This window comes from Heterodontus francisci, chromosome 4 (assembly GCF_036365525.1).
Source record: "Heterodontus francisci isolate sHetFra1 chromosome 4, sHetFra1.hap1, whole genome shotgun sequence".
In the NCBI taxonomy this organism is placed as follows: Eukaryota; Metazoa; Chordata; class Chondrichthyes; order Heterodontiformes; family Heterodontidae; genus Heterodontus; species Heterodontus francisci.
The window spans coordinates 129,053,313-129,197,491 of NC_090374.1; the positions used below are offsets into that span (position 1 = coordinate 129,053,313).

The 144,179-nt window shown below is 42.9% G+C and overlaps 1 protein-coding gene and 1 non-coding gene across 2 annotated transcripts; one reads left to right on the plus strand and one right to left on the minus strand.

The window, feature by feature from the left end:
• Positions 1-48,216: 48,216 nt before the first annotated feature.
• sptlc1 (serine palmitoyltransferase, long chain base subunit 1) lies at positions 48,217-109,634 on the minus strand. The gene is made up of 15 exons (XM_068030162.1): positions 109,533-109,634; positions 87,520-87,627; positions 87,335-87,429; positions 86,402-86,495; positions 85,955-86,027; positions 80,244-80,376; positions 76,106-76,235; positions 74,774-74,863; positions 74,513-74,620; positions 72,366-72,461; positions 71,680-71,776; positions 68,158-68,212; positions 59,206-59,323; positions 58,530-58,603; positions 48,217-50,152 (listed from the first exon to the last, which is right to left on the minus strand). The coding sequence occupies exons 1-15, from the start codon at positions 109,584-109,586 to the stop codon at positions 50,059-50,061; spliced, it is 1,419 nt and encodes a 472-aa protein (XP_067886263.1). The 5' UTR covers positions 109,587-109,634; the 3' UTR covers positions 48,217-50,058.
• A 625-nt stretch (positions 109,635-110,259) lies between these two features.
• Positions 110,260-110,366, plus strand: LOC137369498 (U6 spliceosomal RNA). Its single transcript, XR_010974954.1, has one exon. It is a non-coding gene; the product is annotated as a U6 spliceosomal RNA (small nuclear RNA).
• Positions 110,367-144,179: the final 33,813 nt, after the last annotated feature.

Below are 144,179 nucleotides of genomic sequence, written 5' to 3' on the forward strand. Positions count from 1 at the left end.
TCAAAGCGCTACTTATCTTGCCTCATTATGCATCCTGCTGCCTCTTACTCAACAGTTCCGCATTTTCTCGTGAACGGGTGTCTATCACTTGCCATCCTATTCACAACTTAGAAAAACCAGCGGGACAGCAGTTGCAGTCCTTGGAGCCTGTGAAAGTAAGTCTTGTGAGACAGGTCTCAGGGGAGGGGGGATGGTATTACTGGGAGCACAACTCTGCATAGGTGAAGGGAGGTGGGAAGGAGATGGTATTACTGGGGGCACAACTCTGCAGGCATGAAGGGAGGTAGGTGAGGGGAGTGCATTAAAAGGGGCACAACTCTGCACACATGAGGGAAGTGGGCGGGAGGATAACATTACTGGGACACAACTCTGCATACGTGAAGGGAGGTGGGTGGGGGAAGTGCATTAAAGGGGGCACAACTCTGCATATGTGTAGGGAGTTACTGCGTACCCTCCCTCCGTAAAGAGGGGCGCTCTGCACCGTTGAATGTTTGTGTGAGTGAAGGAGCAATGGCACTCCAGGAACCTGTGTGTGGACAGAGTGCCAGAAAAGTTAGGCGTGTAGAGGCAATCTGGCTGGTGGGCCAATCAATTCAGCTGCTACAATCTTAATGTGGTTATGTTGGGCCACTCTTAGTGGAAGCCAAGACAGGCAATGCCATGCCAAGCCACATAGTTGATGCATGAAAACACCTGAATTACCAGTCAATATCAATCTTTGCCCTGTTAAGTACCTTTGAAGAAGTGAAGGAACCGAGTTTAATTGAAACTTGGAGGTGGGGATGGTACACCCTATATTCATTGATCCGTTGGTCAGGAGGAGCCATATGCACCGCAGGCAGAACCAACAGGCAGGTGCAGCCCACGTAGAGGCCCCCAGACTTGAGCAGCAGCAGCCACCAAGGAGAGCTCACCACTATAGATCGCCACATATCTACAGGTCCGGCATGACATAGCTGCAGACGTCAGAGCGCCAGTGTCAGAGGCGACTGCGGATGTCGAGAGAGGAGGTGACACATCTCTGTGCCCTGCTCAATGATGAACTGCAACCCAAGGGCTTCGGTGGACATCCTGTGATTGTGGCCTTCAAAGTGACAGTGGTTCTTAACTTTTATGCCTCTGCATCATTTCAGGGGCCTACCGGAGACCTTTGTGGGGTCACACAGTCAGCAGTACACCGTTTCATCAGGGAGGTTACCGATGCCCTGTACCGGAGGGCCGGTGACTGTGTCCGTTTCAGGATGGACCCTGAGAGCCAGGCCCAGAGGGCCATCGGTTTCGGCTCCATTGTGGAATTCCCATAGGTGCAAGGGGTCATAGACTGCACCCATATGGCCATGAAGGCTCTCACCAGGCGATCAACTGCATACATAAACTGGAAGGGTTTCCACTCACAGGAATCCCCCAGCCAGCCTTAAAGCCCCGTGCGCACAGAGGACGACCGCCAAAGTCATCCATAGCCAAAGGGCAATCAGATCAGCAGCCTTCTTCCAGTCGTGGTGCTAGCGCAGAAGTGGCTCTGTGAAGGAGCACTCATAAACGTTTCAGAAAACACCATGACACAAATGGGTCAGCACAGGTGACACTACACTGTAAAATGTTATTTCACTAAATGTTGTTCACTAACATATGTGTCATTTTTACTGTCTGAATGAAATGTGCCAGCATGTACCAATTGTGTCTCCTGCCATTACATCATTTGCCTTTCAGAACTGCCAAGATATGGAATAACACCATTGCCATGTCAGCATTACTCAAGTGCCTCTTCACGGATGCAGTGACATGGACATTGGCTCAGTCTGCTACTGCCAGGGATCCCGCCTCCAGAAGCTGCTGGCCAATCAGAGGGCTGACAGCTCAGCGGTATCAGCAGTGCCATTGAGAGTACTGCAGAGGCCTTGGACCCAGACCCAGCGCTGGAACCCCAAATCCGGCAAAGGGGGCAAGGGGGTGGTCATGCAGTTCAAGGGGAGGCTATCCTGGGGGTGGGGGTTGAGGTGGTTCCCCATGAGAGTCCTCTGTGGGCCACAGATTGCCCACGGAAGAGGGACACGCCCCCCCCCAAACGAGGCTCCACCCCGCCCCTGGTAAGATCCCAGCAGCCGGGCGGGGGGGGGGTGGGCGCAGAGACCCTTAATTGTCCATTAATAGGCCAATTAAAGGCCTCAATTGGCCTCTGGGCAGGAATGCCGTCGTCAGCCTATCCCACCTTTGGTAAGATCGCTTGTCGATGAGCCCTTCCCCACCACCCCCCGCCCCGCCATCGTGATTCGCCATGCCCTTCTACCTCCCTCAGGGGGTCCCTATAAAATCTAGCCCCATGATTTTGGGAATACACAATAAAACCCTTGTTGAACTTTTGTTATGGCTCCAGCACACGGCTTAGTTTGCTTTACTCAAAAGTTCCCCACCATGCCCATCCTGTCACTCCTTTGATGATTGTGGGGGAAACATGTGAACTGAATGATGTAGCCCTCCTGTAAAACTTTCCTTATACATCCAGCTGATGAGACCTGACACAATTTATTTGAAAACTATTGCTGGAGTTTGTCAATTTAGCTAATTTGGATACTATTGGATACTGTTACCTCTGTTATCCCTCAAGGATCTACCCTCGGCTGCCTCCTATTTCTCATCTACATGCTGCCCCTCGGCGACATCATCGGAAAGCGTTAGTTTTCACATGTATGCCGATGACACTCAGCACTACCTGACCAGCACTTCTCTCGACTCCTCCACTGTTGCTAAGTTATGAGACAGCATTTCTGACATCTGCTACTGGATGTCCAGAAATTTTCTCCAATTTTATATTAGAAAGACTGAAGTCATTGTTTTCAGTCCCCACTTCAAACTCCATTCTCTTGCTACCAACTCCATTCCAGTCCCTGGCAACAGTCTGAGATTAAGCCAGTCTGTTCCCAACCTTGATGTCACATTCAGCCCCGAGATGAGCTTCAGACCTCATTCGTGCCGTCACTAAAACTGCCTACTTCCACCTCCAGATCATTGCCTGACTTTGCCCCGTCTCAGCTCATGTGCTGCTGAAACCTTCATTTATGCCTTTGTTACCTCTGGACTTGACTTTTCCAATGCACTCCTAGCAGGTCTCCCACATTCTACTCTCCGTAAATTGAGGTCATCCAAAACTCTGCTGCCCATGTTTTATCTCGCACTAAATCCCGTCCCCCTATCACCCGTCAAGCAAGGGCTTGATTTTAAAATTCTCATCCTTGTTTTCAAATCCCTCCATGGCCTAACCCCTTCCTATCACTGTAATCTCCGGCAGCCCCACAACCGTCCAAGATATCTGCGCTCCTCTAATTCTGGCCTCTTGTGCATCCCTAATTTTAATCGCTCCACCATGGTGGCTGCACTTTCAGTTGCCTAGGCTCTCAGCTCTGGAATACCCTCAGGGAATACCTTGCTTTCTTCCTTTAAGACACTCCTTAAAACCTACCTTTGTCATCTGACCTAGTATCTCCTTTTGTGGCTCGGTGTCACACTTTGTTTAATAATGCTCCTATAAAGTGCCTTGGGAAGTTTTATTGCGTTAAAGGCTTTATATAAATATAAGTTGTTGTTGTTCTTGCTGTTGAAGGCATAATCTTCCTGGATTTCTTTTCATCTTAGGTCAGTGAAATTTTGTCCCAACTTTGATGCAAACAAATGAGACATTTCTTGCCAATTCTGTCATGTCAGGGCCTAACGTCCAGCAGAATTGGGGAGTCGGTTTTGGAGTACTGGGGGCGTAATCTGGCAATAGTAGCGATTTATGACATGTAGCAGCATTTGGGGTGTGAGTAAAGAGTCTCATAAGAAATAGGAGCAGGAGTAGGCCATTCAGCCCCTCGAGCCTGTTCTGTTATTCAATGAGATCATTGCTGATCTGATTGTGGCCTTAACTCCACTTTCCTCTTGCCCCCTATAACCCTTGACTCGCTTGTAAATTAAAAATCTGTCTAACTCAGCCTTGAATATATTCAATGACCCAGCCTCCACTGCTCTCTGGGGTAGAGAATTCCAAAGATTAACGACCCTCTGAGAGAAGAAATTCCTCATCTCTGTCTTAAAAGGGAGAGCCCTTATTTTGAAACTGTGCCCCCTAGTTCTAGATTCCCCCACGAGGGGAAACATCCTCTCAGCATCTACCCTGTCAAGCCCCCTCAGAATCTTATATGTTTCAATAAGGACGCCTCTCATTCTTCTAAACTCCAATTAGTATAGGCCCAACCTGCTCAACCGTTCCTCATAACCCCTTCATCACAGGAATCAGCCTAGTGAATCTTCTCTGAACAGTTTACAAGTATATCCCTCCTTAAGTACTGAGACCAAAACTGCACACAGTACTCTAGGTGCAGTCTCACCAATGTCCTGTACAGTTATAGCAAGACTTCCCTACTTTTATTCTCCACTCCCCCCATGCAATAAAAGCCAACATTCCATTTACCTTCCTAATTACTTGCTGCACCTGCATGCTAACTTTTTGTAATTCATGTACAAGGACACCCAGATCCCTCTATACCTCAGTGCTTTATGGGAGACAGGGCCTCAGGAGAATGGCATCTAAACTGCAACTGCCCCCCTTTCAAACCATCAGGCACTAACTCCTGTGTTCCCACCATCATCCTGCTGTCTATACCTGTCTGTAGCCCCTGATGCACCCTCTGGTACCCATCTATCATCATTTTCCCATCTTTAGTGAGTTTGTACCTTTACACCTGCCTTACATCACTTAAGTGTAAATTTTCTGCTGCTTAAAATTAATGGACAGAAAGAAAAGGTGCACATTTTCCTGATGTGTTCCTAGAGTGTGCCAGTACTACTGATTCTTTAGTGCATTGTTAGGAGAGTTTACCAATTTAAGCAGTCTTTAATTAACCAAATTCTGCAAATAAGAAGACCTCACACTCAGAAGTTTATAATTTATGCAGTTTCAAAACTTTATTTTAAAAAAGATCCTTCAGTTTCAATATTATTTATGAAGAGTTTTTTTAAAGTTGAATATACAACTAAAATTAACAGTGACTAGAAAAGTACTCATTTGGACAAAATAGTCTACTGATCAATAAAGAAACCAAAATCGCAGGTGCTGTTGATCACATAATAGTTTTTATGAGCAGTTCATAACAGCGAACAGTGCTTGTTAATTAGTTTAAATAATTGCTAGAATTGACTGAAATAAAGCTTTGAGAATTTATTCTACATTTGTTTTTCAAAAGACTTTTGGAAAAAGCAAATCAATTTTCAGCTCCTCACTGGATGACTAGACATATCTATCCACCTTTCAAGTTATGTTCTTGCATCAACTATATGCTGAAAAAATCTGTAAATTGCATGTGCTCAGAATGCACAGATGTGATTGAAATTACTTCCAATTGCCTATTATAAGCGCTTGAAATAAAAACTTCAATAAACTTTTAAAAAACACAAGAAAATTAATTGAATAAATTTAGTCATGCTATTGCAAAATATGTAAGATGCTGAGAAACTATTTCAAAACAGAAGTGGGGACGTTGGCTGATGATTGCAGTGTTCAGTTCCATTTGCAACTCCTCAGATACTGAAGCTGTTTGTGCCCACATGCAGCAAGACCTAAATAACATTCAGATTTGGGCTGACTAAGTGGCAAGTAACATTCATGCCACACAAGTTCCAGGCAATGACCATCTCCAACACAAGACAGTCTAACCATCTCCCCTTTACCTCCAACGTCATTGCTACCATTGAATCCCCCACCAACATCCTGGGGGTCACCAATGATCAGAAACTTAACTGGACTAGCATGTCAATATTGTGGCTATAAGAGCAGGTCAGAAGCTGGGTATTCTGCAGCAAGGGACTCACCTCCTGATTCCGCAAAGCCTGTCCAACATCTAAAAGGCACAAGTCAGGAGTGTGATGGAATACTCTCCACTTGTCTGGATGAGTGCAGTTCCAACAACACTCAAGAAGCTCGACACCACCCAAGACAAAGCATTTCGCTTCATTTGAATTCCATCCATCATCATAAACATTCACTCCCTCCATGACGGCACATAGTGTCAGCAGTGTGTACCATCTACAAGATGCATTGAAGCACTCATCAAGGCTTCTTCGACAGCACCTCCAAAACCCACAACCTCTACTGCCTAAAAGGACAAAGGCAGCAAGTGCATGGGAACACTACCACTTGCAAGTTCCCCTCCAAATCACACATCATTTTTCATTGTCCCTGGGTCAAAATCCTCGAACTCCTTACCTAATTGCATGGTGGGAGTAGCTTCCACACCGACTGTAGTAGTTCAAGATGTTGGCTCACCACCAACTTCTCAAGGACAATTTGAGGCTCAATAAATGGTGATCTTGCCAGCAATGTCCACATCCCATGAATGAATATATAAACATTTTAGAAATTTCAGTTACCAAACCAAAAGACAGTTGGTCTTTTTTTCAAAAATCATTTTGAATGATTGAATTGCTTTTATAACAAACTGTGAGGTGGTACTTAAAAGCTGACTGGGAGAAAAATTGTTTGCTTAAAGCAATGCTGCGCTGAATTACATCAATTTCCCAAGGGTAGGCAACGACGCAAGCCACTACCTGTGTGACTCATGTGGCTTTCATCATTACCAACACTGCACAGGTTCCAGCCTGTTGTGCAACCCACCCTGGGAAAATCGACGCAGTCGTCATAGCACTGCTACACAAACAAATATTTCCCCCCAAACATATTCATCTGTTTTGGTGGCGTTAGCCAAGGAATTAATATGGGCCAATACACCAAGGGAACATTGTCTTTAGCCCCTGCAACAAATTTGGCTCCCTGGCCACCAAAACAATCCACCTCTTTGCCTATTGTTTCAGCCTCAGTGAGAATGTTTGCAACCTTGGCGTCCTATGTGACCCATAGATGAACTTCCAACCCCATATCTTCTTCATCACAAAAGACCACCTACTTCATCCTCTGTAACATAGCCTGACTCAAACCCTGCCTCAGCTCATTTGCTGCTGATCCATGTTTTAGTTACCTCTAGACTCAAATATTCCAATGCTCTCCTGGCCAGCCTCTCATCGTCCACCCTCCATAAACTTGAACTCATCTGAAATTCTGCTGCTTATAGACTAATCAACACCAGGTCCTACTCCCCCATCCATCCTGTGCTTACTGACCTATATTGACACACGGTCCACCAACACCTCAATTCTAAAATTCTCATCCTACTATTCAAATGCCCCCATAGCCTTGCTCCTCCCTATCTCTGAAATTGCCACCAGCCCTATAATTCTCCAAGAATTCTGTATTCCTCCAATTCAGGCCTGATATGCACCCCCACTTCATTTGTCCCACCATTGACAGCTGTGCCGTCAAGGCTCTGATCCCTGGAACCTCCTCCCTGACTTAATCTGTCTGTTGGACCAGCTGGAAAGTTAAGAGTTAACAAACCAATTTATATAACTAGCACTGGTCTTAAAGCAACTGGCTTCAACAGCAGAACAAGGAATGCCTGTGAGAAAGGGAGAATGAGTTTTATTCTTCTCCAGATATCTAATTATCATCTACAAGAAATGCTTGTGCAAGGAGATACCATGAGTAATTAATGTACAGCTGTAGTGATTAGTCTGATAAACATAAACAGAGGGATCAATTAGCCATAGTATAAAGTGGATGACTGTTACAATTTAGTTAAATAAACTGGCCATAAACTATCCTTGAGAACAGATAAATCAGAAGTCTTGTTTGTGGAAAGTAGCTTTGAAGTAAAGAACTAAGACTATTTATGTAAATAAGCTATTCTTGGGAGGATCCAAGAACAGATAAATTATGAATTGTTATCTATTAAATGTACCTTTGAAGTAGACAAACAACAATGCATAAGATAGATACTTTTTTAGGGCTAATTTGGAGAGCCGGAGAGACTGACCTAAAGTTACTCTTTATATTGTATAGATTGATCCACTATGCTTTATGAATCAAGTCTGTTTCGTATACTGAATTGTCAAGTGTCTCATGCTTCTCAAAGCATGTTATTGTGGACCATGAAAGGAAGAAGGTTGATTAAAGACCCTCCTTAAAACTCACCTTTTTGACCCACCTTTTAGTCACCCTCAGGCACAAGCACAAGCAATTTGAAAGACAGGACAAAGAGTAGAGGAGGATGAGAAATGGAGGCTCAGGCTACATGTAAACTCCAACATGGTGATAGAACCCAACAGACTGACTAGGACTGTACAATTACATTACATATGTCAAGCAATGGAGAAAGTACTATATTACATTTCTCTATTGAAGTGGCTAGTGTTAATTTTTTTTTATATTACAGGTATGCTACCATTGACAGCTTCCGAGTATGGAAGGGTCAACCCCAATCAATTACACGTATTCTCTAGTGACTGGCTCAAAGCAGCAATAGGATATTTTGAAAACAAGATGGCTACAGGATGTGTATGAAGAGATTACAATGAAAATACAAACACCTTTGCTTTTCAAGTACTTTCCTCTGCTAACTTAATAATCAGCTACAGTGCAATTTAAGAATTGTACATACACCATATCTTAATCCACCCCACACCAATTACATTGTCCCATAACTTGAAATTTTCTAGTAGAATGTATCAAGGCTGAATCCATGCCCACAAAACTGTCCCTTTAATGAAGCAGTCGCGACAATATTTTTTATATTCGTTCATGGGATGTGGGCGTCGCTGGCTAGGCCAGCATTCATTGCCTATCTCTATTTGCCCTTGAGAAACTGAGTGGCTTGCTTGGCCATTTCAGAGGGCATTTAAGAGTGAACCACATTGCTGTGGGTTTGGAGTCACATGTAGGCCAGACCAGGTAAGGACAGCAGATTTCCTTCCCTAAAGGACATTAGTGAACTGGATGGATTTTTACAACAATTGACAATCGTTTCATGGTCACCATTAGACGAGCATTTTTTAAAATTTCATATTTATTAATTGAAAAATGGAATTCCATTCATTATAAAGCTTGCTAACCAAGCATTTAACTCAATAGTGATATTAAAAGGAAGATAAAATGTCAGGAACACAAAGTCACCCATATCTTTCGGCAGTTTTTTTTTGCTCATTCTTTAGATTACATGGTTGACTAAATAAATGTGAAAATATAGCATGAAACAGGTTTTTAGTATCAACAGAATATGGCAATGAGCTACTGCAGCTTAATACTACAGTGCACAACGGTTCTTATTGGCAAAATGTAAACAAAAATGGGAATTGGATATGAAAACCAAACAATTTACAATTTCACTGATGGGTGCTCAAGACACATGCAAGCAGTATCAATAGATCATGATGTAATTCCAATTCTGAGAATTATTCATCAAGACTAAATATTGCTGAATGCATTTTTGAAAACAACAGTATTTGAGGCCAAGAGTTTCCACTTTGGTGCTATCACCGATCGGAGGACAAATCACGCCAGTTTTGAGAAGTGTGGGTTTTCCTCAACTTTCTGCTCAAACTCATTTGCATATCTCCAAATGTAAAATCTGTCATGAACCACTGCAATCAGGCAGCATTTTAGAACATTTTTTAAAAATTTGCATTAAAATACTATGGTATATTTAAGAATAGCAACTTGGTGCAGTTTTATTATTACAGCTAAAAATAAGTAAAAAAGCATTTTTAATCAGTTACTAGTTCACCATCTGTGAGTAACCTGATTTTAAATAACTGAAAATGATTTTTTTAAAACTACACAGAAAACAGAACCATTTAATTACTTACATTGTTGTAGTCAGTTACTCAGTAAAATAGAAAAAAAGCTTTTAAGACGTGTCAGTTAGTGTCCTTCTGCCTAAAAGAAAGCTTAAAGTCCATCTTCTAGCATAATGTTTTTAAAGTAGCACAAAAAATTACAGAAACTCAATTTTTGCTGAATGTAATTTGCACTTAAAATTCCACAATCTGCTGTGCTGGTTTGGCTTATTTCAGGCAAATTGCATGGAAAAAAGCAGTGTAAACCCCTGCCCTGAATGTTTAGACATTATAGTGGTGGGTAATGTATATGCACTCTCTTAGACCACGTACTATTGCATTCAGTAGTGGGACTATAGTAGGAATAATATCCAAATCTGCAATCATGTTGACGACCGAGTGGTAATTTAACAGGCCTTCTGGTATTGTCATTCCAAACAGGAAAACCCTGTGGGCCACAAGCCTTATTTGCTTTGAAGAATTTTGTCCATCTATTTTCAGATCTTTGATGCATGATCTGTGACAATAGCTTTTATTTAAGTGACAGAAATATCTACGCAGCCAACATTTCAGACTTTAGATCATGTTTTTAGTGAGCTTGCTATCTTCGAGAAACAAAGACTATTCTGTTGAATTAATTCAAGAAAGAAAACACCAGGTAGTACTACTCAAAATGTTGCTATGCCACTTTAGTTTGTAAGCCAGCTCCAGGAACTGTGACACTGGTTACCAGCAAAAATTTGTGCACCACACAATCTATCTGCTGCAGCATGAAACAGTCATAATATGATTTGAGATACAGGCTTTCAGCACTTTTTTGGGGGCGTTGTGGGGGTGGGGGGGTGGGGGTGTGGTGCTGGAATGCTAAATGTAAAATAGGTTCCCACAAGAAAGAGGATCTACTTTGAAACAAAAACAGACAATGCTGAAAACACTCAGCAGATCTGCAGATCTGTCAGGACTTGTGCAGAAAAGACAAGTTAACAATTCACTGGAACCAAAGAAAGGACTTTACCTGAAACATGAACTAATCTGATCTCTTCTCAGATGCTGGCTGACCTGCTGAGTGTTTCTGGCATTTTCTGTTCTTATTCCACATTTCCAGGATCTGCAATTGGTTTCTGTTTTAAACTCTGTCCATTAACAAAGATAGAAAAGACAAAAGGGTTAGCAAAACTGTTCTTAAAACTGAAAGCACATGGAATTGAAGGCAACCTATTGCCATGTGTAGAGCCAGAGAGTAGAGATAATGCATATGTACTCCAACAGGCAGAATGCTACTCGATGTGTCCGTCAGAGATCTGTATTGCGGTCTCAGCTTTTCAATATATTTATCACAGGACTTAGAGGAAGGAATAGAGAGCTGTGTATCCATGTTTGCTGATGACACCATGTAGTGTAGATAGGAACAGAAAGCAGCAAAGGGACATTGACAGATTAACAGAGTGGGAAAAACTATAGCAGATGGAATTCAATGTGGGGAAGTGTGTAATCATCCACCTTGAATGCAAAATAAGGATCAGAGTATTTTCTAAATGGTAAGAATCTAGGAACTGTGAAGTTGTAGAGAAATATAGGAGCCCATGTACAGAAATTACAAAAGAAGTAGTGGGCAGGTGCAACAAATAATTCAGAAAGATAATGGAATGCTAGCCTTAGACTCAAGAGAGCAGGAATACAAATGTACAGAAGTTATGCTAAAGTTGCAGAAAGCTCTGGTTACCCCACATCTGAAGTACTGCATTAGTTCTGGGCATCGAACCTCAGGAAGGATATATTGGCCTCAGAGGTGTTGCAGTGCAGATTCACCAGAATACTGTACCTAAAAGGGTTAAATTATGAGGACAGGTTGCTTAAACTAAGGTTATATTCCCTTGAGTATAGACAATTAAGGGGCAATCTAATTGAGATGTTCAAGATGATTAAATGATTTGATAGGATAGAGAGAATCTATTTCTTCTGGTGGGGAAATCCAAAACAAGGGGGTATAACCTTAAAATTAGACCTAGGCCATTCGGGGATGATATCAGGAGCCACTTCACTCAAAAACTAGTGTAAATTTGGAACTCACTTCCTCAAAAAACTGTTGAGACAGCATCAATTGGAAAATTCAAAACAGAGACAGATTTTTGTTAGGTAACGGTACTAAGGGATATTTAGTAAAGGTGGGTAAACAGAGTTGAGGTACAAATCGGCCTAATCTAATTGAATAGTGGAATAAGCTTGAGTGGCTAAATGGCCTACTCCTGCTCCTATGTTTGATTGTGATAGATTTCAGTCAGGGTAGCAGTGTTAACAAAGCTAATGATTTAGTGAGATGCAGCACTATCAGACCCAATTATAAGTCAAAACAAACTATTCTACATTTTGCAGTTAGCCTCCAGTGGGACTTGGCAGCCCCAAAATCTACAATGTTCTCATACCAGTCCAGTGAAGAAGTGCAGAGTTCTGAACAGGTTTGTTTAAATATCTGTGCCAAGTTGTCCCCACAAGCCTCTCTCTACTTGCTAGTTAAACGTCAATGCTAGAAAAGAGGCAAATGAGAAAGTGGTCTCGTTTCTAATATGAGTAACTTAAAAAACAGCCTATTATATTGCAATGAATGCAAACAGGAAGTGGCATAAAGGCACCTCTTCAACTGGTCTTATTCCTGACACCAAATGCCAAACTGATGCTGGCTGGCTTGGCTGCACTTATACTGTGATTATTTCACTGCAAGGTAGAAACATCTTTGCAGCAATACAAAATATATAACTGCACATTAATCTTGCACAGTATACTGTAGAAGCCACACTTGGAAAATCATATACTATTGGTACGTTTTATGGTCATTTTAAATACCTATTGCCAAAGTGCCCTCTAAGCGGCAGGGCCATGCAAAAATATTTAAAGGTTCCATGCACTTACATGAATAGGCCATGCACAACAACAAAAAAAGAGGGGATGTTGCCTAATCTCCCTACATTACTATAGCTCTTGCATTTTGGAACACTCATGAGAAAGTACCAACTTCCAATACCTTTGAGAATATCAAAATTGAGATCCAGGTAAACTTTTAATAATGTGCCTGGGTAAGCAAATAACTAATTCCATTTGGTAATTGCTTTGAGGTACATGACTATCCTATACATCTACTTCAGTCAATAAAAGGTGGTAGAGCATCACAGTTTGTTTAAAGCAAATTTTGAAGCAGATTTAATGAACTAATAATGACTGTAAGTATTGTCGGAGATTAATAAGATCATTAAAAAAGTTTAAAAAAAAGTTTAGGCTGGATTTTAACAGCCCGCTGCCGATCCCAGTGGCGAGCTCATAAAACGGCAGCACGCCCGCGTGGGCTGCACCCCAAACAGCAGCTGTAATCTCCCGCACGGCAGCTCATTTATATAGCCGGGGAATCCCGCGTTCCCCCCCCCCCCCCACCCCATCCCCCAATCACATGGAGGGGGCAGGCTGTCCATCCCCGGCAATGGCGTCAGCTGCCTGTGCACAGGCGCTGCTGCCATCTTAAAAGGCAGCCATGCCCTGCTGGCACATTTAAATTTTTAAAGAGGAAACGCCCCCCAAAATTAAATAAATAAATTCACAACACCCCTTTCCCACGATCCCCCCAATAACAATTACATTATATATATGCCCTTCCCTCCCCACAACACTGACCTTTCACATCTGACATTCCCCCACCCCAAACTGCACAAAGTTTCCTACCATCCCCTACACCTATTACCTTTATTTGACCCCGTCTCCCCTTCTGGAACTCTAAGTACAGTACATCCCTTTATCCACAGCACATGTTACTTCTTCAAAGAACTCCAATAAATTGGTTAAACATGATTTCCCGTTCACAAAACCATGTTGACTCTGCCTGATTATCTTGAATTTTTCCAAGTGCCCTGCTATAACATCTTTAATAATAGCTTTAACAATTTCCCTATGACAGATGTTAAGCTAACTGGCCTGTAGTTTCCTGCTTTCTGTCTCACTCCCTTTTTGAATAAGATCACAACCTCAGCCGGAAGACAACAGAATTACCAGACCCCACAGACTGCATATTATTGTTATTTGCTCTGAACTCTAATCCAACCCAACTATCTCTCATCACTCAGTAACCTGTTTGTGTGTGTGATTCTCATGAGTGTGTGTGAGTGAAAGCGTAGCATAGTTTATTATTTTATTTAGATCTGGTTTAGATTTTAAGTACAATAAACTCACCTCTTGTTAAAATCAAGAAAACCTGTCCAATTGGTTCTTCCACATTCATAACAAAGGTAAAAGATAATACACTCACTGAGGTGGTAAGCACATCCACTGTTTAACAAAGAAATAAATTCTGTAGCGGTCAAACTAGGAGAAGGACAAGAGGGGAGCCTTGTGACCCCTCTTCACCTGATCGTAACAAAAGGAATTCATGGTTTCAAGTATGTGACCTCTCAAATTCAAAACTGAATTTTCCATCTAACAGAATAAATCAGAGTCTGCATTTATTGGAAAATCAGTTGTCAGATTCTTTCTCCAGCTTAAGGAGACTAACCAACTTTGCAATAATTGATACAAGACATACGTGGCTTTGAAACTCCCTAAGCCCAATGATTGAGCTTTAAAGAGACAGCCACTGAATTAAAATTTACCAAATGTCAGACTGGTTCAGTGGTCACACTATTACCTTGAGTCAGAAGGATGTGGGTTCAGAAACTTGAGTACAAAATCTGGACTGACACTCCAGTACAGTACTGAGGAAGTGCTGAACAGTCAGAGAAGCTACCTTTCAGATGAGATATTAAACCATCCACCCTCTTAAGTGGACATAAAAGATCCCATGGCATTATTTTGAAGAGTAGAAGAGTACTCCCCAATGTCCCTCAAATAACATCACTAAAACAGATTATCTCATTACTATTTGTGGGACATTGATGTGTGCAATTCGGCTGCTGAATTTCTAAATTACAAGTGACAACACCTCCTGAAAATAGAGACATGTTTTTGAAGTTTTTCGTCTTGTAAGGGAAAACAACAACTTTATACTGCAGTTGCGCATACTGGAAGCTACATATATCAATATACAGGGCTGTTATGCAGGCCCCCACCTGTCAAGAATGAGACATATTAATTTTGTCATATGATCATTGATTTTAAACTTGCTGGGAAGAAGAGAAGGCCTGTTACAAAGGCTGCCAGACACTTAGCTGAAAAACATTTGCATACTAACAGACAGTGCTTGTGGAGACAAAAGGACCATTCCCTGACACAATCAACCCACAATGGATTTTGATCACCAAACATTGAAGGTGTAAGGAAGAGCATTCCAGAGACTGCTAAGGTGATACAATCCACAAAAGCCAGGACTGGTTAAACCAACTGGTCACATGACTAAATGGTTGGTCCAGGGTTTTTCGAACTAGCCACAGAGTTTTTGAACAGAGAAAAGACTGTTTGCTCCTGGAGTGAGACGACCTCTATCTGCTCCCATCTCTTTCTCAAGCCTCTGGACCCACTGAAGAGACATGAATCTCAGAGAAAAGTCTCCTACACTGAACAAGGTTGAAGAAGAATACTGGACCCCAACGGAAAGCAAGACCTACCTACAATCAAGGACTCTACAGCAAGCTCGAACAGTAACCAAAATCATCTTCAGATATTGCCTCAAACTCTTCCACTGTATTTCTTCTGCTCTTTTCTGTCTCTATCTGCATGTGTGCATCGCGTATGCATGCTAGCGTGGACGCGTCGTGTATCCGTAGGCGTTAACCGAATTAGAGTTTAAGTTTAATAAAGTTCAACCTTTCTTCGCTAAACCTAAGAAAACCTGTTTGGCTGGTTTGTTTGCCTTACAATTGGAAAGCACTGAACAAGGATTCACTAAGTGGGAGCTAAAAACATGGTTTTAAAAACTAAACCTTGTTACGGTAAGACCAGGTAAAGGCTGAGAGGGAACCCTAGACCCCTTTCTCACATGGTTGTAACAAGGGCCCTGTTCTTTGCAGACAGAAAGAACATGTGCACACATTGCGCCTGTTTCAGCAAAACAAAATAAGTGACAGCCATTCGCTGGTTCATTCCTCAGGGGAATGCCTTGACCAATCAGAGTCAAGCTGCCTGGTTTAAATTTCAAACAAAGCTTGGCAGTTAACTGTCAGTCACCACAAACTGGTGCATTCTCCAATGGCAATGCCTCTACCAATCAGAGTTCACTTGTCAACCAATCAGCCTCTCTTCTCATACTGTATAAAGTTGTTGTTTTCTCTTACATTGGTATTCTTGCGGATTGTCCTAATGAGTGCAAGATGAAAAGCTTCGAAAACATGTCTCTATTTTCAGCAATACTCAAGTTCTGTACTACCAAACAACTATTTGACAACACTTCATTGTTTAGAAAAAAGCAAGAAGGAGAATTCCAAGATGCAAGTCAGACTCCAAGGTATAAAGACTTATATAAATACCAAACTTATCTGGGTTGAAGAAAAAGACTGATATTGGACTGTAAACCATGTCTTTAAATTACCGACAGACACACGTACCAGCAGGTTACAAACTTCGACTGTAAGCAAGAAACAGAAGATAAAAGTACAAACTTGAAACTTAAAATGAAACTAGACATTAGAAATTGCCACTCTCCATGAATTTGGGAACACAGGAAACAGAAACCATGCAAAGGTCTGTTAATTACTTCAAACAACAGCTGGATAGTTATCTCGTTACTACAGAGCATAACGTTATAGAGATTTGACTAGACAGAGATCAAATACTCCATAGAACACAATGATTACCACATGGCTGGTATTGCAGAAGTGCCATTTGGAGACAGCAAACAACCAGTCTTTGAGGTAAAAGGATAAACTATTCTGTAGTTTTACGCTTGGCAGTCAGGCAGAAATGTTGCCAATTACCTTAAATCTGTGCCTTCTTGTTCTCGATCCTTCCACCAATGATAACAGTTTTTCCCTATCTACTCTGACAAGAGCCCTCAGGATTTTCAATATCTCCATCAAATACTCTCAACCTTCTCTTCTCCAAAGAGTACCAACTTCTCCAATCTATCTAGGTAACTGAAGTTCCTAATCCCTGGAACCATTCTCATAAATATTTTCTGCACTCTCTTTAATGCCTTCACATCTTTCCTGAAGTGTGGTGCCCAGAACTGCACGCAATACTCCAGTAGAGGCCAAGCCAATGTTCTATACAAGTTTACCATAACTTCCTTGTTTTTGTACTTTATGCCCCTATTAAGAAAGCCTAGGGTGCTGTATATTAACCACTCTCTCAATCTGTCCTGGCAACTTCAATGATTTATGCACATATGCACCCAGGTCCCTCTGTTCCTGCACTTCCTTTAGAATTGTATACCCTTTATTTTCTATTGTCTCTCTGCGTTCTTCCCACCAAAATGAATCACTTCACACTTCTCTGCATTAAGTGTCACCTGCCACTTGTCCGCCCATTCCACCAACTTGTCTATGTCCTTCTGAAGTTCTACACTATCCTCCTCACGGTTCACAATGTTTCCAAGTTTCATATCATCTGCAAATTTTGAAATTGTACCCTGTACACCAAGGTCTAGGTCATTAATATATATCAGGAAGAACAAGAGTGCTAGCACTGACCCCTGGGGAACTCCACTACAAACCTTCCTCCAGTCCGAAAAAATCCATTAACCACTATTCTCTGTTTCCTGTCACTCAGCCAATTTCCTATCCATGTTGCTTCTCTCCCTTTTATTCCATGAGCTATAACTTTTCTCACAAGTCTGTAGTGCGGCACTTTATCCAACACCTTTTGAAAGTCCATGTACATTATATCAACAGCATAACCCTCATCAACCCTTTCTGTTACCTCATCAAAAAACTCCAGAAAGCTAGCTAAGCATATTTTGACCTTAACAAATCTGTGCTGGCTTTCCTTAATTAACCCATATTTGCCCAAGTGACTATTAATTTTGTCCCAAATTATTGTTTCTAGAAGCTTCCCCACCACCGAGGTTAAACTGATTGGCTTGTAGTGATGGACCTAGCTTTACACCCTTTTTTGAACAAGAGTGTAACATTTGTTTTCCAGTCCTCTGGCACTACCCCTAAGTCTAAGGAAGATTGGAAAATTATGGTCAGTGCCTCTGCAATTTTCACTCACTTCCTTCAGTATCCTTGGATATATCTCATCTGATCATGTGGCCTTATCAACAGACAGCTTATCTAATATCTCCTCCTTATCAATTTTAAACCCTTCAAGCATCTGAATTACCTCCTCTTTCACCATGACCTGCACAGCATTTTCTTCCTTGGTAAAGACAGATGCAAAGTATTCATTTAATATCTCAGCCATCCCCCGCCTCTACGCATAAATCCCCTTTGTGTTCCCTAATCAGCCCCACTCCTCCTTTTACCACCCTTTTTACTACTAATATGATTATAGAAATATTGGATTCTCTTTTATATTAGCTGCCAGTTGCTTTTCACACTTTTTCGTTGCTTCTCTTATCTGCTTTTTCACTTCCCCTCTGAACCTTCTATATTCAGCCTGGTTCTCAGTTGTATTATCCACTTGACATCTGTCATAAGTACACTTGTTCTTCTTCATCTTAATCTCTATCTCTTTCATCATCCAGGGAGCTCTGATTTGTTTGCCCTACCTTTCCCCTTCATGGGAATATATCTCTTCTTTAAAGGCAGCCCATTGTTCAGTTACTGTTTTGTCTGCCAATCTTTGATTCCAATCTTTCTGGGTCAGATCCCTGCTTACCCCATTGAAGTTGGCTTTCCCCAGATAATTACTCTTACTCTGGATTGTTCCTTGTCCTTTTTAATAGCCAACCTAAACCTTATGATACAATGATCACTGTCCCCTAAATGTTACCCTACTGACACTTGATCGACTTGGCACACCTCATATTTCCAGGAACCAAGTCCAGCAGTGCCTCCTTTCCCATTGGACTGGAAACACACTGCTGTAGAAAATTTTCCTGAATGCACTCTAGGAACTCTTGGCCCTCTCTGCCCTTTACACTACTATTATCCCGGTCTATATTTGGATAATTAAAGTCCCCTATTATAACTACACTATTATTCTTGTGCCTCTCTGTAATTTCCTTGCAAATTTGTTGCTCTACATCTTTCCCACTAGTTGGTGGCCTATAGACTACACCAAGCAATGTAATTGCACCTTTTTGGTTCCTCAGCTCTAGCCAAATAGATTCTGCCCTTAATCCCTCTAGGACATCCTCTCACTCCAAGACTGCAATGTTCTCCTTAATCAATACTGCCAACCCTCCCCTTTTCCTTCCTTTCCTATTTTTCCTAAACACCTTGTACCCAGGAATATTTAATACCCAGTCCGGCCCTTCTTTGAGCCAGGTCTCTGCTATAGCCACAAAATCATATTTCCACATGGCAATCTGCGCCGGTAACTCACCAATCTTATTTACCACACTCCACGTATTCACATACATCCACAGTAACCCTAATTTAGACTTTATTTCTTTCTCCCTTACTCTGAACCCACCTACTTACTATTTCCTACTCTAGAGCTATCTGTCTCTCCCAGTATTCTGTGCAGCTTAGTATTCCTCTTTGTTATTACCTCCTGGTTCTCACACCCCTGCCAAGTTAGTTTAAACCCTCCCCAATAGCACTAGCAAATCACCCTGCAAGGAAATTGGTCCCGGCGCTGTTTAGGTGCAACCCATCCGGCCTGTACTGGTCCCAATTCCCCAAAGCTGGTCCCAATTTCCCAGGAATCTACAGCCCTCCCTAACTATGCACCCAATTACACCAATTGAAAAATTTAATGTAATAAATTCCTGGACACAGCTCTAACAGTACTTAAGACATAAACAGTCTATATTATCCAGAGCATTTGGCTCATATTATCCAGAAATGCTTTGCAACAATCTAGAATGAATGGGTACGATTAAACTGGTGTTTCTCTGAAATCATATAGTCACTACAAAGTGCAGTGGTTATTAGTTTACCCTCCGCTGTGTACTAATAAGCTTACACAGGGGGTTTATACAGCTGGATCAAAAAAAAAATGCAACTAGATTAATCACTTTTTTCTTGCTGATTAATCCCAGGAGAGAAACTGACAACTCAGTCTGCCACTAGTTTGGGAAATCAGTTTTTCATTGGAAGACTGATTACTTTCTCTGCTGCACTGTGCAAATAAAACATTTTTTCAATTATCATGAAAGGCAGTAATTCAAATCAAGCAAAAATCTGTTCACAAGTGGAAATAATAAATAATTTTAACTGCATTATTCCTGTCAGTTTTCTTACTTTCAAAGATCTACAGTTAGGTATAAAGTTAAGAGCAATACATGAAGTATACAATTGCATGTTAACTTTAAACAGGCACCGACAAAACATCTTGGTAAAAAGAGCTGCATTTACAATTGGCAATAATATTCTTGATTCTTACTTAAATAGAACTGCACATAACGCACTTCTCAGAAAAGTACAATTATATTTATGGAAACCTTATTACGCCTGGTTATAGGACAATTGGTAATCTTTGCCAAGTGACACCATGAAAGGAAGGGGGAGGGGGAGAAATTTTTTTTTAAATCATTCCACCTCTTAAAAGCCTATCCATGCTTCCTTCTTGCCCCAAACTAGGAGTATATGATTGTTTGCATTTCCCTCCAGTCATCATTACAACCAAACAAGAAACGTCCTTAATTGTTTTTATTACATCATCAAAGCGTTGTGCTGGAAGAACATTATAAAAAGTATGAATGTACTTTCACCAATCTACTTTGTACAACCCACTGGAGAAGTCACAATAAAGCATAAATAAATATCCAAATATTTATAATCACAATAGCAGTGCCAACCACTTACTGGGAAGCATTGTCTATTTTCCCTTTAGAAATGTTCAGGGAAATGGAATAACTTCCATCTTGGGAATAGAAAAGGACATTGACTCACATGCATAAGTAAACTAAAATTAATTTTATGCACAAATGTTGCTGTATAACTGTCGTCCTGTGATGTACTTAACACCAAGAAATTATTTTCATCAAAATGCTAATATCGTACCTAAGGAAGTGAAAGGAAAAGTAAACATTAGAAGTTACCTGTAACAATATTTATTCCCACAGTTGCTGCCTGACCTGCTGAATGTTTCCAGCATTTTGTTACTTATTTCTTGCATTTGTAATCAATTGCTTTATGTTCATTAAAAAATAAATACATTTTAACTGAAAGCTAACTCACACCTACAATCCTCAAATTAATAGTTTTCTCTTCTGCCTATACGTTGTTCAGAATCATCGCTGATAGTCACATGAAATTCAGTATTTGATCACTCTTACATTGCCTCCCAACCCAACAAATCGCACGAACTATTGGCCATCCGTTTACGCAGCGCCCGATATTCAACAACGGACCACCGATCCGATACCGCCCGTTTTGTGCCATCACCCTAGACGAATTTCTACCCCCTTGAGTCTTTCTCGCTGCAAACATTTTACAAAGTTAGCCTGAAGTTTGATAAGTGCACCATAAACTCTGGAACTTGGTTGCAAAATTATTGCAGAGAACTCAATCACTAGAAGAAGCACGATGGATTGAATGATTTTCTATGTTCTGCTCGGTGAGTTGTAAGATACAAGCGGGAATTTCAAGTTAGACAATCTATTCTTTCCACCACTCAAATTAAATTCTGTTATCCGCCTTTTCTCTTTTAAAATCCTTACCTGTTGAAATCTCTCTGAAAAGCGGACACAAAAACAGAAGCAGCACCAAGTGTTTCCCAAAAAATGCCAACATCACTCATTAGTTAAATGCAGATCACATCAAGTAGCTATTAAAAACCGACTTGGTCGTGTTCATCCAAAGAGACCGAACGGTCCCCCCAAGGGAGGCACACAGAACCACGAGAAAGAGCAACACAATAAGAACCACTATACAAAGCCGCTCGTTTGTCCGTCAGAATTCTCTGAGATCAAAGAGTAAAATTCTAAGGTGCCACTGAGTTTATCGAATTCTGTTGGCGTCTTCTCGGGAAGGCTTTTGCAACATCTCCTGCAGTAATGAAAGCCTAAGGTTTATGGTCCTGCAGATTGTCTTCTTACACTCAAACTTTGTCTGTGTACGTGTGCGCGCGGAGCGACACCAGCTCCGCGCCCGGTGCGCGCGACAACCCCAGAGCGCGCGCATTCCTTTCGCCTGCTGCTGGAAGCCGGCGTCAGCATCAGGTTTCAGCAAAAGTTAACAGCGCATCCTGCTGGGGAAAAACATCGCACCAAAGAACTTTGAAAGGATGCTCGAAATAACTGAAATACTTTAATATACATCAACAAAAAAAAGGAAATGCAAACCAAGTTTTGGATGCACCCTTCATCAGGTAATCACTATTGTTTCAACATGCACGTACACGCAAACCCAGAAAAATAGCAAAAGCTGAGCAACAGTTTCGCAAAAGCTGACATCTGACAATGACATCCGATATGACGGTGACTGTGGTGAAGTATCCCTTCTCATCGTTCACCTGTGTGCAGTTTTTGACATGGTTGACCACACCATTCTGCTCCGATGTCCAGCTGGGGGTGAATGCCTTCATTTGGTTTCATTCCTATCCATGAGTACAAAGCTAGAAAATCTCCTGCAATGGCTTGCTTCTTTTTACACCCCATTATCTCTGGTGTCCCCAAGGATCTATCCTTGATCCCCTCCTATTTCTCATCAACTTCTTGCCCTCTATGACATCATCTGAAAATATGCCAGATTCCACATGTACGTTGACAGCACCCTCATCCAACTTCCCTCAATTCCTCTACTATCTTTGATTTGTCACACTGTTTGTCCCACAATCAATGTTGGATGAGAGAAAATTTCCTCTCGTTAAATATTGGGAAGACTGAAACCATTGTCTTTGGCCCCTGGCACAAACTTGATTCCCCAACCATCGACTCCATCCCTCTTCCTGGGCACTATTAGAAGCTAAACCAGACTCTTCACAACCCTGGCCTCCTATTTGATTCTGAGCTGTGCCTCTGGCCCCATATCTGCTCCATCACCAAGACCACCTATTTCCACCTCCGTGACATCTGGGACTCCGTCCCTGCCTCAGATTTCTAGGCCTCTGCTTCTAGACTTGACTATTCCAATGTTTTTCTGGCTGGGCTTCCACTTTGTACCCCGAAACTTGAGCTGATCCAAAACTCTGCTACCGTATCCTAACTCACACCAAGGCCCGTTCATCCATCACCCGTGGTTTCCTTGACCTACATTGGCCCCCGTTCCAGCAATGCCTCCCTATCTCTGTAACCTCCTACAGCTCTACAACCCTCCGATATCTCTGCGCTCCTCCAATTCTGGCCACTTGGGCATTCCCGATTTTCTTCTTTCCATCATTGGTACCTTCAAGTTGTTGTTGATGCTGGAAATCTGAAATAAAAGTAGGAACAGCTGGAAACACTCAACAGGCCAGGCATCATCTGTGGAGAAAGGAAAAAGCTTAATTTAACGTCTGACTCCCTGTTAGGACTGCATAATGTTACATTTGAACAGATTATAAGGAACAGCAGAACAAGAGAGAAAGTGGCAGGGAGGAAATGATCATATACACAAAAAAGGAAAGGAATGACGTACAGAAGAGAAAAGGAGATGAATGAATGACAGAAATGGTAATAGAGTAAAACATGGATAAAACAAGCAAAGGATCTAGTGGCCAGAAGTGGGGTAGAAAAAAAGCAGGTAGACACCAGAGGTGTGCACCACCCTACAGAACCATTCACATTTTCTCAAGGTGTTGTACATATATTTTATTTCTCTAATTTCACTCATAATGCTTGCTTTTTTCTTATGCGTATCACTTCTGTCATTCAATCATGTTCTGTTCACTACCTAATCATCTTACAGAACATTCTTTTTCTTTTCTTGTGTGTATGGTAATTTTTTTTCTGCACTGCCTTTACCCTTGCTCTGTTTCTCTTTATAAGCTGTTCATCTGTAGCATTTTACAGTCCTGACAAAGTGAAATTCTGATTCTACTACATAGGATTCTAATACTTTGAGGATCATATTCTTGAACTCCATCTGCTTTTCTGCAAAAACTGAAACTGAAAAGCCTTGAGTAAAAGAAGCAAACATGAACTGAAGTTACACCTAATATTCAATTATGAGCGTTACACAGAAAATTAAAAGTACACCAAGTGTATTTTTGCAACGCCATACTTAGAAATTTCTCAAAGGGGATGTGAGCACTGAACTTAACCTGTAGATGATGGGGACTCCCCTTAACCCATCAGTGAACATCCCCACTACTGACCTTATGATGGAGGGAAGGTCATTGATCAAGCAGCTGAAGATGGTTGGGCCTAGGACACTGCCCTGAGGAACTCCTGCAGTGATGTCCTGAGACTATGTTTGGCCTGCAACAACCACAACCATCTCTTCCTTTGTGCTAGGTATGACTCCAACAAGTGGAAAGTTTGCCCCCACCCCACCGACCCCCACTCCGAATCCCATTGTGGCGAAATATGTGCCTCATTCTTGGCAGGTGGGGGGCTGCATGACACCTCCACACCCAGGGAAATGAAATGCGATTTGAAAAAAAAAGGGGCATTTTATTAAAAGGTTTGAGAGAAATATAAGATATAGAAGCAAAAACCATGCATTTCTCTCATTTCCATGCATTCATCAATCTTAAAGCCTATTAAAATTGTCTTTTCTGGGTGCCAGTGCTGCTTTCATTTCCCCTTTTTGGCATCCCAGTAGCCATGTGATTCTTTGGGGAAACTTTTTTTTAGTTTGCCCTTTATCATGACTGCCTAGGGGTTTGTTCCTGTTGAGGTAATGTTTTTTCCAGGAGAGTTAGTAATGGGCGGGTCTATCCTGAACTCTCTGAGTCATGCAAAGACTTTTGACTTCAGGGGATGGATGGCTCCCTTTTTCTCTGATTGTGGGGGAGGATTCTTTGTTACTCCCCTTTGTTCTCTGGGACACTCCTACCTGCAGGTATGTGTGCAGACTTGACTGCACCGTCCTGTGGCACTTCGACTAGGTGAGACAGCACCCTCATGGTTTCTGTGCTCCCTAGAGGTCTCTCTTTGTCTCTGCAGGTTCCTGTAAATGCTGATAGCAACTCTGGTGGGGGGCTTCTAGAATCCACATTTACATAGGACGATGTGGGGTCTAACTTTTCACATTTTTCGGGGTTGTGCTGACCGGAGAGTAGGGATTTACATCCAGGATTCCTTTAACCTGCCCTCTTGGTCACTTTTTCGACCTCTCTTTCTAAACTTTTGCCAGCCGCATGCCTGCCTGTCCCCATTTGTTCTCGGTGGAGGTCCCTTGCAGTTCATCAGCCCTAGGATGGAGGGTCCTCCTAACCCAGTACGGGACTTCGGGGTGCAGGTTTCACTGTAGACATGGCACTTATAATTGGAAAGTGGTGAACAAGGATTCACCGGGGGGGAGCTCAAAACACGGTGTGTTTAAAATTGAATCCTGTTACAATGAGACTGGGTGAAGGCTGAAAGAGACCCCTACACACCTTTCTCACCTGTCATAACAGAAATTTGGGTGTTAACATCCAGAATTTTACCCACAGATGAACGAGAGAAATTGGAAGTGGGAAGCCAAATTGTTCCCAATCAAAAAAAAGGAGTAAGATTAATACAGGTTTTCTTGTGGTTGTGTGTGATTGAATACTAACATGTCTGCAACTGAAGTGAGTAGCTCTCCAAGCCAGGGTGAAGTAACTGGGGAAAAGTTAAAAGCACTGTCTATGGAGTAGCTGAGGAAAATGGCTGACAAGTGTGGGATCACTGTCCGTGGCAAGGCTAGGAAGTCTGAACTCCTAAGGCTAGTAGCCAGCCATTTTTTCCTTGAATCTGAAGAAGCAGAAACAATGTTAGAAGCAGACCCAGATAGGGTACTGTTAGCAAAGATACAGTTGGAACAAAGGAAACTTGAATTAGAAGACAGGGAAAGAGAGAGAGAGAGACAGGAGAGGGAGCAAAAGAGAGCCTTCCAGAAGGAATGTGAAGAGAATGAAAGGCAGGAGAGAGAGTGAGAAAGAATATTCCAGAAAGAATGCGGAGAGTTGAAGTGGCTTCAGGTAACTAGGGGGCAACAGAGTAACCCCAGTGAAGTATGGCCAATATGGAGGAGCAGAATTCAGGGCTGGGGACAAAATTGCGAAAACTCGCTCAACTAATTCCACAATTCAATGAGGAAGATGTGGAAGTGCTTTTTGTGTCTTTTGAGAAACTGGCAAGGCAGCTAAAATGGCCAGCTGAGACATGGTCTTTTTTAATACAAAGCAAACTAACTGGAAAAGCCTATGAGGTTTATGCCTTGTTGCCAGATGAGAGTTCATCAAATTATGAACTGACCAAAAATGCTATCCTCGGAGCATATGAATTAGTACCTGAAGCCTATCGCCAGAAGCAAGCTAATCAAACTTATCTGGAGTTTGAAAGAAGTAAGCAGCTGGCTTTTGACCAGTGGCTGAGGACTCTTAAGGTACAGATCAGCTATGAGAATCTCAGAGAAGTAATTCTATTAGAGGAATTTAAACAGTCTCTCCCAGTCTCAATAAAGACCCATGTAGAGGAGCAGCGGGTTCAGGGAACCCGGCAAGCGGCCATTCTGGCTGATGAGTTTGCTTTAATTTATAAGTTGGTTTCCAGGGGAGAAACTTTCCTAATTACCCCCACAAATCCGAAAAGGACAAAGAGTTTGAAGGTGATCTTGCCCAGACAGTCCTGGGAGAGAAAGGAAAGCAGGAGACACAGGGGGCCCTCCTACAGCCAAAAAGGAAGGCGCTGTGAGCAAGACTGAGACCCAGAGACCTGTGTGCTTTCATCGTAATAAAGCAGTGCATTTAAAAGTTGACCGCTAAAGGGAAACTAAAGGGGAAACCGGTGGGGTTAATCAGGGCACACCTGCTCAGTGAAGCCAGGGACCTGATGGAAAGCCTGGAACAACAAGCTGTGGCTTTAAAAGTGCAACCCAGGAAGCCTACTATGGCCAGTGCAGGAAAAGTTAATAGGATTCCTGAAGGTTATCAGGGTTTTGTGTCTGAAGGGAAAGTAACCCAATACCCCTCGAATGGGGCAAGCAAGTCCATAGTGATTCTCGGGGACACAGGAGCCACATGATCCCTTTTACTGGGAAAAGGCCTGACCTTTCTCCCAGGGAGTGCAGGAAACACCAAAATGGTGGTGAATGGCATTGGAGGGCAGTCTATGCCTATACCTGTACACCGGGTGCACCTGGAGTGCAATCTAGTTTTGGGACCAGGGACCGTAGGGATGATCCCTAGTTTGCCTGTGGATGGTGTTGACCTGCTCCTAGGTAATGATCTGGTAGGGATGGAGGTGGTAGCCACCCCAGTAGTGAAAGAAAGACTGCAGGAGGTCAGAGAGACAGGGCATTGGCAGGAGACGGTTCCCTACAGTTTCCCTGAATGTGTAGTGGATCAAGCCATGACCAAGCCACCTCCCTCAGAGGAGACTGAATTGGCACTACAGGCAGATGACCATGAGGTCTGTCTGTCCGAGACTTTCTTTGGAAAGTTAGGAGACCCAGGGAATGAATTAAATGGATTTTCCCTAGCTGAGGCTCAACGAGCCGACCCAGTATTGCAAGAGTTAGCACAGGCTGCCCAGTCTGAACGTGAAGCAGAGGGAGTCCCGGATTGCTACTATTTAAAGAATGAGGTACTGATGAGGAAATGGAATTCTCCTCACAGACCTGAGAGCAAGGAGTGGACAGTAATTCACCAGTTAGTGGTGCCGCAGAGGTACCAGAGAGAAATATTAAGAAGGGTCCTCGGGACTACAGTGGCTGTACATGCTGGTATACGAAAGACCAAAGCCCACATAAGCCAGCAGTTTTTAATTTTTTTTGTTGTTTTTTAGTTTTTGAGATACAGCACTGAAACAGGCCCTTCGGCCCACCGAGTCTGTGCCGACCATCAACCACCCATATTATACTAACCCTACACTAATTCCATATTCCTACCACATCCCCACCTGTCCCTATATTTCCCTACCACCTACCTATACTAGGGGCAATTTATAATGGCCAATTAACCTATCAACCAGCAAGTCTTTGGCATGTGGGAGGAAACCGGAGCACCCGGAGGAAACCCACGCAGACACAGGGAGAACTTGCACACAGGCAGTACCCAGAATTGAACCCGGGTCGCTGGAGATGTGAGGCTGCGGTGCTAACCACTGCGCCACTGTGCCGCCCTAACTGGCAAAACTCCACAAAGTTGTGGTGGAATGCTGCAAGAGTTGCCACGTGAGCACAAACAGGCCTTCTTAGATTTAAAGAAGAAAAGTGAAATTTATTAAAGCTTAATCTCTCATTCGATTAGCACGTACAGATACACGCCACACCCCACGCTAGCATGCATATGTGATATGCACATGCGAATAGAGACAGAAAAGAGCAGAAGAAAAGTAAAGTGGAGAGGTTTGAGGCAATCTCTGAAGAGAGGTTTTTACTGTGCTTTGAGCTCGCTGTAGTCCTTGATTGTAGGTTCTCTTGCTTTTCGTTGGGGCCCAGTATTCTTCTTAAACCTTGTTCACTGTAGGAGACTTTTCTCTCTTGAGGTTCATATGTCTTCAATTGTTTCCAAAGCTGGTGAGAGCGAGATGAGAGCAGACAGGAGAGAGGTCTTTTCAGTCCAGGAGCAAACAGTTTTCTGAGTTTTAAAACTCTGTGGCAAGGTCAAATTCAAAAGAACTCCAACAGCCAATTAGTCATGTGACTAAACTGGTCTGACCACGTCTTCTGTGTATTGGGGAAGCAGGGACTGGTTCCTTTGTTTCAACACTGTCTATTAGTATGCAAAAAAAGTCTTTCCAGCGAGGGGCCTGGCAATTCCTTGTGATAGGCCCTCTTTTCTTCCCAGCAACAATGTTAAGTTTTAATGTTCATGAGGTGAAATATGTGCCTCATTCTTGGCAGGTGGGGGCCTGCATGACACTAGAGACACAGTTAGTTCTGGAGTAAACACATTCAGTACTACAGCTGGGATGTTGTCAGGTCCCAAAGCCTTTTCTGCAATCAGTGCATTCAGCCGTTTCTTGATATCGCATGGAGTGAATAGAATAGGCTGAAGACTGGCGTCTGTGATGGTGGAGATCTCTGGAGGAGGCCGAGATGGATCATCCATTCAACACTCTGGCTGAATATGGTTGCAGACATTTCAGCCTTGTCTACTGCACATATGTGTTGTGCTCCGCCATTTTTGAGGATGGGGATATTCATGAGCCTTCTGTTCCCGTTACTTATTTAATTGTCTGCCATCATTTATGATTGGATGGGCAGGACTGCAGAGCTTTGATTTCATCCAGTGGTTGTGGGATCCTTAGCTCTGTCTAAAGCAAGATGCTTCTGCTGTTTAGCATGCATATATTCCTGCATTGTAGCTTCACAGGTTAGTACATCTGGTTCTTCTCCTAACATGCTCTTCGACACTATTCATTGAACCAAGATTGATTCCCTGGAAGATGGTAATGGTAGAGACAGGGATATGTTGGCCATGAGGTTGCAGATTATGGTGACAATGCTGCTGATGCTGATGACCCACAGCAGCAAGTATTGAGCTGCTAGATCTGTTCTGAATCTATCCCATTTAGCACACAGGTAGTGCCACATAACGTGGTGCAGGGGGTCCTCACTGTGAAGACAGCACTTTGCCTCTGCAAGGCCTGTGTGGTGGTCACTCTTGGCAATACTGTCATGGATGCATCTGTGACAGATTAGTGAGGTCAAGGTCATGTAGGTTTTTTCCTCGTGTTAGTTCAGGCAATAGTACTGAAGACTTGTGCTGCAGAACTTGCCGCACCCCTTGCCAAGCTGTTCTAGTACAGCTGCAACATTGGCATCTACCCGGCAATGTGGAAAATTGCCCAGGTATGTCCTGTACACAAAAGCAGGACAAGTCCAACCCAACCAAATACCGCCCCATCAGTCTACTCTCTATCATCAGTAAAGTGATGGAAGGTGTCATCAACAGTGCCATCAAGCAGCACTTGCTTAGCAATAACCTGCTCAGTGAGGCTCAGTTTGGGGTCCACCAGGGCCACTCAGCTCCTGACCTCATTACAGCCTTGGTTCAAACATGGATAAAAGAGCTGAACTCAAGAGGTGAGGTGAGAGTGACTGCCCTTGACATCAAGGCAGCATTTGACCGAGTATGGCATCAAGGAGCCCTAGCAAAACTGAGGTCAATGGGAATCAGGGGGAAAATCTTCCGCTGGCTGGAGTCATACCTAGCACAAAGGAAGATGGCTGTGGTTGTTGGAGGTCAATCATCTGAGCTCCAGGACATCACTGCAGGAGTTCCTCAGGGTAGTGTCCTGGGCCCAACCATCTTCAGCTGCTTCATCAATGACCTTCCTTCAATCATAAGGTCAGAAGTGGGGATGTTTGCTGATGATTGCACAATGTTCAGCACCATTCGTGACTCCTCAGATACTGAAGCAGTCTGTGTAGAAATGCAGCAAGACCTGGACAATATCCAGGCTTGGGCTGATAAGTGGCAAGTAACATTCGCGCCACACAAGTGCCAGACAATGACCATCTCCAACAAGAGAGAATCTAACCCTCTCCCCTTGACATTCAATGGCATTACGATTGCTGAATCTCCCACTATCAACATCCTAGGGGTTACCATTGACCAAAAAACTTAACTGGAGCAGCCATGTAAATACCGTGAGTACAAGAGCAGGTCAGAGGGGAGGAATCATGTAGCCAGTAACTCACCTCCTGACTCCCCAAAGCCTGTCCACCATCTACAAGGCACAAGTCAGGCGTGTGATGGAATACTCTCCATTTGCCTGGATGAGTGCAGCTCCAACAACACACAAGAAGTTCAACGCCATCCAGGACAAAGCAGCTCACTTGATAGGCACCTCATCCACAAACATTCACTCCCTCCACCACCGACGCATAGTGGCAGAAGTGTGTACCATCTACAAGATGCACTGCAGCAACACACCAAGGCTCCTTAGACAGCACCTTCCAAACCCATGACCTCTACCAACTAGAAGGACAAGGGCAGCAAATGCATTAGAGCATCACCACCTGCAAGTTGCCCTCCAAGTCACACACCACCCAGACTTGGAACTATATCGCCATTCCTTCACTGTCGCTGGGTCAAAATCCTTGAACTCCTTTCCTAACAGCACTGTGGGTGTACCTACCTCACATGGACTGCGGTTCAAGAAGACAGCTCACCACCACCTTCTCAAGGGCAATTAAGGATTGGCAATAAATGCTGGCCTGGCCAGCAACGCCCTCATCCCATGAATGAAAAATTTAAAAAAAATCTTTGCTAAAGGGAATTAGTGAACTAAATGGAATTATTAATGACAATCCAGTAGCTTCATGCTCACCATTACTGATGCTAACATTTTCTATTCCAGATTTATTTAGTATATTGAACCTAAATTCCCCAGCTTCTGTGGTGGACATGCCCATGCTTCCATGCCCATCTGTCATCGTGTCTGTCACTGCTTTCTATTTTCCCCTTGCTTTTGTTCTCTCTGCCTATTTTAACTACCTTTTTATTTCTTCACAGATTGTCCCTCTGCACTGAACCCTATGAATTTGCTGCTTTGCTCGCTCATCCTGCAGGAGAAGAAAGCCCATAATATGCGGGAGCTGGCGAGAATGGGAGGTGGAGTGGCCCAGCTCCACAACGGCGCTGGCGCTCACCAGGGTGGCATTGAGGCATTCAGTGGGGGATGGCAAGATGGGAGGCTATGAGCAACAGGGTCATTGGTTAACACTTTCTTGAGGTGAAGAGCATGGTAGAGACTTCTGCCCAATGAAAACCATGAATCTTAGTCTACTATCATATGAGGGGCTGGTTGTGCTGTGGCAGTTGTTGAGTAGGACCACTTCTCATTGCCATTCTGTTGTGGCTGCTAAAGGGCCAGTTGCATAGGAACATAGGACTTAAGAGCAGGAATAGGCCATTGGGCCCTTCGAGCCTGCTCTGCCATACGATAAGATCATGGCTGATCTGGTTGTGGTCTCAACTCCTGTCTGCCCATAACCCTTGATTCCCTTGTCTATCAAAAATCTATCTAATTCAACCTTGAATAAATTCAATCACCCAGACACCACTGCTTTCTGGGGAAGAGAATTCCACAGACTAACAACTCTTTCAGAAAAAAAATTCTCCCCATCTCCAGCTCATAAGGGAGATCTCTTATTCTTAAACTGTGTCCCCTAGTTCTAGTCTCCCTGACAAGAGGAAACATCCCCCTAGTATCCACTCTATCAAGTTCCCTCAGGATCTTATATGTTTCAATAAGATCACCTCTCATTCTTCTAAACTCCGATGGATGTAGGCCCAACCCGTTCAAGCTTTCTTCATAAGATAAGCCCTTCATCCCCAGGATTAGTTGAGTCAACCTTCTCTGAATTGTTTCTAATGTAATTATATCCTTTTCAAATAAGGAGACCAAAACTGTATATAGTACTCCAGATCAAGGTCCTTACAGCTGCAGTAAAACTTTCCTACTTCCAGACTCGATTCCCCTTGCAATAAATGCCAACATTTCATTTGCCTTCCTAATCACTTGCTGAACCTGCATACTAACCTTTTGTGATTCATGTACCTGGACACCCAGATCCCTCAGTACCATCGAGTTCTGCAATCTCTCTCCATTTAAATAGTATACAGCTTTTCCATTCTTCTTGCCAAAGTGGACATTTTCTCATATTATACTCCATCTGTCAAATTTTTGCCCACTCCCTTAACCTATCTATATCCTTTTGTAGACTCTTTACCTCATTTTGAAAACATCCTTTTTTCCTATCTGTGTCATCGGCAAATTTAGTTACCATACATTCAGTCCCTTCATCCAAGTCATTGATATAAATGGTAAATAGTTGAGGCCCAGCACTGATCCCTGTGGCATTCCACTAGTTAAAGCTTGCCAACCTGAAAAAGACCCATTTATGCCTACTGTCTGCTTCCTGTTTGCTAACCAGTCCTTTATCCATGCTAATATGTTATCCCCTACACCAATTATCTTGTGTAGTAACCTTTAATGTGGCACCTTATTAAATACTTTTTGGAAATCCAAGTACACCACATCTACAGGTTCCCCTTTATCCACCTTGCTTGTTATTTCCTCAAAGAACTCTAATAAATTAGTTAAACATGATTTCCCTTTCATAAAACAATGTTGACTCTTGTCTGATCCCATTATGATTTTCGAAATATCCTGCCATAACCTCCTTAATAATGGATTCTATTAATTTCCCCATAACAGATGTTAGGCCAACTAGCCTATAGTTTTCTGCTTTCTGTCTCCCCCCTTTCTTGAATAAAGGTGCTACATTTGCTATTTTCCAATCGCTGAGACCCTTCCAGAATCGAAGGAATTTTGGAAGATTATAACCAAAGCCTCTACTATCTCTGCAGCCACTTCTTTTAAAACCCTAGGACACAGGCCATCTGGTCTTGGGGACTTGTCAGCCTTTAGGTCTAATAGTTTTCCCAGCATCTTTTCTTCTTCCCCTTGCAGTTCCTCACTTTGCTGTTCTGGCCTCCTGCTGTCCAGGAGGTTGCACAAACAAAAACTTGCTGCAGCTCATCTGACTGCTCTGTCCAATGTCAGATTAGCCTGTTCCCATCTCAACTCCCTCAACTTGGCTTTGTGCGTTTGCCAGGCCTTCCCCTGCCAACCACAGCTGCCCCGGTCTCACTTCCCTCTCTGGATTCCTGCCACTCATCACTGAGGAAAGCAAGTCTTACAGCTGCAGCAATAGCTACTCTGAGGCACTAATGAAGCAGCTGAGCTTTATTTTGTTCCTCTGCATTCTGTTAATCAACCCTTCCCAGAGCTCTCATGGCCCTCCACATTGTTCACAGCTTCAGAACTCTGTCATGTTTCACATACTGCGTCTTTCCCGTTCCCAGCCTTTAAAAATGGAAAACTGCTGCTGATAAGCCTGTTAATCTCATCAATGAGCTCAAAAGACATTTAATTGGAGGCGTGCGGGGTTGCCATTCCCTCTCTTCCGACGAACATTGAAAATAGTTACGCGTTCCAGAGGCGACAGGACCCAATGCTGATCTCCGAGAATGCAACCTTCAAATCGTGCTCACACTGCACCCGTCTCCTGTAGGCTTTAAAAATCTGGCCCTTCCAATGAGAAGTGGAGCGTGCAAGTAAGGGAGTATGAGTGTTTTTGCTAGAGCAGGTGCAGGAGGATGGTTCTAGTATCAACAGTGGAGGTCAGTGATTGTGCTGGGAACAACAGGTATAGGAAGGTGGCCTGAGTGTGGACAGTGAGGCCCATGATGGGAGGAATAGAACAGGCAAGAAAGAGAAGGTTTTGAATGTCATGTCAGAGATTAGCTGTCTTCACTGAGGAATTCTTATCCACTGCATCTAGCCCTGCATCACCCATGAACTCAATAGTGGGTGTCCCATTAATCTCAGCAGAAATAATATCTAGCAAATAACCATTTATTCATCAAAAGTGGTATTTCCAATGAGGGAGCAGATTCAGTTTTATAGTAGTGCAGGAACTGAATGATGGCTCAGAAGACATACTGCAGGGATACAAGTAGTATAAGGCTGGAACTACAGTGTGACAAGCTTACATAGGCAAAATCCATTCTAAACATGGTGTTACGGCCAGGTGAGGAGGGGGTCTCAGGCGCTCCTCTTGCCGCTTTCTTTTATTTGACAGCAACAGGATTTATTCCTTTTAAACAGTGGTTGTGCTTACCACCTGCGGGAGCGATTTACCTTTTTCCTTTACTGTGATTGTGAAAGACCCAATCGGACAGGTTTTCTTGAGTTTAAACAAGGAAGAGGTAAGTTTATAATACTTAACACTCTCAGCCGATTTAAAAATAGTAAAAATATGCTACACGTTCACGCACACATTCATATGAGAATCACACACACACAAATAGATTACAGGAGGAAAAAAGATTTGGTGGTTGGATTAAAATCCAGGTTAAATGGAACTTAAATACAGTCTGTAAAGTGGGTGCTCAAGTAGTCCTCGGCTGAAGCTGTATTCTTGAAGTTCTTGGTTGGTCAAAGTATATTTTGGCTGTATTGCTTTGCTCAGGGTTTTCCTGAAGGCAGAATCTGTAGTTGGCTCTCTTCCCCTGGTTGCTGGCTTTAGCGGTCTGTAGGCTTGGAGGATCCCCCAATTGCAGAAGGTTTTCAAACTTGATGTTTTCTGGGGAGAGAGAAAGAGAGAGGGAAAGGGAGGCATGCAGCTTTCTGCTGTTGCACACTCAGTTACTGCTCGTTTTCTGTCTGTGTAACAAAACTTCTAGTTTCTTCAGAGATGAACAGGCGTTCACATGGTTCTCTCAACCCCTTTGTTTCTAATGAGGTTTTTCTGGAATCTTCTAATGAAATTCAGGGTGTTACATGCCCCAGGATGCCCATTCACATTTGGAGCGGTTTGGTTCTTTCAAAGTCAATGTGTGAGAATGGCCTTGACTGCTGTGCCAATGAAGCCATTTTAGGTAATTCAATCACTTAGAGCAAGCCATTGTCTGTGCTGGGCATCTTGTTAGACTTTTTTTCTCCAGTTCAATCTCCTGGTATTTCAGATGTAAATGGCAGTGGCCATCTTGGCTGCTAGTTTTTTAAAAAGATACTGTAGGTTTTTTTTCCATCAAAAGTCTAAAGTAAGTTTCCAATCGAGGAAATTAATATTTCTCATTTGGCATATAGGGTTTTCTTGACTATGGATATCGTCATTTATAATGGGAAGACATTGACACAAAAACATGACCACAAGAAGTCTAGTAGTGCAGACAGGAAGTATGTACAGACTTAAGATTTTTAATAAAATATAGTTAGATTACAAATGCTAAGAGCAGTTGATTTTTTTATGTATCTGTACTTGAAACAAAATTCAATTTTGTTGAATGATTCTCGACTGGAGCGAGAGTAACAGGGTAGTGGTTATGGGGGATTTTAACTTTCCAAATATTGACTGGAAATACTATAGTTCGAGTACTTTAGATGGGTCTGTTTTTGTCCAGTGTGTGCAGGAGGGTTTTCTGACACAGTATGTGGACAGGCCAACCAGGGGCGATGCCACATTGGATTTGGTACTGGGTAATGAACCCGGCCAGGTGTTAGATTTAGATGTAGGTGAGCACTTTGGCGATAGTGATCACAATTCGGTTAGGTTTACCTTAGCGATGGGCAGGGACAGGTATATACCGCAGGGCAAGAATTATAGCTGGGGGAAAGGAAATTATGACGCGATTAGGCAAGATTTAGGATGTGTAGGATGGGGAAGGAAACTGCAGGGGATGGGCACAAACGAAATGTGGAGCTTATTCAAGGAGCAGCTAATGCGTGTCCTTGATAAGTATGTACCTGTCAGGCAGGGAGGAAGTTGTCGAGCGAGGGAGCCGTGGTTTACTCAAGAAGTTGAAGCGCTTGTCAAGAGGAAGAGGGCGGCTTATGTTAGGATGAGACGTGAAGGCTCAGTTAGGGCGCTTGAGAGTTACAAGCTAGCCAGGAAGGATCTAAAGGGAGAGCTAAGAAGAGCAAGGAGAGGACACGAGAAGTCATTGGCGGATAGGATCAAAGAAAACCCTAAGGCTTTCTATAGGTATATCAGGAATAAAAGAATGATAAGAGTTAGAACAGGGCCAATCAAGGATAGTAGTGGGAAGTTGTGTGCGGAATCAGAGGAGATAGGGGAAGCGTTAAATGAATATTTTTCGTCAGTATTTACAGTAGAGAAAGAAAATGTTGCCGAGGAGATTACTGAGATACAGCCTACTAGGCTAGATGGGATTGAGATTCACAAGGAGGAGGTGTTAGCAATTTTGGAAAGAGTGAAAATAGATAAGTCCCCTGGGCCAGATGGGATTTATCCTAGGATTCTCTGGGAAGCCAGGGAGGAGATTGCAGAGCCGTTGTTGTTGATCTTTATGTCGTCATTGTCGACAGGAGTAGTGCCGGAAGACTGGAGGATAGCAAATGTTGTCCCCTTGTTCAAGAAGGGGAGTAGAGACAGCCCTGGTAATTATAGACCTGTGAGCCTTACTTCGGTTGTGGGTAAAATGTTGGAAAAGGTTATAAGAGATAGGATTTATAATCATCTTGAAAAGAATAAGTTCATTTGCGATAGTCAGCACGGTTTTGTGAAAGGTAGGTCGTGCCTCACAAACCTTATTGAGTTTTTCGAGAAGGTGACCAAACAGGTGGATGAGGGTAAAGCCGTGGATGTGGTGTATATGGATTTCAGTAAGGCTTTTGATAAGGTTCCCCACGGTAGGCTATTGCAGAAAATACGGAAGTATGGGGTTGAAGGTGATTTAGAGCTTTGGATCAGAAATTGGCTAGCTGAAAGAAGACAGAGGGTGGTGGTTGATGGCAAATGTTCATCCTGGAGTTTAGTTACTAGTGGTGTACCGCAAGGTTCTGTTTTGGGGCCACTGCTGTTTGTCATTTTTATAAATGACCTGGATGAGGGTGTAGAAGGGTGGGTTAGTAAATTTGCGGATGACACGAAGGTCGGTGGAGTTGTGGATAGTGTCGAAGGGTGTTGTAGGGTACAGAGGGACATAGATAGGCTGCAGAGCTGGGCTGAGAGATGGCAAATGGAGTTTAATGCGGAGAAGTGTGAGGTGATTCACTTTGGAAGGAGTAACAGCAATGCAGAGTACTGGGCTAATGGGAAGATTCTTGGTAGTGTAGATGAGCAGAGAGATCTTGGTGTCCAGGTACATAAGTCCCTGAAAGTTGCTACCCAGGTTAATAGGGCTGTTAAGAAGGCATATGGTGTGTTAGCTTTTATTAGTAGGGGGATCGAGTTTCGGAGCCACGAGGTCATGATGCAGCTGTACAAAACTCTGGTGAGGCCGCACCTTGAGTATTGCGTGCAGTTCTGGTCACCGCATTATAGGAAGGATGTGGAAGCTTTGGAAAGGGTGCAGAGGAGATTTACTAGAATGTTGCCTGGTATGGAGGGAAGGTCTTACGAGGAAAGGCTGAGGGACTTGGGGTTGTTTTCGTTAGAGGGAAGGAGGAGGAGAGGTGACTTAATAGAGACATACAAGATAATCAGAGGGTTAGATAGGGTGGATAGTGAGAGTCTTTTTCCTCGGATGATGATGGCAAACACGAGGGGACATAGCTTTAAGTTGAGGGGTGAAAGATATAGGACAGATGTCAGAGGTAGTTTCTTTACGCAGAGAGTAGTAGGGGCGTGGAACGCCCTGCCTGCAACAGTAGTAGACTCGCCAACTTTAAGGGCATTTAAGTGGTCATTGGATAGACATATGGATGAAAATGGAATAGTGTAGGTCAGATGGTCGGCGCAACATCGAGGGCCGAAGGGCCTGTACTGCGCTGTAATGTTCTAATTCTAATTCTAATTCTAATTGCAACCAACAAAACAAGGGCAAAAAATTGGAGCAGGAAATTCTGGAGGGACTACACCGTTAGTTAAGTTTGTAGTGAGATTTTGAAATAATTTTAAAATGTTTCTTTAAGAAGAGCCATTTAGTTACACTGAATACTATTGGAGAGATAGTCAGAAAATAAGAAAATATGAATATTGACAATTTAACTTTACATTTTCTTGGTCTCAGTCACATAAACACAGATCTTGAGCAAATGGGACCATCTGTCCATCTGATATTCTGGGTATGATGCTGCTGTAATCTGTCTCAGAAAGTTTTTGAAGGGAAATATAATTAATATTATTTTTGTTCAAAACATTATATTTTATATCCCTCAACAACAAGAAATAATAGGAGGAACTGTACAGCAAAATGTTAGTATTTCAAGCTGTGTTTGAAATGGAAGGCAAAATTGTTCGTAAAATAGGGAGCTGTAAAGAGGTTTACTTGCTTTTGTTCCTGTAATCTACAACAGTTTAATGTATATTTTATATTTGTGACTGCTAGTTTCCTGAGAAAATGTCCAGGGGTTGAAATTCAACTTTGGCAAAGGCACAAAGCAGGCAGTAGCGCATTGATTGTCCGCCTTTTGCCTTTCCTTTCCATTGTTTTATAGAATAGAATAGAATCATAGAATGATTAATTGTATATTAATTATGTTTATTTATATGGTGGGCATTAACTGGGCATTCATCTGAGCCCCTAATAAACAGATACAGGTGTTGCACGCAGCAGTTCCATGCAACAGATTATTAAGTCAATTCACAGACTTCCAGGCCACTTGTAATTTCTGCGGTCTGGAAGAGTCTGTGTTTCACCTTTATATTGAATGTGTGAGGTTGCAGTCCCTGTTTCACTATCTCGGGGGCTGCTCCTCCGGTTCTGGTTGCACTTCAGTCCCACGCTCCTGATCTTGGGTCACCCAGTGCAGAGGGGAATGGGCAAGTCAAGAGGCCTCCTCATGGGACTGCTCCTGGGCCTGGCCAGTTATATGTTACGATGAAGGTGGGAGGATTTCACTGTCTTTTCTAGTTCCACTTCTCCACAGGTCACAACATATATTTAAATGTTTACCTGGTTACTGATACAGTTACAGTGTTACTGATACTCCAATTTTTATCTCAGAATAAACCAACCAGGTTTCTTTAATAAACAACAAAATTATCAGTTCATTATGAAACAAAACTTAACCAGTACTGAAGCAAAGCATTAACACACAGATTGAAGTATGGAAGAACCCTTTTTAAAATTCCCCGATTACACTGACGCACACACTGGAAAAAAATACAGAAGTTCTCTCTGCAGAGGTCTGCTACAAAAAAAAAAGACTACTTTGGCCAAATACTTGCTAATTCTTGAGAAAAAAGGGAAGATATGGAAGGAAGTCAGTCGTCCCTTTTTTGGTCTGGTGTCTGGGTATACGGAGACGGATGACTGGGATCATTTCAGAAGCAGTCCGTTTTGGAGATATTGAGAATTATTCAAGTAGGCTTTCCAGGAGAAATGTGGCATCAGGTTTTTCCGCCAGCACACACTTGAATCGTAGGAATTTTTCAGCTTCTCAGGAGCTATGCAGCACCAGGGATTTTAGCTCTCCCACATTGGATCTTTGCAGGATTTCTTCAAAGAGGTAGAGAAGGAGGTGAGTTGGGTGGTTTCTTTTTTTCCATGGTAAGAAAACACCAACTGTCTTCAAGCCTTTCTGCACTGAAACAGTGTCCAAACCCCAACAAAGAGTCGACCTCCTGACCTCCATAAACCTTGACATGTGGCTTCTCTGTTATTATTTTTCCCCGGGTCACCAAGGGTTCAGTTGTTCACTGAGCCCAAAGCACCTGACTTCCAGCACAGGTGGCTTTCAAACAATATCTACAAGGCACAAGTCAGGAGTGTGATGGAATATTCTCCACTTGCCTGGATGGGTGCAGCTCCAAAAACACTCAAGAAGCTCGACACCATCCAGGAGAAAGCAGCCCGCTTGATTGGCACCCCATCTACAAACATTCACTCCCTCCACCACCGACGCACAGTGGCAGCAGTGTGTACCATCTACAAGATGCACTGCAGCAATGCACCAAGGCTCCTTAGACAGCACCTTCCAAACCCGCGACCTCTACCAACTAGAAGGACAAGGGCAGCAAATGCATGGGAACATCACCACCTGCAAGTTCCCCTCCAAGTCACACACCATGCTGACTTGGATCTATATTGCCGTTCCTTCACTGTCGCTGGGTCAAAATCCTGGAACTTCCTTCCTAACAGCACTGTGGGTATACCTACCCCAAATGGACTGCAGCGGTTCAAGAAGGCAGCTCACCACCTTCTCAAGGGCAATTCGGGATTGGCAATAAATGCTGGCCTGGCCAGCGTCGCCCACATCCCATGAATGAATAAAAAAAAAAGATGGGACTTATAGGGCTAAAGCAAGGCTCATTGCTAGGGGTTTTGAACAGCGACTGAGTGATACAGATATTAGAGTGGATTCACCTAATGAGTGGACCCACACCTGGAAAAGTAATCTTGAAAGTCTTTTCAGCTCTTTTGGCCACATATTTATCGGAGTGTAGATTAATCGGTTTATAAGCTGCATTTCTGCAGATCAATACTTTTCAGAGAGAAATGTTTCTGAAACTGCCCAAAAAGGCAGCAGATGCAGAAGGAAAACTATGGAAATCAAACAAATGTGTCAAGGCCTTAATAATGGTTCCATTATGTTATTTTTATGTTATGTTATGTTATTATATGGTATGTTATTTTTTGTTGAGACCTGTTCCACTGAAAATAGATTGTTTTCAACTAAAAGCAGATCCTACAATGTTTTATTGGTATCAAAAAGGAAAAACATTCAGGCATCTTCATGATGCATGTTGATGATTTCTTATTGGGTTGTACTGTGGAATTTGAGAAAAGATTAGAGTAGAATTTAATAATGGGAATTAGAGTTGTGGGGCTTTTAAACATTTTTGGTTTAGATATAAAGCAAGGTAGGTCTGGGATAACTTTAAATCAGCAATCCTATTTAGAGAGTGTTATTCCCATCCCAGTTAATTGTGCTAGGTCATCACAGAAAGATGATGTTATATCTGGAGAAGATACAGAGTGATTGTGAAGCTTTATTTGTCAGTTGAACTGGTTGGGCACTCAGACTAGACCAGATGCTAGTTTTGATTTATTGGAGTTAAGTAAATGATGAAACACCCTAAAGTTGAGAATATTTTAAGGGCAAATAAAACATTAAAAAGATCAAATCTGGAGAGATGTGTTCTTAAGTTCCCATCCTTGGTTGACACAGAGAAGGGCAGCACAGTAGCGCAGTGGTTAGTACCACAGCCTCACAGCTCCAGCAACCTGCGTTCAGTTCTGGGTCCTGCCTGTGCAGAGTTTGCAAGTTCTGCCTGTGACCGTGTGGGTTTCTGCCGGGTGCTCTGGTTTCCTCCCACAGCCAAAGACTTGCAGGTTGATAGGTAAATTGGCCATTGTAAATTGCCCCTAGTGTAGGTAGGTGGTAGGAGAATGGTGGGGATGTGGTAGGGAATATGGGATTAATGTAGGATTAGTATAAATGGGTGGTTGTAGGTCGGCACAGACTCAATGGGTCAAAGGGCCTGTTTCAGTGCTGTATCTCTAAATAAAATAAACATGAAACTAGTCATTTTAGCAATGCTTCGCATGCTAATCTTCCTGATGGGTAATCGAGTGCAGCTTGATTCATAATATTCCTGATGGGTGAAAATGGGAAATGTTGTCCTTTAGCTTGGGAAGCTAAGGAAATAAAAAAGGGTCTGTGATTCTGTAAACCAATAATTGTTTAATCAAACAGACTAGTTTAACAACATGATATTTATTGATTACTAGTCCAGCTAGAGAAATGGAATTGTAACAGATAAATCTGATGTGAACCTAGCATTAGCAGAGGCATGATGGGATGTGAAGCCTCTTTACTCTATTATGAAAATGGTACAACTTTGAAATAAGCATGAATTATGACATGATTTTAAAATAGAATAGTTTGATGGTTCTAACAACTCTGCAGAAATTAAATATATAACATTGTTTGAAAAACAGTGGCTTCACTGGAACTAATCGAAAATTCACCACTAAACCAATAAAGATTAATTACAATTAATGTTATTTAGTTCCTTCTACATTTACAATGAATATTCTTTAATTAATTCACATCCATGTCTAGTATAAACAGAATATATTTAGAATAACATGGCATAAGATTTATGTTTCACAAGGGAGTTGGTCATAGCTCATTTGTGAATTTGGCACGCATAAGTTATCAATTCAATCTATGTGTGGGATTATAAATCATGCTCCGTGTGTCCCCTTAATGTATCTTTTATGTTCATGCCAGATAAGTGAAGAAAACGTTGCTGAAAATTGATTGTATTATGTATTGTTCCAGGAGGCCAATGGCAGTTTTGGACATTAAGGATAACAGTATTCATTGTATTGCAGAGTCTCATCGACAGGTTTACGGCTGCCTGTAATGAATTTGGCCTAACCATCAGCCTCAAGAAAACGAACATCATGGGGCAGGACGTCAGAAATGCTCCATCCATCAATATTGGCGACCACACTCTGGAAGTGGTTCAAGAGTTCACCTACCTAGACTCAACTATCACCAGTAACCTGTCTCTAGATGCAGAAATCAACAAGCGCATGGGAAAGGTTTCTACTGCTATATCCAGACTGGCCAAGAGAGTGTGGGAAAATGGCACACTAACACGGAACACAAAAGTCCGAGTGTATCAAGCCTGTTTCCTCAGTACCTTGCTCTATGGCAGCGAGGCCTGGACAACGTATGTCAGCCAAGAGCGACGTCTCAATTCATTCCATCTTCGCTGCCTCCGAGAATACTTGGCGTCAGGTGGCAGGACCGTATCTCCAACACAGAAGTCCTTGAGGCGGCCAACATCCCCAGCTAATACACACTACTGACTCAGCAGCGCTTGAGATGGCTTGGCCATGTGAGCCGCATGGAAGATGGCAGGATCCCCAAAGACACGTTGTACAGCGAGCTCGCCACTGGTATCAGACCCACCGGCCTTCCATGTCTCCACTTTAAAGACATCTGCAAACGCGACATGAAGTCCTGTGACATTGATCACAAGTCGTGGGAGTCAGTTGCCAGCGTTCTCCAGAGCTGGCGGGCAGCCATAAAGGTGGGGCTAAAGTGTGGCGAGTCGAAGAGACTTAGCAGTTGGCAGGAAAAAAGACAGAGGCGCAAGGAGAGAGCCAACTGTGCAACAGCCCCAACGAACAAATTTTTCTGCAGCACCTGTGGAAGAGTCTGTCACTCTAGAATTGGCCTTTCTCGCCACTCCAGGCGCTGCTCCACACACCACTGACCACCTCCAGGCGCTTACCCATTGTCTCTTGAGACAAGGAGGCCAAAGAAGATTCATTGTATGCCAGAAGTTTGTTTTCAATCAAATTTCTTCAGCTTGGTCTTTTTAAAGCTTGAAATGACATTGGATTGTTGCTAAAATTGTTTGAGAATGTGTTTCAAAAATTTGCTCAGAAAAAAATTCACAAGTGACATTGCTACGAAAAATAAGGGCACATTTTATGAATTCAGGCTCCCAACAGACAAAGCTTGTAGAATTATCCCTCTGTTGTCTGGAAGAAAATACTTATTTTCATTTGAATGTGGCATTTCTGGCAAAAAGTCTTGTATTAAAGAATTATGAACAACAAAGAAAATTGGAGACATTACATAGAATTTACAGCACAGAAACAGGCTGTTTGGCCCAACTTTGTCTTTGTCAGTGTTTATGCTCCACACGAGCCTCCACCCACTCTACTTACTTTATTTATTACCCAATTGACATATCCTTCTATTCCTCATTAGGGTCGATGTTCCAATCGGACCCCCAATCAGGTGTTTGTTAAGTGGTGTGTTATTAGCACCTGCTTGAATGTTAGTTTACTGATCTTTCCTGTTTTTGTGGAATCAATTGCATTTACATAAGGTCGATAAGCTCTCAGCCCTGGTGTTGCGACTCACCAGGAGAGTCAATTACATGGAGTGATTGGTAAATTTAAAGGGATTCAGCCACTTAAAAATAAGTTTTAATATAAAAATATTTCAGCCTTTGCAAACATTGTCCTGGTCAAAAAGCAGCTGTCCCAGACACTTGGTACAAAGCTTCCTTGCCAGTAACAGAGTAGAAGCAGAAAAGAAGCAACAAAAAGTACAGAAAAGTTTCCAATGCTTCTATGAACCTTATAATAAAGGTCTTTAAATTTACTTCTGCAAATAGTGCTGTAAGATTTGGGCTTTGCTTTAATTTAATCGTAAGATGTAGGTCAATTACAATTACTGACTAAGTTGGGATAGCTGACCTCAAAGGGACTTTCAGTTCAGACTAGCTACAAACCACGTTGAGTATGAGTATGTTTTCACAGGTTTCACAGAATTTATTAAGTTTATTACAATGAGTACAAAAACATGATACTTAACAAAAGGCAGTGGTAAGCAGTCGCATTCACTGTGGAACAACAGTTCTCGACCTCCGGTTGACTGTTGCACGTGTCTCTCACACAGTACCAAGCAGCACTAGACATCTACCTAGACATAACCTAGAATCTTTGCTCCTTCTGGGGAAATATCAAGTGTTCCAGGAGTGAGGAATTGGAAATTGAGGCAGAATCTCTCTCCACGTTATTCCCTCTTCCTCATGCCACCAACCACCTCCGACAAATGGGGTGGGGAAGACTTTTCTTCACTCAACGCCCCCACATTCCAAACTCGCCTTTTGAGGCACATCTGACAAGGTCTGTTTCCCCCAGAAATCCTTGCAGATATATTGTGTTGCAGTTGGGATGTGTGTGCCTGCTGGAAGCTAATGTACTTGTCTTACTGGGCAGCATGCCAATTCTGGATTCAGACAGCAATTGATCCAAAAGAGATTGCCATTTGAATTGGGAGCATCAGAAATGAAGGTTGCAGGCCTCCAAATTGTTAACTAAAGCATCCTGTTTATTGCCCCTGCCTTAACAGACAGGCCTAGTGCTACTTCAACATTCTGCCAGGGTGGCAGAGTGGATGCCTTGGTAGTCTCATTACTGTCACGTGCGTACCCTTAATATACAGATGATTTGGGACAGGGCCAGCACAGAAGTCCCACCTTGCCACATGACAGTAGCATAACTGGTCCACCAGAATTTTTATGCTTCATTTTACAAGGGCTGGTCCATTTTACAAGGGCTGGTAGTTTTTAAAAAATTCGTTCATGGGATGTGGGCATCGATGGCTAGGTGAGCATTTATTGCCCATACCTAATTGCCCTGGAGAAGGTGGTGGTGAGCTGCCTTTTTGAACTGCTGCAGTCCATGTGGGGTAGGTACACCCATGGTGCTGTTAGGGAGGAAGTTCCAGGATTTTGACACCGTGATAGTGAAGGAACGGCAATATAGTTCCAAGTCAGGATGGTGTGTGGCTTGGAGGGAAACCTGCAGATGGTGGTGTTCCCATGCAACTGCTGCCCTTGTACATAGTAGAGGTGGTGGGTTTGAAAGGTGCTGTCTAAGCAGTCTTGGTGCGTTGCTGCAGTGCATCTTGTAGATGATACACACTGATGCCACTGCATGTCGCTGGTGGTAGGAGTGAATGTTTGTGGATGGGGTGCCAATCAAGCAGGCTATTTTGTCCTGGATGGTGTCGAGCTTCTTGAGTGTGGTTGGAGCTGCACCCATCCAAGCAAGTGGAGAGTATTCCATCACACTCCTGACTTGTGCCTTGTAGATAGTGGACAGGCTTTGGGAAGTCAGGAGATGAGATACTCACCACAGGATTCCTAGCCTCTGACCTGCTCTTATAGCTACGGTATTTATATTACTCCTCCAGTTCAGTTTCTGGTCAATAGTAACCCCCAGGATTTTGATCGTGGAGGATTCAGCAATGGTAATGCCATTGAATGTCAAGGGGAGAGGGTTAGATTCTCTCTTGTTTGAGATAGTCATTGTCGAGCACTTGTGGGGTACGAATGTTACTTGACACATACCAGCCCAAACCTGGATATTGTCCAGGTCTTGCTGCATTTCTACATGGTCTACTTCAGTATCTGAGGAGTCGCGAATGGTGCTGAACATTGTGCAATCATCAGCGAACATCCCCACTTCTGACCTTATGATTGAAGGAAGGTCATTGATGAAGCAGCTGAAGATGGTTGGGCCCAGGACACTACCCTGAGGAACTCCTGCAGTGATGTCCTGGAGTTGAGATGATTGACCTCCAACTACCACAACCATCTTCCTTTGCGCTAGGTACAACTCCAACCAGTGGGGAGTTTCCCTGATTCCCATTGACTCCAGTTTTGCTCAGGCTCCTTGATGCTATGCTCGGTCAAATGTTGCCTTGATGTCAAGGGCAGTCACTCTCACCTCACATCTTGAGTTCAGCTCTTTTGTCGATGTTTGAACCAAGGCTGCAATGAGGCCAGGAGCTTTGTGGCCCTGGTGGAACCCAAACTGAGCGCCACTGAACTGCGAAGCAAGTGCCGCTTGATAGCACTGTTGATGACACTTTCATCACTTTACTGATGATTGAGAGTAGACTGATGGGACATTAATTGGCCGGGTTGGATTTGTCCTGCTTTTTGTGAATAGGACATACCTGGGCAATGGTAGAGTGGGGGATATGCCAACCCATGAGGTTACAGATTGCGGTGGAGTACAATTCTGCTGCTGCTGATGGTCCACAGCACCTCATGGATGCCCAATTCTGCATTGCTAGATCTGTTTGAAATCTATCCCATTCAGCACGGTGGTTGTGCCCCACAACACGATGGAGGGTATCCTCAACGTGAAGGCAGGACTTCGTCTCCACAACGACTGTGCAGTGGTCACTCCTACCAATACTGTCACGGACAGATGCATCTGCAGCAGGCAGATTGGTGAGGATGAGCTGAAGTATGTTTTTCTCTCGTTGGTTCCCTCACTACCTGCCGCAGACCCAGTCCAGCAGCTATGTTCTTTAGGACTCGGCCAGCTTAGTCAGTAGTGGTGCTACCGAGCCACTCTTGGTGATGGACACTGAGGTCCCCCATCCAGAGTACATTCTGCGTCCTTGCCACCCTCAGTGCTCCCTCCAAGTGGGTTCAACATGGAGCAGCACTGAACTATTTTGGCATAAATGCTGGAAAGTTGCATAGATGGCTAAATGATGAAATCAGACCCTAATTATATTATTAGAAGCTGCAAACTATCAGACACATCTGGCACTAGTACAAAACCCAACAAGATTGGAAGGGGTACAATACATATTGGATGCCCTCCCTTTTTCAAAATGTATGTTTCTTGAATGTTTGAATGTTTCTTGTATCTAATAGGTTGGAAAATTTACTCGAATATCTCTATTACTGTGAAATCTTCTGTAGTCACACACGTGTTTATGCTATTTAAGTATAAGAATGCAGTTTGCACTTTGATATTACGGGAATTTTAGCTAAATGGCACCCCATCCACAAACATTCACTCCCTCCACCACTGATGCAGTGGCAGCAGTGTGTACCATCTACAAGATACACTGTAGCAACGCACCAAGACTGCTTAGACAGCATCTTCCAAACAAGGACAAGGGCAGCAGTTGCATGGGAACACCACCACCTGCAAGTTCCCCTCCAAGCCACACAACCTCCTGACTTGGAACTATATCACCGTTTTTTCACTGTTGCTGGGTCAAAATCCTGGATCTCTCTTCCTAACAGCACTGTGGTTTTACCTACCCCATATGGAATGCAGTGGTTCAAGGCAGCAGCTCACCACCACCTTCTCAAGGGCAACTAGGGATGGGCAGTAAATGCTGGCCTAGCCAGAGATGCCCACATCCCATGAATGAATGAATTACTCTTTTTCTCATTCCGAGCACTATTAATTTCACAATACTTCAATTCGTGTTCACTCAGACCCTAAATGCCCTGGAGAGGGCCTGATTGTTTTTAGGTGTCTAAAGCAATAACATCTGGACTGGTGTGTCAGTAATGTAGGGAAAGTGAGAGATGATATTCCAACATAATGTGCAAAGCTGTGACTTATGATTGAGGATATACAGCATCATTAAAGAGTCATGAAAATACAATTTAGGTTAGGATCAGGTTAAAAATGACACTGCTTCAGATAACATTCAGTATAAAATTTTATTGTGGTACACATTTTGATAAGAATAAAAATATATAAAACACACACTTTTACTCGTGATTTTTGGTTTTATTATGCAGCTGGCAAGTCAACTGTGAGATTATAATGGTGCCTACATTTTAACTCCAATGAAAATACCAGTCACAATTCCACATAGTGTTACATATCTGACGTTGTGCAATTTCCCAATGCACATTTACAGTGCAGTTATGAAGTAGAGGTATATAACAATTGCATCTGTAAACAGATAAGCCCCTTCCCTTGGAAAAAAAATCATAGGTAGGAAAGACGATGTTCTTAAATCCTGGATTAAGTAATGCACTGAATTTAACAGTAAAAAGCACACAGATTATAAAAATAACCTTCCCAATCACCAAGAATGCACAACACTTTTAAAGCACAATTTCCTTTCCTCTTTTCAATCAATTTTTAAATAAAATAACTTTTCAGCAATTACTCTTACAATTATAAACATCTGAAAAATCTTGCACAGTTCTTGCATATAGTGCTGCAAATCCTGTAAACCAGTATTAAAATGGACATGTAACCAATTTCATCTGAAAACTAACAAATCTCCTTAACAGCACAAAAATGTCACACTTTTCTGGATTTCCTAAGCTTGCAAATACAAAAGAATGCTGATGGTAACCTTCAGTAATGTCACATACAAAGCTGTAAATATACTGTGCAAATTTCTGTATGACAAGGTTATCAGCAGGTAAGCCACAGATTTTGAAAAGGAACATAGCAGAACCCTGATGGAAGCACAACTAATTTGCTGAGTAATGTTGTGCATACTATACATAAAGGACTGGACCGGTACATAGAAAGGCTGAATGGAACCCTTATCTAGATCCCACTGTATTTTACAATAATTTGGAAAGTGAAAAGGGTCAGAATCTACAGAACTAATCTATAAACCATTTGTGGCTGAGAAATCTAGCCACATCCTCCTCCTGTTAGAGCCTCACAAGTGAAGGTTGAACAGGTGCCATTAAGTGATTGACAGGATGTCTGCATGCAACCGTTAGCAGTGTTGCCCAACCCCTCACAACTTATGCTCTCTCTCTAGTTCCAACCAAAATTAAGCATGCTGCTACCACATTTAAAATGATTTGATCACATAGCCAATAAACAATTTTTTAAACCTAAAATTAAGTTGATTAGCAATAGATCTTCAGCTACCTCTATCTTAATATCAAACAGGATCAATAACTTAGAAAATAACATATGCACACCAATGTCAATAAGGGTAATTGCTGTTCTAAATGTGTGGCAAGCACAAGAACAGCCAAATTCTCATATAGCAGATATGAAAATTAGTTTTATAGTATCATTAGCCAAGTTGGTAATCTTAAATAGGCAATACATTTTAGCTCCTTATACAAGTTAAACCTTTACAACACATTGTCATTTAAATATGAATTTACTAACCAATTCCTTTCGGAACTTCCCTACAGCTCATTACTTTTAGGCACACAGTTGTTACGAATGTTGCAAAAAATATATTTATTATTACAAAATGAAGAGAACATTTTGGACAAGAAACTGTAGCATAGAAAGTTTTCTGGCCCTTAGCTGACCACAGTTTGAAACAATCATTTGTTTGCACTTATTTGTAAGACAACTGTACTCAAGTTCATTAGTACAATTTCCATAATTAACAAAATATGTAAAAAGATACGTTAAGTTCATTTACTGTAGTTCGGTCATCCTTATTTTCAGTAGATAGTGATCCGTTTCTGCACATTCTGCAAGTACAGTCCTTTACGGCATGATGTTCCTGTGCGATTTCTGATCCACAAAGATCATAAATATCAGGCGATCCTACTGAAGGATGCATTCTGATGCTTCCTTGATTAATGCTGCTGCGTTGTCCAACTCTTCCTCCGTTAGTTCTATAGTAACCACCACCCGCACACTAGGAATCCAATGAAAAAGGTCATTTCCAGAGCTGCAAATGTTACAACGGATCCACTTGTCTATGGGAGTTAATTACAATAGTATACAGTTGTGACAAATTATGCATAACATGAAGCATTCTACAGGCTACTCCTTTTAGTCACGTGTCAACTGGGATTGTAAATTCTAGTCTCTTGCTTTATAAAAATGCTTGGGAGCGCAAGTCTTTGAGAAATTTAGATCCATGAATATGATTTGAACCCAATAGCTCACCATCTCATGCTATCACTCTTTGCCCAACCCACTCAGCTTGGAGTTCCACTATTTTTACAGATAATTTTGCTTTTTGCATTGATTCACATCAAGGCATCCAGTGAGCTCCAGAAGTTATCTTGTATCAGCATAGTGTAGCAAAAGCATTTCATCCTATCTACATACCAAACGGTATGATGCATCTACTGAAGAACGGAACTCTCTAACTCAGAGCAAATCTTTATCATTTACATAAGAAAATATGCAATATTTAAGTAGGTAGGTCATTGTGTAGTCATTCAACTACAAACTAGGTGCAATAAAATAGAAAAACCTCTCTTGCTTCACATAAACTCATTCCTGGTGAATGCACAGGGTACAGAAACAAGGTTCCTGTGGTCAATGTAACGAAAGCAGAAACATAATGGATTTGACCCTCACAACCACCTTGGGAAATAAATGGGCGAATGGCACACAACAGTTCTGACTACCATCTGTCACGACCGAGGCGGGAGGAGTACATTATCTTTTCTAGTTCCACTTCTCCACATGTCAGTGGAGAACACACCACATTCCCTCCCTTCTCCATGGTCCTTGAATGTGTCATCGCCTTGGCTCTGTGCCCATTTGGGTCAAAACCCTTCAGTCTGGCTTCCATTCTTCTCAGGTAAGAATTCGCCGGAGACAAACTCTCAAATTATATCCTCTATGACTGAAGCCATGGCAAGTCCTTATTTCTTGACCCCCCTCCACAGCATTCTATATAGTCAATCATACCATCCTACTCCAATGCCTTTCCTCTGTTGTTCAGTTCATGGGACTGCCTCACGTGGCTCTCCTACTGTCTATCGGAACATATTCATCTTCAGTAAGGTCCCTCTCAAAGACCTAACATTTTCCCCTCCTCTTCCTTAGTTACATGCTGTCTTTCACTTACATCAGCCACAGGGCCAGCTGATGATACCCAATTTTTCTCTCTTCGATCATTTGCATGCAATCAGACTACTCAACTGATATCATGTGAATGAGCCAAGTTTTCTAACAGCTGAATAAAGACCAAAACCATAGTTTTTCACCTCTGCGGACTCAATTATCATCTACAGACCCTCATTCAGGCTGAAACGCATCATGCAAAATCACAGCATTTCTAATGGAATTCCAAACTGCTCTGAACCAATCACAGAATCAACTTACTTCCACCAAATGGAGTTTAATGCGGAAAAGTGTGAAGTGATTCACTTTGGAAGGAGTAACAGGAATGCAGAGTACTGGGCTAATGGGAAGATTCTTGGTAGTGTAGATGAACAGAGAGATCTTGGTGTCCAGGTGCATAAATCCCTGAAGGTTGCTACCCAGGTTAATAGGGCTGTTAAGAAGGCATATGGTGTGTTAGCTTTTATTAGTAGGGGGATCGAGTTTCGGAGCCACGAGGTCATGCTGCAGCTGTACAAAACTCTGGTGAGACCGCACCTGGAGTATTGCGTGCAGTTCTGGTCACCGCATTATAGGAAGGATGTGGAAGCTATGGAAAGGGTGCAGAGGAGATTTACTAGGATGTTGCCTGGTATGGAGGGAAGGTCTTACGAGGAAAGGCTGAGGGACTTGAGGTTGTTTTCGTTGGAGAGAAGGAGGAGGAGAGGTGACTTAATAGAGACATATAAGATAATCAGAGGGTTAGATAGGGTGGATAGTGAGCGTCTTTTTCCTCGGATGGTGATGGCAAACACGAGGGGACATAGCTTCAAGTTGAGGGGTGATAGATATAGGACAGATGTGAGAGGTAGTTTCTTTACTCAGAGAGTAGTAAGGGCGTGGAACGCCCTGCCTGCAGCAGTAGTAGATTCGCCAACTTTAAGGGCATTTAAGTGGTCACTGGATAGACATATGGATGAAAATGGAATAGTGTAGGTCAGATGGCTTCACAGGACGGCGCAACATCGAGGGCCGAAGGGCCTGTACTGCGCTGTAATGTTCTAAATTCTACCTCCAAACCGATCAACCCTACCTTGCCACATCAAAACCAGTGATCCAAAATCAAAAATCCGAAACCAAACCCTGTGATTTTATCAACCCTAGACTAGATTGCCCTCATGTCCTCCTTGCCAGCTGCCCATCAATTAACTCAGCTGGGTAGATCCCTATTCCACACTAAACATCACTTGCCCATTTTTCCTGATCTAGTAGCTCCCCATCTTGCAATGCACTGAATTTAAATACAATCTTTGTTTTTAAATTCCTCTATGGCTTTGCTCCATGCCATCTCTGAAACCTGCTTCAGCCTTATAACCCCTCCTGAAAACTTCAGTACCCAAGATTCTGACTTTTTGGGCATTCTCATCAAAGTTCACCCCACTAGTGCACAGCCTTTAAGCCACCTCAGCCCCTTTCAAATTCCTTTCCCTTAAATCGATGCACTTTTTAAAAATCATCTCAGAACCCACTTTTTGACCAAACCTAACTCTTCATCTATGGCTTGGCTTCTGGTCCTTTATTTATTTTCTTACCTTGTGAAACATCTCAGGCCATTTTTTACTTTAACTATAGCTACTATATGCTATTGTTTTAGCTGTTGGAGAAAACAGCCTAGCCATCGAAGTTATCAAGGAGGACAACCCATCTACTGCCAAAGTTCTGAGCATCAGAATATTGAACTAAGCAATTAAATCTATATAATTACAAGGCTGTCTGTGCATGTGCCCTTTGCTATTAAGACAGACAAACTAGTACACAGTTGTGAGGAAGGTTCATATTATGATTTGGGTCTCTACATCGATGCTTCAATTTCAAAGGGCAGAGCAACAGTGACTGAACTGGAAAATATTACAGATGGCACAGAATATTTAAAAATATTAAGGTACAGTATTGAACCGTGGTACTGATTGCTGAGGTCAACTGTAACACTCCACCTGCTACCTTGGCTAAGATCTATTAACTCAGCACAATTCTGTAAAAACCTAGAGCATCCTAATCTGTACTGCTTAGTACTACACTGGGATGCAACTCCATCCATGAGATCATCAGGGAACCAATATAAAACTGAAATCTGAAGAGAAATTTCTGAAACCAACAAAGCATGGTCACCAATGTGGGCCTAGGGGCTCGCCAATGGCAAAGCAAACTTATGTAGTGAGCAGTCGAGCCTAAAGAACCACTAGTGTATTGGTGGTGCTCAGCCGGAGCACTAGAATTGGCCTCAGTTAAGCGGAGATAACAAGGGAATAATCCAACAAAACCACTGCTTCCAACTCTTGCAGAAAATATGCATTGGGGTGGTAGGCAAGGACAATAATAGGTTCAGTTGTGAAACTCACTGCAGTCAGGTGGCCTGCCAACATTTACTGTCAAAGCTCACACATGAATAATGTTCTTTGGCAAGGTACTGGAGGATGATCAGTGGAACTGGTTCAATTCAAGCATTTAAAAGGAAAAAGGCAAGAACATTGCAGATGCTCTAACTTGAATCTTCCAGGCTTCCCCTGAGCTTCCGGTTGTTTGCCATTTCAACACTCTCCCCTGCTCTCATGCCAACATTTCTGTCTTTGGCCTGCTCCAGTGAACATCAATGCAAGCTCGAGGAGCAGCACCTGATCTTTCGATTAGACACTCAACAGCCTTGCGAACTGAACATTGAGCTCAATAACCTCAGAGCATGACTGGCCTTTTTAAAAATATTTTCTTTTTTAACCATGTGTCTGCTTTTCATGTAGTCAGAGCTGCTCATTATTCTGCTATTAGCACTCTCTCTGGACTAATGCTTTGTCTTTCACCACAAGCATTAACACACTCTTTGCCTTTATCCCAGGACAGTTTTGTTATTTAATCTCTCCTGCCCTATCAAACACCATGCCCCTCCCCTTGCTTAAAACCTAATTCTCTTCTAACCTTTGCCAATTCTGATGAAAGGTCACAGACCTGAAACGTTAACTTTGCTTCTCTCTCCACAGATGCTGCCAGACCTGCTGAGTATTTCCAGCACCTTCTGTTTTTGTTTAATCTTCCAAAGTTCTTTTAATTCAGGAACTGTTCCTTTCGATGGGAACATCGCACATCATTTCAGTATTTAAAAAAAAGGTGAGGGGGAAACCAGTGAATTATAGACCCGTTATCCCAACATCTATTGTCAGGAAATTACTAGAGTCTATAATTGAGAAAGTGACTGAACACCTTGAAAATTTTCAGCCATTAGAGAGAACCAGCATGGATTTGTAACGGGTAGGTCATGCCTGATGAACCTGACTACATTTTTTGAAGGGCTGACTAAAATAGTGGACAGGGGAATGTTCATGGATGTTATTTATATGCACTTCCCTCAAAAAGAGACTGTTAGCTAAAGGTGAAGATCATGGAATTGAAGGCAAATTATTAACTTGGTTAGGAAACTGGTTGAATGGTAGGAGACAAGAGAGCAGAGATAATTGGCAGAATGCGACAATTGGTATCCCATCGCGATCTGTATTGAAGCCTCAATTATTCACTGTAATTATTAATGACTCAGATGATGGGGAAGAGATACTGGCTGGCTGGAATTTTACATTGGTGGGAGGCCCCGCCCACTGGCCAAAAAGTTGGGGGCAAGCCCACCTCTGCCAGGCCTGGGGAGCCACACCGGGATTTTTTGCTCCCCAGGCCCTAAATTGACCTTGGGTGGGACTCCTTGAGGCAGACAGTCCCACTTAACGGAGCTGTTGGTCAATCAGCGGGCTGGCAGCTCTCAGTTCCGGAAGCGGTAGCCACTGCTGGGACTGCAGCCAGCCAACAGAAGTAAGAGGGACGATGGCCCCGGAACCAAGGTAAGTTTCTGGGGCCTCACCGGGGACAATCGGCCAGGCCCCAGCGAGGCAAGGGGGGTTGGGGGGTGCGGAGGCGGGCACAGGGAGTGTTGTCCAGTGGGGGCGGTTGAGCCATGGGAGGCGGACCTCCACAGGCACAAGGTGCCCGATCATAAGGGCAGCCCCCCAAACCTGAAAGAAGGCTGCCAGGTTTTAATGAGTGGCATTCTAGAGACTGTTGCTGCCGCTGGTAAAATACCAGTGAAACACCAGTGCCTTGATTGGCCTGGGGCAGGCAGGCTGTTTCTAGTCACCACTGTGTGTAAAATTGCAGCAGGGGCAGGAAGCCATCGGGATTGGCACCCAACGCCTCCCACACAATTTTATGCACCCCACCCCCACACCGCCCGCTCATGGGGGTGGGGGGGGGGGAGGCCTAAAATTCTGGCCACTGTATCAGCAAGGTTGGATACGATATTGTAAGCAGTATAGATGGAAAAATAACATTGCAAAGAGATATTAACAGATTAAGTGAATGGGCAAAAATGTGGCAAATGCATTTAACTGTAAGCAAGTGTGAGGACATCTACTTTGGACCAAAAAATGGATAGCTCAAAGTACTTTCTGAATGGTGAAAAACTAGAAACAGTGAAGGTCTAAAGAGATTTAAGGGCCCATGTACCTATATTAAATGGTCATGGACTGGTACAGAAAATAAAAAGGCTACAGAAATTCTGGGCTTTAGATCTTTAGAGGACTAGAATAAAAGGGAGTAAAGGTTATGCTACAGCTCTACAAAGCACTGGTTAGACCACACCTGAAGTACTGTGTTCAGTTCTGGGCACCACACTTTCGGAAGGATATACTGACCTTGGAGGGAGTACAGAATGATACCAGGACTCCAAGGGTTAAATTATAAAGGAGAGATTCATAAACTAGGTTTGTATTTCCTGGAATTTAGATCAAGGGGTGATTTGGTTGAAGTTTTCAAGATATTACAGGGAACAGATAGTTTTTTTTCTATATTTCTGGATTGGGGAGTCAAGGATGAGGAGTCATAGCTTAAACATTAGAGCCAAGGATTTTTCAGGAGTGCAGTTCGAAAATACTTCTACATGCAAAGGGTGGTATAAGTTTGTAACTCTCTTGATAGATTTTTTGAACTGAAGATATTAAAGGATATGGAGCAAAGGCAGGTATGGGGAGTTAGGTTAGATATGATCTCGCTGAATGGCGGAACAGGCTCGAGGGGCTAAATTGCCAACTCCTGTTCCTTTGAACTGCACCCAAGCAAGGATTCAATGCCAGGAGAGGAGAGAAGAGTGACAGGAGAAGAAAAAAAAATCCTAAGAAAGTCCACCGAGTTGGCGTTGGAAGAGGTCCTCAAATTGGCAGACAGTGAATAGTGGGGTGCCACAAGGATCAGTGCTGGGGCCTCAACTATTTACACTCTATATTAATGACTTAGATGAAGAGACTGAGAGTAATGTATCTAAGTTTGCTGACGATAAAAAGCTCAGTGGAAAGGTAAGCTGCTGGGGAGGACATAGAGAGGCCGCAAAGAGATATAGACAGGTTAAGTGAGGGAACAACAAGATGGCAAATGGATTATAATGTAGGGAAGTATGAAGTTGTTGACTTTGATTGTAATAGAAAAGCAGAATATCTTTTTAAAAGGTGTGAAACTGTTAAGTGTTGATGTTCAGAGAGACTTTGTGGTACGCACAAAGTTAACATGCAGGTGCAGCAAGCTATTTGGAAGGCAAATGGCATGTTGGCCTTTTTTGCAAGGGGATTGGAGTACAGGAATAAAAAAGTCTTACTAGAATTGTACAGGGCTTTGGTGAGACCGCAGCTGGAATACTGTATGCAGTTTTGGTCTCCGCATTTAAGGAAGGATATACTTCCTTGGTGCAGCAAAGATTTACTAAGTTGGTCCCTGGAATGAGGGGGCTGTCCTATGATGAGAGGCTGATTAAATTGGGCCCATAGTCTCTGGAGTTTAGAAGAATGAGAGGCGATCTAATTGAGACATACAAGATTCTGAAAGGGCTTGACAGGGTAGAAGCTGAGAGATTGTTTCCCTTGGTCGGGGAATCTAGAATGCAGGGACACAGTCTCAGGATAAGGGGACGATCATACAGGACTGAGATGAGGAGAAATTATTTCACTCAAAGGGTTGTGAATCTTTGGAATTCTCTACCCCAGAGGGTTGTGGATGCTCCTTTGTTGAATACATTTAAGGCTGGAATAGATAGATTTTTGGTATCACAGGGAATCAAGGGATATGGGGAGAAGGCAGGAAAGTGGAACTGAAGCCCAAGATCAGCCATTATTGTATTGAACGGTGGAGCAGGCTCAATGGGCCATATGGTCTACTTCTGCTCCTATTTCTTGTGTCCTAAATGACAGCAAACTTAACAGGATTGAACAGTGCTTTTTGTTTCTATATTGTTCATGGTTAGAGTGGGTACAATGGGCTTACCATGGATAATTTAATTTAAAAAGTTCCTTTACTGTAAATGAAACAAAACAGAAAAAGAACAAAAACGGTAGGATCCCAAGGTAATGGCAATCAATGCTGAGAAAACTAGTTGTAAAAATAGGAATCATCTTTTCAATGGTTCAGGTTTTGTGGTGGTAATGAAGCAAAACTGTCAGTGTTTGCCATCATTACTCCACTGTAACTGACAGAAACTTCTGGAATCACACATGTGCAGAGTAATAAGGAAATCCAGAAGCTACTGTCAGTGATACTATGCTTCTGCAGGGGATGTGCTGTCGAGGTCCCCGCAGAAAGTAATCAATGGGAACCTATGAGTTGACGAGAACTTCCAATTTTATGCTGTTAGTGCCACCATAAAAACCCTTGAAAAAAAGTTACCCTTTGTTGAATGGGGTCCAATTGGGTTTTTAAACAGACTACTAACTTCATAACTACTGCTAAACACCTAACTGACCCTGACAAGCTAATTTTATATTTGTAAAATGGCAAATTCCTCCAGTATGATAAAAAATTATACATTAAAAAAAAATTTTTTTTTAAATGTTTTTATTTTAGCTTCTATATTTATCCAATCAGTCATTTATTTTTCAATCTGAAATTTTATACTAAAAGTGAATGATATTAGGTGCTTTTAACCTCCTGGTCTGCTGCGAGTGACTACTTCAATGTGATTGGCTGCTTACCCGCTTGGTGACATCACTGTTGCTGCATGAAAAGAGATCCCCTTGACTTAGCACCAGATTTAAACTGCCATCAGGAAAGGGGAAAACCACACTACAGAGATCGCCAGATCTTTGTGGGCAGCTTTCTTGCTTTGCTGAACACAAATCCAGCCTATTATAATTATATAAAATACAAGCAACATTTACCTTGGAGGAGGCAAAATCTTTTCTTCCTTGTCTAAGTAGCGTGCCTGAGTTAATGCGATCCCTCGGTTCATGCACTGTTAAACAGAACGCCATGATCAAAATAATGTAGCTTAAAAAAAATTAGTCCAAAAAGATCATAGGATTTATGCTACAAGTATTATTTTATTAAAGCTTGCCACACATCCATTAATATAAATTGATCCCTATAGTTTTATGGCAATCAGCTGCAAATCTAAAAGATAATTCTTTCAATTGTTACTTCTGAATTGCGAAGACCATACATACATATATATATATATACAAATTTTCAAACAGTAATTTAATCTTCAGTGATAATTATGAACTACCCCTTCTCTGATCATATAGTTTGGGATGTCATATAAACTCAAGTGCCAACTTGCAAACCTACGACACATGTATTACAAAGATCACAAATCCCAACCATTTTATTGAGATTGACCTTCACTATTAAACTATAACAGACTGACAATTTTGGGAGGTGGGCTATTTCAAGTTTATTATAAAATTTAAATTGTACAAAAATAAATGTATATCACAGGATGCTGCACAATCTTTTTTCACAATAGTCAACTGAGATTAATACCAGAGACTTTGTGTCGGCCCAGTGCACGACCATTCAAAATATTTGCACATTATTGCTTTAAAGAAAACTCACATAATCGACAATTTCTTGCAGTAGCTTAACATCATTTTCTCGTGATCCTCTGCTCCTTGCCAGCTGCAGATGAATTGCTGGAGAAAATGATTCTCCCACAACCTTCAGACCTGAGATACTGCAATGTTAAAATATAAAAAACAAAAGAAACTTCAGCATAATTCTATTATACAATCATCTGAAATTATGCAAGATGCAGCACCATAACAATAACTGGCCAATGTAATATTATTCAGCTAAACTTTAAATAGTGCACAATATTATAGTCAGCTTGGTTCAGTTGGTAAATATGTCGTCAGAGTCAGAAAAGCGCAGGTTTAAGCCCCTTACACCAGGTTGAGTTTCGAACAGAGGATGATACTCCAGAACAGAATCAATGTTGGCCTGTTCAGGTGAATATTCAAGTCCCCATTACAGTGCTCAAAGAGCAGAGTTCTCCTGGTGTCCTGGCCAATATTCTTCCTTCAACAATATTTGTAGTTTGACTTTTACAACTTAAGTCACAAAAGGAAGTCCTTAAAATAACATTGGCTAGTTTAAAAAAATATAAATTCTTGCATGTACTTGCATGTGTGGCATGTTCAAGTACTGCTTTTATTATAGCATCTACAATTCATAAAGGGCTTAATACAACAACTTCTATTTATATAGCACCTTTAATGTAATAAAATGTACCAAGGTGCTTCACAGAAAACAAACAAAAAGAACACAGCCATATAAGGAAATATTAGGTCAGATGGCCAAAAGCTTGGTTAAAGAGGTAGATTTTAAAGAAGTACCTTAAAAGGAGGAAAGCAAGATGGAGAGATATAGGGAGGGCATTCCAGAGCTTGGGACCTAGGCAACTGAAGGCATGGCCACCAATGGTGGAGCGATTAAAATCAGGGCTGCTCAACAGGCCAGAATTAGAGGAGTACAGATATCTTGGAGGGTTGTGGGGTTGAAGCAGATTACATAGATAGAGAGGGGTGAGGTCATGGAAGGATTTGAACACAAGGATAAGAATTTTAAAATCAAGGCGTTGCTTGGGTAGGTCAGTAAGCACAGGGTTGATTGGGGAACAGAACTTGGTGCAAGTTCAGACAGACATGGGCAGCAGAGTTTTGGATGACCTCAAACTTATGGAGAGTAAAATGTGGGAAATGAGCCAGGAGTGTGCTGGAGTAGTCAAGTCTTGAGGTGGCGAAGGCATGAATGTGGGTTTCAGCAGCAGATGAACTGAGACGAGGTGAAGACGGGCGATGGGAGGTGGTAATAGGCTATCTTAGTGATGGTACGAATAAGAGATCGAAAGCTCATCACAGAGTCAAATGTGACACCAAGGTTGCAAGCAGAATGGCTTAATCTCAGACCGAGAGATGCATGTGTGTAAACGCACTAAGTGTGGTGAATAAGATTGGTGAGCTACAAGCGGAAACGTGGGTTAAAAATGGCGAGGACGGGGTGCTTAATATACAGGGATATAAAGTGTTCAGAAAAGATAGAGAAGGAAAAAAGGGAGGTGGGGTGGCAGTACTGATTAGGGAAGACAATGCAGAGTTGGAAAGAACAAAGAACAGTACAGCACAGGAACAGGCCATTCGGCCCTCCAAGCTTGCGCCGATCTTGATGCCTGCCTAAACTAACACCTTCTGCACTTCCGGGGCCCATATCGCTCTATTCCTTTCCTATTCATGTATTTGTCAAGATGTCTCTTAAACGTCGCTATCGTATCTGCTTCCACCACCTCCCCTGGCAGCAAGTTCCAGGCACTCACCACCCTCTGTGCAAAAAAACTTGCCTCGCACATCCCCTCTAAACTTTGCCCCTCGCACCTTAAACCTATATCCCCTGGTAACTGACTCTTCCACCCTGGGAAAAAGTTTCTGACTATCCACTCTGTCCATGCCGCTCATAACTTTGTAAACCTCGATCATGTCGCCCCTCCACCTCGGTCGTTCCAGTGAAAACAATCTGAGTTTTTCCAACCTCTCCTCAAAGCTAATGCCCTCCAGACCAGGCAACATCCTGGTAAACCTCCTCTGTACCCTCTCCAAAGCCTCCACGTCCTTCTGGTAGTGTGGCGACCAGAATTGCACGCAATATTCTAAGTGTGGCCTAACTAAGGCTCTGCACAGCTGCAACATGACATGCCAATTTTTATACTCTATGCCCCGACCGATGAAGGCAAGCATGCCGTATGCCTTCTTGACTACCTTATCCACCTGCGTTGCCACTTTCAGTGACTTGTGGACCTGTACGCCCAGATCTCTCTGCCTGTCAATACTCCTAAGGATTCTGCCATTTACTGTATACTTCCCACCTGCATTAGATCTTCCAAAATGCATTACCTCATATTTGTCTGGATTAAACTCCATCTGCCACTTCTCCGCCCAAGTCTCCAACCAATCTATATCCTGCTGTATCCTCTGACAATCCTCATCATTATCCGCAACTCCACCAACCTTTGAGTCGTCCGCAAACTTACTAATCAGACCAGCTACATTTTCCTCCAAATCATTTATATATACTACAAAGAGCAAAGGTCCCAGCACTGATCCCTGCCGAACACCACTAGTCACATCCCTCCATTCAGAAAAACACCCTTCCACTGATACCCCCTGTCTTCTATGACCGAGCCAGTTCTGTATCCATCTTGCCAGCTCACCTCTGATCCAGTGTGACTTCACCTTTTGTACCAGTCTGCCATGCGAGACCTTGTCAAAGGCTTTACTAAAGTCCATATAGATAACATCCACTGCCCTGCCTTCATCAATCATCTTCGTCACTTCCTCAAAAAACTCAATCAAATTAGTAAGACAAGACCTCCCCTTCACAAAACCATGCTGTCTCTCGCTAATAAGTTTGTTTGTTTCCAAATGGGAGTAAATCTTGTCCCGAATAATCCTCTCTAATAGTTTCCCTACCACTGACGTAAGGCTCACCGGCCTATAATTTCCTGGATTATCCTTGCCACCCTTCTTAAACAAAGGAACAACATTGGCTATTCTCCAGTCCTCTGGGACCTCACCTGTAGCCAATGAGGGTGCAAAGATTTCTGTCAAGGCCCCAGCAATTTCTTCCCTTGCCTCCCTCAGTATTCTAGGGTAGATCCCATCAGGCCCTGGGGACTTATCTACCTTAATGTTTTGCAAGACACCCAACACCTCCTCCTTTTTGAGAATGAGATGACTGAGACTATCTGCACTCCCTTCCCTAGGCTCATCATCCATCAAGTCCTTCTCTTTGGTGAATACTGATGCAAAGTACTCATTTAGCACCTCACCCATTTCCTCTGGCTCCACACAGATTCCCATCTCTGTCCCTGGTTACCCTCTTGTTCTTTATATATGTATAAGAAGCCTTGGGATTTTCCTTAATCCTGTTTGCCAATGACTTTTCATGACCCCTTTTAGCCCTCCTAACTCCTTGCTTAAGTTCCTTCCTACTGTCTTTATAGTCCTCAAGTGCTTCATCTGTTCCTAGCCTTCCAGCCCTTACAAATGCTTCCTTTTTCTTTTTGACTAGGCTCACAATATCCCATGTTATCCAAGCTTCCCGAAACTTGCCAAACTTGTCTTTCTTCCTCACAGGAACATGCTGGTCCTGGATTCTAATCAGCTGACCTTTGAAAGACTCCCACATGTCAGATGTTGATTTACCCTCAAACAGCCGCCCCCAATCTAAATTCTTCAGTTCCTGCCTAATATTGTTATAATTAGCCTTCCCCCAATTTAGCACCTTCACCCGAGGACTACTCTTATCCTTATCCACAGGTACCTTAAAACTTATGGAATTATGGTCACTGTTCCCGAAATGCTCCCCCACTGAAACTTCGACCACCTGGCCGGGCTCATTCCCCAATACCAGGGCCAGAATAGCCCCATCCCTAGTTGGACTATCTACATACTGTTTCAAGAAGCCCTCCTGGATGCTCCTTACAAACTCTGCCCCATCCAAGCCCCTAGCATTAAGTGAGTCCCAGTCAATATAGGGGAAGTTAAAATCACCCACCACCCCACAACCCTGTTACCTTTACATCTTTCCAAAATCTGTCTACATATCTGCTCCCCTACCTCCCACTGGCTGTTGGGAGGCCTGTAGTAAACCCCCAACATCGTGACTGCACCCTTCCTATTCCTGAGCTCCACCCATATTGCCTCGCTGCACGACCCCTCTGAGGTGTCCTCCCGCAGTACAGCTGTGATATCCTCCTTAACCAGTAATGCAACTCCCTCACCCCTTTTACATCCCCCTCTATCCTGCCTGAAGGTTCTAAAGCCTGGAACATTTAGCTGCCAATCCTGCCCTTCCCTCAACCAAGTCTCTGTAATAGCAACAACATCATATTGCCAAGTACTAATCCAAGCTCTAAGTTCATCTGCCTTACCTGTTATACTTCTCGCATTGAAACAAATGCACTTCAGACCACCAGTCCCGCTGTGCTCAGCAACATCTCCCTGCCTGCTCTTCCTCTTAGTCCTACTGGCCTTATTTACTATGTCCTCCTCATTTACTTCACTCGCTGTCCTACTGCTCTGGTTCCCACCCCCCTGACACACTAGTTTAAACCCTCCCGAGTGACGCTAGCAAACCTTGCAGCCAGGATATTAGTGCCCCTCCAGTTTAGATGCAACCCGTCCTGCTTGTACAGGTCCCATCTGTCCCTGAAGAGAGCCCAATGGTCCAGATATCTGAAACCCTCCCTTCTACACCAGCTGCTCAGCCACGTGTTTAGCTGTACTATCTTCCTATTTCTAGCCTCACTGGCATGTGGCACAGGGAGTAATCCAGAGATTACAACCCTAGAGGTCCTGTTTTTTAAACTTACTACCTAACTCCTTAAACTCCCCCTGCAGACCTCATCACTCTTCCTGCCTATGTCATTGGTACCGATGTGTACCACAACCTCTGGCTGTTCACCCTCCCCCTTCAGAATGCCCTCTGTCCGTTCAGAGACATCCTTGACCCTGGCACCAGGGAGGCAACATACCATCCTGGAGTCTCTTTCACGTCCACAGAAGCGCCTATCTGTGCCCCTGACTATCGAGTTCCCTTTAACTACTGCTCTTCTGCGCTTTGTCCCTCCCTGCTGATCAACAGTGCCAGCCATGGTGCCACTGCTCTGGCTGCTGCTGTTGCTTTCCCTTGATAGGCCATCCCCCCCAACAGTATCCAAAACGGTATACTTGTTAGAGAGGGGGATAGCCAAAGGGAGGTTGTCCTTGAAGGGGCAAGGGCAGAATCCATTTGGTTAGTGTCGAGAAACAAAACAGATATGATCAAGTTACTAGGGGTATTCTATAGGTCTCCAAACACAGAGATAGAGCAGCAAATCTGCAGGGAAATCAGAAAGGTGTAAGAACTACAGAGTGGTGATATTGGGAAACTTTAATTACCCAAATATTGACTGGGATGATTCGAGGAGTAAAGGGTAAGGAGGGGGAGTAATTTCTGAAATGCGTTCAGGAGAATTTCCTTGATCAGTGCATCCTTAGCCCAACTAGAAAGGAGACATTATTGGATCTGATGCTGGGAAATGAGGTGGGCCAAGTGTTTGCCATTGAGCACTTGGGTAAGAGTGACTATTGTATTATAAGGTTCATACTAGTCATACAGAAAAGCAAGAAACAAAATAAGGTCGAGCATCTGGATTGGAAGGAGGCTAATTTCAATGCAATGAGAAGGGATCTAGCCAGGGTAGAACAGAACCAAACACTGACGGGAAGAGCTGTATCTTAGTAATGGGTTATCTTTAAGGAAGAGATGCTTCAGGTACAGGCTAGGTACATTACATTGAGGACGAAAGGTAGGGTAATCAATAACAAGGCTCCTTGGATGACGAGGGAGATAGAGATTATGATGAAACTAAAAAAAAGGGTTTATGATGCAGGTCAGGTGAATTCTTAAGTGAGAACCAGGCCATATACAATAAGTTGAGAGGGGAGGTGAAGAGGAAAATTACACTGACAAACGGCAAATATGAGAACAGAATTGCAGTCAACATTAAAAGGGAACCCAAAAATCTTCTACCGGCATGCAAATAGTAAGCGGGTGGTAAGAGGTCGAGTGGGGCCTAGAGGTGCAGGGCAAGATTAGAATGCTTAATGAGTACTTAGTATCAGTGTTTACTAATGAAGAGAAATTGGACAAAATATCAGTCGAAGTGGAGAGTGTAGAGGCAATGGATAGGGTAAAAATTGAAAGTGGGAGGTACCTCACTGCAGCCTCACAGCTCCAGCGACCCGGGTTCAATTCTGGGTACTGCCTGTGTGGAGTTTGCAAGTTCTCCCTGTGTCTGCGTGGGTTTTCTCCGGGTGCTCCGGTTTCCTCCCACAAGCCAAAAGACTTGCAGGTTGATAGGTAAATTGGCCATTATAAATTGCCCCTAGTATAGGTAGGTGGTAGGGAAATATAGGGACAGGTGAGGATGTGGTAGGAATATGGGATTAGTGTAGGATTAGTATAAATGGGTGGTTGATGGTCGGCACAGACTCGGTGGGCCGAAGGGCCTGTTTCAGTGCTGTATCTCTAAACTAAACTAAAACTAAATTAAATTAAAAATGCTGGCTATGCTTAGGGTATGTAAGTCACTCAGGTTGCCAAAGGAAGTAGGAATGGAGATAGCGGAATGGCTTGCCATAATGTTCCAACTGTCCCTGGACATGGGTGAAGTGCCAGAGGATTGGAGTGGCAAATATGACACTTTTATTCAAAAAAGGGTGCAAGGACAGTCCTAGAAACTACAGGCCAGTTAGTTTAACATCAGTGGTGGGTAAGGATTTAGAAACAATAATTAGGGAAAAATAATCAACCCATACTTAGAAAGGTTCGAGTCGATTAAGGATAGTCAGTACAGATTTGTAAGAGGCAGATCATGCTTGACTAATCTAATTGAATTTTTTGATGAAGTAACGGAGAAAGTTGATGAAGGGAATGCAGTGGATGTTGTTTATTTGGATTTTAATAAAGCGTTTGATAAGGTATCACATAAAAGGCTGGTTAACAAAATTGAGGCTCATGGAATATGAGGGTCAGTTTCCAATCGGATAAAAAATTGTCTGAAGGACAGAAAACATCGAGTTGTAGTAAATGATTGCTTTTCAGATTGGAGGATGGTAAACAGTGATGTTCCCCAAGGGTCAGTGCTTGAACCACTGTTTTTTTTTTGCTATATATAAATGACTTGAATCTTGGAATAGAGTAGAATCTCAAAATTTGCCGATGATACCAAACTTGGAGATGTGGCAGTGAGGATGATATGAACTGCCTGCAACAGGACATAGATAAGCTCGCAGAATGGGCAGACAACTGGCAGATGGAACTTAATGCAGACAACTGTGAGGTGATGCATTTTGGCAGAAGAAATAGGGAGAGGCAACATATATTTAATGGCACAGTTCTAAACAGTGTGCAGCAACAGAGGGACCGGGGGGGGTGCATGTGCATCGATCTTCGAAGGTGGCAGGACATACTGACAGAGTGGTTAGTAAAGCAAATGGGATCTTGGGATTCATAAACAGAGGCATTGAGTACAAAAACAGGGAAGTTAGACTTAACGTTTATAAAACTTTGGTTAGGCCCCAACTGGAGTACTGCGTGCAGTTCTGATAGCCACACTTTAAGAAGGAGGTGAGGGTCCTTGAGAGGGTACAGAGGAGATTTACTAGAATAGTTCCTGGGATGGGGAATTTTAATTACAAGATTAGGTTGGAAAAACTGGGTTTGTTCTCCTTTGAACAAAGGAGATTGAGGGGAGATTTGATGGAGGTGTACAAGATAATGACAGGCTTAGAAAGTTGAACAAGGAAAAACTGTTCCGTTAACTAATGGCTCCATGACTATGGGACACAGATTGTAGGTTTTGGGCAAGAGACGCAGTGGGAATATGAGGAAGAACTTTTTTTATGCAGCGGGTGGTAATGGCCTGGAACTCGCTACCCACAAAGGTGGTGGAAGCGGAGACAATTAATCAATCAATAACTCCAAAAGGAAATTGGATAGCCACTTGAAAGATATAGACTTGCCGAGCTATGGGGATTGAGTGGGGGATTGGGAGTGACTGAATAGTTCCGTGGAGAGCCAGCATGGTCTTGATAGGCCGAATCGCCTCCTTCTGTGCCATGACTATGACTGTTGCTATGACACAGAGCAGAGTTTGGAGTGGGAATCAAAAACAATGGCTTCAGATTTCCCAATATTTAATTGGAGGAAATTTCTGCTCATCCAGTACTGGGTGTCTGAAAAGCAGTCTAATAATTTAGCAACAGTGGAGGAGTCGAAAGAAGTGGTGGTGAGGTAGAGCGGAGTGTCATCAGCATACTTGTGAAAACTAACCCTGTGCTTTTGAATCATGTCACCAAGGGGCAGCATGTAGATGAGAAATAGGTGGAAATCAAGGATAGATCCTTGGGGGACACCAGGGTAATGTGGAAGCAGGAAGAGAACCTATTGCAACTGATTCTCTGGCTACGATTAGATAGATAAGCATGGAACCAGGTCAGAGCAGTTCCACCCAGCTGGACAATGACGGAGAAGTGTTGGAGGAGGACAGTGTGGTCAACCGGGCCAAAGGCTGCAAACAGGTCGAGAAGGATGAGGAGGGAAAGTTTACATTTGTCACAGTCAATAGGACGTCATTAGTGACCTTGATAAGAGCTGTTTCAGTACTGTGGTGGGGCAGATACCTGATTGGAGGGATTCAAACATGGAGTTCCCGGAAAGATGGGAAGGGATTTAGAAGGAGACGACAGGACTTTCGAGAGAAAAGGGAGGTTGGAAATGGGACGGGTAGTTTATGTTCACATCGGTATAAAAAATGTATTTCAAATTGTGGAGGCAAAGCGATAATTTTAAAAAAAAACACATATAAGCTGAAGGCTTGAGATACATGTTAAACCAGTCGTTAAAAAGGTCACAAAGCACAATATACAGCTTGTTTATTTTACACTATTTTAACAAATGAGTACTTACCCCTGCAATGCACAATTCATTCGCTGACATTTTTGTCTCAATACCCTGAAAATATCTGAAAAAGTTTAAACATTTGTATTTTGTTATTTTATGTTGTTAACAGAGGTAATGCAGATCAGATTCATACACAACTTATTAAACATTGACATAATTCACTTCACTGAACAACTGTTAGGTCATAAATACTGCTTTTACTCCAAAACATTTAAGACAAATGTGTAGAAATCAACTCACTACCACCTTAAGGGCAATAAGGGATGGGCAATAAATGCTGGCCTGGCCAGTGACGCTCACATCCCATGAACAAATAAAAAAAATTAGCATTCTGACTTCAAGCCTGGCACTATATTGTGTGAATTTAAAAAAAAAATATTCCCAATGGATTGCCTGGCTTAATTTATTACCAAAGCTTTGTCAAGCTCAAACCAAGAACTTGGGGACACATATGTACTGCATAAGGATGACTCTCAAGTTTGACTTCACTCTTTTTGTAGAGATAAGCTCAGCTTCCGGTTGCTGTTTCCTCTTGGGATTATACATTAAAGGGGAGTAAATAGGTCAATCTATGATGATGTATTACCTTGATACTCCAACAAGCAATGCCACACAACAATAAATTGGCTCATAATTAATCAGTAATTTCAATAATAAAGACAGAAAATGCTCGAAATACTCAGCAGGTCTGGCAGCATCTGTGGAGAGAGAAACAGAGTTAACATTTCACGTCTATGACCGTTCATCAGAACTAGGAAAAGTTAGAAATGCAATAGGTTTTAAGCAAATGAAATGGGGGAGGGTGGGAAGAATGACAAAAGGGCAGGTCTATGATTGGGTGGAAGTCAGGAGAGATTAAATGACAGAAGAGTTAATTGCGCAGGGCCTAAGGGAGTGGTGATGGGGCAAGAAAAGAAACAAAAAAGATGTGCCTACAGTTGGTGTGCTGCTGTCTGAAAGGAAAACCAAGAGGAAAAATCTGAAACATGCAAAGGAAAGGAAACATTGGAGCAGAGAGGACAGTCTGAAATTCTTAAATTTAGTGTCGAGTCTGGATGGCTATAAAGTGCCCAATCAAAAGATGAGGTGCTGTTCCTTGAGCTTATGTCGAGCTTCATTAGAACACCACAGTAGGCTGAGATCAGAGAGGTCCGCGTGAGAGCAAGGTTGGGAATTAAAATGAAAGGTGACTGGTAGTCGGGGTCATGCTTGCGGACTGAACGGTGCTCCCCAAAGTGATCATCCAATCTGCGTTTGGTCTCCCCAATGTAGAGCTGACTGCATTGTAAGCAGTGAATACAGTATTCTAAATTGAAAGTAGAACACTTAAATCGTTGTTTCAGCTGCAAGTGTTTGGGCCTTGCCCGGTGAGGAGAGAGGAAATAAAACGGGTTGCATCTCCTGCACTTGCACGGAAAGGTGCCATGGGAAGGAGAGGGGGGTTGGTTGTGATTGAGGAGTGGACCAGTCCCTTGGGAATGTTGAAGGGGGAAGGGAGGGGAAGACGTGTTTGGTGGTGGCATCATGCTGGAGGTGGCGGAACTGGTGGTAGATGATCCGTTGAATACGGAGGCTCGTGAGGTGGAAGGTGAGGACAAGGGGAACCCCTAATGTCGTTCTGGGAGTGAGGGGAAAGGGCAAGAGCATAACTGTGGGAAATGGAGCAGAAACAGTTGAGGGTCCTGTTAACCATGGTGCAGGGGGAGTCCTTGGTTGAGGAACAAGGATGACATATCAGATGTGTTGGTATGGAAGGTTACATCATAACAGATGAGACAGAGGTGGAGAAACTGGGAGAATGGAATGAAATCCTTACAGGAAGCAGGGTGTGAAGAAATGTAGTGAGGTAGCTGAGTCAATGGGCTTATAATTAATATTAGTTCATAAGCTACCTCCAGAAATGGAGAAGACGAGAAAGGGAAGAGTCAGAGATAGACCATGTGAAAGTGAAAGGTGGAAATTGGAAGCAAAGTTGAAGTTTTCCCAGTTTTCCTAGCTATGTCTGCCTTTTTGTGGGTTATGTGGAACATGCCTTGTTGCAGTCCTATTCAAGCCCCCTCCTTCACCTCTTTCTCTGGTACATTGATTACTGTATCGTGCTGTTTCCTGTTCTCGCCCTGAACTAAAAAATACCATCAACTTTGCTTCCAATTTCCACTCTTCTCTCACCTTCACATGGCCCATCTCGGACTCTTCCCCTTCTCTAATTCTCCGGCCCCATTTCTGGAGATAGGCTATCAATGAATATTCACTATAAGCCCACTGACTTGCACAGCTACCTCGACTACACTTCCTCACACCGTTTCCTTTAAGGACTCCACTCCATTCTCCCAGTTACTCTGTCTCCGTCGCATCTGTTCTGATGATGCAACCTTCCAGACTGGCGCTTCTGATAGGTCTTCCTCAACCAAGGATTCCCTGCCACTGTGGTTGATGGGGCCTTCGGCTGTTTTTGCTCCATTTCCTGCACTTCTGCTCTCACCCACTCCCCCACCCCGCAGAACCATGATAGGGTTCAACTTGTCCTCACCTTCCACCTCACCAGCCTCTGTATTCAATGGATCATTGTCTGCCATTTCTGCCACCTCCAATGTGATGCCACCACCTAACACATCTTCCCCTCCCTTCCCCTTTCAGCATTCCAAAAGGGATCATTCCCTTCCCGACACCCTGCTCCACTCTTCAATCACCACCAACACCCCCTCCCCTTCCCATGGCACCTTTCCCTGCAAGTGCAGGAGATGCAACACCTGCCCTTCCCTCACCAGCCAAGGCCCCAAACACTCCTTCCAGGTGAAACACCGATTTATCCATACTACTTTCAATTTATTATGCTGTATTCCCTGCTTACAATGTAGTCAGCTTTACATTGGAGAGACCAAGCACAGATTGGATGATCACTTTGGGGAACACCTCCATTCAGTCTGCAAGCATGACCCCAACTACTGGTCGCCTTTCATTTTAATTACCCATCTTGCTCTCATGCTGATCTGTTCTTGGCCTACTGCAGTGTTCCAATGAATCTCAACATAAGCTTGAGGAACAGCACCTCATCTTTTAACAAGGCACTTTACAGCCTTCTGGATTCAACATTGAGTTTAAGAATTTCAGGCCATAATCACTGCCCCCATGTTTCCTTTTCTTTGCATATTTCAGTTTTCTTCTAGTTTTTGCCTTCGGATGGCAGCACACCTGCTCTATGCACATTTTTTTTTTCTTTTCCTGCTCCATCACCATTCCCTTAGGCCCTGCACAACTAACTCTTTAGTCATTTAATTTCTCCTGTCTTTCACCCCATCACAGATCTTCCCTTCTGTCATTCTTCCCACCCTCCACTTTAACTTGCTTAAAACTTAATACATTTCTAACTTTTGACAGTTCTGATGAAAGGTCAACCACCTGAAACATTAACTCTGTTTCTCTCGCCACAGATGCTGTCAGAACTGTTGAGTATTGCAACATTTTCTGTCTTTACTTCAAATTTCCACCTTCTGCAGCATGTTGTCCTTGTATTAGTAGTTTTCATACCTGGGTCATCCTCCATAATGTTGAGAGCCTCTATGGCAGCCGAAGCAAGCATTGGTGGTAAAGATGCTGAAAAACAATAGCCTTGTCCGGAAAGCCGCTTCAGAGAAAAATACAAAAAAAGCATTAAATGAAATGCATCTTCAGCAAAGCTCACTTCAAGAATATAATGATTAGGATTTCAGGAAAACTAGCTTACTGTTTTCAACTTAGCTGATGAAATATAATTGCATTCAAACAAGGAACTATAAATAAACAAAGGCAAGAATTTGGGGCTCCTCATATAATGCAGCAAATAGTTTGAGTAATAGTGACAAATCTAAATATCAACTGGTTTATTAGAGGTTCATACCCAGGGCAGACTCAATGGGGGGGAAAGGTAAGCGATTTAAAAAAATCTACCAAGGACATGTAGTTTCTATCTATAATGGTGAGCATTTAATAAAAAAAATTGAAAAAGCTTCCATTTGCTTCAACAGTAAGATTTATTTCCCCTGTTCCCTAATTATTCCCCCCCCCCCAACCTTTTCTTTCACAGATGCCAGTTACCTTCTACTAACTCACCAAAGTGGCCAAGTGACGGTGGTACGGTATTTGATTGCGGAATAACATCCCAGGATTTGGTGGGGGGTGGGGAGAGGGGAGGGGAAGAATAGACAATTTAATGTGTACACTTAAAGTGGACCTACCTGGTGATCAATAACAAAGGATCTTCCACAGCAAAATCCTCCAATGGAGGCCAAGGAGTTCTCCATATTTGCACTTATAAGATCAATGTCATTAATCTGTATTATTTGAATTGAGAGAGGAAGAGAATTAAGTTTCTATTAAAAGAATGTCTGGTCACATCATTCCGAGGGCATTGTTCTAGCTGATGGCATTGCCAGCAAAACTTCACACCCCTAGTGTCAGCTGTGGCGCAATTGGTAGAACTGTTGCCTCTGAGCCACAAGTTTCGGGTTCAAGTACCAGTCCAGGGCATGAGCACACAAATTAAGGCTAACAGTGCAGTACTGAGGGAGTGCTGCACTATCGGAGGTGCCTTCTTTCAGATGAGATGTTAAACCGAGGTCTCATCTGCGTACTTGGGTGGATGCAAACACTCCCAAGGCACAACTTCAAAGAAGAGCAAGGGAGGTATGCCCAGTCTAAAATTAAAACAGAAAATGCTGGAAATATTCAGCAGGTCTGGCAACATCTGTGGGGAGAGAAGCAGGGTCTCTCTCAACAGATGTTGCCAGACCTGCTGAGTATCTCCAGCATTTTCTGTTTTTATTTCAGATTTCCAGCATCTGCAGTATTTTGCTTTATTAGAGTTATCCCTGGTGTCCTGGCCAATATTTATCCCTCAATTAACATTAAAAAAACATTAAATTGTTGTTTGCGGGAGTTTGATGTGCACAAATTGGTTGCTGCATTTCCTACATTACAAAAGTGACTACACTTCATCGGCTGTAAAGCAGTCATCCGGTGGTCATGAAAAGCGCTATATAAATGCAAGTCTTTTTTTTCTTTTTCTCTATCCCTTCACCTGTAAAGCAGTGTGGTCTTGACTCCCCGTGTGCAAAACCATGGAAGATGGATTAGTTACTTAGAAAACTGTAGGTACAACATTCAAAGCAACCTGCTGCATATCTTACATTTAGATAGCACCTTGCATCTCTACATAACATCTCAGAAGCCTTAGACACAAACTTTTTTCTCAGGGTGTGGGTGGTACTAGCAACCAACATTTATTGGCCTTCCATTGAAAATATGGTGGGTCTTCTTGAACCGCTGCACTTCTCCAGTAGTTTCATACTACTGAATTGATCGGTGTTGGTGCCTCAACTATTCACTGTATTCACTAACGACTTAGGTGATGGGATGGAAAGCCACATATCCAAATTTGTCAATGACACAAATATAGGCAGCATTGGAAACAGTGAGATTGCAAGTGTAAAATTACAAAGAATTATTAAAGTGAATGGGCAAAACTGTGGCAAATGGATTTCCATGCAGGCAAATTTAAGGTCATCCACTTTGGACCTCAAAAGGATAGAACAGTGTACTTTATAAATGGTAAAAAGCTAGAAACAGTGGAGATCCAAAGAGACTTGGGATCCAGGTACATAGATCATTAAAATGTCATGAACAAGTAGAGAAAATAATCAAAAAGGCTGGCCTTTATATCTAAAGGACCAGAATACTATGCAAAGCCCTGGCTAGACCACATCTGGTGTACTGTGAACAGTTCTAGGCCACACCTTACGAAGGATATTTTGGCCTTGAAGGGAGTGCAGCATAGATTTGCAAGAATGGTACCAGGACTCCACGGGTGAAGCGACGAGGACAGATTAAACAAACTAGGGTTGAATTCCCCAGGTCACAGATCAGCCATGATCTCATTGAATGGCAGAACAGGCTCCAGAAGCGGAAAGGCCTACACATATTTTCAGGAATATTCGGACAGAGTTGGGGAGTAGGACTAATTGGACAGCTCTTTCAAAGAGTCATCACAGGCACACAATGGTCTGAATGGCATGCTTCGCTGCTGCTAGATTCTATGACATATACGACAGAGAGGGTAAGGGCAGGTTTCCTTTGCTATAAGACAAAGGGTTCTTATGACAATCTAACTGCTTCATGGTCACTTTAACTGATATTAGGTTTTTATTACCAGTTTAAAAAAAAAGTCAAATTCTTAAACTGCCATGGTTAGATTTAAACTCGTTATTAGTACACAGCTCTGGTATGCTAGTCCGGTAGCATAGACAGTATGTTGTAGTATCAAGCAGTCACTGTTATGTAGACAAATGGATCGGCAGAACACACAATGCAAGAAAAAGAAACTTACATTCACCCCAAAATGTTCAGTTACACCTCGTCCATGCTCTCCGAGAACCCCAAAGGACAAGCTTTCTTCCAAGAAGATTCGCACTTTGTATTTGTATTTTAGTCTTACCTACGTAGTAAGAGGTATGAAAGTATAATTTCAGAGGATTCAAAAATCTATGAAGGCTAAAATGCACAAATATTTTCAGTTTCATCTAAAAAGCTAACTTTTTGAAATGAAGAACATAAAAGTGATTTATTTTTCTCCTCCCTTTTCTCTTACCAGATCTGGAAGTGGACAAATGTATCCAGTATTCATGTACAGTCCTTCCACTACAAGGAATCGTCGGGTTACACGTGCTTTGCGAGGATTCTTGAAAAACAGTTTTCAATGGATATTTAAAATATGGACAGCTAAAATATGGTGAACATTTGAAACAAAGTATTTTTGTTATTCTATCTGGTTCTAAAAGGGTTAAATTTCCAGTACAGAAGGAGGCTATTTGACCCATGGGGTCCATGCTGGTTCTCCATGGAGCAATTCAGTCAGTCCCACTCCCCCGCTCGATCCCCATAGCCCTGCAAGTTTATTTTCTGCAAGTGGCCATCCTATTTCCTTTTGAAGTCATTAATTGTCTCCGCTGCCACTACCCTCATGGGCAGCGAGTTCCAGCTCATTACCACCCGCTGCGTAAAAAATGTTCTTCCTCATATTCCCCCTTCATCTCCAATCTGTGATTCTTAGTCCTGGAACCATTAGTTAATGGGAACAGTTGTACCTCATCTAACTTAACTTAGCCTGTCAATCTTGTACACCTCTATCAAATCTCTCCTCAATCTCCTTTGTTCTAAGGAGAACAACCCCAGCATTTCCAAACTAACCTTGTAACTAAAACCCCCTCCCATCCCTGAAACCATTCTGGTAAATCCCCACTGCACTCTCTCAGGGACCCTCACATCCTTCCTAGAGTGTGGTGACCAGAACTGGACACAATACTCCAGTTAGGACCTAACCAGAGTTACATACAAACATACGAATTGGGAGCAGGAAATGGCCATTTAGCCCCTTTGCGCCTGTTCTGCCATTTAATAAGATCATGGCTGATCTGATTGTGGCTCAACTCCATTTTCCTGCCTACCCTCTATACCCTTTCACTCCCTTGTTAGTCAAGAATTTATCTACCTCTGCCTCAAAAATATTCAATGACCCTGCCTCCACTGCTCTTTGGGGAAGAGAGTTCCAAAGACTCACAACCTTGAGATTAGGCTTTATAAAGGTTCAGCATAACTTCCCTGCTTTTGAACTTGATATTTCTATTTATGAAGCCCAAAATCCCATAAACTTTACTAACTATTCTCTCAACATGTCCTGCCACCTTCGAAGATCGAAGCGCATGCACCCCCAGGTCCCTCTGTTCCCACACACTCTTTACAACTGTGCCTCTCCCTATTCCTTCTCCAAAATGCATCACCACACACTAGTCAGTATTAAATTCCATCTGCCACCTGCCTGCCCATTCTGCTAGCCTATGTCCTGTTGTAGGCGGTTCATATCATCCTCATTGTTTGACACACCTCCAAGTTTGGGGTCATCGGCAAATTTCAAAATTCTTACTTTCTGGTCCTCAAGTTCCTGTTCTTTCAGCAGCCGTTCCAGGTCATCCATATCATTGTGTTTAAAATATTTTATGTTGCTTCGTGAAGCTTGCAAACCTTTTTGAATGGCAAAGCAGGCAGCTTCATCCCTGTAAAATAATTTAAACCATCTAAACACAAGTCATCTTACGATGGATTTCATGCAGAAAGTTTCACCACAAAAATTCCTTTCAAAGTAACAAATTGGGCACCCCTAAATTTTTTTCTGTCAATTTTATTTATTTCTCTAATTCCCTCCTAACAGCATATAGTTCAAGAGTGAGGCATGGCAGGCCATATGTTTCTGGGATACCACAGCTGAGCCTGATCCCTGTCCTTACCCAGTGTTCATCCACATAGTTCCCACGGGAGTATGTGGAGGGGTACTGGCAGCAGGATTTTGCCCTCTCTAAATCAAGGGCACGAAGACACTTGTAGTTCCCTTACCATCATCCTGGCTGTGATCAGTTAATTCTGCACAATTCAAAGATTAAATCTGACACCTTCATGGTCCATGTTGCTCAGCGATTCACCGCAATACCAACTATTTGAGGTATTGAAGTCCTTTCTGTCAAGCTTTAATGTTTGTTCAAACATGACTTATGACATCAAAGAGGGAGAATTGGCTTGGAGAAATTGTCACTGAGTAAAGGAGCAAAATCAACAAGGCTCCTTAAGTGCTCTGGATTAATGCTGTGCTTCCTTGTGTTGATCCCTATTGCTCATATTATTCAGACTCAAAGTTCAGGCTACTCTTTTTTCAGGATGTTATCTGACTGGCCGAAGAAACAGGTTAGTTCTTGTACCAACAAAACTGTTTAAAAATACTATTGCCAAGGTATCAACTGTATTATATCAAAGGAGTTACCAAAAAATGAAATAAAATGTAATGTATTTTGTCACTTCCCTATACATTACAGCATTACCACCTATGTCACCAATATTTATTTGCAGTTAGGAAAATTTAACAAATTAGAAGAATGTTGTCTTTACCATATCATACTCATACAGAAATTACACGGACAGGCTGTTACAGGAAGAGACCAGAAACAAACTATTGCTTAAAGAAGTCGGGTTTTTAATCTTGATATTAACCAAGGTATTTTACACTGGAGAATTATATAAAAAAAACCTAAATGAGCGGACAATGCCGCATAACTCACAAGCACACAGGCCTCAACATAAGCTTGTTATGGTCCTTAGTTCACCACTCCTCGACATGTATTCTTCATATGTGAAGCATACACTCACTTCAGATCAACAGAAATTAAGGTCAACTGTACTTCCCTCCCCTATTATTTTAGCAAGATATACCAGTACTGATTTCCTGATTGGAAAGACATATGCATAACCAAATAAAAAATTAAAGCTATCTTGTTCTGACAATGCTTTTCAAAAAATAAATTCTGGTGGCAGCTCAGTGGAGGTAAAAACTAGTTTAGCTCAAACTTGTATTATATAAAGACAGAATTGCTCCTGTGGCAGAGTCCTCCTTCCTCTATGAATTAGGTTTATTCACCTCAAACAGATCTTGTGCGTTTGGTAAAATAACATGCCAGATTTTGTGGCCAATGGCATCATTTGTTACACTAGCACTTTCACAAACATTTTATGGACACTTGAAGTTCCAGGCAACCAAACATCCAAAAAGCATAGCGCACTCTACAGAGCATCAGGGACCTACGTGAACAGGGCAAGCAACTATGAATCTCTTTAACCAATTAAACTGAAGATTTGTTGATGAGGAGTGCAGAGTCTGAACTAGGTAGTGTCAGCTGGAAGATTTAATTCAATGTCAAATCAGGTACAGAAAGTGAAAGAGGGGGGAAGTAAACTTGAAATGAGATAGAGACAGAGACAGAAAAAAAGTTTAAAAAAATCTCCAATAATTAAAATCTGAAGGAATGAGACTCCACACTTGGTGTATAAGCTTATTTTCAGTGCCAGAGAGACTTATCAGGGCGTTAAAAAGTTACTTACACTGAAATCGACAAGACTTAACTTTTTCTGGCAAGTTTAGTGTGTATCAGGCAAATACAGCGGTAATGCAGGCCCCAACCTGCCAAGAATGAGGCATATTAATTTCACCAAATGGACATTAAATTTCAAATTGTTGCTGGGAAAAAAAAAAGGGAAGGCCTATTACGAGGGCTGCCATTTTTGCATATTGTCATACAGTACTTGAAAGGACAAAGGGGCTATTCCCTGCTCCAATTTAACCCACAATGGACCTTTGATCACCAGGTACTGTGTGTAGAGAAGAGAAGACATTCCAAGGTCTGCTAGGACAAGACAATCCACAAGGCCAGGACTGATTAGGCCAGCTGGTCATATGACTAACTGGCTGATGCAGGTTTTTTTGAACTCAGAATTTGAACTCGAAGTGGTTTGCTCCTGGGCTAAGACCTCTCTTCTGCCTGCTCCCACCTCATTCTCACGGAACTCCAAAACCCACTGAAGACACATGAACCCCAAGTGAGAAAAATCTCCTACACTGAACAAGGTTTAGGAAGAATACTGGGCCCCAATGAAAAGCACGACTACCTACAATCAAAGACTCTACAGCAAGCTCGAAGCACAGTAACAAACTCCCGTCAGAGATTGCTTCAAACGTTTTCATTTTATTTTTCTTCTGCTCTTTTCTGTCCCGATTTGCATATGTGTATCGCGTGTGCATGCTAGCGTGGGCACGTGTATCCATAGGCGTAAACCAAATTAGAGTTTATGTTTAATAAAATTTCACGTTTCTTCTTTAAACCCGAGAGAGCCTGTTGGTTTCTTTGCCTTATGATTGGAAAGTGGTGAACAAGGATTCACCAAGGGGGAGCTAAAAACACGGTGTGTTTAAAATTTAAACCCTGTTACAGTAAGACCAGGTGAAGGCTGGACACCTTTCTCACCTGGTCGTAACAACAGCAAATTTACGCCATTACATGTATTTCAATGACAAGTCTCTGGATGAGATACAGGTCTAGCGAAGCTTTTGGAGGAATAGGGCATCTGGGACAGCAACTTCCTGATTACCACATTTAACCAGACATGTGCAGTTGCTGGAGGTTACTGTTTGAGTTACACGTTAATAACAGTGAATGCCATTAGCCTCCCCATTATTTCTAGTGTAACATCCAACACAATGGCTGGAATTTTATGCCACCCCAGCGAGCTGGATGGTGGCCTGGGGGAGGGGGGTGGAGAAACGGAGCAGGAGGCTCCGGGAGGCCTTCCCGAACCACTCCCGCCTCACTTTATATAGGGCGGGGGAGGCGGAAAACGGGCCGCCCATCCCCGGCCAGTCAAGGCCCCTAAGTTGCCAATTAACAGCCACTTAAGGGCCTTCGCCCTCCTCCACGGGGATTTTACCCGTGGCAAGCGGGCGTCCTGGAGCTGGGAAAGGCTGCCCAGTGAAAGCTGGCGGCCTCTCAGCGCCCCAGGGATGGGCCCTTACAAACGGGCACAGGGTGTCAGATTGAGGGCCGCCCCACTTCCCCAACCACCCCCTGGACCCAAGACACCCCCCCTTCACCCCAAATGACCACCCTTGCCTCGCCGGGGCCCGACCGATTACCCCCGGCAAGGCAAACCAAACTTACCTGCACTCCTGGCTTCATGTCCTCGGTAGGGCTGCAGTCCCAGCAGTGGCCACCACTCCCGGTGGCGCTGCTGGGACTAAGAGCTGCTGGCCCAGTGATTGGCCAGCAGCTCAATGAGGTGGGACTTCCTCCCTCAAGCGGGTGGAAGTCCTGCCTCGAAACCCATAAAATGCAGGACGGATTCCCAGGCTAAGCAGAAGCTGTACGCCACTGATTTTCACGTCAGTGGCCAACTCCCGTTCACCCGACATAAAATCCAGCCCAATGATTTTAAGGACTACTCAAAAAACTTGCCAGAAATATCAAAACATGACATTGTTGGAATGGGAAAAACTTGAGAAGGTTTATAGATCAGGATGGCATTATATAATTCCTTCAAGTTTCATCACAGAAAGTCTAAATAAAATCGCAGCAATGTTTAACTGTATCAACTATTGTTTCATATCTCTCATTAGTGCCAGTTGGGGAAAGCAGCTAGCTTATATGCATGCACACATTAAGTTTGAATTAGGCAAGAAAAAGACTTACACAAACACCAAATCTCCTCTCTTCGAGTATGCTGGAATGGCACTGGCTATTGTAGCAAATCCATATGAATAAATAATAGCCTCTTCTGTTCTCATAAACTTGGCAATTCTCTCTTCTAGTTCCAAATGAACGTCTGATCAAAAACAGAAGAAGCAAGCATAAAATGTTGGTAAACATGCACTTAAAAGGTCAAACTATGTACCATTGACAACAGAGAAACAATGTGAAGGTGATCCAAAGTCAGAGGTAAACCACAGTTGCTGGGAAGTCATAACCATGGTGTTGTACAAGCAAGCAACAACTTGGGCTTGCTGTAAGCAGCCTAAGGAGATGGAAGTTTCAAAATCTTTTTTGATTTGTACAAAAGAAATCAGTTCTGTCTTTAACCTCTCAGCAGTGGCCATAACATGTATACTGGCCTGATCTTTCTGAATAGTAGTAGCAACATGATTTTGGATTGACTGGCATAATTAATTGGGATAGAAAACAAAAACAAAACAAAACAAGTAACAAGTTATCAATTCAAGGGAAAGAGGGGCACAAAGCAAGATAGGGCCAGGAACTAGCAGTCATTTGGAGAAATGGAGGTATGTTGAGAGTGAGAATACAGTTTTGCTTGATGCTCATTTTAAAATGTTTTATACACATAATCATTTTCCATTATGGCTTTACTAGTTATTTGCTATGACACTGCCACCATTGTACATGTCACGTTTTGCCAGGTACCGAGCTAACAGTAAAAGAAAACCCTTCCCAGAGCTCTCATGGCCCTCCTAAGGAGGGATAAAACAGGCAATCCTAATGATGGAAATGTTAAACCAAAAGTCCCAAGTCTAGAAAAAATTAGTTTTGAAGGAAGTGGGAATAGAAATTAGCAAGGGTTTAACTTTTTTTTAAAAATGAATATATTCGACTGAAATTGGAGGATTGGAAAGTGGCAAAACGCAACTATTATTTAAATAAGGTTCATGAAAAGCAAACATCCTTCAGAAATTTCATTTTAGTATCCAAAGTGATATCCAGTTCTTAGGAATCCAAATTATGGGCCAGATTTGTTCTAATTGGGAAATCAACGATTTTAAGATGATGACCCACAGAAGTTTTCATAATGAGATGAAAGGAATTGACAAAATTGCTAAAATTAAGCTTTCAAAAACTATGGTTATCACTTAAAGTTTAGGAAATTAGAAGTAAATAGAAAAGTCAATCAGAACTATTTACATACAAGCTAATACAAATGAACTAAGTTTTACTGAAGCAAACAGCACCAATGTGTTCAAGGGATAATTAGATCAGCTTCTGGAGAAAGAGTAGAGAAAACTGGGCCAATAACAATTGATAAAAGGGCTTGTTGGACCAAAGAGAAAAAAAGAACTTGCATTTATATGGTACCTTTCATGACCTAGGACATCCCAAAATGGTTTACAGCCAAAGAAGTACTTTGAAGTGTAGTCACTGTTGTGATATAGGAAACGTGGTAACCAATTTGCACACATCAAGGTCCCACAAATTGCAATGAGATAATGACCAGATAATCTGTTTTAGTGATGTTAATTGAGTGAATAAATATTGGTAAGACATACAGGGAGAATTCACCTGTTCTTCAAAATAGTGTCCTGGGATCCTTTACATCCATCTGAAAGGGCGGACGCTTAACGTCTAATCCAAAAGAAAACACCTCTGACAGTACAGATCTCCCTCAGTACCGCAGTGGTGTGTCAGCCTCTCTGGAGGGGCTTTTGAACCCATAAGCTTCTGACTCCAGACAGTGTGCTATGGCTGACACTTGTGTATTCTTTACCTTAAAAACTTTGTTCTTCAGGGTTCAAATGGCCAGGTCATTTCAAGTTATAGTTTATCCTACTTTATAATAACAGGCATTAACTACTTATTTCCTGGTGAATGCAGATTAACTTTCAAACCATCGTCTCCACTCTGCGCCCACTTCTTTGCCCAGGAGTCCTGCCCCCACGCAGCGGACCCCTTTACCAGTCTCCAATATCATCCCTCTGTCATGGTCTTGTCCTTTTTTTTCGGGAATATGCGGTTTGCCTTTAAGGCTTGCAAAGGATTAGTTTTACTTTAAGAACCAGCAAACCTCAGGAGTTATAGGAAAGTGCATTTTCACTGCCTTAGAAACAGCCATTTGGACACTGCGATTCAAAGGGTGCATTCTCATTACCATAGATACAGCCACTGGGAGTGAGTATCAAGTGTTACATTTGTTATAATTCAATTCTGAACTGGCATTTTAATTGAAGACAGCTTGTTCTAACAGAACACAGACACAGACAGCTGTGGTGACAACACCTGGAAAAAGAGCTCTCAACCATTTAAATTGAAGGAATAGGATTTTAGTCTGTTTAATTATCTCTCAAAATTCTAAAAAAAAATCAAGCCAAAACAGAGATCTCTGGTAATTTAAACTGAAGGAAGGGAAGTTAGACTGTGACAATCCTTTATCCCTCAAAAACTCTAAAGTCAGATTGATTCTATTGAAAGTGTTTGCAAGTCATTAATTGCTGAAATTCGCTGGAGAAGGAAAGCACCACCTACTGCTGAAGTTAGACTACGGACTGTTCTACTGTGGAAGAACCTTTCTCCCCCACATCGGACGACTGTGAGGACTTCAAGCAACACTGGACTGTAAATTTGCAAGGACTATAATATTTTCTATTTTAAATACTATTTATATCTTCATAGTGTTTAAGAATTTAGTTCTTCTAATTAAAAAGATTTAATTTGTTAATTTAAAGACACCTGGTTTGGTTAGCCTCATTTGGGGGTTAACAGATAGTACAATTTGTCTGGGTCTTTCTTTAATTTGGAAAATTTTAAACTATATGTTAGGTGATCAGTGGAGTGACGGGATTGAATTAACAGTGCGTTTCTCCCACCACAATCAGAATGGTATATTTTGACTGGGGGCTTTGACTGGAGCGGTCGGTCGAAACACCTCCACCTGGACCCCTCCCTCTGACCCTTTACTCAATATTTTCATCATGACATCGGCCGTCTCAATTTCTCTGCTCCCCTCAGTAATAGTCTGTTTCCCTCTGAACTTGCTGCATTCGGTTCTCTCAAGCCCAACCCTAATATAGTCACCAAACCTGCTGACAAGGGTGGTGCTGTTATTGTCTGGTAAACTGTCCTCTACCCAGCAAAGCTCCTCCTACCTCCCCCAGATCATGACCTCACTGATGAACATCAAGCCATCATCTCTAGGTCTGTCACTGACCTCATCTCCTCTGGAGATCTTTCCTCAGTCCCCAGATCCGAATAGCCCACTTTTACCTTCTTACTAAGATCCACAATCAGGACTGCCCTGGTAGACCTATCATTTCAGCTTGTTCCTACCCTACTGAACTGATTTCTTCCTATCTCAATGCTGCTTTTCCATCCCCTTGTCCAGTCTCTTCCCATATACATCTGACATTTCCGATGCCTATCACTAAGTTTGCACTTTCCTGGCCTTAACCATCACCACTTCAAGAATTTCCAATCTCTCTACATCTCCATGCCCTACCAGTATGGCTTGAGGGCTCTCTGCTTCTTTGAGTGGAGGCCCAACCAGTCTCCAACCCCCACCACCCTCCTCTGCCCAGCTGAACTTGTTCTCACAATGAACAACTACTTTAACAACTTCTCATTTTCCTCCAAAAGGTGTTGCTATGGATATCACAGGGCTCCTAGTTATGCCCATCTTTTTGTGAGCTTTGTGGAACATTCTTTGTTCCAGTCCTACTTGGGCCCCCTCCTTCACCTCTTTTACTGGTACATTGACTGTATCGGTGCCGTTTTCTGCTCTCATCCTGAACTGGAAAATGTCATCAACTTTGCTTCCAATTTCCACCCATCTCTCATCTTCACATGGTCCATCTCCAACTCTTCCCTTCCGCTACTTCTCTGGACCCATTTCTGGGGATAGGCTATCAACGAATATTCACTATAAGCTCATTGATTCCCACAGCTACCTCAACTACACTTCCTCACACCCTGCTTCCTGCAAGGGCTCCAGTCCACTCTCCCAGTTTCTCGATCTCCGTCGCATCTATTCTGATGACGCAACCTACCATACCAGCGCTTTTTTCTCAACCGAGGATTTTCCCCCACCGTGGATCACAGGACCCTCGACCATGTCCATCCCATTTCCTGCACTTCTGCTCTCATCCCTTCCCCTCCCTCCCCAGAATCACGTTAGGGATCCCCTTGTATTCATCTTCCACCCCACCAGCCACCTTATTCAATAGATCCTCCAGCATGATGCAACTAAACACATCTTCCCCTCCCTACCCCTTTCAGCATTCTGAAGGAACGGATCCTCTGCGACACCCCAGTCCATTCCTCAATCACCACCAACAACCCTCACCTTCCTACTGCAACATTCCATGCAAGGGCAGGAGATACAACACCTGTCCTTTTACCTCCTCTCTCTTCACTAGCCAAAACCCAAACACTCCTGCCAGGTGAAACAGCAATTTAAGTGTAGTTCTTTCAATTTAGTATACAATATTCGCTGCTCACAATGTGGTCTGCTCTACACAGGGGAGACCAAATGCAGACTGGATGACCGCTTTGCGGAACACCTCTGTTCAATCTGCAAGCACGACCCCGTGTTTCCGGTCACCTGTCATTTTACTTCCCCCACCTTGCTTTCATGCTGACCCCTCTGTCCACAGCCTACTGCAGTGCTCCAACGAAGCTCAATGCAAGCTCAAGGAACAGCACCTCATTTTTCAATTAGGCACTCCACAGTCTTTTGAACTCAACATCAAGTTCAAAAATTTCAGACCAGAATCTCTGCCCCCATTTAGTTTCCTTTGCAGGTTACTCAGGTTCCTTTACTCTCATTTTTGCTTTCAGATGGCATCATTCTGCCATTTAAAACACTAGACACATCTTTTGTCTCTTTACATGCTCCATTTCCACTCCCTTTGGCCCTGCATCACCAACTCTTTTGTCATTTAATCTCTTCTGTCTTCCACTCTCTCACAGACCTTCTCTTTTATTATTTTTCCACCTTCCTCCCTTTCACTTGCTTAAAATCTTGTAACTTTTCCCAGTTCTGATGAAAGATCGATTTGAAACGTTAAGTCTATTTCCCTCTCCAGAGACGCTATTAGACCCGAGCATTTCCAGCATTTTCTGTTTTTATTCAAGAAGGATTTATAATCCAAGAATAAATGGACAGCCCATTTATATTACAGAGCTGTTTTCAGTAGAAAACATCCTAGCTCTACTGCTGCTGAATGTGCCTTTATACTGTGGCTAGATTTGAGAACAATGGATAATTGAACAAATTAATTTCATGCTTCAGTCAGTCTAGCCAGGACCTTTTCCAATATCAGGCAAAGATCAGTGTAGGCTGGTAAAACATAAATGCATTGCCGACACGTACAAGCTGAGAGTCAGCCTAATCTGTAATCACACCCTCAATGGCAGATGACCTTTTCCTTTGCTTGTGCTACAGACTAGGGAAAAACCCTTTATAAGAAGAGTCTGTGCTTCCGCTAGCACTGGTATTGCCATATTATTCAGGAATGCCTCCATCTGTGAAGTAAATTTGGAATAAAACTCAGCATGCAATGACTGGTGCTAAAAGTACTAGAAAGTATTTTTTCACTGGAAAACAGATTTGCAAAATGATAAAATGTGTGATTAGGATCTTTAAAAATGCAATTTGATAAGCTTATGAAGTAATTTTAACTTACCAAATGTTCCATAAAACCCTCTGGGTCCACATGTACCAACACCGTATTTTTTCAGTGAAGCCAAAGCTACATTCTGTGTATCAACAATAATGTATTTTTTAAAAACCTTGAATCAAGTTAGAATTTAATGCTTACTCATCTTAATTCAAATTATGTGATTCCATTTTTAAACTAAAACTTTCTATCAGAAAACTGCAATGAGAAATATGGCATGCAATCATCTACACATTAGGCATCTTGCTGTACACAACATTTTAGACCCCAATCTTCAGTCTTTTCTAAAATTATATGACCCCCTTAAAGTCCCATTTCTCACTTCCATTACAATGGGGGCCCATTTTGACAGGGGGATTCATTAATTAAGACTTCAAATATCCTCCCCATTCTGTAATCCACAAATTTATTCTAAAGAATATTTTCCTTAAATCAGTACAACAATAAACTCACCTTGACTTTTTCATTATCTAGCAAACCAAGGAAATTAAAGGACGCAAAGTTTATACACTTCTTGCCATTAACTACTATGTTGTGAGTTGGAGGACTGAAAATAATAAAAAAAATAAAATTAGAAACAATTCGCTGAAATTTGCAAAGTTCAAATAAATAAAAAGTTAAAAACCTTTTAAGTTATATATAAAGTTATAAAAGAAATTTAGGTTTGCTTGAAACCAAGTTCCAATCCAAACAAGAGCAGGCAATCTAAATGCAAAAGAGATAATGACAAGCATTACAGGTGATCAAGGACGTGCAAAACACAGAGCAAAAGTCACATACAACACTGTGAACCAGTTCCATTAACTGGAAAGGGATATTTTCATTAAGAAATATAAAGGGACTTTTTTTTGCAATTTGATTTTCAAGCTCTTCTGAAGCTAGCACCCGGTCGTACAGGCACAAGCAGCCCTCCAGTGCCTCACTCAACTGGTCATCCTTTGCTGGAAGTGCAGTGGCTGGCCAAATTAAGTTACAGCAGTTTATCAGAAGATCGGAGAAAATTGTGAGCCAATGAGTTTCTGTAGGTTAAATGAGTTTTGGAGGGCTCCCATGCCCAAGAGGCTAAAGCCAACTCCACTGCTTTTAATGCTAGCCAGCTAACATCAAAGACAAGGATGATTCTTGAGACTTTCCCAGTCTCTTCGGCTCAGCACAATGCCATGTCATATCTTTCGCCAGTGAGCCACGAAGAAAAAGTGCTTTAAAATCATAACATTAAAAACAAAATATAGAAAAATATATTTTCCCATTGATAATTGTGATTTAGTAGTTAAAAACAAAAGAATTAAGACAACACCATTTCAAACAGGTCACATTTGAGCATTGTATAGCATATGCACAGTTAAAAGTTAATATAGTAATATAGCCCCAAAGTGCTTTACATACCCCGAGACAACGTTATTGTTAAGGGCAGGATGGTCTTTTGATATTGGTGGGACAAGTGGTTCTGGCTGCCATTCCTCAATAAGCTCTTCTTTTTCCTGTGAGAAAAGGTGCAACACAGAATAATTATGAGAAGTTGCAATACCAAGAAGTACAACAGATCTTTTTGTTAAATTCTACTGAATTACCTTTTCTGTCAGGTCAGAACGCTCCTGAAGTTTGTAGGTTTTGGAGAAAAGTAATCTCACTATCCACAAAATGAGAATTCCTTCCAGTATTAGATGGTAAGCTGGGGCCTAAAGGACATTAAAAAAGCAACTGTATTAACCATATGCCACGTTGCTCAATGTTACATCAAAAAGAGAATATCCTTACTGCGGCAAAAGAAGAATTATGGAAGATAACAATATTCAGGGAATATTTAATGCTTTATAATCACAAAGTACTACCTTTTCTATCACTGCAATCTACACATATCAAAAGTGTCAATTTAGAATTGTGGAGGTCTGATAAATCTCACTACTGATTTGCTCAACTCACCCTCACCTCCTGCTTTGATGCCCTAATCCCCAATAAAAATATCAATCCCTCTCCCCCTGATGCGACCTTCATCTTCGCTCCCTTAAGTCCAAGGGACACAGACTTGAAAGGATATGGCGGACAACTGGTTTAGCCATCCACCGACAGATCTGGCCGGACCAATTAAAACACTGTTGAGTCCTGATCTCATCTGATAAAATTGTTCACTATTCCAGGATCATCTTGGAATGCAAAGATAACCCCTGACTTCTTTTTTCTACTGCAAAGTGCCTTCTTAAACCCCCCTCTCCTCCACCCTCACCTCCAATAAGTGCAAGGAGCTCATGGACATTTTTGATACCAAGATCGAGACCATCCGATCAGTTGCTTCTGCCGTGTCCCTCTCTTCCAGTAGCCCACCTGGCCAAATTTCCTATAATGCTCCCCCCGACCTAGCCCTGAACTCGCAGCTTTCTCTAGTTTCTCTCCCATTGCCCCTCATGCCCTCGTTCAGTTCATCTTGTCCATGAGACCCACCTCCTGTTCCCTCAATCTTATTGCCATTAAACTGATCAACCAACTTCCCCTCCTGGTCCCCATGTTAGCCGATATTGTAAACAGTTCTCTCTCTTCAGGTGTTGCCCCTCTCTCCTTTTAAATCTGCCGTCATCACTCCTTTCCTCAAAATACCGACACTTGATCCCACCGCCTTTGCAAACTACCATCCCATCTCCAACCACCCTTTCCTCTTCAGTCACTGAATGTGTTGTCACCTCCCAAATCCGTTCCCATCTTTCCTGGAACTCCATGTTTGAATCCCTCCAATTAGGTTTCCGCCCCTGCCACAGTAATGAAACAGCTCTCACCAAAGTTGCAAATGACATCTTATGTGACTATTACAAAGGTAAGCTTTCCCTCTTCGCCATTCTTGACCTGCCTGCAGCCTTTAACACAATTGACTACACCATTCTCCTCCAACACCTCTCCACTGTCGTCCAGCTGGGTGGGACTGCTCTCACCTGGTTCCATTCTTATGCATCTAATTGTAGTCAGAGAATCAGTTGCAATGGGTTCTCTTCCTGCTCCCGCACCATTACCTCCGGTATCCCCCAAGGACCTATTCTTGGCCGCCTCCTATTTCTCATCTACATGTTGCCCCTCTGCGACATCATCTGAAAACACGGCGTCACAAGTATGCCGACAACACTGAGCTCTACCTCACCACCACTTCTCTGAACTCCTCCACTGTTGCTAAATAAATGTTTATCCGACATCCAGTACTGGATGAGAAGTTTCCTCCAAGTAAATATTGCGAAGACTGGAACTATTGTTTTAGGTCCCCACTCCAAACTCTGCTCCCCAGCTATCGACTGCATCCCTGTCCCTGGCAGCAGTCTGAGCTTAAGCCAGTCTGTTCACAACCTGGTGTCACACCTGACCTCAAGAAGAGCTTACGACCTTGAATTTGTACAAATCGCTAAAATCACCTATTTCCACCTCTGTAACATCACCCAACGATGCCCCTGCCTCAGCTCATCTGCTGCTGAAACCCTCATTCATGCCTTCATTACTTCTAGACTGGACTATCCCAACGCACTCCTGACTGGTCTCCCACATTATACTCTCAGTAAACTTGAGGTCATCCAAAACTCTGCTGCCCGTGCCTCAACTCGCACCGAGTCCCATTCCCCTATCACCACGTGCTTTCAGACTTACATTGGATCCCAGTCAAGCAATGTCTTGATTTTAAAAACTCTCATCCTTGTTTTCAAATCTCTCCAAGGTCTCGCCCCTCCCTATCTAATTTCCTCCAGCCCCACAACCCTCCAAGATATCTGCATTCCTCTAATTCTGTCCTCCTGTGCTTCCCTGATTTTAATCGCGGCACTATTAAGGTCCGTGCCTTCAGTTTCCTAGGCCCCAAGCTCTGGAATACCCTTTCTATACCTTTCCAGCTTGCTCTCCTCCTTTAAGACATTCCTTAAAACCTACCTCTTTGACCAAGCTTTTGGTCATCTGACCTAATATTTCCTTATGTGGCTCGGTGTCACACTTTGTATTATAATGCTCCTGTAAAGTTCCTTGGTATGTTTTATTATATTTATATCGTGCCTTTAATGTAAGTTGCTATTCTTTTTAAGCAAATGCTTAATCATGGGTTAGAATAAACATAAGTTAATTATTATGGAACTCTACACTTTATTCAGAAATATAAGTAACAAAGAGATTGTTAACACCAGCCTGAAAAGCATTTAATTTCCGCCAATTTTGCAGTCAAAAAAACCCCACTCAATTGGTTTAGGCTTGCCGAGGAATACAATAAAATTTGATGTATAAGACATGAACAAGTCCCAAAGCCCAGATATTTAGTGCATTTCTGTGCATTTGCTTTTGAAAAGGAGACACATGACTGCCAGTGAACAGACCGTTCAGAAATCAAGCAGCCGTTTAGGCAGGAGAAACAATTTGGGAATATAGTTTAACTGTATACACAGTTGACTCCCTAGCTCACTTTTAAAATGCTTCAATAAAATTAACACTGTTGATGCATTTGAATGAATAATATCTTACAAAACATTTACTACATGTCAAGTTGCAAGAGTGAAATGTAATGAGATAATGAGATACAACGTTAACAGCATTGTAACTGATGTTCAAGAACCATTCTGAATCATTTATGGAACACATTTATATCGCTTGCTCAGTCTCCCTGTTTTCCCCTTTTTGATTTCCACCCTTTGCTCTGCAGTCAAAAAGTAGAATAGATTTCTGCCAGAAGTCAAAGTAAATTTAAGGAATTCACATTACACTTGTAGTTTACTCTGCTAGTTTAAAAAGTGATGTCGACACAAGGAAGGGAAATCTTACATTAAGATCACAAAATAATAATGCAGTACAAATGAGGTGGGTTGGTTGGGGCAGGGAAACACAGATGCCAGAGTCAGAAAAAATAAGTTTCTCAGACAGCTTGTAGGACTGGAAGTGGTGATAGTGAAAGCGAAGAGCAAGGCCATGAAAGAAATTGAATACAAGGATGACAATTTTAAATTTGAGGCTTTAGGGCAAGGAGAGTCAAAGTAGATCAGAAAAGACAGGTATCATGGATAAATCAGACTTGGTGTGGAATAGAATACAGACAGTGGAGTTTTGGATGGGCTGAAATTTATGGAGAATGGGTGTTCAGCCAGGAATGTGCTGAATAAAACAAAAACTCGGTGTTGGAAATCTGAAATAAAAACAGAAAATGCTGGAAATACTCAGTAGGTCAGGCAACATCTGTGGAAAGAAAGAGAGAATTAACATTTCAGGTTGATGACCATCCATCATAACTGGAAGAAGTTTGAGATCTAACCAAACTTTCTCGAAAGTATCCCCACCCCGCAACCCCCGCCCTAGCCCTGAACTCTCATTCCTCTAATTGATCTGCTATCACCCCTCATGCCCTCTGCGAGTTCATCTTGTCCATAAGACCCACCTCCTGCTCCCTCGATCCTAATCTCACTAAACTGATCATTCAATTTCCCTTCCTGGTTCCCATATTAGCTAATAACATTAACAGTTCCCTCTTCAGGTGCTGTCCCTCTCCCCTTTAAATCTGCCATCACCACCCCTTTCCTCAATAAAGCAACCCTTGACCCCACTGTTCTTTCAAATACCACCCAATCTTCAACCTCCCTTCCTCTCCAAAATCCTTGTACATGTTCTCACCTCTCAAATCCGTGCCCATATTTCCGGGAACTCCATGTTTTTAAGTCCCTGAATGGCCTCTCCACTCCCTATCGCCATAATCTCCTCCAAGATATCGGCACTCATCTAATTCTGGTCTCTTAAGCGTCTCCAATTTTAACTTCTCCACAACTGTTGGCCCTGCCTTCAGTTGCCAAGGCCCTGAGCTCTGGAAATCCCTCCCAAAACCTCTCCACCTGTCTTTCCTCCTTTAAGACACTCCTTAAAACCTATCTGTTTGACCAAGCCTTTGGCCATCTGCCCCAATATCACCTTATGTGACTGTATCAAATTTTGCTTTGTAATGCTCCTATGAAGTGTTTTGGGATGCTTTATGATGTTATAGATGCAAGCTGTTGTTGTTGTTGTTAACAGTTTCTAAGCAAGTACAAAGCCAGGGAAAGGGAGGGAGGGGTGGTGGTGCTGGAAGGAAGGAAAGAACAAAGTGGAAAGTCTATGACAGGGTGGAAGGCAGGAGCGATTAAATGACAAAAGGCTTGATGGTGAAAGACAATAAAGGATGGCAATGGGACAAGTATACAAACAGAAACATGGGTCAGGATGGTGTACTGTCTAGAGCTGTAAATGGCAACTGCAGACCATTTGTATTGGAATAGCCAAGCCTGGAGGTTTCAAAAGCATGGATGAGAGTTTAAGCAGCAAGTGGGCTGAGACAGGCAAGGTTACGGAGGTGAAAGTAAATGGTTCTTGTAATGGAGAGGATATGGCATTGGAAACTTAACCTAGGGATCAAAATGGACGGCAAGTTTCTGAATGGTCTGGTTCAACCCGTGACAGTGGGCGAAGAGATGGAATGCAGTTGGTAGCAGACTAGGTTTGGTGCATGGATACAGAGTTTGCGGTGAAGGCCAAAGAAAATGGTGACTAATCAAAGACGGACATTGCATCGTGCAGATGCAATGAATGGGGTCAAGAGGTGGAGCTGGTGTTATCATCATATATGTGGAAGTTAAACCCATGTCTTCAAATGACATCACTAAGGGACAATATTTAGATGATGGTGGAGCTGCTGGGTGCGAGGATAGGTCCATGAAAGACCCTGCATGTGCTGGTGTGGGGCCAGAAAGGGAAGCCATTACCAGAGATGCACTCAATAGGCAAAAGTGGGAAAAAGGTAAGGTCAATCACACTGGACAATTAGGCAGAATGATATGGTCGACTTAGTCAAGAAGTGCAGGGAAAGATTGAGGAGGACGTACATGCGAAATACATCACTGTCTACTGTTACATTTGTGACTCTGATTCGGGCTGTTTCCATGCTGTGGCAGGATGTCACGCTCATGCAGGAACAGTTATGAACCAAAGTGAGTTAGCGCAATTATGAACTATGAAAATGAACTGATGAAATTAGATTAGATTAGATTAGAGATACAGCACTGAAACAGGCCCTTCGGCCCACCGAGTCTGTGCCGAACATCAACCACCCATTTAGACTAATCCTACACTAATCCCATATTCCCACCAAACATCCCCACCTGTCCCTATATTTCCCTACCCTAAACTCCCTAAACTTCCCTAAACTCCAAAAAATGCTGTAGAGAAGATGGATTAAGAGGTTAGGTGATGTTTCCTGAATGGCAAAAATACATAGCAACTTTTGGAGATTAAGCCCATATCACGCCTGGATAAGACCTGGGGAAGGCACTTAAAATACTAAACAACCCATTCGAGGCTACATGGCTATCTTCAAGAATTGGGTTGACAAAGGCCTTCGCAGACAGGAAGACTCCAGATTCAAAGCCAAGATAGTAGGTGGGTCATAACACCACTTTATTAAGATAAGCCACATTCAATCCCCATTGTGTCACACATTCAAAGACATTGGATGAACATACCGGGGGAGAGAATCTATGGTTACCTGACCGAAACCAAGCCTGATAACATTTCTTCCTTACTAAAAAAAGCTCTCTGAAAGACAGACAGAAAGCCAGCCAGCCAGGAAGCTGAGATCGATTCCATCCAAGACGACCCTGTCTGTAACATTTTTAAACCACAGAGGCAGAGACTGCAAGGTGTAAGGTGACCTTGAAAACTCCCCACCTGAGAAATTCTAACAGGATTCGCACCATCAACTTTGACTGAGGAGACTGCAATATTTCCATGAACCAAGAAAAGGTACACCAGGTTTGCACCGTTGTTAAAAAAAAATCCTCCCAGAAAACCCAGATGGTTGCAAAGTGTAGTCATTTTACAATCAGACTTAAACCCATGCTATCCTCTAATCTCTCTCTCTCCCTGTGTTGGTGTGTGCATGTGTATGTGAGAGTGGGTGAGGTTGCAAATATTTTTGGGGTATTATATAATAAATAACTTATCTTTCTTTTAATCCTACCAGAAAATCTGTTGTTTGTCTGTTTATTTGGCCACTAAAACACTCCGGGACTAAAACAATACTTTTGAAAAAACACTGTCTACGGTCAGTTGAGAAGTGAAAAGTGGAAGTCATCCACACCATCTCTCTCCCCCCCTCCCCCCCCCATCCATAACAAGGGGCAGAAACCCAATTGTTGAGATTCAAACATGAAGTTGTGGATAAGATGGAGGTGGATTTGGGAAGCAATAACACAAGGACTTTGGAGCGGAAAAGGGATTTACACACGAAGGCAGAGGGCAGAGCTGAGGTATTAAATTAATACTTTGCATCTGTCTTTACCAAGGAAGAACATGCAACCCAGGCAATGTTGAAACAAAGAGGACATATTAGATAGGCTGAAGTGGATAAAGCACCAGGAGCAGATGAGATTCATCCAAGGATACTGAGGGAGGTGAGGGTGGAAATCACAGAGGCACTGGCCATAATTTTTCAGTCTTCCTTAGACTCGGGGATGGTACCAGAGGACTGGAGAATTGCAAACCTTACACTCTTGTTCAGAAAAGGGTGTGAAGATAAGCCCAACAACTACAGGCCAGTCAGTTTAGCTTCGGTGGTGGAATGCCTTGGAGAAAAAATAATTCAGGACAAAATCAATAGTCACATGGACAAATGCAAGTTAATGAAGGAAAGCTGTCATGGATTTTTTAAGGGAAAATCATGTTGAACTAACCTGCTAGAGTTTTTTTTTGAGGTGGTAATAGAGAGGGTTGACAAGGGCAATGCTGTTGATGTGGTGTACATGGATTTTCAAAAGGCATTTGATACAGTGCCACACAACAGACTTGTGAGCAAACTTGCAACTCAGAAATAAAAGGGACGGTAGCAACATGGATACAAAACTGGCTGAGTGACAGGAAACAGTGGTAATGTGTATTTTACGGGCTGGGGGAAAGTTTGTAGTGGAGTTCCCCAGGGTTCAGTATTGGGACCCTTGCTTTTCCAGATATATATTAATGACCTAGACCTTGGTGTGCAGGGCACAATTTCAAAGTTTGCAGATGATACGAAACTTGGGAGCACTGTGAACAGTGAGGAGGATTGTGCAGAACTTTAAAACGACAGACAAGTTGGTGGAATGGGCAGACAGGTGGCAGATGAGGTTTAACGTAGAGAAATGTGAAACTTCGGTAGCATTTTGGTAGCAAGAACATGGAGAGACAATATAAAATAAAGGGTACAATTCTAAAGTGGGTGCAGGACCAGAGGGACCTAGGTGTCTATGTGCATAAGTCATTGAAAGTGGCAGGACAGGTTGAGTTATTAAAGCATACACTATCCTGGGCTTTATCAATAGGAGATAGAGTACAAAATCAAGAAAGTTGCGTTGAACTTGTATAAGACACTAGTTTGGCCACAGTTGGAGTACTGCATCCAGTTCTGAGCGCTGTACTTTAGGAAAGAAGCGAGGGCACTGGAGAGAGTACAGAAAAGATTCACGAGAATGTTTCCAGGGATGAGGAATTTCAGTTATGAAGATAGATTGGAGAAGTCAGGACTGTTTTCCTTGGAGAAGGCTGAGAGGTGATAGAGGTATTCAAAATCATGAGGAGTCTGGACAGAGTAGATAGGGAGAAACTATTCCCACTCGTTGAAGGATCGAGAACCAGTATCTGGTAAGAGAAGCAAAAGTGACATGAGGAAAAACATTTTCATGCAGCTAGTGGCTAAGGTCTGTAACATACTGCCTGAGAACTGGGTGGTTCAATTGAAGCATTCAAAACAAATTAGAGAGTTATATGAAAAGGAAGAATGTGCAGGGTTACAGGGAGAAGGCAGGGGAATGGAACTGAGTGAATTGCTTTCAGAGAGCCAGTGCGGACACGATGGGCCAATGGCCTCCTTCTACACTCTAACAATTGAGATTCTTCTGTATCATCTCTCTGTCACTTTTCAAGTCTGAAAAGCACAAATTTCTCCAGTCTTTCTTCATTGGATCTTAAAGACTGAAGATCATTGCGGCTCTTCTCTGCACTGCGTCTTATCTTAGAGCAGCTTCCTGTTATCTAGCCAATCTTCTATCCATGCCAATACGTTACCCCCTACACCATGAGCTTTTATTTTCCACAATAACCTTTGATGTGGAACCTTATCAAATACCTTCTGGAAATCTAAGTACAGTACATCCACCAGTTCCCCTTTATCCACAGCACATGCTCCTTCTTCAAAGAACTCCAATAAATTGGTTAAACATGATTTCCCGTTCACAAAACCATGTTGACTCTGCCTGATTACCTTGAATTTTTCTAAGTGCCCTACTATAACGTCTTTAATAATAGCTAACATTTTCCGTGATAGATGTTCTGCTAACTGGCCTATAGTTTCCTGCTTTCTGTCTCCCTCCCTTTTTGTATAAAGGAGTTTGATTGGCTATTTTCCAATCTAATGGAACCTTCCTGAATCACAGAATCACAAAATAATAGTGAAGAGGCCCTTCGGCCCATCGAGTCTGCACCGATGCATTAAAGACACCTGACCTGTCTACCTAATCCCATTTGCCAGCACTTGGCCCATAGCCTTGAATGTTATGACGTGCCAAGTGCTCATCCAGGTACTTTTTAAAGGATGTGAGGCAACCTGTCTCTATCACCCTCCCAGGCAGGGCATTCCAGACCGTCACCACCCTCTGGGTAAAAAAGTTCTTCCTCAAATCCCCCTTAAACCTCCCGTCCCTCACCTTAAACTTGTGACCCCTCGTAACTGATCATTCAAGAAGGGGAACAGCTGCTCCCCTGCCCATTTGACCATCCCGTCTATATCTTCCTGTAACCTAAGACACTCCACCTCACTGTTAACCACTCGGCCAATCTCTGTGTCATCCGCGAACTTACTGATCCTACCCCCCACATAGTCATCTATGTCGTTTATATAAATGACAAACAATAGGGGACCCAGCACAGATCCCTGTGGTACCTCACTGGACACTGGCTTCCAGTCAGTAAAACAGCCGTCTGTCATCACTCTCGTCTCCTACAGCTAAGCCAATTTTGAATCCACCTTATCAAGTTACCTTGTATCCCATGTGTATTTGCTTTCTTGATAAGTCTCCCATGTGGGACCTTGTCAAAGGCTTTGCTGAAATCCATGTAAACTACATCAACTGCACTACCCTCATCTACACACCTGGTCACATGCTCAAAAAATTCAATCAAATTTGTTAGACATGACCTCCCTCTGACTATTCCTAACCAAATTTTGCCTCTCCAAGTGAAGATAGATTCTCTCCTTCAGAATTTTCTCCAATAGCTTCCCTACCACTGACGCGAGACTCACTGGTCTGTAGTTCCCTGGCTTAGCTCTACAACCTTTCTTAAATAATGGGACCACATTAGCTGTTCTCCAGTCCTCTGGCACCTCCCCGGTGGCCAGAGAGGAATTAAACATTAGGGTCAGAGCCCCTGCAATCTCCACCCTCGCCTCCCACAGCATCCTGGGACACAAATCGTCCAGACCTGGAGATTTGTCCACTTTTAAGCCTTCCAAAACCTCCAATACCTGGTCAATCACTATGACAATTTGCTCAAGAACCTCACAGTCTCTCTCTAAGTTCCATATCTATATCCTAAAACACTCAGGAACTAAAATAATATTTTTGAAAAAACACTGTCTACGGTCAGTTGAGAAGTGAAAAGTGAAGTCATCCACACCATCTCCCACCCCCACCCCCCCATCCATAACAAGGGGCAGAAACCCAATTGTTGAGATTCAAACATGAAGTTGTGGATATGATGGAGGTGGATTTGGCAGGCAATAACACAAGGACTTTGGAGCGGAAAGGGGATTTACACACGGAGGCAGAGGGCAGAGCTGAGGTATTAAATTAATACTACGCATCTGTCTTTACCAAGGAAGATGATGCAACCCAGGCAATGTTGAAATAAAGAGGGCATATTAGATAGAATCTAGAGAGTTTTGGAAAATTTGTTATATCAAAGCTAGGTTATCTGTTTGGGGACCGCATATTGCTCATATCTTCCCTTGTCGTGATCTCTCTGGTTGCTAAAGGTAAATAATGCAACCTGCCAATATATAAACTTTTATTCATAGGCTGTCTTAAGAAAAATCAAACAACTTTCTGTAATTGGACACACTAGCTTCTCAGCAGACTGACAATGGGCCTCAGAGTTGAAAGATGCAATTAAACAGCTCTGAAATGTCATCATTACATATATGAAAAAGGTTACACAGAGAGGTCCAGCACTTAAAATGAACAAGACTCAGAAGTGATGCAACTTGTATAAAGGACTGTACACTGTAGCTACTAATAATCAATATATACAATCAAATAAACCATGTCTCATTAGGAGCAGCAACCCCAATTGCCCCATCCAACTCTCGTTGGTCTTCTTGCCCAGTGCACTTGGTGGGGGCTAATCTTGCCAATCTCCTTCCTGTCCAACTCATCCTCTCACTGTTGACCCCTGTGGACTCTACTCTCTCCACCTCTCTATGCATCTAATTCCAAAATGTCTGTTCACTTGTGAACAAGGCTCTTGTCATCAATGAACTTATTGTGGATGGCTGCATGCACATCATGGCCTTAACGGAAAGCTGGCTGAGGGGTGATGACACCTTTCCGCTAAATGAAGCCTCCCCACCTGGCTGTGTCTTCCACTACTTGCCCCAAGACCATCGTGGTGGCAGCGTGGCCCTCATCACCAAATCTCACCTTGGCCTGACCCCCTATGCCTCTGGCACATAGTCTTTGAGCATCTGACCTTGTTCCACCCCTCTCATTCAAAAATCATCACTCTCTAATGCCCTCCAAAGTACGATAAAAATTTTCTCAGAGGCATCTTCACTGCTTTCATCCCTCAGCCGCTGCACCAAATGACGTCTCATCTTCGGTGATTTCAACCTCAATCTTAACTCATCATGCTCCCTCTCCTGAGTTCACTGCCTTCTTGGCCTCCCTAAATCTCTCCCTCCACGTAAACTCCCCAGCCCATATTCACAGCCACTCCCTTGACCTTGCCATCTCATGTGGTCTTGCTCGTCACATCGCATCAATCACAGATCTCTGATTATTTCCTTGCATCACGCTCCACCCACATCCCCCTTCCATGACTCAACCCTGCTTCCTTCTGCATCTGCCACTGGTTAAAAAAACTATCGCCCAATTCTCTTAAAACTGCACTTTCAAAATCCCAACTGTCTAGTCTTTAGCCCTCCATGTGCCACAACATTTCTGCAGCTACTGATTTGTTCAACTGCACCCTCACTCCACCCTTCATGCCCTAGTCCCTAATAGAACCAATACTTTCTCTCACCCTGGCCATTCCCCCGGCACAGCCCTCTCTCTGCTCCCTCAAGTCCAAGGGACGCAGACTTGGACAACTAGCTCAGCCATCCATTGCCACATCTGGCTGGACCACATAAACCACTACTGGGTCCTGCTTGCGTCTGCTAAAACTGCTTACTATTCCAGGATCATCCGGGAATGCAAAAATAACCCTTGGCTTCTTTTCTCGCCTGTAAACCGTCTTAAGGCCTGCTCCCTTCGACTTCTTTGTTACTAAGAGCGAGACCATCCAACCAGCTGCCTCTGCCGTGTCCCTCTCTTCCACTAGCCCACTGGGCTAAACTTCCTCTGCTCTGGCCCTGACCTTGCACCTTTCTCTAGTTCCTCTTCTATCTTCCCTTGTGGCCCTCTCATCTTGTCCATGAGACCCACCTCCTGTATCCTTGACCCTATTCCCTCTAAACTGCTGACCACCCAACCTCCCCTCCTGGTCCCCATGTTAGCCAATATTGTTAATGGTTCTCTCTCTTCAGGTACTGTCCCTCTCTCCTTTAAATCTGCCATAATCACTCCTCTCCTCAAAAAAAAAACAACCCATGACCCCACCATCATTGCAAACTACTGTTCCATCTCTAACCCCCATGTCCTCTTCAAAGTTTTTGATAACATTTTCGCCTCCTAAATCCATGCCCATCTTTCCTAGAACTCCATGTTTGAACCCTGCAAATCAGATTTCAGCCCCTGCCACAGCAGCGAACCATCAAAGTCAAAAATGGCATCCTATGTGACTGTGACAAGGGCAATTACCCCTCCTCATCCTTCTCAACCTGTCTGCAGCCTTTGGCATGGTTGACCACACCATCCTCCTACAATGCCTCTCTGCCATTGTCTAGCTGGGTGGGACTGCTCTTAACTGGTTCCATACTTACCTCACTAATCGTAGCCAGAGTATCACTTGCAAAAGCTTCTCTTCCCACTCCTGCACTGTTACCTCTAGTGTCCCCCAAGGATCTTTCCTTAGCTCCCTCCTATTTCTCATCTACATGCTACCCCTTGGCAACAGCATCCAAAAGCACATGTACACCAATGACATCCAGCTCTACCTCACCACCACCTCTCGACTCCTCCACTGTTGCTAAATTATTAGACTGCTTATCCAACATCCAGTATTGTAGGATCAGAAATTTCTTCCAATTAAATACTGGGAAGATTGAAGCCATTGTTTTCGGTCCTCGCCCCAAATTCTGTTCCATAGCTACTGACTCCACCTCTCTCGTTGGCAACTCAACTAGTCCATTTACAATCTTGGTGTCATATTTGACCCCGAGATGAGCCTCTGACCTCGTATTCAAGCCATCACCAAGGCCACCTATTTCCTCCACCTTCCTTCGCCCTGTCTCAGCTCATCTGCTGCCGAAACCCTCATTCATGCCTTTGTTGACTCTGGACTTGACTATTCCAATGCACTTCTGGCTGGTCTCCCACATTCTACTTTCTGTAAACTTGAAGTCATCCAAAACTCGGGTGCCTGTGTTTTAACTGGGACCAAGTCATATTCACCTATCACTCTTGTGCTCGCTGACTTACATTGGCTCCCAGTCATGCAATGTCTTGATTTTAAAATTCTTATCCTTGTTTTCAAATCCCTCTAAGGCCTCACCCCTCCCTATCCTTGTAATCTCCCCCAGCCCCACAACCCTGAGATATCTGCACTTATCTAATTTTGGACTCGAGCATCCTGATTTTAATTTCTCCATCACTGGTGACTGTGCCTTCAGCTGCCCAAACCCCAAGCTCTGAAATTCCTTCCCCACACCTCCCAGCCTCTCTCTCACTTTCTTCCTTTAAGACACTCCTCAGAACCTACCTATTTGACCAAGCTTTTGGGCACCTGACCCAATATCGCCTAATGGGACTCGGTGTTATATTCTATTTCATAATGCTCTTGTGAAGCATCTTGGTACGTTTTATGTTAAAGGTGCAATACAAATAAGTTGTCGTTGATTTAATAAAACTTGAATTACCTGACTTCATTAACCCCTGCCGTCATAATCCTGTAATTCCTGCCCCTCTCCCACTTCATGTAAACCTCAGCATCCAGAGAGCAGAAAACAGACAATGAAAGTTGAAAACCAACATAAGAAAGCTGTTTTTTTTTTTGAAAAAAAAAGTGTTTATTTAGTTAAAAGCATGGCTAGGAGTGTGTTGAGAAAATCATCTTTTTTGTGATTTTGGGCTTTACCTGAACCCTTCATTTCACACATACAAAAATTAAATATAAAAATGTTAAATTCATCATCTTTTTTACTCTTCATTGCTTCTCAAGGTGGCAACTGATTTCACATACACCGGCAGCCTGCCTGTGCCTCAACCAGATGATCATTCTTAATGGGTGAACCAAGACAAGAACGTCAGATGCTTATTCAGCCATAAGAGGAAATTTACACATCTATAGTTACTTTCTACGATGGAAAATTGGATAGCGTTTAGGGGAAAGAATCGGTAAATTTTTCCTCCTCTCTAACCCCAGGACGCTGAAACCAAATAACACATCTCTGTTGTTTCTCCATATAAATCCAGCGTACCAGTGATCGAACTGGCTACTTTCATAGCCTGTAAACCTCAGTACCACAGCAGACAGAACATCTACAAACTAGGTGATCATAGAGCCATTTATGGCATAGGAGGCAGCCATTCAGCCCATCAAGTCCATGCCGGCTCTCCACAGAGCAATCCAAGTCTGTTCCTTCAAGTGCCCAACCAATTTCCTTTTGAAATCACTGACCGTCTCCACCTACACCACCCTCATGGGCAGAGTGTTCCTGGTCATAACCACTCACTGTGTAAAAAAGGTTCTTCCTCACATTCTTCCTGCATCTCTTGCCCAAAGCCTTCAATCTATGTCCCCTAATCCTTGTACTATCAGCTAGTGGGAACAGCTTTTCCTTGACTAACTTATTTAAGCCGGTCATAATCTTGTACACCTCTATCAAACTCCCCTGCTCCAAGGAGAACAATCCCAGCTTTTTCACCCTAACCTTGTAACTAAAATCCCCCATCCCTAGAACCATTCTGGTAAATCTACTCTGCACTCTCTCGAGGACCGTCACATCTTTCCTAAAGCGTGGCGGCCAGAACTGCACGCAATGTTTTAGTTGGGGTCTAACCAGAGCTTTATAAAAGTTCAGCATAATGTCACAGCTTTTGTACTCAATGCCTCTGTTTATGAAGCCCAAGATCCCCTATGCTTTACTAACCACTCTCTCAATATGTCCTGCCACCTTCAAAAGATTGATGCACATGCCCCAGGTCCCTGTTTCTGCACATTCTTTAGAACTGCACCATTAAGTCTATATTGCCTCCCCCTCTCCCTTCTGCCAAAATGCATCACCTCACACTGTATTAAATTCCATCTGCCACTCAGCTGCCATTCTGCTAGCCTATGTCCCATTGCAGGTGGTTCATATCATCCTCACTGTTTGCAAATCCTCCAAGTTTGGTTTCATCAGCAAATTTTGGGATTCTACTCTGTATTCCAAGATCCAAGTCATATAAAAACAAATCAAAAAAAGGGAAAATAACTTTTTCCTCATTAATTTCCATCAGGTCCATCAACATAGATTCCCTCAATATAACAGTAGCAAGTCTCATTTATCCTTCTTCAGACTACTCATCTAATACATTCATACCCCAGATGAATAAAATTTTATTTGTACTCTTAACAGTGTTAAAAAAGTTTGAAGGTAGTTCGGATTGTACCTTACAGCTCTGACACCATCATATAATTTATGTTGAAAGTGAATCCCTGTTTTTCTTCCCACTTCCCCGATCTCATCGGAGCTATCATTGCTGCAAACAATCTGGTAGAATGTCCACAATGGCCGCCTGTAAATAGATTGTCAACCCTTTATGGAAAGCGCCTTACCTCTGCTCAGCCTTGCACCAGAGAAACATGGAAAAGACCAAGAACTCAGCAGTACAGGAAAATTTCAGACAGAAATATGTATTTCTTGAGTCCAATTGTTGAAGCTCCAATATAGGACTGCAGAGAGGAAAGCCTACCACTGCAGCTGCAACACGGGAACAGGTTTCATTTTCAGTGATGCACTAATTGAATGATGTCTTACATTATCATCAGTCTTATACTAACTTATGTAAAATCAGTCTTTTCTTCCCATGCTCTAATCAACTGTATTGCTATCACACATTTGCAACATAAGAGTAATATGAATGGAATAATGGGCAGCAAGGAGTAAGTTACAAAACAGCAATTTTATTCGATTGGAGAGGTAGAAGGTAGGGATTGATGAGAATAAACACAAAACGCATAGACTACAAATGTCACCTCATCTGGAGATTTAGACTGCAAACGTGAGACCAGTGCAGCAATTTAAAACAAAGTGCACAGCGTACAGTGTAATATCTAGCTTATAGTCAGAATTCTTAGTTTATTACCAGAGTATCACTGAACTGTGTGCATGTGATGTAAACTGTTATTCACAAAAGGATTTTAAACTTATCAGGGCATTATGACAATTTTAAAATTGAGAGAAATTCCATCTCCACTTTTATTTATTTTTGAAGTATAGAATGGCACATCTCCCACAAGCCATTGCTGGAGCTACTCACCAACTCCATCAACGAGTATGATATAGAATCAGGAAGAGGACAGATCATGTTTTGTGATTTACTATTGCAATAATTATGTTTTAGCCTATTCCTTACTGAAAAAGGGGATTCAGAGCTGAAGAAGGTATAAAAACAGCTGAATGTTCTAATCAGCACACTGAAGCATTCTTTACAATCACTACACAAGTTATTTTAGGAACGCAATTTTTTGAAATGCAACTGTGCCAGGTATCAGTCAGATGAACCATTTCAGTCTAGTTAAATATCAGCTTGTTGAGATAAGAATTCATAAACCTCTTAGCCTTTGACTATGCATCATGATGTTCAATAACTTATTTCTTCCAATAAGTCAGCTAAATTATTTACTGTTTTAAGAAAGCTACAAACTAGGTAGTCTCAATTTTATACATCAAAATGCAAGCTCATAGCAAGTGCTTATCAGATACCTTGGCTGGAAAAGGACTGCCTCAATTATGTTTCCTGAACTTGGCTACCAATCCTGACACACACACAATTCAATGTCTCAGTATCAGTTAGGTAACTCAAACATACCGCATATAATTGAAGATTAACAAATATGAACATTTAACACTTGATGACTTGGATCTATGTATCTTAGGCCCCCTCAACTGCAAGATGAATTACAATATTTTTGGTAGTTGTTGTGCTGAGGTGATAGGAGTCAAGATAAGTATTTGCATGAAAGCTGTTAATGGATAATAACCTATAGCAAGAGGAAAGGTTAGGTCACGTGTTAAAAGGTTTAGGAGGCTTTGTTCCATCTGCTTTTATCTGTAAACTTGCCAAAGTCAGAGCCAGAAACTCTAAGAGAGAAGATAGAAAAATCAGCCAGTAAGGCCCTTTGTAGCAAACATCTTAGAAAATGAAAACTGTTTTCTCAGCTCCATTCTGTGCATCCCATGTGACAAGCGCTGTTCCAAGGCCAGGAAGATCAGCCCAGATGGGACCTTGGTGGCAGCCTCACTGCTGTAAATTGGATAGAAAGAAGAAAGGAAAAACCTAATGTGCTGTGGCATGCTTTGAAGAGGTTCTGATGATTACAGCATGGCTGAAGGGCAATGAGCCTTACTTGGAAGCGGGAAATAAAAATGCACATGCAGCTTCAGGGAACTACTGCTGTTTTATGCAAAAAAACAAGACTTGTTTGACAATTGTAAAGTTAACCTCATGGCTTAAGAAACTGGCTGATGTTAGTGTCTCTGGGTTGCAAGTGTAAATATTGCTTTTTTTAAAAAAACTCAATCTGGCTCTTTTATTTTGAAACAAGCTTCCAGAACAGACTTTTTAATTTTACACAAATTCTCACTTACAGTGCTAGTTTTTTTTTATTTTTCCAGTATGTTAATATTGATTTTAGTGAATATGCTAAGTTTGCTCCCTGAAAAGGCTTAATTTAATGCCCATCTCCAGCTACCCGGAGAAGGTGGGCCTTCTTCTGAACTGTAGCTCTTGTACTTATATTGCTCACATTGGTGTTCGCTAGTGAATTCCAGGATTTTGACCCAGCTACAGAGGTATAATCAGCAGTATATTTCCAAGTCAGCATAACTTGCAACTTGGAGGGTCTGGTGTTCACATGACATTGCTGCTCTTGTTTTTCTTGGCAGTATAGACAGCAGTGGTGAGAGTGGCTGGCAAAGTACGTTTGGTGAGTTGGTGCAGTGTATCCCATAGATAATACATAAAGTAGTCACTGTGTGCTGGTGGTTCATGAGCCAGATATGGAGTATGGAGTCTTGTGGCACAGGAGTTGATGAAGTGAACTGCTTTATCATTGATTCCGTTGAGCTCCTTGAATGTTGTTGTAGCTGCAGCCATTCAGGTGAGTGGTGAATATTCTACAACACATGAACATGACCATCTTCCAGTGTGTCATTTATGAGCCAAGCCACTGGAGGATTTCCCTTTGACTTGCCTCATTAATTTTTATTTTCCTAGGGCTCTTTGGTGTGATGCTTGGTCAAATGTTGCCTTGATGTCGAGGGCAGCTACGCTCATCTCATATTCAACTCTTGCATCCACGTCCGGATCATGGCTATGATGAGGTCTGCAGCTGAGTAGTGCTGGTAGGACCCAGACTAAGTGCTGATGAGCAAGTTATGGTCAGTAGATGTAACTTGATGGTACTACTGAAGATTCTCTTCATCACTTTACCGATGACTGGGAGGAGCCAGCAGTTGGCCAGATTCCATCTTTTAAAAAAAAAAGTACATGACCTATTTCCCACATCATTGGGTAGATGCCAACATCAGTATTAGAACACCTTGACTGAACTGGCTAGGGTAGTTGTGCTGTGCATATCTTCCGCACTTCAGGCCAGATGGTGTCAATGTCAGTAGCCTTCGGAGAGTCCGATGCAGTTAGCCACTTCTTAATGTCACATTGCTGTGAATCAAACCGGCTGGACGCTGGCATCTATAATGGCACGGGCATTGGGAAGAGGTGTAATAGACCATCCACTTGGCACTTTTCGCCGAAAACATTTCAGCCTCGTCTCTTACATTCACGTACTAGGTTCAATCATGGTTGAGAATGGAGTCTCTTTCTCCTGTTAGTTACCCAACTATCTATCACCATTCTCAACGAGATAAGGGTATTTGTGGTGCCAGCCCTCTAGTTGTGAAACTGATTTATTGAAACTTACAACCTCTGATATATTTGGTAATCAAATAATTATGATTTGAGTAGGTATTTTGCTGTAACGTGTAAGTGGTGGGGAAGTGCACGTTTATGTTTCAGGATTATTCGAAGAAAATTGAGCCCATGTGCATTTTGCTTCTTGGAGTTAATATTTGATCTATAATTATAAAATGTATAAATAAAGGTTGTTTCCTTATTCAAATTTAAAATCAGGTTGCGTGTACCTTTAATAAGTCAATGGATAACTGCAATCATATGTTGTAGTTACTGAGCAAAGGGCTGCTGGTTCAAATGCTGATTGAAATCAACTATCTTTCCTTTTCATGATCTTCCCCAACATTATCACTTATGGGTCAAGGCTGAAGAAAATGCACTTGAAGGAAAGAAATATACATGAATAAATGTAATGCAATTAAATTGGCTCATTATTATGGAAAACCAAAATTAAGAACCGCTTTTAAATTGTAAAATGTTAAAATATAAATCTGATAGGATGAAGATGATTTAAAAGGATTATTGTACATCACAAATCAAAGTGAAAAATAAAGAGGAAGAAGGGTTAGTAATGGAGATAATGGAAAGTATCAATTCTAAAATAAAAGATGGTCTTCTCAATATCAAAAGTTGAGAAAAATAATTCTCAAGTAGTAATGAGCAGTATTCTACAAAACGGATAAGATAAAAAAAAACTTGTTTATCCAGTAAGTGCAAGTACTGATCTGTCCCTCCATGCACTTTCACTGGTCTCCCATAATGCTTTGAAGTGGTACACCTATATGAAGCATCACTGCTGAGAACATTAATGCTTCCCCCAAAAGGAAACAAATTTCTCTGTACTTTTGAGATTTATTTAATTTGAAACTTGTGCATGTACAAAAATACGAACATACGAATTAGGAGCAGGAGTAGACCATTCAGCCCCTCGAGCCTGCTCTGCCACTTGATAAGATTATGGCTGTCTCACTGTTCCTTTATTGTTACAGGCTGCTTGAACTCTTTACCTGACAGCACTATGGGAGTACCTTCACCACACAGACTGTAACTGTTCAAGGTGGTTCACCAGCACCTTCTCAGGATCAACTAGGATTGAGCAATAAATGTTGCCCATATCCCAAGAACGATTAAAAAAACCTAAAAGGACACAGTTTGAATTTATTCTTGCCTCCCCTGAAGACATTTGACTGCAGAATACAGCGCGCATGTGTAAGATATATAAAACACACAACAATCAATGCCACAACCAAACTTGATCCTGCTATTACTGCAGAGTAATAAAATCACTGAGGCCAATAATGGTATATGAATGGTTCAACACACCATAGATTTATGATAAGACTGTGTGTGACACAGAGTAACTATTGTTGTTCAACATGAGAACAGGCCTAGACCTTTCAGCCTCTTGAACATATTCCTGCATTCAGTTGGACCACAGTTGTTCTGTACCTTAACTCCATTTACTTGCCGTGGTTCCATAACCCTTAATATCCTTGCCAAACAAACACCTGTCAATCTCAGTTTTGAAATTATTTCACTAATAATATCCTTCAGGGGAAGAAATCTGCCATCTTTACCTGGTCTGGCCTACAAGTGATTGTAGATCCCCAGCAATGTGGTTGACTCTTAACTGCCCTCTTCATTGGACTAACAAGCCACTCAGTTCTATCAAACAGCTACAGAAATAAAGTGGGTGCACCTACACCACATGAATTACAGCGGTTCAAGAAAGCAGTTCATCATCACCTTCACAAGGGCAGTTAGGGTTGGGCAATAAATGCTGACCTTGACAGCAGCGCTCACATCCCACAAAGGAATTTTTTTTTTTTTAAATTGACCTAGTCTCAACAGTTTTTTTTTTGGAGGAGAGAAGATGTGACAGAAGAGTTCCATATTCCCACTGCCTTTGTGTGAAAAAGGTTTTCCTAACATACCCCTGAATAGCCTAATACTAATGTTAATGTATTCAGCACACTTAACACATTGAGTCTAACTTTATTAATGTTTTAATATACATATAATAAACTTCTGAACTGAATCCTTATTTCTCCCTTTCTCTTGCTAGAAATTCATTGCGGAGGTCAAACAAGGCAAAGGAATACACAATTATTGGGAGAAAACGGAAAGGTATAAAGGAAGTGAGGGACCTTGGAATGAACATCCACAAATATGAAATCCTTCCCTTTATTAGCTGAGGTATAGAATATAAGAGCAAGGAGGTTATGCTGGAACTGAGAGGTCAGTGACCAGGGGCCATAGATTTAAAGTGATTGGTAGAAAGATTAGAGGGGAGATGAGGAAAGGTTTTTTCACCTAGAGGGTGGTGGGGGTCTGGAATTCACTGCCTGTAAAGGTAGTAGAGGCAAAAATCCTCAACTAATTTGAAAAGTGTCTGGATCTGCACCTCAAGTGCCATAACCTGCAGAGCTACTGACCAAATGCTGGAAAGTGGGATTTGGCTGGGTGGCTCCTTTTTCAGCTGACATAGACACGATAGAGCCAAGTGGCTTCTTTCTGTGCCATAAACTTTCTTTGATATATAGATCATTAATTGCCCTGAGAAGGTGGTAGTCAGCCACCTTCTTTAATATGATTGAGTGGCCTGCAATGCCATTTCAGAGGGCAGTTAAGAGTCAACCACATTGCTGTGGGTCTGGAATCACCAATAAACCAGACTAGGTAAGTAAGGGCAGCAGATTTCCTTCTTGAAAGGACATCACTGGATTGTGACATCAATGAGCTGGTAGAAACCCCACCCACGCCCTTTCCCAATTGGTGGTCCAACACAACAATCATTCGAGACGTAATGACGTAACTTGAAAGCTGAATTCTAATTAGTTAATTCAACAGTCAATCAACAAATTACTGCCGATATCCAGAACTTCCTTTTGGTAATGTTCAACAGTTCAGTACGGAGCCAGTTCACAGCATCCCTCAGTTTTTCACTTCAATGTGGCATTAGTTATTTCTTATGAACTATATATCGTTCACAGACTGTGTAAATTTTAAAGTCATTTCTATAACCAGCTTTATCTTACCTCATAAAAGGCCTGGACCATCTCTACCAACACCCACTGTTGCCCCGTCGCCATCTTGCTACGTGACGTCAACTGACAGTGTGAAAGATCTCAGAAAGTACAGCGCGCATGCGTACACCAAACCAGTGGAGCGAGGCGGCCGCCATTTTTGATACGGTCACTTAATTAATTGCCGGCTCAGGTCACGTGATGTCTATCAATGTTCAGCTGCAGAACAAATAGAAATAACGTTATTGTCTTTGTCAAACCATATCTGGAACAAATAAGCACATTAGATGTTCATTTGGGGGAAGTATCCTGACCTGCCCAGTTGCATGTTTTTGTTTTAAAGCCTTTAATTAATCTCAGCTCTTCCAAACATTTAAGTGACCCTCACTTCAAGCTCCCGTCAAAATATTAATTTTATTAACACTAATAATTTTAAACACACATATTCGGACACAAGTAGTACCTGTGGGTTTCAGTTATTAAACATCACGCTGGTACTGGGCAACACAGCTTCATTTACATATGGGCGGCACCCACAATTCTGCAGTAACAACTTTATTCTTTTTTGAATAAAATTAAAATTCAGGAGACAATAAGCAGAAGAATGATACGTTGAAACTTAGCGTTACAGCAGATGATATAGAACATAAAAATATCAAAAGTCAAATAGCAAATTACCACAAATATAAAGTATTATGGATTTTGTGCTTTATATACCTGTTGATCGTAACTTATAATCGTGCTCGCTTCGGCAGCACATATACTAAAATTGGAACGATACAGAGAAGATTAGCATGGCCCCTGCGCAAGGATGACACGCAAATTCGTGAAGCGTTCCATATTTTGCAACACAAAAATAATGAGAACTATTTTCTGTGCAAAGCTAGCAGCAATATATATTTCCATTATAAAAATAACAGATTGAAATTGCTTCAGTCAATCCACCCTACCCCTGCTGAAATGTGGAAGTTCCCTTTGGGCCTTCTAAGATGTCTCATTCTTTGTGCCTTTTCTTGCTGGATCAAGGAATATGATAGACCAAGTGCGATTAGTGGTATTCACCTCTACAAGGTTGCAAGTGGACCTCACTTGGGCATGTATCCACATCAAAGAGGAGGCCTGGACCCCTGAAGAAGGATTTATTTCCTTTTTCTATTGAGCCTCCCCCAATTAGAAAGAGGGGACATTGGTTGCGTGTGGTTGGAGTGGCATTGCCAACTTTCTCAGATAACTGTGGCGTCTCCAGGAGCTAAAGTCTAATCTCACAGGCACTGATGTGAGCAACCAGAGAAAAAAAATCATAGTTGTATAAAAACTTTTTTGGAAAAGGGGAGAAGGAGGATTTGTGATTGACAGTCACAAGTCATCCAATTAGGTATCAGAAAGGTCTGGCAGCATCTGTGGAGAGAGAAGCAGAGTTAACATTTCAGGTCACTTCTGAAGAAGAGTCACTGACCTGAAATGTTAACACTGCTTCTCTCTCCACTGATGTTGCCAGACCTGCTGAGTATTTCCAGCATTTCTTGTTTTTATTTCAAATTTCCCGCATCTGCAATATTTTGCTTTTATTTTAGGTATCAGAAAGGCTGTCTGTACTTGATAAATCACCAGGACAGGATCAGATGATCCAAGGATACTGAGGGAAGTAAGAGTGGAAATTGCAAAGGCACTAAACTTCCAATCCTCCTCAGATACAGGAGTGGTGCAAGAGGACTGAAGAATTGCAAATGTTACATCCTGGTTCAAATAGGGTGTAAGGATATACCCACCCAAAACAGGCCACTTTAATATCGGTAATGGGAAAGCTTTTAGAAACAATATTCCAGGGCAAAATTAACAGTCACTTGGACAAATTGTGGATTAATAAAGGAAAGCCAGCATGGATTTTTTTAAAGAGCAAATCATGTTTAACTAACGTAATTGAGTTTTTTGATCAGGTGGGTCTGATACCAGTGACGAGCTCGCTGTACAATGTGTCCTTGGGGATCCTGCCATCTTCCATGCGACTCACATGGCCAAGCCATCCCAAGTTCCTCTGGCTCAGTAGGGTGTATATGCTGGGGATGTTGGCTGCCTCGAGGACTTCTGCTTTGGAGATACGATCCTGCCACCTGATGCCAAGGATTCTCCGGAGACAGTGAAGATGGAATGTGTTGAGACGTTGCTCTTGGCTGACATATGTGGTCGAGGCCTTGCTGCTGTAGAGCAAGGTACTGAGGACGCAGGCTTGAAACACTCAGACATTTGTGTTCCATGTCAGTGCGCCATTTTCCCACACTCTCTTGACCAGTCTGGTCATAGCAGCGGATGCGTTTCCCATGCACTTGTTGATTTCTGCATCGAGAGACAGGTTACTGGTGATAGTTGAGCCTAGGTAGATGAACTCTTGAACCACTTCCAGAGCGTGGTCGCCGATATTGATGGATGGAGCATTTCTGACGTCCTGTCCCATGATGTTCGTTTTCTTGAAACTGATGATTAGGCCAAATTCATTGCAGGCAGCCGCAATCCTGTCGATGAATCTCTGCAGATAGTCTTCAGTGTGAGATGTTAAAGCATGATCGTTAGCAAAGAGGAGTTCCCTGATGAGGACTTTCCGTACTTCGTTTACTGACATCAAAACTGGTTTAAATTACAGCCCATCCACTCCCTCAACCACCAGCACAGCATGACTGCATTGTATACAAGCTACAGATGCACGACAGCAAAGGCTTGTGGGGACTTTAAATATATTGGTTTAAATATTAAGCAAACTAAGTCTGGAATAAGTTTGAATCAACACTCCCATCCCAGTTAATCGTGCTAGGCCATCACAGAAAGATGATGATCTATCTAAAGCAGAGAATGAGCAATTGCAAAGCTTGTTTGGTTAATTAAATTGGCTGTTCCACCAAAATGGGCTCGGTCTCAGACTCGGTTATGGTTGCAGATTCGCAAATGGAATCTCTCGTAGGTATGGGATCATTCGTGGGCATGGGGACACATCTGGGCATAGGACCACTCATTGGTTGGCTCGTGTTATCTGGGGGGCTCACCTCGAGGTGCTTGGTTTTACGCCGCGCCTTCCCTCCATGCAAACACTTCCCCCTCCCCACTGGCAGCCATGGTAACATTGGCCACCGAGACTGACTGCATGCCAGAGGATCTGGATGCAGGAATGGGACTGGGGGGAGGGGTTGTCTTTGCGTTGTTTTGGCAGCTGGGGAGGCAGGGCAGTTTCTCGTGCATACTCCATCTTCTTACTGGTGTGGCACCGCACACTGTCTGACATCCAGAAGACACAGTAGGCAGCCCCTGGTGCTGGATTGAGAATGCATCCTCCGTGTCCTCCTCCCACACTATCTCCACAAAGAATTGGCACTGGAAGGAGAAGACGTATCAGAGACTGGTCTCTATGAAGCTGAGCAGGATTGGCACTATCCTCGACCTCACCTCCCTAAGTTGGCAGAGGTGGAGGAGGAAGAGGAGCTCACCTGAAATAAAGGGCGGGATGTTTGAGCTGACAATCTGCTACACGGTGGCCTCAAGATGCTCCACCAGCAGGAAGGCCCTGCCCACCATGAGATCCCTCTCAAGGGCCAGGTGCACAGCCTGTTCAGTCTTCAGAAAGAACATAGCCTTCCCATGTATATTTGAGGTGGCTATGATGGCTGAAGGGCTGACAACCCCAGCCACGGTTTTAGTGCACGCCTCGATCGCCATGTTGGGGTAAGTGTACCCCTTCACCCCATGTTTTTTGGTGATAAGAGTGAATGGTAACAGGACTGCAGGAGCAGTGGGAGCAGCAGAGGCAGCCACTCCTGCATAGCTCCTCATAGTCCACACCACCGGCAAAATGGAGTCACCATTGAGGCTTTGTGAGCTACACCCACCCTAATTGTCTGGCCTGATGAAAGTCTTTTTCTGTACATAAGGGCACTAAGAAAGGAAAAACCACCCCTTCCATCTGTACAGTACAAAGATACAACAATAATAGAGGAGACCAAAGGTAAGTGCTTGCCTCTCAGAGAAAGAGACAGACAGAGAGAAAGGGAGGCAAAGAGGAATGTTATAGGGCAGGATTGCGACTCAAAAGTCAGGTTCGGTGAGTGGGGGGTGCTGCAGGGGTTCACCTTCTAGGAATTGCCAAAGTCTCTGCTAGTGATCTTCCTGTTAGGGGAGGAGATGTCTTCACCGGGGACAGCCAGAACTGCCCAGGCACAGTCCTCCACCTGGTGCTATTGAAGAAAGCTTCCAGGCAGAGGGATCAGCAGCAGCAATACCTGTCTTCAGCTTCTAGCAATGGTTGTTCTACTACAGAAAGTCAGATGGTGAAGTTTATAACTAGAACCTAATCTTACACACTTTTTTTAATCAGCTTTAATCCACAGTTACAGAATGCAAGCATGCATCTCCTAACCCAGTTTCCGTCACTGTCTATTTATAGGGCACAAGTGAATCCCCAGTAATATCCACCACCTGCTTACAATTAAACACAATTAATATACAATTAATGTAAGGGACCAATGTTTACTTGAGCTCCTTAAATACTCTTTATATATATTTGTAAAAGCCCTCACAATCTGTGTTTGTATTCCAGGATAATTTACTGTCATATTCAATATCGTTTTCCTTTTTGTCAAATTTTTGCTTGTCCGTTGCTGGTTTCTAAACCTCTCCCAATCCTCAAGTTTACTCCTGTTCTTCGTAACATTATAGGCATCTTCTTTTAATTTAATATCATCATTAACTTCCCTAATAAGCCACAGCTGGATTGTTCTTGTTTTTGTTTTTTAATGGAACACATATTTGGGAAAATTGTGAAACATTTCTTTAAATGTTTTCCACTGTTCATTTACTGCCATGCCCTTTTAGTCTATTTATCCAATCAATCTTAGCCAGCTCTCCCCTCATACCTGCGTAATTGGCTTTGTTTAAGTTTAAGATTCTGATGCAAAGTGTTCAAAAAAGATAAGGAAGGGAAAAAAGGAAGGTGGGGTGGCAGTACTGATTAGGGAAGACATTGTAGTGTTGGAAAGAAAGGATATCCCTGAAGGGGGCAAAGACAGAATCCAGCTGATTAGAGCTGAGAAGCAAAAAGGATACGATCACACTACTAGGGATCTTCTATAGGCCTCCAAATAGTGAGAGAGAAATAGAGGAGCAAATCTGCAGGAAAATCACAGAGCACTTATTCACTTTACAGTGTTTGTAGTTGCCAACAAGTATATTTATAGATTTGGTGCCATATGCAAATTACCAGTTTGTTATTCTTATCAGTAATGACAGTAGCTACCTAATTCTGAACTTTTTGCTTCTGATTGAGTGACTAGTGCTCCATCATGTCTGCTCCTTTAGCATTATCTTTCTGGACACCAGCATGACTTAAGTGAGATGTCAAAATATTAAGTCTCCACAGCATTGTAATGCAAATGAAACTTCACTTTAGTTAGTGCATGTATTGCTTGATTAGGACTGTGCAGTGTTTGGTTCAAGCATTTGCCAGATATATGCCAAATTTCATCCTTAAAATGAGAAATGGAAAATTCAGAAGTTTGGAAATGTGACTTAACATACAATGAATTATGCATTGTGCTGCCTTCTTACAAATATCTGCTTTAAAAAGAATTAGTTTGCTTTCAGTTATACGAGCAGATGCAATTCTAAGTGTAATAGTCATGAGCTAGTATTTTTTGAGACAGATATTTTTCATTATTCTAGGGAATGCTAAACAATTTTCCTTTTTCAATTGCAAATTGAGAAAATAACTACAAATGATGGAATAAAAGCCGGCACTATAAACAGTTGTGTATAAAATAACAACAGATGGGCAACTAAACATTTCTACAGAAATGGTGATAGCTCATAGAAAATGAAATTAAATGTCAACTATTTTGGATAATGAAATTCAACCTTATCCTAAATTTCATTTTTCAGTTATTACGACCGAGCTAAGAAGTGCACTGTTAATTCAGTCCCACTTCTCCACAGGTCACGATGTATAGTTAAATTTTCCCACTTACCGAACTGGTCAATCAGATACTCTATTTTTCCCCAGAATAAAGCACACCAACCAGGCTTCTTTAATAAACAACAAAACTATCTGTTTATTATAAACCAAGTCTTCACCAATAATAAAACAAACATACATGCAAAATGAAATATTAAAGCCCCTTATTTATCCTAGCCCTCACGTGCGCACACATAATTACAAAATAAGGTATGGAAGGCAGTTCTTTGTTTTGGCGAGGTGTCCCAAAGGCACAGTGGCGCAGTGGTTAGCACCGCAGCCTCACAGCTCCAGGGACCCGGGTTCGATTCCGGGTACTGCCTGTGTGGAGTTTGCAAGTTCTCCCTGTGTCTGCGTGGGTTTTCTCCGGGTGCTCCGGTTTCCTCCCACAAGCCAAAAGACTTGCAGGTTGATAGGTAAATTGGCCATTATAAATTGTCACTAGGTAGGTGGTAGGGAAATATAGGGACAGGTGGGGATATTTGGTAGGAATATGGGATTAGTGTAGGATTAGTATAAATGGGTGGTTGATGTTCGGCACAGACTCGGTGGGCCGAAGGGCCTGTTTCAGTGCTGTATCTCTAATCTAATCTAATCTAAGATGTGCAAGAACCATAGAGTGGTGATAGTGGAGGACTTTAATTACCCTAATATCGATTGTGATAATGTTAGAGTAAAGGGTGAGGAGGGGGAGGAATTTCTAAAATGTTTTCAGGAGAACTTCCTTGACCAGTATGTTTTCAGTTCAATTGGGAAGGAGGCTTTGTTGGATCTGGTGCTGGGGAATGAGATGAACAAAAGGGACCAGGTGTTTGTGGTGGAACACATGGGTAAGAGTGATCATTATATCATAAGGTTTAGATTAGCAATGGAAAAGAGCAAAGAAGAATCTAGAGTTGAACTTCTAAATTGGAAGATGGCTAATTTCAATGGGATGAGAGGGGATCTAGCCAATGTAAAATGGAATCAAAGATTGACAGGAAAAACTGCAATGAAACAATGGGCGATCTTTAAGGAGGAGATGTTTCAAGTGCAGGCTAGATACATTCCAACAAGGCCGAAAGGTAGGGGAACCAAAGCTAGGGCTCCTTGCATGACAAGGAAGATAGAGAATTTGATGAGAGAGGGTGTATGATGCACATCAGGTGAATTCTTCAAGTGAGAACTAGGTAAAATAGAATAAGTTGAGAGGGGGAGTGAAGAGGAAAATAGGACAGGTAAAGAGAGAATATAACAATTGTTACGACCGAGGCGGGAGCAATGCACTGTCATTTCAGTCCCATTACTCCACAGGCCGCAGCATATTATTAAAGTTTTTCCACTCAACCGGAAAACAGCCAAATTAAACACTTTAGTACCCCCCCACCCCCCCCCCCCAACAGAATAAAAATAGACTAAACCAGGTATCTTTAGACAACAACAAATCATCTATTTATTAATAAACTAAATCTTAACACTATTAAGATAAATTTATGTCGAAATACCTTATAACTTCTTATATATCCGAACTGCCCCATTCACACACATATATTCAAAAATCAACCGTTAACCAGTTTTAAAAATAATATTTCTTAGGAATAAAATAAGCAGCTAGACTGTAAGTCTTTGTGGGTTGCGTTCCTGACGGGTGAGGTATCCTAGTGTAATGCCACTCGAAGTCTCCATGCAAATTTGATGAAACAGTCTTTTCTCGATAGTCATTCAAAACACTTTGGCTACAGCAGGTGTCACACAGTTCCTTCAACACGGAATATAATGACAGGTCTATTATTTGGATTTTAAAATTGGTGGATTTCAGTCGAAACTTTACTGCGAATTCCAGAAAACACAATCAATCAAGAGAGAATTAATCTTGAAGCAAAGACTCTTAGATCGGACGTAAAGAAAAGGAATTTTGCTACCTCCAGCAATGCAAATATTCTTTTCAAAAGGTTTTTATCTTCTTAGGCAATTAACACAGACTGAGTCTCATTGTAGAATTTCTGCTGAGAGAATTCTCTTCCTTCAAGTCAAACACGCTTTGCTGGTGTCTCAAAAACTGGTTTCAGCCAGTCCCTGCACACAGTCAAAATTGAAACATCACAGCATGTCTCCTGCTGTTGCTAGGGAACAGGTGCAGCTGGTACACTGTGCTCAGAAATCTAAAACGTCTCGCTCTGTCTTAAAGGTTCACTGGTTTTAACAGAATCTTAAAGGCACACTGTTTTCAACAGAGGAGAAAATAAATAGTTTTGTGACACAATAGAATGGCAGTCAACATAAAAGGGAATGAAAAATCTACGAATGGCATGGAAATAGTAAGCAGATAGTAAGAGGTGGGATAGGACCTATTAGGGACAAAGTGGGTGACATATGATTACAGGTGCAGGGCGAGGTGAGAATACTAAATGAGTAATACTAAATCAGTGTTCACTAAGGAAGAGGATGCTGACAAAGTATTGGTAGAAGCAGAGGTAATGGAGGTAATGAATGGGATGAAAATTGATAGGAAGATTGTTCAGGAAAAGCTAGGTATTGTCATGAAAACATGCTATGTTGAATGATGATTTTTTTTTATCCACTGGCTGTAAACCTGAATATTAAACTGGTGGAGATGAACCACTCAAACCTTGCAAACATTGAACTCTGCCTGCTGACCGTGATCACCAAACTATATCCTCTGCTGCAGACTGTAGTGTTCAGTGATTAATTGACCTGTCTTTGATTGTGTTAGTCTGTTCACCAATCAATGTTCTCGGTGCTTAATTACTTAAGTCTAAGGGTGGGGCTAGTGAGTTTTGAGAAGATTCCGGAAAGAACAGACAGAGACCCCCTTGAAGGAAATCAGCCGCATTGCTGCCTCTCGGAGAGTCACCAAATCAGCCGTCCACATCTTCAAACCAGAAGCCTCAGGACCACCAAAGGAAAGTTGCGCGACCACCGAATTCAGCCTGAAGCCAGCCGAGACACCAACCTCCACAGACTGTATACCCTTTTTATTTCCCTGGACTCTAATTGGACCAATCTCTAACTACAAGAGTATGTGTTCTGTGCTGAGTATCAGCCAGGCAAGCTTAGCCCAGCAGACTATCTTTCATGCCATCCTTTGCTGACAATCAGTCCTACTCCTCATGAAGAACAGACTGCTGAACAACATCTTGACTATGTGAGTGTAAAGTCGCTAAAATTAATTGACATTAAAATGTCAACAAAACAAAATGAAGTGTGGCAGCTATGTTTGACAGCTATGGAATCACAAAACTGGAAAGACGCGATTGAGAGAGTGTCTACAATCAAAGTCGCTCACGTTCTATAAGGTCTTCACAATGTCTGAAATGAGCTCACGTTTGCGACCAACTTTGATCTCGTGTTTCGCGGCACATGCATTTTCATTCTGCAGTCATCGAGAGAATGTGTTATCGAAATAGCACATGAGGGTCACCAAGGAATTGTCAAAACCAAGCAACTTCCTCGGGAAAAGATATGGTTCCCTGGAATTGGCCGGATGGTGGAGCACAAAATCAGTGTTAGCGATGTCAAGCAACTATAATGTCAAATCTTTGTGAACCACTCAACATGTCTGAGCTACCTGCAGACCATGGACAGAAACTAGTGTAGACTTCACAGACTTGCTCACTGACGAGTGCTTGATTGTTGTCACTGACAACTACAGCAGATTCCCAGTGAAAGCAGTCATCCCAAAGCTTGACAGATTTTTGTTTTGTTTGGAGTCCCTCAAACAGGGAGAAGTGACTATGGACCCCCATTCAACAGCGATGAATTCAGTAAATGTGCAAACTACCTGTGCTTCTCTCACTGAAAAATCACAGCCTGCTGGCCATGAGCTAATGGAGAAGTTGAGCGATTCATGAGTACCTTGAAAAAAGAGATTCGTACAGCTGCTGCTGAGAGCAAGTCATGGAAGTGAGAATTGTATAGTTTTCACAGAATCACAGAATTGTCACAGCACAGAAGGAGGCCATTTAGCCCATCATTTTTATTTATTACGGAAACAGGTCCTTCGGCCCACCGAGTCTGTGCCAACCATCAACCACCCATTTATACTAATCCTACATTAATCCCATAATCCTACCACATCCCTATACTAGGGGCAATTTATAATGGCAAATTTACCTACAAGTCTTTGGCTGTGGGAGGAAACCGGAGCACCCGGCGAAAACCCACACGGTCATAGGGAGAACTTGCAAACTCCGCACAGGCAGTACCCAGAATTGAACCTGGGTCGCTGGAGCTGTGAGGCTGCGGTGCTAACCACTGCGCCACTGTCATGTCCATACTGACTCTCTGAAAGAGCAATCCTCTCAGTCCCATTCCTCTGCCTTCTCCCCATAACCCTGCAAATTCTTCCTTTTCATATAACTGTCTAATTCCCTTTTGAATGTTTCAGTTGAACCTGCCTCCACCAATTTCTCAGGCAGCGCATTCCAGACCTTAACCACTCGCTGCATGAAAAGGTTTTTCCTCATGTCACTTTTGCTTGTCTTACCAAATACTTTAAATCTGTGCCCTCTCATTCTTGATCCTTTCACGAGTGGGAACAGTTTCTCACTATGTACTCTGTCCAGACCCCTCATGATTTTGAATACCTCTATCAAATCACATCTCAGCCTTCTCTTCTCCAAGGAAAACAGTCCTAACTCCTCCAATCTATCTTCGTAACTTAATTCCTCATCCCTGGAACCATTCTCGTGAATCTTTTCTGTACTCTCTCCAATGCCCTCACATCTTTCCTAAAGTGCGGCGCCCAGAATTGGACGCAATACTCCAGCTGAAGCCGAACTAGTGTCTTATACAGGTTCAACGTAACTTTCTTGATTTTTCCTTGCTCTTGTGCTCTATGCCTCTATTAATAAAGCCCAGGATACTGTATGCTTATTAACCGCTCTCTCAACCTGTCCTGCCACCTTTAATGACTTATGCACCTATATACCTAGGTCCCTCTGCTCCTGAACCCCCTTTAGAATTGTGCCCTTTATTCTATATTGTCTCTCCATGTTCTTCCTACCAAAATGAATCGCTTCACATTTCTCTGCATTGAACTTCATCTACCACCTGTCTGCCCATTCCACCAACTTGTCTTTGTCCCTTTGAAGTTCTACACTATCCTCCTCACAGTTCACAATGCTTCCAAGTTTTGTATCATCTGCAAACTTTAAAATTGTGCCCTGCACACCAAGATCTAGGTCATTAATATAGATCGGGAAAAGCAAGGGTCCCAACACTGATCCCTGGGGAACTCCACTACAAACTTTCCTCCAGCCCGAAAAACATCCATTGACCACTACTCTTTGTTTCCTGTAACGCAGCCATTTTTGTATCGATTTTGCTACTGACCCTTTTATTCCATGAGCTACAGGTTTGGTCACAAGTCTGTTGTGTGGCACTGTATCAAATGCCATTTGAAAGTCCATGTACACCACATCAACAGCATTGTCCTCATTAACCCTCTCTGTTACCACCTCAAACAACTACAGCAAGTTAGTTAAACATGATTTTCCCTTAAGAAATCCTTGCTGGCTTTCCTTAATTAACTCCCATTTATCCATGTGACTATTGATTTTGTCCCTAATTAATTTTTCTAGAAGTTTTTCCACCACTGAAGTTAAACTGACTGGCCTTTTTTGAACAAGGGTGTAACATTTGCAATTCTCCAGTCCTCTGGCACCACCCCTGAGTCTAAGGAAGACTGAAAGATTATGGCCAGTGCCTCTGCGATTTCCACCCTCACTTCCCTCAGTATCCTTGGATGCATTTCATCCGCCCCTGGTGTTTTATCCAGTTTTCTTCGCAATTACAGAGCGACTCCTCACTCGACCACTGGAAAGCCTCCAGCTAAGCTCATCTTCGCACATCCTATGTGCAAATGTCTTCCTGAGCTACCCAGCAAAGCTAATGATCAACATGTACGGGAGCGTGATTGAGGACAGAAAAATCACATGAAAGTAAACACAGAGCAAAACATGAAATTCAGAACTACACCGTGAAAGCCAGGAGACAAAGTGCTTGTAAAATGTGATGATTATATTGAAATGCAAACAACCCCCATGACATCCATTTGTGGCCAAACAGAAGGATCACTGATAACTGCTAAGTGTGGTTTGCAAATCATCACATGAAAAGCATAATTCTTCAAAATTTTTCCACGACTTGCTCTCAGCCGCAGCTGTACGGATCACTTTTTTCAAGTTATGCATGAATCACTGAATCCACAAGAATTGCGTCTGATCCAGCCATTGACACTTCATATGAAACACAAATTAAATGAGACAATACCTGATGTCACACGCCAATATTCTACACATGAGCGGAAATGCCTGCCATACTTAAGCAATTATGTTACAAACTGAAGCAATGTCCAAACAGAATAATGCAGGCAAACCATTGAAACTCTCATTTACCAAGAAGGGGAGGGATGTATTGTATTGCTCATTTCTTGTTCATTTGATATTTAGTGTATTGTTCATTTGGGGCCACCGTCCATGCGTGGTGTAACATGAGCAGTATGTCACTAAAGGGACTCAATAATAAAGGTTCAGATTTACAACAGCAATCCAGAAGGTAATGCCATGTGTTTCTTCCAGAGATTTACAATAGTATATCTACAATGTGAGATCTCTTCCTGTTACTTGTTTAATTGTCCACCACCATTCATGACTGGATATAGCAGGACTGCAGAGAATTGATCTGATCCGTTGCTTGTGGGATCACTTACCTTTGCCTTTAGCATGCTCCTTCCACTGATTAGCATCCCATGAAAGAATTAAAAAAGCAGATTAATGATAATGGGGTGTAAATTTGCCTTTGGCTGTTGTGTAAAATGGACAATAATGAACCAGGAACCCAATTACCCAATTTGCACTCAGTCTGATATTCTTTTCTATTGAAGTAGAGTGGAAAAGCAAATTGGAGGAAGTGTAAAACAGGAGCTGATTCACTATTGACCATTCTGTACTACTGACCAAGACAAATGTTGTCATAATATTTGTCTGCACTGGTGTTTTCAGTTATTATCAGTTATTATTAAACCCGCAGCTGAAAATGCGGATGAATACAGCCTAAGTGCAATTTTCTGCTTGGAAAATTACTGACAGCCAAAGTTTAAGACCCCATTGTGATTAATGAATCAGTATGCGGAATAAGCACTAAGGTTATTTTAAACATTTTTGACATGTGTTCCAAAACAGAAAAGATGAGAAAATTGCTGATCCCAACCAGACAGATTACAATATTTTCTGACGCATTCTGTCAACTCAGGGCTGTTCCCATCAATGAATGCCCTAGTTCCCAAGCTCACCCACTGTTTTCTGTTGCAAAAGAAACTGTAAGATCGGCTATTACAGATTTTTAACATATTTGTACAGATTTATTACATTTTTCATAACCTACATGAAAATCTGCAATGTGACATTGACTGTGCTATAGAAACATAGAAATTTTATGGCACAGATGGAGGCCATTTGTCCCATTGTCTCTTTGCTGTCCATATAAGAGCTATTCAGCCTAATCCCACCTTCTAGCTCTTGGTCCGTAGCTGTGTAGGTTATGGCATTTGAAGTGCATATCCAAGAATTTTTTAAAGTGATGAGTGTTTTTGCCTCTACCCTTTCAGGCAGTGAGTTTCAGACCGCACAACCCGCGGAGTGGAAAAGATTCTCCTCAATTCCCCTCTAATCCTTCTACCAATTACCTTAAATTTATACCCTCCGTAATTGATCTCTCTGCTAACAGAAGTAGACTCTTCCTATCCACTCTATCTAGGCCCCTCATAATTCTATACTATGCACAGCATAATTTTACACTATCTAATCTCTAATCCCACTTTTTTACACACACTCCAGATGGCAATATGCTAGAAGGTAACAATATTCCACAAATCATAACAGTGAATGTCCTTAATGTCAGGATCTCTTATTCTACAATAGTATAAAATCTCTGCAAAATTCAGTATAGGAAGTGGGTAACTGCTACCATTTTAGTCATATTTTCCTACTTATCTTTCATCCAATCATGTAAACTTTTATTTGTATTCAGCTTAAACAATAATGAACACGGTTGCACTGCATCAGAGAGTTGAAGTGTTTTTTTTATTCTTTCACAGGATGTGAGTTTCACTGGCTAGGCCAGCATTTATTGCCCCTTGAGATGGGGGTGATGAGCCGCCATCTTGAACCGCTGTAGTCCATGTGAGACAGATGAACCTAAAGAGACCACAGATCGAGTCCTTCAATTAGCCTGATACAATTAATTCTTTGGCACAGTTGAAGCAAGGGCTAAAATTAAAAGAGTTTGTGGTCCCTTGCAGCCTTTAACATTCACAAGCTTGATCCAAACCGTGCACCTCTGGGCAGCAGTAGGCAACACTCAATTGCCACTATATAGTTGGCCGAAATTTACTGAAAAAATAACAGAGTGTGAATGACGCATGCCATTATTAAAGCACAAATCAGTCAACAACTTGTAGTAAGGAAGAGATGCCCCATGAATTGTGAATTACCTCAATTTGCTGCATAATTTGCACTGCTCCACTGTTGGCTTTGTGAAAACAACATCTCATCTTTAACCTCCTCATGAGTTTCATGAAGTTGTTCCATTTGTACATTAATTGCTCATTAGACTTACCACAGAAAGGTAAGTCTAGTAATAAATCGCCTTAATTCCCCTTTAAATATGCTGTCCGCAAATGTGGCTTCTGATGGGACTGTGGGTTGCCGAGTTACCCCTTTACTTCCTTACATGTCTTTCATCATTCAAGAAACATTTTGCCCAATCCTGACTTTCAGTATTTTAAGTTGATGCTCATCATTTCAATCAATAGCTCAGCATTTCATATGAACATTCAGTTTTCCACTGGGATTGGAGGCTGCCACTAACACGCAGTCAGATCAGGTGGGAAATTGAACTGGAGCCTGTTAGAAGCAATTAATGAGACATTACTTTCTCCCACTGTTCATTGTGTACAAACTGGAGACAGGAAAACAATAACCTGAATTGATGGTTTCTATGAATCACAGTTGCAGGCCTGGATATTTGGGATTTATCCTCAAAGAAATTATATGTAACAAGGTGCTAAAATACATCTTTTAAGAACTAAGCACAGTGGCGCAGTGGTTAGCACTGCAGCCTCACAGCTCCAGGGACCCGGGTTCGATTCCGGGTACTGCCTGTGGGGAGTTTGCAAGTTCTCCCTGTGTCTGCGTGGGTTTTCTCCAGGTGCTCCGGTTTCCTCCCACAAGCCAAAAGACTTGCAGGTTGATAGGTAAATTGGCCATTATAAATTGTCACTAGTATAGGTAGGTGGTAGGGAAATATAGGGACAGGTGGGGATGTTTGGTAGGAATAGGGGATTAGTGTAGGATTAGTATAAATGGGTGGTTGATGTTCGGCACAGACTCGGTGGGCCGAAGGGCCTGTTTCAGTGCTGTATATCTAATCTAATCTAATTATTTTCCTCAAATAAACTTTCTGAAGCAATTCTTTGTCTCACATGAAGGTTTATTTTCTTAAAGATCTGTTGTAAGGACTTATTTGAGATCAGGGGCAATAAGTGTCAGATTCGTACTGACTTTCAGGTACTGGTAGCTGATGTGCTGACCATTGTCTTTCAGGGCTTTCAAGATCTGATATTTTCCATTCGACCAATCATCTCATTATTCAGCAACCACACAGATCCAGGGCCTAGCTCTATGGTTTGAGCACTGCCTGCTCTGGCTTCTTCCTGTGTTCCTACTGCTGGAGCTTCTGCAACTTTTGGCCCAGTGCCCTCTAAGCCTGCATGCCTTGCACATGTCTGTGCATGCTGGATATCTATGTGGTTGGTGGGAGAGCCCACAGTTACCGCACACCTTGTTCTGTTTGGGTGCCTTGCATATTCTACTGACAGGCATGTTGGACCGTAAGACTTGCAAAAACTGTCTCCCTGTGATAATTGCCTCATATCTGCATCTGCCCTGTATTATGCTGTCCATACCTTATCTCTTCGGCTTTTCCAGGAGGACTTTCTGGGATGCCTCAATAAAAGTGGAGGTGATAATCAATGTCATAATTCATTTCAGAGTTCAGTATCAGAGAAGTCGCATTCTTTTGCTTTCTCTCTGCATTGGTTAACAAAGTCATCAAAGTTCTCTTTGGCTTTCTGTCTACAGCGCAGGAGTTCCAGGCAGTGTACTCTTAAACTAACTTTAATTTTAAACTGACTTTCTCATGTTGCTCATAACTTTGATGGATCCTTCTGGACAGTATAAGATAAACCAGAGGTATAGATCCTGCGCAGACCTTTGTTTCCTATAGTGATCCTAATTTTTATTGTCTGCTTCTCTGCATCCAAAACCTTGTAGTCAAGGAAGCATAGTTCAATCCTCTGCTTAAACAATTTGAACTCGCTTGGGACATTGGATGCTTTCCAGTCCATCTCTGGAAATTTGGTTGCCATTGCCTAAGCTTTCTACTCTTTACCCCCCTGAGGAGCAAATCTTGCTTTAAATGTTGCAGCAAGCTGTGATGTCTGCAGAGCTGAGCAGGAGCCATACTCTGTGGTGCTGCAGCGAGGGCTTGTGAGCTTGTAGGCGGGGGAGGCCCTGGCTTCGGGGTCGATGAATAGCACACAAGTGTAGCAATGGCGGGATGGAATCGGCAGCACAATACAATGCTGCGCTGATCTCTGCGGCTGAAACTACTGTTGATTTTTGTTTTGCCAGCTCAGGGCAAAACCAGGAGTGTGCACAAATCACTTTACTCTTTGTATCTTTTCTGGGCAATCAGCACACACTAGGGGCTAGATTTTATCAAGTCCCCGACTTTGTGATCATGGCAGGGGTTGTGGGGAGTGGGGGGGGGGGTGCCTGGAGGTGGGTCCAGAAGACACCCCCCACGGATCTCGATGCCAGGAGGGCCTGGACCGATCCTCCCAGCAGCAACAAGGCTCCTTGGCGGCCCCCCCACTGCTGGGCGACAGGACCTAAATTTAAATATTTAAATTAATAAAATGAATACATTTAGATGGATTTACCTTCAATTATCTGGGCCCGCCGTGATCTTCAGCATGGCAGCCGGCACTCCAGGGAAAGGTGGCATGACACTGGTGGGGAGAGGGGAGGAGTTATTATTTTCTGTCGGGTGTGGGGCGGGGTGGGGGGGGTGGTGGAGGTTGACGGGGTCAAATAATAGTAATAGGATGAATTTTATAGCCCACTGCCGGTAAAAGAAATGGTGGCCCACACGGGTGGGCCACATGCCAAAGAGCCGCTGTGATTCCAAGTACGGTGGCTTATTTAAATAGGCAGGGTAGGCCGGCCCCCCCCGCCAATAACAGTTAGATTAATTATTTGCCCTTCTCCCCCAAAACACGTACCTTTACCATCTGACCTTCCCCCACCAAATGCACAAATTTAAAACTATAACCCTTCCAATATCTCCAACACCATCACGTTCATTTGACCCCATCCCTTACCGCCCCCACCCACTCCCCCCCCCCCCCTCACCGCACTGAGAAAACTATCTCTGCCCCCCCCTCCCCACCAGTGCTGCACCTCGTTTCCCTGGGCGGGATGAAGATCGTGATGGCACTTCAGGAGGTGACGGGTAAGTCATTAATGCAGGTAAGTAAATTTATTTAAATAGTTAAATTATGGTGCCGTCGCTGAGTGGTGGGTGGTGGGTGGGGACGCCATGTGGCTTTGCTGCCAGCAGCAATATCGGGACCTGCCCTGCTGGCATGAGGTCCATGGCGGACCTCATACGGGGCAATCGCCATGCCCCCACCCACTACCACGGATCCCAAAGTTGAGGCCTGTATAAAATCCAGCCCATTGGGAGTAGCGAATAGTGGGAAGGGGTGAACTTTCTAAACTTTGTGCAGTCTGGGGGAGAGGTGGGGGGAAGGTCACATTTAAAAGGTAAATGTTTTGGGAGGGGTGGGGAAGGACAAATAATTAATATAAATGGTATTGGGGGGTGGGAAAGGGGCATTAAAAATTCATTATTTTTTTTTACGGGCATACTTCCTTAAAAATTTAAATCAGCCAGCAGGGCTGGCTGCCCTTGAGAAATGGTGCCACGCCTGCACACAGACTGCTGACTCCATTGCCGGGGACAGTCAGCTTGCCCCTTCCACGTGATGGGGGGGTGGGGGGAGCGCATGCCCTGGCTATTTAAATGAGACACCGCCGGAGATCACGGCGGCGCTACAACATGTGGCCCTCACGGGCGGGCCTCCATTTTTTGAACTCACCACCAATCTTAAAATTCTGGCCGAGGATGTCGAAGATCAGGGAGATTGGGTGCGTGGGATCAGCCAATCATAGGGTCTGTAAAGAGGTTAGCTTGTTGAGCATGGAGGAATCACTCCTGCTCCTGCTGGCTCACTAGAAGTTCTGCAAAAACATTTACTTCATGGATCCTGCTCTTTTCACCTCCCTTTACCTGTCAAGATTCCCAAACTCCGGGAAGCCCAGTCTCCATGGATTTAAACTAAAACTCCTGTTAACACGGAGGCATGTAGCCTCTTTAAAGGCATTTACTGACTGACCCGCCTCCTGAGAGTGCATTGAACGCCCACCTCCGTCTCGTCTTTTTTAGAACTGGTAGTGGGTGAGTTGAGGTTGGGTTTGAGATTTCAAATAATTTTCTTCCCTCCCACCCCCAGCCTACCTGTCCTTGGAGGTTAAAACTTCCCCCATGCTCTCTGGACATCCAGTAAGCTCTACCCTCCATTTTGAAATAAGTGTAAGTGTAGGAGCAGTGCCTTCTCTTCCACTCTGCATTTTGAGAACCAAGCAACATAATGGGGATGAATATTCAGCTTGGCTGGTAGCACAAAACGGGTGACAGTGAATTGACACTCTGCCCATTTTACATTCCACCCAATTGACTCACTGGTAAAGAAAATCAGGTGGGGTGCAAAACCAGTGGCCAATTCACTATCTCCTCGTTATGCTCGTGCACAAGATGAATTTCACTCAATAATGTAAGGTACCCTATTGTATACAGAGGATTTTGATTTGGTTTAATCTCATATAAAGTTTTTGGTTTCTTTTTACTCATAGATAGCTTGTAGGTTTTTACTGTAGCTAGAATAATGAGTTGGTTAATGTTGTTTATTTAGGGTGTAATATGTAAGGGTACAATTTTGTTGACTGTGCTTTTAGCTTTTGTTGGAAGTGCAAGATGTGTGATTTGTACCCAATGACTTATTTTTGTGGCCACATTGCAAAATGAGATAGCCAAGGCAGTCTTGTGATTGGAAGTGGGACAATGGAGCTCAGGATGATTAACTACATCTTAAATAGTAAACAAGTTGGCATCTGGTGTTTTGTAGGAAATGTCTCATTTCTGGATGTCTTGAATACTTGTTATGCCATAATGAATCAGCAAGGACAATGTTTGTGAGAAGTGGCCTACAAAAATCTTGAACTTTCCTTAATAAGTTGTAGAGAGTCAGAATTGAAAGGATTGATGAAGGTTATATTACTATCCATGGAAGCAGGGGTAACATTGTTAATGTCCCTGTATGTCTATTGCTCAAAGACATTGCTTGTGTCCGGCCTTGGTTGAATGCAATTAAAGGAGTATATTGCAAACTATATTTGGTGCTGGATTTGAACTATCTTACAATAAAACTAGATGACCCTATTGCATTGTTGCCTTGCTGTCCTGCCATTGGATGAAATTCCCAGCTCTCCTAAAAAATATGTCGGTGACCTGACTAATACATGTCCAGGTGGCACCCTGGTTATAGCACACAGATCCTCTATGAGTGCTTGAAATGAGCTGGTTGGATTAAAAAACTGCAATCAACATTTTCACAGCCACGGGTAAACCTACCCATGGCGGATGATTTTAGCTGCAGGTCTTCATGGAATTGCTGACATAGCTCCACTATTGCCTCTTCTCATATTGATATCTTCATAGGATCTGTGTTGCCTGACTTTTGTTGGCAGAGAGCGGTTAATATCTTGTCGGCTGCAACATTTTCATATACTGCTCACTCTTCTTTCTTCCATATGCACTTCATTAAAATTGCAAATTAGGGAATGCCCATTGGCAATTTGATGAGAGGGACTCAAAACCTCTCACTGTGATTGGGCACAAACAATATCCCTGCGGTCTCACCTGACCTCAGGTTGTCAAAGGAAAGTTCAGTGCTGTCCAGATGCAAAGCGACAAAAAAAAAGTTTTTTTCCAACTCCAGAAAAGACTTCTCAAAGTTTCTTCAGTAAAACACTTCTCCCAGTCTCAGGTGATCCTGCCAATGGGCATGCCTGATTTAACTCATTGTATATTAGCCTCAGTCGATTGGGAGTGCACGGCCTTGGTTATGGGCACTCCAAAGCCTGCGATCTTCATTTTAATACATTGCACTGAGCTCCTAGCAGCATCACAAGCCCACTCATGGAAGCGCCAACACTACCATTATACGGCAGAAATCTGGAAGAACCACCAGAAATTGCTGGTACGTTGTTTTTTTGCCTCAAAGTTACCAGAAATGGTGACTAAATTCAGGACTAGCATTGAGAGGTGCCTGAAAGTGACAAGATTAAATGTTGACTTTCTCCCAACAGAGAAGACTTTCTATTCGCTACTAAAGAAAAGAAAAAAAAGTGTGTCTAGAGGATGTAAATAGCAATAGCAGAATCATTACAAACAGCTGCCGTCCAAAGAAATGGATACAGGGTTCCAATCTGAAATTGTTGAACTGAATGTTGAGTCCAGAGGGCTGTAAACTGCTGAATTAAAAGATGAGGGGCTGTTCCTCAATTTTACATTGAACTTCCCTGGAACAGTGTAGGAGGCTAAGGACAGAGAAAGCAGAGTGGGGGTGGGGCAAAGAATTAAAATGACAAGTGACTGGAAGCTCAAGGTCACGCTTGTGGACTGAATGGAGATGTTCAGCAAAGTGATCACCCGATCTGTGTTTGGTCTTCCCATTGTAGTGGAGACTGTAATTGAAAAATGAACAAGTAAATCATTGTTTCACCAGAAAGGAGCCTTGGATGGTGAGAAGGGAGGAGGTAAAAGGGCAGGTGTTGCCTCTCCTGCACTGCCATGGAAAGGTGCCATGGGAATGGGAGCAGGTGTTTGGAGTGATTGAGCAGTGGACCAGGGTGTCACAGAGGGAACAATTCCCTTGGAATGCTGAAAGGAGAGGGGTAGATGTGTTTATTGCTGGCATAATGCTGGAAGTGACAGAAATGGTGGAGAATGATATGTTGAATGTGGAGGCTGGTGAGGTGGTCAGTGAGGACAAGGGGCACGTTGGGGTTGTGGGAGAGACAGGAAGGGCGAGAGCAGAAGTGTGGGAATGGGACAGACATGACTGAGGATCCTGTCAACTACGGTGAAGGGAAATCCTTGGCTGAGGGAAAAGGAAGACATATTGAAAGCACTGGTATGGAAGGTGGCATAGTCAGAACAGATGTGGTGAAGATGGAGAAGCTGGGAGAATGGAAAAGAAGACTTACAGGAAGTGATGTGGGAGGAAATGTAATCAAGGTAGCTGTAGGAATCAGTAGGTTTATAGTGAGCTCAATTTAGCTTCCCATTTCCACTCTTCTCTTACTTTTACATGGTCTTTCTCCGATTCTTCCCTTTCCTTCCTTGACTTCTCTATTTCCATTTCTGGGGATAGGCTGTCGACCAATATCTACTATAAGCTCACAGAATCACAGAATCCTTACTGTCCAGAAGGAGGCCATTTGGCCCATCGTGTCCGCAATGGCGCTCCAAAAGAGTAATTCCCTCAGTTCCATTCCCCTGCCTTCTCCCTGTCACCCTGCACATTCTTCCTTTTCATATAACTGTCTAATTCTCTTTTGTATTCTTCAATTGAACCTGCCTCCACCACATTCTCAGGCAGTACACTGCTGACCTTAACCACTCGCTGCATGAAAAAGTTTTCCCTCATGTCACTTTTGCTTCTCTTACCAAATACTTTAAATCTGTGCCCTCTCATTCTTGATCTTTCCATGAGTGGGAACAGTTTCTCACTATCTGCTCTGTCCAAACTCCTCATGATTTTGAATACCTCTATGAAATCACCTCTCAGCCATCCCTTCTCCAAGGAAAACAGTCCTAACTTCTCCAATCTATCTTCATAACTGAAATTCCTCATCCCTGGAACCATTCTCCTGAATCTTTTCTGTACTCTCTCCAATGCTCTCATGTCTTTCCTAAAGTGCGGTGCCCAGAACTGGACACAATACTCCAGCTGAAGCCGAGCTAGTGTCTGAGACAAGTTCAACATAACTTCCTTGCTCTTGTACTCTATACCCCTATTAATAAAACCCAGGATACTGTATGCTTTATTACCTACTCTCTCAACCTGTCCTGCCACTTTTAATGACTTACGCACATATACACCTATGTCCCTCTGCTCCTGCACCCCCTTTAGAATTGTACCTTTTATTCTATATTGTCTCCTACCAAAATGAATCACTTCACATTTCTCTGCACTGAACTTCATCTGCCACGTGTCTGCCCATTCCACCAACTTGCCTATGTCCCTTTGAAGTTCTACACTATCCTCCTCACAGCTCACAATGCTTCCAAGTTTCATATCATCTGCAGACTTTGAAATTGTGCCCTGCACACCAAGATCTAGGTCATTAATATAGATCAGGAAAAGCAAGGGTCCTAACACTGATCCCTGGGGAACTCCACTACAAACCTTCCTCCAGCCCGAAAAACATCCATTAACCACTACTCTTTATTTCCTATCACTCAGCCAATTTCGTATCCATGTTGCTATTGTCCCTTTTATTCCATGAGCTACAAGTTTGCTCACTATTGTGTGGCATTGTATCAAATGCCTTTTGAAAGTCCATGTACACCACATCAACAGCATTGCCCTCATCAACCCTCTCTGTTACCTCCTCAAAATTCCAGCAAGTTAGTTAAACATGATTTTCCCTTAAGAAATTCTTGCTGGCTTTCTTTAATTAACTCACATTTGTCCATATGACTATTGATTTTGTCCCGAATTATTTTTTCTAGAATTTTTCCCACCATCGAAGTTAAACTGACTGGTCTGTAGCTGCTGGGCTTATCTTTACACCTTTTTTCAACAAGAGTGTAATATTTGCAATTCTCTAGTCCTCTGGCATCAACTCCGAGTCTAAGGAAGACTGAAAAATTATGGCCAGTGCCTCTACGATTTCCACCCTCACTTCCCTTTCCTGTGGTCCTGGTGTTTTATCCACTTTAAGTACAGACAGCCTATCTAATACTTCCTCTTTATCAATTTTAAACTCCTCTAGTGTCTGATTTACCTCCTCTTTCAACATTGCCTGCGTTGCATCTTCTTCCTTGGTAAAGACAGATGCAAAGTATTCATTTAATGCCTCAGTTATGCCCTCTACCTCCATGTGTAAATCCCCTTTTTGGTCCATAATTGACCCCACTCCTCCTTTTACCATCCTTTTACTATTTATATGCCTATAGAAAATTTTGGGATTTCCTTTAATGCTGGCTGCCAGTCTCTTTTTATGCTTTCTCTTTGCTTCTCTTATATGCTTTTTCACTTTCCCTCTGGATCTTCTATATTCGGCCTGGTTCTCAATAGTGTTTTCTACCTGGCATCTGTCTTAAGCACACCTTTTCTTCTTTATCTTAATCTCTACCTCTTTTATCATCCAGGGAGCTCTGGATTTGTTTGCCTTACTTTTTCCCTTAGAGTAAGCATACCTTGACTGTGCCCAAACGATCTCTTCTTTGAAGGTAGCCCATTGTTCATCTATCAGTTTTCCTGCCAGTTTTTGACTCCAATTTATTTGCCCTAGCTCCGTTCTTACCCCATTGAAGTTGGCCTTCCTCCAGTTAATTATTCTTATGCTGAATTGCTCTTTGTCCTTTTCCATAGTCAGCCTAAACCTTATGATACAATGATCATTATCTCCTAAATGCTCTCCTACTGATACTTGATCCACTTGGCCCACTTCATTCCCAAGAACCAGGTCTAGCAGTGACTCCTTTCTTGTTGGACTAGCAACATACGGTTGTAGAAAATTTTCCTGAACACACTCGAGGAACTCTTGCCCCTCACTGCCCTTTACGCTACTACTATCCCAGTCTATGTTTGGATAATTTAAGTCCCCTATTATAACTGCCCTATCATTTTTGCACCTCTCTGTAATGTCCTTGCAAATTTGTTCCTCCATGTCCTTCCCACTAGCTGGTGGCCTATAAACAACACAGAGAAACGTAACCGCACCTATATTGTTCCTTAGCTCTCGCCAAGTTCAACCCCCTCTGGGACATCCTTTTTATCCAGCATTGCAATGCTTTCCTTCATCAATACCGCCACTCCTCACCCTTTTTTTCCTTTCCTATCTCTCCTGAACACCTTGTATCCAGGAATATTTAACACCCAGTCCTGCCCTTCTTTGAGCCAAGTCTCTGTTATAGCCACAACATCATATTTCCACATGGAAATCTGTGTCTATATCTCACCAGTCTTATCAACCATATTTCTTGCATTCACATACATGCACATTAACCCTGATTCAGACTTCATTACTTTCTCCCATACTCTGACCCCATCTAATAATTTACTATTCCCTACTCTCATGCAATCTATCTCCCCCAGTATTCTGTGCTCCTTGGTATTCCTCTCTGATGCTTGCTCCTGGTTCCCATACCCCTGACCAGTTTTGCTTCCCTCCAATCTGAGCTCTTTCTCAGGTTCCCATTGCCTTGAAAATTTAGTTTAAACTCTCCCCAACAACACTACCAAATCTCCCTGTGAGGATATTCATGCCAGTCCTACTAAGATGCAACCCATCCATCTTGTACAGGTCACACCTGCCCAGAACTGCTCCTAATGTGTCATAAATCTGATGCACTTCCTCCTACACCAGTTCTGCAGCCACATGTTCAATTGCTCAATTCTCTTATTCCTATGTTCACTTGCACATGGGACTGGGAGTAATCCTGAGATTACTGCTTTTGAGGTCCTTGCTTTTTAATCCCCTTCCTAGACCCTTAAAATCTGCTTTCAGGACCTCATCCCCCTTCTTACCTATGTCATTGGTATCAATGTGGACCACGACCTCTGGCTGTTCACCCTCCCCCAGTAGAATGTCCTGCAGCTGTTCCATGACATCACTGACCCTGGCACCAGGGAGGCAACACACCATCCTGGAGTAATGTTTACTGCTGCAGAAATGCTGGTCTGTTCCCTCACTAACGAATCCCCTATCACTACTATTCTTCCACTCTTCTTCCTCCCCTCCTGGGCAGCTGAGCCACTTGTGGTGCCACAAACCTGGCTCTGACTGCATTTCTCGGAGGAACCATCCCCTCACCAGTTTCCAAAATGGAAAACGATTAGTGAGTGAGATCATATCAGGGGACTCCTGCACTACCTGTCTGGTTCCCTTAGACTGCCTGGCGGTCACACATTCCCTATCTGCCCGCATGCTCTTAACCTATGGTGTGACCAACTCCCTAAACGTGCTATCCATGTAGTCCTCAGCCTCGCGGATGCACAACCGTGACTCCAGCCATTGCTTGAGTTCTGAAACCCGGAGCTCAAGCTTCTGCAGTCGGTGACACTTCCTGCAGATGTGTTTATCGAGGACGCATGGTGTATCCATGACTTCCCACATGCCGCAGGCTGTACATTCCACTTGGCAAAGCTGCCCTGCCATACCTTAACTTAACAGACTATTTATGAAAGTTGAATAGCTCACTAGATACTCACCAAACAGCTCCTTCCACTGCACCGAAGCAAGAACCAAATACTGGAGTGTTAAAAAAGTAGAAAAAAGTAGATAAATGGAGCACCTCCTCCCCCTTCACCAAACTCGCTACTCACCAAACTCGAATCTCCACACTCAGCTTCCGATCTGCACACCGTTTCACTGACTCCCACAGCCATGTTGAAGAAAAAAGACTGTTAGATCCAGGAGCACATTCCTTTTCGACAATTATAAATCACAGTGATCTTTCTTGCAACTGTATCCAATAATCCCTTGGGGTGCAATGAAGACCAATTTCAGAATCCAACGTCCTGTGCCCCAAGGATGCCTGAAAGACATTTAACTTGATAATGGTTTCGACCATTTTGGAGTGGCTACCTAAAACAGACATTAGTCTCCTTTCATATGCTAATAGGGGGCCTAATACCTGTTTTAGGACCCCAAAGGGCAATTTTGCTATCTGAGTGAAGCAGGAGTTGTGCCTAGGTTTTTTTTTCACTAAGTTTGATATGGAGCCAGGAGGAGCACAATGCCACAGGTGGCCACTTGTTGTCCCAGCAGGGCAGTGAGAGGGAGACTGACTTTGGGGTCGTGGGGCAGTGAGCCTTACTGCCTCAGTTTCCAGACAGTTCCACTGAGATCCTGCCTGAATCCAAACGGGATCATGGAGGAAAAACTGGTCCATTGTGTGTTGTTTTATAAATGTTTTACTACTGAATGATTGCTGAGAAGATGTTTTCTTAGCACAGCATTGGGATAAGAAATTAAGCAGATCCTTTTTCTAAATAAAATTTAAATATGATGCTGATAAAAAGAAAATGATGAACATTATACTTGTGTATTTAGAAACCACAGTGGTGGAGGAAGGGGGAGTGAAATTAATTTAATGATAAGTAGGAGGACGCCTGTTCTCTGTAATTAACACAACACTCACAAAATCACAGGAACACATAGCTTAGAAACATGTATTTTCTCGAAATGTAATTTCATCCATCGGTCGTTAATTATGAGAAAAAGAGAAATTTCACAGTCAAATTTATTATCAACTTTATATCAAGGCAGGGTGTATGATACTCATTTGTTTGTAAAATAATGGCTAATAGGTGCAATAAGACATCATCCAAAGATATGGGTCAGCTTCCACATATACACAGCCAACACCCAGCTCTCACTGGACAGAGACTGCTTGAGTTGTGTACCTATCACAACCACTGCATCACCAACTCATTCTTTCATACTAAACCCTGTCACCAGGTTTCTTGGAGGCACCCAAGATCACATCGTTGGCACCAAATGGACCTCATTGTCACAAGACGAGCCTCTTTAAGCAACGTTCAAATTACATGCAGCTTCCACAATGCGGACTGCGACACCGACGACTCCCTGGTGTGCAGCAAGGTTAGACTCAAACCAAAGAAGCTGCATCACTCCAAGCAGAAGGGCCACCCACGCATCAACACTAGCAGAATTTCTTATCCACAGCTGTTACATAAGTTTCTAAATTCACTTGAAAAAGCCCTTCAAAACACTCCTACAGGGGATACAGAGACCAAGTGAGCCCACATCAGAGCTGCCATCTATGACTCAGCAATGACCACCTCTGGCAAACGTGTGAAGCAGAATGCAGACTGGTTTCAATCTCAATTTGAAGAGCTGGAACCTGTCATAGCCACTAAGTGAATTGCACTGTTGAACTACAAGAAAGCGCCCAGCGAGTTAACATCCGTAGCACTTAAAGCAGCCAGTAGCATGGCACAAAGAACAGCCAGGCGCTGCGCAAATGACTACTGGCAACACCTATGCAGTCATATTCAGCTGGCCTCCGACACTGGAAACTTCACAGGAATGTATGATGGCATTAAGAGAGCTTTTGGGCCAACCATCAAGAAGATCGCCCCCTCAAATCTAAACCAGGGGACGGAATCACTGACCAACACAAGCAAATGGACCGCTGGGTGGAACACTACCTAGAACTGTACTCCAGGGAAAATGTTGTTACTGAGACCGCCCTCAATGCAGCCCAGCCTCTACCAGTTATGGATGAGCTGGATGTACAGCCAACAAAATCGGAACTCAGTGATGTCATTGATTCTCTAGCCAGTGGAAAAGCCCCTGGGAAGGACGGCATTACCCCTGAAATAATCAAGAGTGCCAAGCCTGCTACACTTTCAGCACTCTACGAACTGCTTTGCCTGTGCTGGGATGAGGGAACAGTACCACAGGACATGCGCGATGCCAATATCATCACCCTCTACAAGAACAAGGGTGACCGCGGTGACTGCAGCAACTACCGTGGAATCTGCCTGCTCAGCATAGTGGGAAAAGTCTTCGCTCGAGTCGCTTTAAACAGGTTCCAGAAGCTGGCTGAGCGTGTCTACCCTGAGGCACAGCGTGGCTTTCGAGCAGAGAGATCCACCATTGACATGCTGTTCTCTCTTCGCCAGCTACAGGAGAAATGCTGCGAACAACAGATGCCCCTCGACGTTGCTTTCATTGATCTCACCAAAGCCTTTGACTTCGTCAGCAGACGTGGTCTCTTCAGACTACTAGCAAAGATTGGATGTCCACCAAAGCTATGGAGTATCACCTCATTTCATGACAATGTGAAAGGCACAATTCAGCATAGCGGCGCCTCATCAGACCCCTTTCCTATCCTGAGTGGCGTGAAACAGGGCTGTGTTCTCGCACCTACACTGTTTGGGATCTTCTTCTCCCTGCTGCTCTCACATGCATTCAAGTCTTCAGAAGGAATTTTCCTCCACACAAGATCAGATGGCAGGTTGTTCAACCTTGCCCGTCTTAGAGCGAAGACTAAAGTACGGATAGTCCTCATCAGGGAACTCCTCTTTGCTGACGATGCTACAATAACATCCCACACTGAAAAGTGTCTGCAGAGACTCATCGACAGGATTGCGGCTGCCTGCAACAAATTTGGCCTAACCATCAGCCTCAAGAAAATGAACATCATGGGACAGGACGTCAGAAATGTTCCATCCATCAATATCAGCGACCACGCTCTGGAAGTGGTTCAAGAGTTCACCTACCTAGGCTCAACTATCACCAGCAACCTGTCTCTCGATGCAGAAATCAACAAGCACATGGGAAAGGCTTCCACTGCTATGTCCAGACTGGCTAAGAGGGTGTGGGAAAATGGTGCACTGACACGGAACACAAAAGTCCGAGTGTATCAAGCCTGTGTCCTCAGTACCTTGCTCTATGGCAGCGAGGTTGGACAATGTATGTCAGCCAAGAGCGACATCTCAATTCATTCCATCTTCGCTGCCTCCGGAGAATCCTTGGCATCAGGTGGCAGGACTGTATCTCTAATGCAGAAGTCCTCGAGGCGGCCAACATCCCCAGCATATACACCCTACTGAGCCAGCGGCGCTTGAGATGGCTTGGTCATGAGAGCCGCATGGAAGATGGCAGGATCCCCAAGGACACATTGTACAGCGAGCGCGTCACTATTATCAGACCCACTGGCTGTCCATGTCTCCGCTTTAAAGACGTCTGCAAATGCAACATGAAGTCCTGTGACATTGACCACAAGTCATGGGAGTCAGTTGCCAGTGATCGCCAGAGCTGGCGGACAGCCATAAAGGTGGGGCTAAAGTGTGGCGAGTCGAATAGACATAGCAGTTGGCAGGAAAAAAGACAGAAGTGCAAGGAGACAGCCATGTGTAACAGCCCCAACAAACAATTTTATCTGCAGCACCTGTGGAAGAGTCTGTCGCTCTAGAATTGGCCTTTATAGCCACTCCAGGTGCTGCTTCACAAACCACTGACCACCTCTAGGCGCTTACCCATTGTCTCCTGAGACAAGGAGGCCGAAGAAGAAGAAGAAGAAGAAGACTATTGCAGATTTGGTGTGGAGTGATATGATTAGGCAGGAGGTGTTTCTTTGGATTCTCAACGGTGGGATATTTTAGAGGAATTAAGTCGACAGCGAATTTGCAGCATTCCAGGGTTCCCCCAGCATGGTGGCGGATTGCATGTTTGCATTCATTACCCTAAGCATAGTTACAATTTAATCCTACCTGCCAGATTAAGTGAATGACGAGCGATATTCCCATGCCACCCAGTTCACGAATATTTCAACGTGGCGTGCAACAGTCGGATCTGTGCAGTTGAGTCTCAGGTCTGTGCTCTTCTGTCTTTAACTAATCCGCTAAACTAACACCAGCATTGGAATGGATGTTTGCCTCCAGGCTTGGCACCAGCAAAGGTGAATCATCTCAGGGGATAGCGGCGCCGGTATGGGCAGGGGCTATATGGAGGAGCAAGGGGCTTGTCGGGGAGGGAAGGGTGGGTTGATCAGGTGAATAGAGGAGCAGTAGAGGGTGAAGTGGAGTGTCCATGTTGTTGAACGGTTGATGGTGAAGGTGCATTTCTTTGGCTGCAGGGGTAGTGGGTGGATTAGATCAGTGCAGTGCGAAGATATTTGGCAAAGGCCTAAAGGAAGGGATGAGTGTTTTATTTATTTATTTTATTTAGAGATACAGCACTGAAATAGGCCCTTCGGCCCACCAAGTCTGTGCCGACCATCAACCACCCATTTATACTAATCCTCCACTAATCCCATATTCCTACCACATCCCCACCTGTCCCTCTATTCCCCTACCACCTACCTATACTAGGGGCAATTTATAATGGCCAATTAACCGATCAACCTGCAAGTCTTTTGGTGGTGGGAGGAAACCGGAGCACCTGGCGAAAACCCACGCAGACACAGGGAGAACTTGCAAACTCCACACAGGCAGTACCCAGAATTGAACTCGGGTTGCTGGAGCTGTGAGGTTGCGGTGTTAACCACTGCACCACTGTGCCGCCCAACATTGGGAGCTGTGGGATAAATTGAGGGTACTGGCTAGCAGAGGGAACGGTCACACTCAATGGGGGCAAATGGATTCTGTAGGGGGGAAGGTCAAGACTAATGGATGGGTATTCGACAGCTTCATATGGAAGGGAACGGGACTCAGCAACAATGTTCAGTTCGATGTGAGGAGGTTCAGGGGTAAGAGTCGGCATGTCGATATTAGTGGAACGGGAGAGGGATGGCTGAATACATTGATGAGCAGACTTGCACGGTAATGGGAGGAAGGCTCAATGGTAATGGAGGGAAGAGTAAGGGTAACATTGGGTGCGTCAAGGGTGATGGGTTCAAGCTGGAAGGTTGCAGGAGGAATTTGGAAGGTGGGGGGACTTGCCCTGAATTCCACGTGCACCATTTTCCCCAATGATAATGGGAACCACGTGGCCACTCAAGGATTGCAAGGAGAGTGGGAGGAGGCAAATGACAGTGGGTGTGACTTCCATCTGGCTGCAGTTTAAAGGCAGGTAGAAGGGAGCTTTTCACTGCCTCGATGTTTCAGCTCACTCGCAACAGAGGGCTGAATCGCCACGCTCTGCTTATTTTTTGTTCAGAAAAACCGCAGTGACATGGGTCTCACACTCAATTTGTCAGTACCACAGGAAGAAGAACAAAGGGAGAGACTAAGGAGGGCTCTTTTACCTCTACTAATCATGCCTCAGTGCCAGCAATAGGCAGAAGAGGAAGGTGAGGATGCTTTGAATGATAACATCCAGGAATGTCCTTATTGAAGACGGGCACTGGCATGTCATTGCGTCCTCAGGACAAGGACAAATTACCTTCAAAGATAAGTGAGGCAATGCCAGAGACACCTAAGGATGTCATGTGAAATAGTCACAGAAATTTGTAAGATCCTGCAACATGACCTGCAACTGCTTGGCTTTGGTGGGAATCCCATGCCAGTTGCCCTCAAGGTGACTGTTGCACTCAATTATTTCTCCAGCAGCTCTTTCCAAGGATCCATGGGTGACATATGTGGCATCTCACAGTCTGCGACCCACAGGTGCATCAAAGAGGTGACCAATGCCCTTTTTCAAAGTGCCAATGATTTCATCTATTACCTGTAAACGAGGACAGCCAGGCAGCAAGGTCTGCAGCCTTCAGCACCATCGCTGGGTTCCCTAGAGTGCAAGGGGTGATTGACTGCTTTCATGTGGCCATTAGAGCTCCTTAGGACCAGCCTGCTGTCTTTGTCAATTGCAAAGCCTTCCACTTTTTAAACGTGCAACTGGTTTGTGACCAGAGGAGAAGAATCATGCATGTTTGTGCATGTTTCCCAAGGAGCTGTTATGATTCATACATTTCATACAACTCCCAGTTGCCAGCAGATTTCGAGGAACCAGCCAAAATGGACAGATGGATCCTGGGTGACAAGGGCTAACCACTTTGCACATGGTTGATGACACCAGTATGTCATCCCAAAAGCACTGCTGAAGAGATGTACGATGTTGTTCATGCACCACCAGAGCCATCATCGGACTCACCATTGGCATGCTGAAGATGCGATTCTGCTGCCTTGACTGGTCTGGAGGGGCACTTCAGTCCGTGCCACTGAGGATGTCATAAATAATCGTTGTCTGCTGTGCCTTGCAATTAGACACAACATTCTGCAGGCGGAGGAACAGGAACCTCCTCTGATGAGGATGATTATGAAGAGGGTGAGAAGGAGGACAACGATGCCATCATCAATATGACGGCCCTGGAGAGACAAGCAAGGAACATCAGGGAGAACCTAATTTATGCACTTTTCAGCCAAAAATGAGCCACATCATCAAGGAAGTTGAGAGGAGAAACAACAATTCAGCACAGATATTTTCTTTTGCATGAAGTCTTATTCATCTCTGCAATCTTAACAATGCATTGCTGCACATTGATGTGATTAGATTTGAAATCACCTGTGGGCTACGATGAATGCGACTACACACCACGGCAAGCATCGTCAAGTTTTGACCGTTGAAAACAAAAATAAGGCATGACAGTATTGGGCATTTAATAATCATCAATAGGAAAACAGCCATCATTGAAGGGTGAAGGCTCAAATTCCAATGAACTATGGATACTTTGCAAACATCATTGTGTTCCTGCCATAAACCTCCTGTTACGGCCAGGTGAGGAGGGGGTCTCAGGCTCCCCTCTTGACACTTCCTCTTATTTTACTGCAATAGGGTTTATTCCTTTTAAACAGTGGTTGTGCTTACTGTCTCCATGAGTGTTTTACCTTTTACTTTTACTGTGATTACGAAAGAACCAATTGGACAGGTTTTCTTGAGTTTAAACAAGAATGAGGTATGTTTATTATACTTAACACTCTAACCCGATTTAAAAATACGCTACACATTCACACACACATTCACACAAGAATCACACACACATGAATAGATTACAGGAGGGAAAATAGATTGGATTAAAGTCCAGAAAAAATGGAACTTAAATACAGTCTGTAAAGTGGATGATCCAGCAGACCTCGGCTGAAGCTGTATTCTTGAAGTTCTTGGTTGGTCAAAGTGTATTTTGGCTGGCTTGCTTTGCTCAAGGTTTTCCTGAAGGCAGAATCTGTAGCTGGCTCTCTTCCCCTGGTTGCTGGCTGTAGTGGTCTGTCGGCTTGGAGGATCCTCCAATTGCAGATGGTTCTCACTTAATGTTTTCTGGGGAGAGAGAGAGAAGAGAGAGAGAGACAGGGGAGCAACAGCCTTCTCTGCTGCTGCCCGCTCGGTTACTGACTGTCTGCTTGTCTGTGTGACAAAACTTCCAGTTTCTTCAGAGATGAGCAGATGATCACATGGTTCTGTCACTCTCCTTTGTTTTTAATGAGGTCCAAAGTCTAAAACCCAAAACTTCTCTTAGGTGGGGTTGGCAGTGTTTACCCCCCTGGAGGGATGTCTCTATTTATGAATGCCTCGAGATGGTTTGGAATGTCCCGCTAACAAGGGCGATCTTGTTAATCTACTCAGTTAGCCAAAGGATTATTCTGGCTGGGCATCTTGTTAGACTTTTTGTCTCCAGGTTAATCTCGTGCTATTTCAGATGTAAATGGCAGTGGCCATCTTAGCTGTTAGTTTTTTAAAAGTTACTGTCGGGCTTTTTATCCATTAAAAGTGTAATGTAGGTTTCCAACCGATTAAATTAATATTTCCCATTTGGCATATAGGATTTTCCTAACACTCCAAAAAATGTTGTTATATCCATCTGTAAGCAAGCAAAACAAAGTGGATCAAATTTTGCATAAAATAAAAATGTATTAATAAATCTTTTCAATCATCACAATTTGTACAGCACCATGTCACCTTTGTGATCAAAGCTCTTTCAATTTCCCTTTTCTCCCACAATGTCTAGGTGCTACCCCGACATTCGCAGCTGAGGTGAAGGCAGTCTGCTCAGTGCACTGCCCCGTTGCTGTGGATGATCTTGGCAGGTATCCTCTGGAGGAATGGGGCCTTGATGGCTCCATCCTACTGGAGGTCTGCAGCTGAATAAACCCTCTGTACTCGCCTGCTGGAGGTAAGGGAGGTCAATGTCAGTGGGGGAGAACAAGATGCCGCTTTCCCTGGAGGTGTCCTGAGAGGAAGGCCCCGGGGCAGCTGCCATGCTCTCCTCCTCCATCTGTGTGCACAATGGAACCTGCCTGACTCCCTGAGGGGAAAGAGCACATGCATCTTCAAGATATTAACAGGAAAAGACAGGCTAGATAAAGATAAACTATTTCCACTGGTTGGAGATTCTAAAACGAGGGGGCATAGTCTAAAAATTAGGACCAGACTGTTCAGGAGAGATGTTAGGAAGCACTTCTTCACGCAAAGGGTGGTAGAGGTTTGGAACTCTCTCCCACAGACAGCAGTTGAAGCTAGAACAGTTGTTAATTTTCAATCTGAGATAGATAGATTTTTGTTAAGCAAAGATGTTAAGAGATATGGGCCAAGGGCCGGTATATGGAGTTAGGCCACGGATCAGCCATGATCTCATTGAATGGCGGGACAGGCTCGAGGGGCTGAATGGCCTACTCCTGTTCCTATCTTCCTATGTTCCTATGTCCCCCTCTTGTTTAGACTCTGCTGCATGGAGCCAACAGCAACAGCGATGGAACGCAGGTCAGATCACATATTGCTCGAGTG

Bases quoted from the DNA above. Each gene is read 5' to 3' on its own strand.
- sptlc1 (XM_068030162.1), bottom strand. From the start codon at position 109,586: ATGGCGACGGGGCAACAGTGGGTGTTGGTAGAGATGGTCCAGGCCTTT. The intron at 72,462-74,512 runs GTAAGTTTCTTT...CAAATAATACAG, and splicing joins CTGAACATTTTGGGGTGAAT to ATTAATGACATTGATCTTAT. The intron at 71,777-72,365 runs GTAGGTCCACTT...TTTTCTCTGAAG, and splicing joins CCTTTGTTATTGATCACCAG to CGGCTTTCCGGACAAGGCTA.